The 144,179-nt window shown below is 41.8% G+C and overlaps 1 protein-coding gene across 2 annotated transcripts; it reads right to left on the reverse strand.

The window, feature by feature from the left end:
- Positions 1–6,098: 6,098 nt before the first annotated feature.
- Positions 6,099–108,159, reverse strand: LOC132404120 (sarcoplasmic/endoplasmic reticulum calcium ATPase 2). Of its 2 annotated transcripts, none has more exons than XR_009515425.1 (21): positions 107,513–108,158; positions 106,863–106,880; positions 106,684–106,766; positions 87,413–87,517; positions 78,009–78,147; positions 42,837–42,917; positions 41,250–41,335; positions 35,918–36,382; positions 34,373–34,461; positions 27,953–28,055; positions 26,885–27,016; positions 26,674–26,799; positions 25,207–25,425; positions 23,086–23,421; positions 21,372–21,592; positions 20,028–20,230; positions 18,794–18,879; positions 17,765–17,898; positions 15,436–15,553; positions 11,918–13,577; positions 6,099–6,902 (listed from the first exon to the last, which is right to left on the reverse strand). XR_009515425.1 is itself a non-coding variant. In XM_059988172.1 (21 exons), exons 1-21 carry the CDS (start codon positions 107,628–107,630, stop codon positions 6,874–6,876), a joined length of 3,012 nt encoding a protein of 1,003 aa, XP_059844155.1. In that variant the 5' UTR covers positions 107,631–108,159; the 3' UTR covers positions 6,099–6,873. The 2 variants fall into 2 exon arrangements, 1 of the variants encoding a protein (XP_059844155.1); XM_059988172.1 differs by having other exon boundaries at positions 13,457–13,577; positions 107,513–108,159.
- Positions 108,160–144,179: the final 36,020 nt, after the last annotated feature.

The following is a 144,179-nucleotide window of genomic DNA, read 5'->3' on the forward strand; positions in this document are numbered from 1 at the left end:
AATTTAACCTCCAAGGCAATCATTTCATATTGTTTTCAACACCTGTTGAGTACACAGACATCAAGGACACACCCTTCATTAAGCTTATTGCTTCCAAAGAACTTTGTGTAAAGTTTATCTGCCATTATTTACCTTTAACAAATCTACACTTCCATTCTTAACCCTGTCTTCAAACCATGCATTATTAACAAGTTAAACATTTATTATCCATTCCTAGTGGAATACTAAACAATTTCAGAGGGCTGTTGTTGGATCCAGAATTACTAAGGTAAGGTAGGCAGCTTCATGGACATTCATGACTAGTTAGCTTTCAACTACATTTGCAGTCATCGTTGCTGCCAAAGACATTTTTTTTTAAATTCTCAATTCGATTGAAGTAGGTATTTGAACTTAACACGTTCGTAGTTGCAATGGTAAGATTCATGTTCCTGAATCTGTGCCCAATTCTCTAGTTAATGAACCAGTAAATTAATCAACTTGCTCCTGCCTTTCACAATGCTCTATCACTTTTGTCCCAAACTATTGGCTTTGAAAAGCAAAGAAAGGACTAATAGACATCTCAGTCTACAGCTTTCTCACTGCTCATTTGGAATGAACCTGTAAAACACAAGTCACTGATCCACTTTTAGTTTAATTTCAAAGAGTTATAGGATGTTGTCAACTACATGATGCGGGGAAAAAAAGGTAAATTAATTAGATCGGTATTTCTTATCAAAACAGTCTTGGGTCTTGAAGCTGGGTCTTTGTAGAATCTGCTAGGCAACAATTACTTCAAAATCACTGGTGAAAATGGTACAGTCAAACCCGTAACAGAGTCAATATTCAGTTGCATTAGATCCAAATAGTTGCTGTAGTGAGAAGCTACTCTTTTCAATAAGAAAACTTTTAAAAATTAGTTATTCATTTTGATGTCTATCAACAGCACAGGATGAATACAATCATGTTACATGTTCTTGCTTATTGTTTAAGTACTATTACATGTAAAAAGAACTCACAACTTTCAAACCAGAGCTTGAACATCTGACAGTGTACAGCAGACTCAATGGGCTGAATGGCCTAATTCTGCTCCTATGTCTTAGTTTGACAATAATGGATCCAACTGATGATTCGGCATTTACCTTATTTAAATTCCCTTCAAAATTCTCAAATGTAGAAAAAAAAGCATTCGCGAATTGCTTGTTGCAAAACTGGAAGAATATTAGGTATAAATAATAGCTGTTTCAAGCCTTGAAAATAAATACCATGCATAAAACATGGCAGATTACACCAATTTCAAACCCTGATGCATACATTGTGATGTGTGGCATTGGAGTAACACCTAGTTTAATACTTATAAGTTTGATCTAAGTAAGTGTACCTGGGGTAGTTTCATCATTATGAAACTTTTCACATTAAATGTTAGTATTCTATAGTCAGTTCCTGATAACCAGAGTTGCACATTGCAGAAATTATTTGTGTCTGGATTATACATTGCTTCTAGAGATAACGGGATTTACCAGATTTCTGCTGCTTCAGTACAACATTACAGCTTTGATGGACCCAATTTGGCTTAAGAGTTAAGATTCTGTACTGCAAGCTTCAGAAATTACATTGGAATGCAGATGTGAGCTGATTAACATAACTTCATATAAGCTCTCTTTCTCTACACGCTTGATGCCTTTAGTTAACAAAACTTTCACTGCTCTGAGATTTAAAACTGACATAAATTATCCTTTGCAGGCTAGGATTTCAAATTTGTGCAATTCTTTCCTCATATCTTAAAGGCTCAGCTACATTTTAAATTATGGCTCAGGTTACCAGACTTTCCAACAGTTGTATAGTTTATCAGAAAACCCTTGAAGAATTCATTTTAAATGCCCATTTCCCTTCTGTATTACAGTGAATACAGAGCTTGCCATGTAATCACTCTTTATAATTTTATCCATTGATTCTAGAAATTGTTCCTGTAAACCAATATACTCTCACAAAGCCAGTAAATCCCACTCTGTTGTGGAAGAACGCAGATGTATTCACTGGAATTTAGAAGAATGAGGGGTGACCTAATTGAAACCTTTCAAAAGATGAGAGGCCTCGACAGAGTGGATGCAGAAAGGATGTTTCCCATTGTGGGAGTGTCTAAGACCAGAGGACACAGCCTCAAAATAGAGGAGTATCCTTTTAGAGCAGAGACGAGGAGACATTACTTTAGCAGAGTGTGGTGAACCAGTGGACTCGATGGGCCAAATGGCCTAATTCTGCCCCTATATCATATGGAATTTGTTGTCAAAGGCAGCTGTGGAGGCCAAGTTTTTATGTACATTTAAGGCAGAAGTTGATAAGATTCTCGATTGGTCAGGGCATAAAGTGATACTGGGGAGGGGCAGATTGGGGATGAGGAAAAATGGATGAGTTATGATGAGATGGCAGAGCAGTATCAATGGGCCAAATCGCCCAATTCTTCTATATCTTAGGTTCTTATGTAGTTAAATTTGGATTTTACATACCTGTACTTCTTTGGGTCATTTCACTAGATAATAGTGTCAATTATTTCATTAATTTTTGAAAATTGGTTTTGTACCAATGACATGATGCAGATTTCCATCACATTATTTTTTATTTGCTTAACTTCAATGAGTTTTATTCACTGACTCTAGGCCCCCTCCACTACTTTAAGCATTTCATATTGAGGAGCAACAAAACCTAGAATAGAAGCCTACAATATAATCCATTTGCCACCACTGACCAGTTATTTATTTTACTTATATCTCTGTAATCCATTTGAGCTGCTGACAAAGGAGTGTACTTCTGCATCAATGACAATGATTGCTTCTTTCCATTGTGAGCATATAATTTGTGAACCTGACAGACAGTTGCTGCCTCTATCCACTCGGCGGTCAAATAGGCCCATAAAGAGAATTCTGTAAGACCGAAAGTATGCCAAGGAACTACTTAGAAGTACAGGTTATAAGCTGACAATGTTTTCTTTTTAAAGATGTTGTCATGCACCATACACTGTAATATGCATTGCACGCAATTTGCCACTTATTTACACATACTGCAACTTGGTATGAATTGGAGGCTGATGAATTCAGCGTCCAACACAGATATTTTGCAGCAGTGGGATGTTGCTTTCAAGAACAAAAAGGCAAGAGTGAAAACAAAAGTTATATCACCCTCAGTGAAGTGCTTCATGCTCTTCTCTATCCTTATTTTCCAAAAGCACTTCACTCATCAAACTTAAAAAGGAAACATTGGACAGGGTATAAAATAAACTTTCTGAACATTCTTAAGATAAATTTAACCCTGTATTAACCACTTAGACCCTTAGGTCCTGCTCCAAATCAGCTGAAATTCGATCGTCCTGCAAAGGTCTAAGAAGAAAAGACAAAAAGTATTTCCATATAGATATGTTAAAATTACTTTTATTTTCACACTTCTAGTTATCAAGAGGGAATGGATTGCTCATTTTCCAAATTTTAATTAAGCAAAGTAATTGGTTTAACAATGAAAATGCAGGTTGATCTAAAATTAGCATCTCATTAAAGTGCCAATGACCCTTCACCTGTAAATTCAAATCTGTTGGGGAGAATAAAAGTCCTTAACACATGCTAATTTGAAGAAAACTTCTTTAAGCACAGGCCCCAAGATTACAATGAATTAGAAATGTTTTCACAGATCATTATGGTCCTAATGACCACAGGTTCACTTTTTTATATTTTTCCCCAATACCATGAATACTCTTATGTTCAAGGCAGCACACTTCGCATTTTACAGGACAGAATATAAAATTAAGATGTGCATTAAGATCAAGTTTCCATGTTTCCCCAACACAAGGCATCTTTTAAATCCCAGTTTCCACATCACACTGCCCAAAACAGTTCCTTGCACCCCTCTTAGTTCCACACTTACCCACACACAAGGATTCCCCAGAACACTGCACCTCTGGAACCCAGAAATTGCTTTAATTTAAAGGTCAAGATTGTAATTTAAAACTCAAGTTCAGAGATGACACTGACTGATTCTCACAGCCGTTGGTTTCAGGGCTGCAGCTAAAATCAACTAATCCCTACCACAGCCCATTCCGCTCGCTACACAGGTGATCTAACATAAGGTTGAGGAGCTTCCTGTGTACGTAAAAAATGAAAATAGTTAATGACTGTGCAAATTAGTCAGGATGCCAGGTTTAATTTTAAATGCATGCTTCACCCTAACTCACCGGTTTTCTGATTTTTGATCTGAACTACTGCAATAAATGCCACCACTTCCAATTTGATATGTATTCAATACTACAGAAAGTTCAGCCCAGTTTCTTGTTGAAAGGTGCATGAATGTGGATAACAAATTAAAAGTGGGACAATCTCTTTCCTAATTGGGGCTGCCTTCTAGCTCAATTGGCATTGCAGGGAGGCAAGGTCACACGGCATTTAATTGCTGAATAAAAGATAAGTCAAAAAGGCATGTTCAGGGTAACTCCCATCACCTTTCCCTGGGTCTCTCCTCCTGCCCTTTCGCCTCTCCTATCAGATTCCTTCTTCTCCAGCCCTTTATCTTTCCCACTCACCTGGCTTCACCCATCACCTTCCAGCTGGTCTCCCACCCCCCCACACCTTTTTATTCTGACATCTCTCCCCTTCCTTCTCAGTCCCAATGTCCGCCTGAAAGGTCGACTATCTATTCATTATCATAGATACTGCCTGACCAGCTGGGGTCCTCCAGGGGTGGGTGATAGAGTGAGTGAGTGAGAGAGAGAGAGATATTGTGCCTTGCACCACAGGTATCAAGGCACAATCAAATACAGATTCTGAGGAGGAAAGGTCAAGGAAATCACAGTGAGCTTTAGGGAGGGTGTCAATGCAGATAGTGCAAATGTGGATTGGAGAGAGAAATGAACAGCAGATGTAGCAGAGGGGGCAGGTGGTGTGTAAAGCCTGTGAAGGTCACAAGAGAAAAGAACTTTTGGAAGACATGTTAACTTGATTTGGAGACAATTGGATCAATAGAAATCAGTGAGAGGAGATGATAGAGCAGGCATGAATTGGAAGGGTGACCTGAGAATTAAAAGTAGGTGCTCACTGCCTTTTAGCTGTAGATGGGGTTGAACAAACTGGAAGGGGGGGGGGGGCGGCTGTGCTGAAAGCTGTTGGCACTTTGGGCAAATGTTGGTGGGCGCTGATGCTTTCTGCTGAAATGGGTGGGGGCAAAAGGGGAGGTTAATGCTTTGCTGCTCCCTTGTGTGTGGGGGAGAGAGGGCTTTGGGGGGGGGGGTGTTCTAACATTTTTCTGTCATTCTCTTCTGTTTTTGTGAATGTCTGTGAAGAGTAAGAATTTCAGATTGTATACTGTATACATTCTCTGATATTAAATCATTGAATCATTTCTCTCTCGAAGCCACTGAAAGTGTGAACGGGCATACAGCAAGGGTGCATGTCACTCAGGATTTATGTTCAGATTGGAACCTTTGCCATGAGGTTTAAGCTACAAACAGAATAAAAACAACATCCAAGTTCTTTATGCTCACTTGCCATGTTTGGCTACACAATGCATTTAGTCATACTTGGAAATTGTGCACCAAGTTGAATTTGAGTTTGTGCTTGCTTCTCCAAAATGCAGATTCACATTTGAATGTTGCTGTTGGGTTTCATTATTTTCTTTAACAGCACCAGATGGAGGCCTCAATAAGATAAGAGAACTAGAAACAACTGAACTAGGGAATACTTTACAGAGGAAAGTGTGGAAGCCAGAATTATCCAGAAATCCAGCATTACATGGGCTTCTGTCCACGCCTGGGTAATGAGTCTTCAAATAATTACTGAATGCTTTTTAATCAATAATACGGAGACACCCTTACTTAACGCACTTTGATCTGAAACAGAACATTTGAACCAAATGAAAAAGTGCTATAATCTTTCAGGAATGTTTATTCACCTGTATTCCAACTTTTATGCAATGGATCATATCTTGGAATTCTGGACAAGCAATTGTACTTTAAGAATTTCTCCTCCTCCACCCACAAATCATAACACCCTCTCCCAACCCATTTAAAAATTTGTGTGAAAGAGAAATGGAAGACATTACTACACTTTTGATTTGCCCTTAAATAGGAAATATCAGAGAGGATGTAATGTTGAGTAACTTTATTTACCTGAATTTACGAAATGTGTCTGTTGCATGTTACAATGTCAGCACTGAAATAAACATAGGATCTTATTTACAGTTTTCAACATTAAACATGCTGTTTTCTGGAAAATGACAGGTTCTTGTTATATCTGCATCACAATATTCCGATTGCACTAACAGTTCTGTTAATGCAATACAACTTAAAATTGTTAAATTACAGTGCAAGAGGGAATTCTCTCATTTTGCCTCACATCAAAGAGAAAAAAAAACTTTCCTTAGAAAAAAATACATTGAGTTATGAAATTGTCAACCTACAGGATGTAATTTACAGTTCAAACATTCATGATTTGTATCTTTTCTAAGTTTTTCATAAATATATCTGCATTTGTACATAGCCATCTTTATAAAGTAGTTCTTCACTGTCATGATGACCTAACACACAGACTCTGTTGCTTAACAGAAGGCGTGCATTTCCATAATGTACAATTTATAAATTCAATAAAATTCTACACACAGATGTGGGTCCTCCACGGTGGTGACTTGTCATTTTAGCAAAGAACATTTCTTCTCTGGGAGTACTGTAAAGTTCATGAGGATGTATTGCACAAATGTACAGTTTCTCTGAAGTCCTAAATTTTTTTTTAAACACACTTTTCCTCCAAATAGCATACTATCGTTGCACATTATACATGCAATGGTCTTGGTAGTTGTGCTTAAAAACACACATGCACGCGATAACAAAAGAACCTTAGATTTCTGCAAATTGTTATAAGGGAATTACTTGCTCTCCTCTTCATCTTCCGGAGCTGTTGAGAAAATGAGAAATAATAATCAGCTTAGATGCTCAAATAATGCATTGTTTAAGAGTAATTAAGCTTGCTCTAGAAAAAGGAAGCAAGCAGAGTGCTGGACACTGCTTACCGACGATGATAGAAAGCATTTCCAACAGAAGATGAGAATACACAAGCCATTCTGAGGAACGTGAATCACATTATTTACAACAGGCAACTTTTGCTTTGTAAACACTTAAAAGCGACCGTGCTACAGATAGACATCACATACTAGGTTATAAAGGGACTGTGAAAGTGAATGAACCATGCACACAAAGACTGTCATTAACACTTATAAGGGAGAAAAGAATGACAGAATACAGGCACCGTGTGCAAATAGTGCTGTTAATACCAATAGCCAGTTGAAAGCAATGCAATATTTGTCCCCCAATTCGTAATAGTTTATACTAATTTCACTATTTCAGTTCTTTCATAGATTTTTTCTTTCAGAATTATCAAGCTGTACTTATGCTCCCCCCCCCCCCCATATTTCTATTAAAAATTTGTTCCTCTCTGCAATGCATATAGCCAAATAGGCAATGTGCTGAATGCCATCTGCTGGGCTTATTGTGGTGATCACCTCTTCACCTTCCACCCTATGAATTTATCATTAATGGGGCTAAAACAAGAGTTGGGCAATAGAGGTTCTCGGCGAGTTTGAACATCTGTTTAATTCCTCCCTACCGCCACTCAAGGAGATTCTTCAGGTACTTTTCTATATACTTCCGTTGTCCTCAAGTCCCTCACTCAAAACATTTACAGGCAAACTTCAACATCAAGTAGGGTTTCTTGTTTTTAGCTGACATCCAATATTAATGAAATGGGGGGGGGGGGGAATGCTGGCAGATCATTTCTTCACCGATAATCATTTGGAGCACTCTAGTGAAATCAGTACATAATGTTGATTAAAAGTAAGAATATCAATTTAGTTGAGGCATCCCAACCAACATGCATTCTCAATGATGGGAACTGAGCAGATTTCTGCAACATCCTCTCCACTTGAGTTTAGAACATTTCTTAAAGCAGGATTCAGTGAAAAGCTGCTTCTCTGTAATTCCTGCTGCATGAAATATCGCCTTTCATTGGAAGATTGGTGTTTGAAAACTGATATTTAGTACAGACCAAAGCTAAATTAAACAAAGGTGTAATGAATAGAGAGCTGCACTGAAAGCAGAGGGCCCTATTCATCTTTCCCTGTACTCCTCCCAACTCCTATACAAAGCAAAAAAGAATGAGCTAACAGAAAGGTAAAAATGCTTAAATATTAAAAGCATTTTATTTATTTTGAGGGAAGACAATGCTGGAAATACTCAGCTGATCAGGCAGAACCTTTGGGTGGGGGAAAACAAAATTTAAAGGATGTATAAAAGCAGTTTAAAAGTTATCAATTAATACAGTAACACCTTCCACGAGTACATGAAAAAAATGCACCTAAACAAACATCGGTTTCTTAGGAGGTTGGGGAATTAATTATGCAAAATTGTAGTGTAACTTTAGTTCTGATTAAATGGTAGAGGCACTAAAGGCATCCCAAAGATAGCAGATAATGAAGGGGTCACAGGGAGGGTAGAATGTAAAATAACCTCTTCCCCTAGAAATGTAGTTCTAGGCAAACTATTGGGATGAAAGGCAGACTAGTCCATTATATCTGAAGGACCTAGAGTTTTAATAAAGTGCTTCTGGAGATGGTGGATCCAATGGCAGTAGAGTTATAGAAGACTACAGCTCAGGCCCATCTAGGTCAGCAAACACATTAATCTGCCTATTCCTTCAACCTGCACCTGGACCGTAGGTCTCCATACCCTTCCCATCCACATACCCATCCAAATTCCTTTTAACTGTTGAAATTGACCCCAGATCCACCACTTCCAGTGGCCAGCTTGTACTATACTTGCACCATCTTCTAAGCAAAGAAGCTCCCCCTCCTGTTCCCCTTAACCCATGACCTCTAATTGTGGTACCACCCATCCTCAGTAGAAAAAAACCTGCATTTACCCTATCTATACCCTTCAGCCCCAACAACATCCTTGTAAATTTTCTCTGCACTTTTTCAATCTTACTTACGTCTTTCTTATAGGTAGGTGACCAAAACTGGACACGGTACCTCAAATTAGGCGTCTCCAACCTGTTAATCAATTTCAACATAACATCCCAACTCCTGCACTCAATACTTTGATTTATGATGGCCAATGTGCCAAAAGCTCTCTTTATGACCTTATCTACCTCTGATGCCACTTTCAAGGAATGATGTATCTGTATTCCCAGATCCCTCATTTCTTAGTGCCCTACCGGCCACCATGTTAGACCCTGCTTGGTCCTTCCAAACTGCCACACTTCGTAACTGTCTGCACCAAGTTCCATCTGCCATTTTTCTGGCTGGTCTACATCCTGATGCAAACTTTGATAGTCTTCCTCGCTGTCGACTATACCCCCAATCTTGGTGTCACCCACAACCTTGCTGATCCAGTTTACCGCATTGTCATCCAGAGTACTGATATAGAAGACAAACAACAATGGACCCAGCACTCATCCTGCAGCACACCACTAGTCGCAGGCCTCCAGTCAGAGAGGCAACCATCTACTACCACTCTCTGGCTTCCTCCACAAAGCCAATGTCTAATCCAATTTACTACCTCATCTTGAATGCCAAGTGACTGAACCTTCTTGACCAACCTCCTATATGGGACTTTGTCAAGGGCCTTGCTGAAGTCCATGTAGACAACATCCACTGCCTTGCCTTCAACAACTTTCCTGGTAACAACCAAATTTTGTAATCTACCAAAATTCCTGGGGGCAGAGGAGAGGTAACCCCTGACCTTTCAAGATGAGGTGACAGAAAACAGGCACTATAACGTATATCCATAATTGCAGAAGTGCTAGAATTCACTATTGAGATATTAGCAGGATATTTAAACATCATTAGACAAGGAAACAGACAATCAACATGCTTTTATACAAAAGAAATTCTGTCTGACTAATTTAGTAGAGTTCTTTGGGGATAGCTAGAGAGGAAACAGTGAATGTGGTGTATTTGGATTTCCAAACACATTTGAAAGGTTGATTCATAAATGGGTTAACCACACAAGGTAAGAGCACATGTTGAGGATAATATGTTGGCAAACTAACTCAACATTAAATAGACAGGTAGGATAAATGGATGATTTTCAGATTGGTACTCAGGAGCTGTGCTATGGATTCAACTATTTACACTCTAAGGGTAGTAGAAAAATTTGGTGATAATACAAAAACAGAAGGTAGGTTTAGCAAGTTGTAAGGGGGACAAAGTTTATAAAGAGCTGCTGATATATTGAAGTCAGTGGGTAGGAAGTTGGTTGATGGTGCAGAATGTGGACTAACATACAAACTTAAAAAATTGTGAAATTGCAAAATATTGAGAGTAAAAAGAATGTGGGGTCCAAGTATGTGAAACGCAAAAAACTAGCATAGAGGTAACACAAGCAACGACAATGGCTGACAGAGCATAGGATACAAGCGAGGAAGTTTTGGTGGAACTTCACAGGGCCTGGTTAGACTGTAGCTGGAACACTGCAGGTAGCTTTGGTCACCCTGTTTAACAATAGCTGCACTAGATGCAATGGAGCGAAGATTCACTAGAATGCTTCCTGGGATGACTATTGCCCCAATAGTTCATCAGACTTTAGAAGGATGCAAGATGATTTTACTTCAATTCATAAATTAAAATGCTAAGCGGGTTTGGCCCACTGGATGCTGAGAAGTGTTTTCCCCTGGTAGGGCTAACTAATACTAGAATACACAGAAGAGAGGGCCATCAATACAGACGCAGGGAAGAATTTCTTTACTCAAAGGGCTGCATTCTTTGGCTTTCTATCCCAGACAGCCTTGGAGATGAATCATTTAACATATTCCAGAAAGAGAATATATCTTTTTGGCAGATATTTAAACTACATGGGAATGAAGAGAGAGGTGCAAGTACAGGATGTAATCACTCATTGGAGGAGGAGACAGTATACAGGTGTAATTGATCATTCCTGCTAATATTTTTGGTTCTTAAATAGATTTAAGATTTCAGGTCACTGACATTTTCATTAGCATTGCCCAAACTACTGGGTATTTCCAGCATATAGTGCCTTTTATCTTTGATTTCCTACAATGACGGTTTCAGGATTCATTGAATTGTTTTCATTAAGTACAACCTATGGCCCAAGCTGCCTTCACAAATCACTAAATCACCAACAGTCCAGATCAACTTTTAAAATTAGCTCAAGGAATTTATCTTTCATGTTCATTTGGTGTATCGTCAAAGATGCAGATGGCTTTCAGAAGAAGTGAGGGAGGGGCTGATCTCAAGGTGCCACTGTCAATCCTTTAGAACCTTGCATTCACACTGGGCCATACCTCAATTATCGAGAAAATGGCCCAACATAATTTTGAGTTATTTAGTGATACATGCCATCTATGTTACCGTTTAATGCTGAAAGCAGCTGAAGTGACTGCCCCTTTTCAACTGTGGAACGTTGAAATAAACAGCTTGCAGTAAAATCAGGTTTCCTCTTTTTAAATTACTCATTTTTTTCTTGAAACAAAAAAAGTCAGGATATTTAGCTGTTAGAAAGTTCTCAACTGCTTTCATCCAATTTCTCCATCTGGATTAATGTGTTTGAAAGCAAAGTGTTACCATACAAACATGCTGTAGGCTGTCTGATCCAGGATTCAGATACAATTGCTATTTATACATTGACAATGTATAATTTTACAATTTACTAGCAATAATCATATAGCAGAAATTACTTCTAATCCTAAACAAAAAAAAACACTTCTCTCCAGAAAAGTACTGCATTAAATACATTAAATTTTGCAACAAAATGAACTGATTTTAAGAATAATTTATACATGCTTTAAAAGATCCATAAAGTCACATGCATTGACGTAATATACCAGAATCCTGGACTAAACGCAGGATAGAGATCTAGAATTGGAATGAGGCAATTACAAAATGTAAATATACTCACTTTAAATGATGGTTTTTTTTGGAAGGCGTTGAAGAAAACACCATTGTTAGGTTTTGTTAACACATGAAAAAACCACCTCACTTAAATTTCACTTTAGAAAACATGCTTTAGAACACTATAATCCAACATTTAGATTATTACAACTGTAATAAGTTAGTATGATGATAGTATGTTAAAATTTACTTTTTAGTTCTATACATTATGTCAAATGAGTATTTGGTTGTGTGCTACTTAAAGCTTGCTTCTACATTTTCTAGTTTTAAAATATCGCTGTTTGCATGTTTGTGCCCAGCTTGAAGCATCTAAACATAATTAGCTTTCAGCTACTTAAGTGTTCTCAAATACACATGAGTAAAGTATTTCTCCAAACCTTGTTCAAATTTATGTGAAAATTAAGAGTTTAACAAATAAGACCTAAAACAATTTAAGATTCGGGGTTTCTGTATTGCAACTATGAATCGGCCTGGTTAAAAGAAACATGGTGAAATTCTTTTTTCTCAGTCCAAAACATTTTATTTTTTTTCTCTCTCTCTTGACATCTGAATTAACCCTCGACTTATTAACATTCAAAGTGAAGTGGCAAAAAAGAAATTTGCTAAGACCATTACAATATACAATTAGTGCTTTAAATAAATATTCTTTAAACTTACTAGAAGAACAGAAACAAATAAAAAGCAATAGAAGGCTGGGTGGAGGAATGTTGGGGGGGGTGTGGGGTCGGGGGAAACAGTGTGTTCTGCACAAAAACGGATCAGCGTACCTCAAGCAGACTGTAGACGCGACTGAGCTGAGAACACAAATGTTTATGGGAAATAAAACCAACAGCAGACTGAGGTAGCAGTACTCTGAGTGCAGAAAATAAGCAGTTTGGACTAAAACCAAACGAAAAAAGGACAGAAGGCACAAAGTCTAAAATAGAACCCGACCAAAATAATCATCAGGTGACAACCTATGGAATTATTTTTAAAATTTTTTCCCCCAAACAATTTAACATTCTGAAATAATTGTTCCATATCTTCAGCCAAATAAAAACACAACCATTGTCTCACTGGTTCTTAATTTATACACAAAAGATGAACAAATTAGTAAACAGAAGACATCTGTACATGCTGTTTCATCTACAAAACCAAAATACTGCAGAAAATAGTATTAATCTCTGTACACGTCAATGCACAGTTTAATTTTTAATTTTTTTTTAAAGTTGTGTAAAAATCAATCCTGTTTCATTTAAGTTCGGAAAAAATATTAACTTCATCCATACATGGGATCATATGAAATTCAGCAGAAACAGACTCTTGGAATCAGGTGTTTAAATGATAAAAATTTTGGTAGAAGTTAATCAAATGCCATGTCTTTTCCACGAAACTATTCCACGACAGCTCTATTTCAGTCAAGACCAGAACATTTCAGCAAAATTAGTGTCTGTACTGTAAAGCCAGATAACCAGAGGCACAGAAATGAGTACAAAAGGCCAGGAAATCCCCTCTGTACATGCTGAGAAATCACACTGTTTGCCACTAGGCAGAGTATACTCTTTACCCGGTTCAAGGTAGTTACGAGCAATAAATTTGAGTGTCTCGTCCAGCAGAATGACAGGTAGAGAGATTTTCAGAACCATCAGCCACTGCGTTACATCTAGTGGTGTAATTTGGAAGATGAGCTGAAATGAGAAATCAAATGACTGCTTTACTCTCTTCAGAGACTTGAAATAACCCGTAAAAACGAACCAAAGAACAAAGCCTAATTTTCATTCTAATTACTGAAACACAGGCAATTACAATAAAACTCTTCTGGGCCGTTTCTAAAAGCCACCTGCAAAACCGGTCTATGCGTTTAACTCTTAATACTCCTCTTCCAATTGTTAAAAGTCTAAAGCCAAGAATTAAGCTAAAAGCGAAAGGTTACCATTATGAAGAACGGCTTGAAAAGTGATAGGATTTTTTATAATGGGATGGAGACTGGTTGTGGGAGGGCAGAAGGTCATTACATATATCATCTCCAGAAAAGTTTAGAAAGACTAAATATAAAAGGCTGCTTGACAAGCAAAAAACATAACTCCCAACTAGTTACTACCATAAAAATGAAAAATGTTAAATTAAATGCTTTTCTTTATAATCATGACTTACAGGAAGAAAACTGTTCTGCTATGGCAGATGCAATGGAAAGGATTATACCTTTGCGGTTAAAGAATTGACATTATCTTGGGCAATGATGAATTTCCTCCTTTACTAGTCTGAAATCTTAAGAGTCTGAAATCCTTGATTCCATCATCTCTCCTAACCAGAAGCTGCAGTAAGGGTGTAAACTTTGGAGTAACAATGTGCATTTATCAGATAATCTCCCCTGATTAGGGAAAAGGTTAGGTTGCCCAAATTTAATGAACCACCCATTTAATCATCAACTATCACATCTCAACGCATGTATGAAAAATGAGACTGCAGAGAAGGAAATGGGATTTGCGCTTTATACATCAAAAGGACTAAATGGCTAGATATTAAAAGCAAAAAGAAAGGAATTCTGAATTAGGTTTTAGATAATTACTTATTTTCCACCGCTGCCTGTAAGGAGTTTGTATGTTCTCCCCGTGACTGCATGGGTTCCCTCCCACAATCTAAAGATGTACCAGTTGGTGGGTTAATTGACCATTGTAAGTTGTCCTGTGGTTGAGCTAGGGTTAAATCAGGGGGTGGGGCACAGCTCGAAGGGCCGAATGGGCCTATTCTGCGCTGTTATCTCAGTAAACAAACAAAATATTCATGAGAAGGAAGGTGAAATAAAGAGACCAGAATAAGATTATGAAAGGGCTTGATGCACTACAGAGTGAGGCTTTTCCAGCAAAACCCCAAGGATGGTACTGCAACTTCTAGTAAACCACATCAGATTTTTTTTTCTTTCTCTCTTGCAAAATGATATCAGACGTGGGCGGCACAGTAGCGTAGCAGTTAGCACAAGGATTTACAGTTTAGGAAGATCTGAGTTCAATTCCCGCCACTGCCTGTATGAGTTTGTATGTTTTCCCTGTGGCTGCGTGCGTGGTCTTCCTCTGGGTTTCTCCAGTTTCCACCCACAGTCCAAAGGTGTACTGGTTGGTAGATGAATTGGACATTATAAATTGTACCGTGGTTAAATTGGAGGCATGGGGGGGGGTTGGAGATTGCTGCCCAGCGAGGCTCAAAAGCCTATTACGCGCTGCAGCTCAGTGAGTAAAAGTAATCAAGCAGCTATTATTAATGAGATGACCATTTGAGGGGATTAGACCACCAGAAGAAGCATTTAAGCATCAAGGGAACAAACACTAGCAACCACGATGATAGCTGGTAGCTACTTAGGTAGCAAATTGTTTAAAAGAAACATGGTTTACATGATCAAGTATGAGAAGTATTTGCTGGCAAAATAAGTTTTCAGAATACTTCAGAGCAAAGTAATAAAGTGCTTGAATGAACTTTTCCAGAAAACAGAACACTTATATACAATCAAGAAAGGACACAAGGTGAAATATATAATGCCGTCTGACTAACCGGTAGAGGCTCCACATATATAATGAGGAAGTGAAGAGACATCGACAGGCAGATTGAACCCAATAACCAAACATTTTCCCAAGGAGGCATCTTCAAAAGTGACTGGTTCTCTGATAAACTGAAAAGAAAGCAATATTATAAATTAACTCATCGCTAAAGTTGGTTTAGATTACTTATTTAAAATGATCCTTTGTGCTCATTGCACTCGGTTGAATCATTAAATATACTAACAGGCCAGTTTAAAAACTATGAAAAGCATGGAGTTCTAGGAGATGGAATTATTTATAGATTTTTTTTAAGTAAATTTTTTCCCAGCAAAAACAAAGCTGTAGAGCTATTTTTAGGGTTCATGCTTCATTTTCTAATGGAGAAGAATTCCCTTTAGATTTTATTTGTTTAAATGAATTTGTCAGACACAGCGTCACAGGTCACTACAGTCATACGCTGTAAATCACAGAACTATTCCCTTCAGACCACCATCAATACCAACCGTTGTACCGTCTACGTCGGGCTGACTCAAGCGCGTTTCTGGATGGTCCATAAATGGCTCTGCTTTCCAATCTTAGTGTGGAAAAAGAATACCTCATACCCATGGCCCTCTTTTCAGACGCCTCACCATGGGGAAAAAAAAGATTTATTACTATATATCCCTCGTAATCAGCTCGCTCCTCAGCTCCCAGGAAAACATATCCAAGTCCATCCAATCCTTCCTTGAAACTGAAAAGCTTCGATCCATTCGACAGCCTGGTGAGTGCCCAGTGCAATCAACTCATTCCGATCGCACCAGAACCAAAACTCCACTGCGGCTTAACCAATGCTACACAAAGCTATAACATGACAACTCTGCCCCTACATTCTGTGACCCAGCTGCTAAAGGTAAGCATTCTATATTCCTTCTTTGCCACTTTCAGGGATCCATGGAGCTGCAGCCTGAAGTCCCTCTGCTCATCAGTACTCCCTCGGCCAGAACCCTACAATTTACAGTCCCTGACCTTCCAAAAGCATCATTATCGGGATTAAATTTCACTGACCGCAAATCAATTAATTCCATCAATGACGATTAAATTCTGCTCTACTCTTCAGCTGATTGCAGGATGCTACAAGCTGATGATAATCTTTCTTATTATTTACAACATTCGCAGTTATCACAAAGCGAGCATATATTGTCATCCATATTCTGAATTAAGTGGCTTGCCAGCAAATGGGAAGGGGTAGAGTTTCACATTTAGACCAGACTAGGATTTAAAAAAAACAATTTCCCCATTCTTAGAGAAACTTAGTTAATCACATGGGTTTAAAAAAATCAAGTCATTATTTTAAAACTTCTAGATTTGTTCTATTACAATAAGTTAAATACCCAAATTTGGTAATGGCAGTTAGAGTTCTCATCATTAGCTGGGTCTCAGAATTTCATCTTTTCCACCTCTCTCCCAGCTTCTCATTTCATCCCCCACCCACCTGCCATCCTCCACACCTGGTTTCACCCATCACCTTCTAGCTTGTACTCCTCCTCCTCCTCCCGCTTCTTATATTAGCTTCTGCCCCCTTTCTTTCAGGTCCCGATGAAGGGTCTCTGCATGAAACGACGGCTCTTTGTGCCTCTCCCCAGATGCTGCCCAACCTGCCGAGTTCCTCCAGCATTTTGTCTGGGTTGCTGAATGACTGGCCCAATAACCCCATTAATATAACTGCCTCCAAAACACATAAATCAGCCAGCTAGCTCTGTTCTAAATATACAACAAATGTATGATGACTAACCTTTCAAGATTTTGCAGTGGAAAACCTGAACATTGAGTAATGTCTCCAATCCACCTCACTAACCCTCACAACCACACAAAACTACCACTCGCGGGGTTGAGGAATCAGATTCTGACGTGATACATTAAGCCTATCATCTATACAAACACAGCTTTACAAGCGCCAACATTTTAAATTATTTTTTGAACTTAAACGTTACTTCACATTAGCACAGAATAACCAACTATGTAGTTCTAAACATCTGTATACGTGAAGGTGCCAACACAGAAAGCAAAGCACTCGTCTGATTCACAACTTGCACATTTATTACTTCTAGTGACACATCCTAGCCAAAATAACCTGCAGTATTTACCCAAGGAACACATTTTTAAAGCACGCCCTCAAACATGATGCATGCCACAATTACATAAGTCCACTATTTTTTTTAGAAGAGTCATCAGTGCACGTTCAATTACCTGCTTCAACACGACAAAGTGCAGATATTTTAACATAATTATGTTTTTACTTCCCACAGCAGTCATTGTAAGCAGAAAGCCTACCATTTTGAGGTCAGAGGAGCAACGCTTCTAACCTGTTAAGGGCGTTACACATCTCGATGGTCACCAAGACAGAGAGCGCCATAGTCATGGGATAAGGAGATTCAAATATTTCACAGTCAATGCCGTCGAAATCTGGGTTCTCTGGATTGCACTGCAAGAAATGGCTCTACAATAAAGCAAAGACATAGCAACAAAATGAACAACAAAGCTTTTAATGTTTCCATAGGCAAGTGCATTTTGCCACTTACATAGGTTATAATTGAACCGGTATTAGCCCATTACAGCAATGTGGAGCAGCTTGGTCTGATGTTTTTTGCAGGATTAGTTCAGCTAAAATTAACTTTTTGTTGCTACACGTACATTGAAACCCACAGTGAAATGCGTCATTTGCGTCAAATCGTATCAGTGAAGACTGCAAATGTTGCCACGTTTTCTGGTGCCAACACACTGACCTTGACTGTTCATCTTCGGAATGTGGGAGGAGGCCCACACGGTCACGGGGAGAGCGTAAAAAAAACTCCTCACACGGAACAGCGGGATCTGAACCCGGATCGGCAATAGCCAGCGCAGTCAACCAATTTGCCAACCATGACAATATTGTGCCGGGGGGTGGTACAGAAGGTAAGTTATTTATAGCCTTATTTTTATTATCCAGTGACATGCCAAAATCTATATACATGGCATTTAAAAAACAACTGGTACAACCGCGATGCAGAGGAAGGCCTGTCAATTTAAGCTCAGAAGCTTGAGTTGGTTGGGTGAAGTCCCGGGGAACTGCCTGCATGTGGCGAGCGGCACCCTCTCATGATCTTCCAATAAAGTCTAAAGTCATAATCTGTTTGGAGGAAACTGGCCTTTACACAGTGTGCCTCAATTACAGGGCACTAAAAGTACATGTCGTATGATTGAATTCGAGAGCTTTTAGCTAATGCAAAACTTTTAGTTTACTGCCTAGCCCCACAATTACACTTGAGCGCCTGAAGATAAAATGTGCACTGTTAATCTCCAGGCAAAGAATGCGATGAAGAGCTTACATATTAAAAATATAACTAATATGTTACCAGCTGGTAATAAGTAATCCTCGGTCCATCCTCAGCCGCTATAAACCACCATGCAGCAGCACCAACTGTAGCAGCTCCCACATAACCTGAAAATAAAACAATTCCAATAAAATCAGTTTAGAAGTAGTGGATTTTATGTTTAGTTAGTATATCATAACAGGTAGTACTGACATGAAAACTTGCAGCTAGGACAGGATGGCCACACTGCTTCCATTACTGTTGCACTTGAAGTGCTACAACCGGGATCCAAAGTGTCAAATTAATGCAGCCGTGCTCCCAGGCAACCCAATGTCCTCATGAGATTACATTAGCTCTTCGGATTTGCAATGAAAACTGCCAGAGTACCTTTCCATAACCTCCACAATTAGTCTGTTCCCACAAAAGTCTTTAAGCACATTTGTCACGCGAGCACCAATAGAACTGCTGCAGCCGAGGACTGCAGATTCAAAAAGAAATCAAATAATTCCTGTGACTGGACCTTATTTGTAAATGAAGAGATTAATTTGAGGGGATAGCAGAAGTTGTCCTGAAGGGCCCTTGGAAAAGTAACAAGATCCAAGTACAAAAAGCTGATTTACAGGATCGCATTTTTGAAAGGGAGTTAAAGCTTTGTAATAGTTTGAGGAACTTTCACTCAGGTTTGTACTGAGGTGAAGGATTACAGGTGTACAGCGCGGAGAGCATCCTGACCGGCTGCATCACCGCCTCGTGCGGAGGCTCCAATGCACGGGAGTGGAAAGGGCTGCCAAGGGTGGAAGCCAGCTCCATCACGGGCACAAGTGCACCAAGGACCTCGCCAAAGGGCGATGACTCGAGAAGGTGGCCTCCATGGTGATGCACCGTCATCTAGGGCACACCCTCCTCTCGTCACTACCACCAGGGAGGCGGTACAGCAGCACAAAGATGCACACTCACCATTTTAGGAGATGTTTTGGGAACAGATCCTTCACCCCATGCCATCAAACTTCTGCACAGTCCACGAACATTAACTTACTATTTTACTCTCTTTTTGCATTAGTTATTTTTGTTTTAAAAATTATCATTGTCGCTTATACTAATTTATGTACTTGACTGTATTGCTATTGCAAATCAACAAATTCCACAACACGTGTGAGTGTTAATAAACCTGACCTGACCACTGTTTAGCCCAAATTCAGTTAGTGGAGGTGAACAAAGAGGGAAAGCCGTTTCTGGCTGAGAGTGACCCCTTCGCCCGCTCTAGTGAAGTACTCACATCCAATAGCCATGTAGCGGAAGAAAAGCCAGCCGCTGATCAGGGACTCCTTCGGACTGCGTGGTGGCTTGTCCATGATGTCCAGATCAGGCGGATTGAAGCCTAGCGCTGTGGCAGGCAGTCCATCAGTCACCAGGTTCACCCACAGAAGCTGTACAGGGATCAAAGCCTCAGGAAAGCCCACAGCTGCTGTTAGGAAAATACTGCAGGGAGAAAAACAATATTCTAATTGCTCTCAATCCTACAAGCCTCTTGTCCAAATTGTATTACTTTTTATTACCCTTATTTCAATAAGATACATTTATAAAAAGCAGACAATCAATAAATGCGGTATTAAGAATAAAGCAAAGATTAATAGATTGCCCATACTTCTCACTCTATCAATACCTACTTGAAAGAGCACTCTACAGATTAATGGACCTTGTCCTAGTCTCTGGTCCAAAACAATTTCTGAAATCTGGATTAATTCCACAAATTCTTCCCCAAACATTGGTAGCAATGCAAAAACCTTGTTTCTATAAATATTTCTCAGTGCTTAATAGTAGAAATGAAAGCGGTGGTTCAGATATTGTGTATCTACGCACATCACCATTAATCTAGGACAATTTCATATATTCCAAGAACAGACCAGAATTAGACATATTGTGTTTGGTAGAACCTGGCTTTACCTTTCCTGGTTCAGCCACAAACTGTTCCCAAGCTAAAAGACAGCAATGAACTTGCTGCACGAAACAAAAATGATGTTTTTTTTAACACCCTGCTCTTCACCAGTCAACCAATGTCAGAGAGCCAGACAGGGAAAGGATTGAGAGTCAAAGAGAGCGAGGGATTGTTAACTAATTTGCAGAAGCTAGTGCTGTGCATTGAAGTGATGCTGCCATGGTTTAGCTTGTAACTGAGAAAGAGGAGGGGGATGAGGATAGACCCTTATGGGACTCAGGAGGAAATGGCAAGGAGTAGAGAGCCTTTGGGGACAACTCACTGGTTCCAACTGGACATTCAAGAATAAAACCAGGCAGCCCTACTTAATTGGATAATGTGGAGATTGTGCTCTAAAAACTGCAGGCAGTTTGGTGCGGTAGTTTGGAAGACCTGCAATTGTAACTTTCAGATACAAGTGATTTATAGATAAGGAGTATATAAAGATAAGGTATAGATAAGGAATATATCTATATTCACTCCCTGCTTCAATACAAATAACAATTCAAAATACCACCAGGTGAGCCACAAAATGCTTTCCATTTAATTAGCATGGCTGAGAAATTTAGTTTAGATTGTTAGGCTTGAAATGAAATAGCCTGCACTAGGAATGACAGACATTTATAGCAGGATCATTTTTCTTACCAAACGACTTCTCCAATGTTGGAAGAGATGAGGTAGCGAATAAATTGTTTCATGTTGTTGTAGATAGCGCGGCCTTCCTCGACTGCTGCAACAATTGTTGAGAAGTTGTCATCTGCCAGTACCATTTCAGAGGCAGATTTCGCCACAGCAGTACCAGATCCCATGGCAATTCCAATCTCTGCCTTCTTTAGGGCAGGCGCATCATTCACACCATCACCAGTCTAAAGAACCAAAGAAAACCAAATGATGAGCAAAGATAGCTGAGTTTAGGAACCGTCATGTAGGATATTCACTGATAAAGGAAGCAAGCTAAAGATGAACATGTCTGAGCATCCAAAAGCTTTCTGCAAGGATCCAAATATTTAAGAGTGAGTACCTTGATCAAACAGAGTACAACACACACACACACACACACACACACAAATGGGATATTATTTCCCGCATTTTCATTTGGATTGGTGAACAAGGCAGGTGTTTGGCAGAGGAAGCTTAAATGGATACTCATTCATTTGATAGGAAGAGTGGACAATGGTCACACAGACCGGCCGGCGGTCACAAACATTAACAAGGTTACAAGCTACTACAGAGTAGGCTGACCCAGCAATGTGAGGAACCCTTCTGTGGTTGATATTAGGAGTTCCCATAGGCTGTTACAACTTAATCCATCCCCCTCAATACATAAAGAGAAAGGGACAATACTTCTCAAAAACAGTTATGAAGTATTTACATATAGTCTAAATTGTGAAAGTAATGACTAGGCTTTAACTTGGCAGAAAAGCAGAATGATTTACCGCTAGAACAAATCCTTTTCCAAATTTCATGTAAAGACATAGTTGGAATAAGGTCCAGAATGCTATCATTTTATCAACAAGTCCAGTGCCGCCTCAGAGCATGGAAATATTTAGTAGGATTTACATCTTAGAGATGAGGAAAAAGGAATCTTGGCTGAATTTTGGTAATTAATCCTATGATATTGAAGCCAATTCCAGAAACCCTGCCAAGATTAAATTACCTCTCCAGTCTCTGTTGCACACCGACAACTATCTGTGATAACAGAAATTCTACAATCTACAACTGGAAGATCTGAATAACCCATGCCTTCATACATAACATTGGTGGCAATAGCATTTAACACTAATTTAGCTTTTGCATTATTATGACTTGAAATCTCCTTGCTAAATGTCCACCACTTTTATTTATTTATTGAGATGCAGTGCTTCCAGCCTTTCGACTCACGCCGTCCAGCAATTCCCGGTTTAACCCTAGCCTAACCACAGGACAAGTTATAATAACCAATTAACCTGCCAACAGGTATGTTGTTGGACTGTGGGAGGAAACCAGAGAACTGGGGAGAAACCCACGCGGTCACAGGGAGAATGTACAAACTCCTTACAGGCAGCAGTGGGAATTGAACCTCGGTAGCCCGTACTGTAAGGCGTTGTGCTAACCACTACGCCATCGTGCCACAGTGGCAAAGTTTATTTAATGGATGGAGGGGCAGCAATGGTTTATGTAGTTGAACTACTATGCATATTAATGCAACAATCAAATATAGAGTGCATGAGAAGCTCATTTCCAAGCACCACCTTCTCCCTGTGAAGTCATTCCTTTTTATCTGCAAGATAAACAATGAGCCACTGAACTAAACAAGACTAAGAAGTAAAATACCAAAGAGTTACTGCAAATTGGAGCACTTCAAAAGCAGAGTTCCTACCATAGCAGTGATTTCATCAAACGCTTGCAAGAACTCCACAATCTTAGACTTGTGGGAAGGTTCTACCCGAGCAAAGCAGCGTGCAGTTAAGCAAGCATCCCTCTGCTGTGCTGGTGGAAGTTCATCAAACTCACGACCGGTAAAGGCCTTCTTTTCAACATCTTCCCGTTCGCTGAAGATTCCGATGCGCCTGCAAATTGCAACAGCGGTGCCTTTGTTATCCCCTGTGATCATGATGACCCGGATACCAGCGTGTCTGCACATCTTGATTGAAGTAGCAACCTCTGTCCGTGGTGGATCAAGCATACCAACGCAACCAACAAATGTAAGGTCAACCTGGAACGGGAATCGGTGCTTGCATTAAACAGCTAGCTACGTTTGTGTGAAGATTATTAACAGTACACATACATTGAAGCTGCACTTTACAAGGCTATACCAAGGAAACACTTACATAGATAAATGTCAACCTTTATTCTTGGCAACAAGAGAAGATGATTCTCAAAATGCCTCAACCTAGAGTAGGGGTTTCCAACCATTTTTACGCCTACAATTAACTGAGGGGTCCATGAGCCTCAGGTGGGAATTACTAACCTGGAGTGCCAATCTGTGGATGACAAAAACTTAAGAGGGATTTGGGACAGGTGCTAAAAAAATGGGATTAGCTTGAATATACATCTAGGTCAGTACAGATACGATGGGCCAAAGGGTCTTTCTTTTTATTGATTGAGATACAGCATCACAATAGGCCCTCTGAGCCACAGCACCCAGCAATCCCGCAATTTAATCCTAGCCTAATCAAGGGACAATTCACAATGACCAACTAACCTACCAACCAGTAGATCTTTGGACTGTGGGAGGAAACTGGAGTACCCGGAGAAAACCCACATGGTCATGGGAAGAACTCCTATCAGGAGGCGATGGGAATTGAACCTGGGTCCTCTGTACTGTAAAGCGTTGTGCTAACCAATACGCTACTGTGCCATAATCCCGTGCTGTCCAACTCCACTTAACGCAACTCTACTTTAATGTCACGATTTTCCAAAACCTGAAAGGAACTTATTTATTGGACAATCCTCTTAACACTCTTGGATTCTTCAATATTAACTGGATTTCATTTCCTTTGCCCTATAATCCAGTCTAGACATCTTTGAAGATGATTGGAGATTGGCAATCACCGATGGATTTGGAACTTGTATAAATGGAGGGATAACCCCATCATCTAGCCAATTTAATAGCAAAGAGAACTATCATTAAGGGCCATCGTAATATGATTCCAGAAAAGTGAGTGAGTGCTAAAAATGTTCTATTTGGTATGAAAAAACCCTTCCTAGTTCTAGTGGCATTTTAAAATTGTCTTACATTGTCACAATGTAAAGTTATTCAGAGCTGACTATGAACAACAGCATTTAATTGCAAAGCACATTAATCAAATTTTCTAATATTTGCTCAGTTAGAAGGGTTTATTTTAATCCTGAAGGTCTATTGCTAGGTATCATCACAACAGAATTCCATGCATTCCTGAAGTGACACTGTTATCCAGAGAAAATTTAAAACCCAACACACTCTGCTCCCTGCTGAGCGTAGTTCTGAAGGCCCACCCTCAAATGACAGTTTTCAAAAGGCCCTGTAGGTATCAATGCTATACAGACAATTGCCCCATTACACTACCTGTTGTCGTGCTTCCATGACCCACATCTGAGTTGATAAATCCGTGACAACTTGGAACACAGACCACCATAGCACACTGATTTCATAAATGTCCAGCTTAAACCAAAATGCACACAGTGCATTAGTAGGGGAATTAAAGGTTATGGGCATAAGGTAGGTAGCTGGGGATGAGTCCATGGCCAGATCAGCCGTTATCTTATTGAATGGCTCGACGGGCCAGATGGCCTACTCCTGCTCCTATTTCTTATGTTCTTATGACCAAGACATGCAAACCATAATAACCATTCAGGAGACTCCACAGATACTTGAAGATTACTGGAGAGAATTTTAGTGATATAGGAAATTGCCTTTTCTTCTAATGCATTTGACTGTCAAATATTTATAAATTAATGGAAAGTAGTTCCTTTTTAAGTACAGGTTACCATCAGCTATCTTTTAAAAATGATCACCTACCTCATAATTAATGAAATTTGAAGATTCTTCCAAATTCATATCTTCCCTCCTGACAGGATTATCACGTGTCGCCAGGGCCAAGCAACGCAGCGTATCCTTTCCAGTACCCCAGTCCTTCACAACACTCAAAATCTTCTCCTTGAGGGGCTTCGTGAGGGGAACCTTAGTGGTTCCAACACGAACATAGGTACATCTGTCAATCACACTCTCAGGAGCACCCTACGGAAGCAAGAGATGAACAGTTACTGTTTGTACCTGGCTGCACTGAGCTTATCATTCAGTGATTTTTCTAGCAATCTGCACTTTGAACTGGGGAAGCACATACAATCAAAGTTTGGTTTGAAGGGACCAATTTCAGGCAGCGATTCCATCATCTGTAATAGTCAGCGCTTGTGCGTACGTGCTTGCAGAGGGATCTCACTGAAACCTATCGAATGTTGAAAGGCCTCAATAGAGTGGATGTGGAGAGGGTGTTTCCTCTGGTTTGGGGGGTGGGGTGGGAGTCTAAGACCATAAGACAAAGGAGCAGAAGTTGGCCATTCAGCCCATTGAGTCTGCTCCGCCATTTTATCATGAGCTGATCCATTCTCCCATTTAGTCCCACTCCCCCGCCTTCTCACCATAACCTTTGATGCCCTGGCTACTCGGACATCTATCAATCTTTGCCATAAATACACCCAATGACTTGATCTCCACTGCCGCCTATGGCAACAAATTCCACAGATTCACCACCCTCTGGCTAAAAAAAAAATTCCTTCGCATCTGTTCTGAATGGGCGCCCTTCAATCCTTAAGTCCTGCCCTCTCGTACTAGACTCCCCCCACCATGGGAAACAACTTTGCCACATCCACTCATGCCTCTCGACATTCGAAATGTTTCTGTGAGGTTCCCCCCTCATTCTTCTAAACTGGATGTTTCATTCTAGGAGCGCGGTCCAAGAGCGGTCAAACATTCCTCATATGTTAACCCTCTCATTCCCAGAATAATTCTAGTGAATCTTCTCTGAACCTTCTCTGTCAGCACATCCTTTCTTAACTAAGGAACCCTAAACTGCACACAGTACTCCAAGTGAGGCCTTATAGAGCATCCCTCCAGACCAGAGGACACAGAGGAGGAATTTCCTTAGTCGGAGTGGTGAATCTGTGGAATCTGTTGCCACAGGTGGCTGTGGAGGCCAGGTCACTGGGTATACTTAAGGCAGAGGTTGTTAGAATCTTGGTTAGACAGGTCATGAAAACAGGAGGCTGGGTCTGAGGGGGAAACGGATTAGCCACAATGAAACGGCTAAACGGTCTAATTCTGTTCCCATACCTTGTGGTATAGGTCTGCTCCAACAGTAACAACACAAGACTAGAATTCATTGCCTGTTTACACAGCAGCGACAATACATGTACATTTTACACACAGTAAAACCAAACAGTACAAAGTGCCAGAAGGGAAACAAAATGGAATACAATTCAACTTTACCTTCACAAACAACTTGTTGCCAACAGATGAACGAGTGGGCTTGTTGGGTGTACAGTACACCGACATAGATTTCCGATCTCTAGAAAACTCTAAAGTGAACTCTTTCTTCATCAATTGCCTGATGACCTGGGGAATGAAAATATTTGGTTAGTTTTCATTTATTAAAACAAAATTCTAACAGAAATAAACTATTTCAAAGTTAAAAACTTACAGTGCAGCAAGCATTGGCTCGCTCAATCTTGGACAGGTTCTTCAACTCTGTGTCAAACACATTCATTTTTTCAACCAGGCAACAGAGGGCAGTCTCTGTGGCTTCCCCAACTTTCTCATATATTCCTTTAGTCTAAAAAGACAGTTGAAATTTATTAGACATATTATCTGAAGGAAAATCAAAACCTGTGTCAGGCAGGGAAAGATCTACTGTATTTTATTCATATGTAGAATAGCAACAGAATTACATTCTTTGAGTAATTTCTGATGTTCCTAAACACAATAACCAAAGTACTTTTCCCTACAGTCAAAATCAAAAGTGCGTTAGAAACTTGAACTATGCTGTGGCACGATTACCACCAATTCCAGTGAAGCAGAGAAATGTTTAAGTGAGATTTAATGCTGCTTTATTAATGCCAAAGAGACACATTTAGATTACAAGTGCTGACAAAGAATGAGCTGATCTTGCAAGTCTCACCAGTCTCCTAAAGGGCAAAATAAGAAACCTTCAGCAATTTTTCTATCCATTCTTTGTTTCATAATTTGTCTAGGATTGGCGAGGTTCCATAATCTTGCCTTGATAGCCTATGTAGGTACATTAGTCATGAATTTCAAAATCAGCCAAGCATAATTTTTTCCAATAAACAAACACAACCTACACTTCTCAACTCCCTCCCAGAGAACATTTTGACTCTTCTTTCCCTCCAGTGCAGTTAACCCCACCCACCAACTGAGGATGAAAAACACCAGAAAGCCTGCAGATGCTGGAAATCCAAAGCAACACACACACAAAATGCTGGAGGAACTCAGCAGGCCAGGCAACGTTTCGGGCCGAGACTGTTCTTCAGGACTCCTTAAAATTAACCTTTAATTAATTATATTAGCAGGAAACTCGCCATTTCTGGTACCTTCTTGCCTCAGAGATATCGTTCACTTTTCCGCCTCATGTTTACCCCCTTCTTGTTTCATCTTCCCCCTCACTTCTTTTCTAATCTTTCAGCAGTGAGTCAAATGTTCCAAAATGTAATATTGAGGCATAGCACTGAGCGTTTAAATATTTGATTCATACCTCATTAAAATCCAAAGAAGAATCATTGCAAAGTGCGCAGATGGTTGCTAACTCAATCAGGCCGTCATATTCCGAACATTTGATCATTTTGTCGTCCAATTCCCTGCAAGACAGAGATTAAACTTAATTGAGTAAAACGTTTTGCAGGGTTAAGGATTTTCATAATTGTTTAGAACAGACTGGGAAACACGAAGAGTAAAAATCCCTAGCTTCTTAAGAGAATGCAGTGATACACCGGAGAGATGCTTAGTAAGGAGGGGAGAGGACACCAAGAGGAGAGGCTCAGACAAAAAGGAAAGCGAGGGCCAAAGGAATGTCACAGGGAGTCTAAGAACAGTACAGCACAGAAACAGGCCCTTCAGCCCATCTAATCTATGCCAATCCATTATTGAGCCTAGTCCCTAGTACCATTATTGAGCCTTCCCATCCTTGCTCCTATCCAAACTTCTCTTAAATATTGAAATCGAACCCCCAATGCTGCTGACAGCTCATTCCACTCCACTCTCTGAGAGAAGTTCCCCTCAAGCATTTCACCTTTCACCCAACCTCAGTGGAGATCTCTTACCTTATCTATATGCCTCATAATTTCACATACTCCTATCAAAACACTCCTCGTACATTAGAAAATAAAGTCATAGCCTATTCAACCCTTCCCTATAACTTAGTTGCTAAACCTTAACCATGGCAGCTAAGCACAGGAAGCAGACCTTGTGACTGCTGCTAGACAGAAGGAGGGTGCATTCAAGAAGGGCAGCCCGAATTGCTTTAGGGGAAAATGGGCACAAAAGCAGGGCATTGCCACAAACAAGAGAAAATGTGCAGATGCTGGAAATCCAAGCATCGCACACAAAATGCTGGAGGAACTCAGCAGGCCAGGCAGCCTCTATGGAGAAGAGTACAGTCGACGTCTCGGCAGGACTGGAGAAGGGTCTCGACCCGAAATGTCGACTTTACTCTTTTCCATAGATGCTGCCTGGGCTACTGAGTTCCTCCAGCATATTGTGTGTGTGTAGCATTGCCAATGGGTGAGGAAGAGCCCAGTCCAGCAAAATCATTGAATATGTGATCCCAGTGATTGTTCATGTTACTACAGCTGTGTTGTCAGGAGCTAAACATCAAGGCTGCATAAAAGCGGGTAGAGTCTCTGATAGCTGGAAGCAAAAGGGAAGAAATAGCTTTCTAGGAAACAAGTCTGAAAGGTAATGACATCAGTTTTCCAAAAATTTAGTCAGGAGAAATTTCTGCCCAGCTGGTCTGAATGCCTGACATACAGACCAACAATTTTAAACAGACAGCAAGCAAGGTGGCATTTGCGATGATGGGTACGTGAAAAGATGAAGTTGCAAGATAGAGGTGATGGAGCAAGGGCTGATATTGTTTTTATTCCATGACCACTTCCACTTGTCATTCACCTTTATTCAATACCTACCCAGAGCCAGTGGGGCTCCTTCCTTGTCCCTGTACAATGGTGTCCAGCTTCAACATCCTCTTGTTGCTCTGCTACATGCTACACTTCAGTAATGATCTTGGAAAACCAATCGAGCATTTCTCTCTCACACACGCGCACACACACACTCCATGTACACCTCCCCATCACTTTTCCCACTATACATTAACAGATTATAACAGAAAAAGTGAGAGAGATTATGTTGTTAGCATCACTTTGGTAACTGTGAGTGAAGTGATTCAGAGTACTATGGAAAATGGGCATGGATTTGAGAGGCCACAGCTCATTCAAAGACCTAAGAATGTCAACATGTAGAGAGGCAAAAAAAAGAGATATTATCCAACAATTTAAGAGTAGAGTTTTTTTTGTGCATGACTGGAAAATGTGGGGTGGGGTGCTTAAGATAAAATGCTGAGGAGAGAAATTTTAAGAAAATTAATATAGATTATAAACAAAATATAATTATCTTAACCTCAGACCCATGTGGTCACTTTGTATTATTGATTTGGTTATAATATTTCAGCTTACGAGATTGTATTTTAACACCAACGATGTTGAAGTCAGTTGACTCATCCACTGTAGCTGGTTACGTGCAGGATGTGTTTCAGTTATTTGGGATTGTTTGGTGTAAATCAGATGTGTCTATCCCTTGGGAAGGTAAGAGTTTCAAGAACATACGCAGAACTGTGCTCAATTGCTTTCTCCCAGTAAAAAAAATATCAGAGAAACTAACCAGGTACGTTCATAACAAATCCAAATGCATTTCTGACAGCCGTATTTTTAAGAACTCAGCTTGAGATTGATGCAATAATAGTGAATTAATTCTACCTCTACTTGAAAAAGTAAAATTCTTTCAAGCTTAATCTAGTGACACTGCAGAGTCCTACAAAAACATCTCTCTTATTAACTAGAAATCCACTCACATGGACAAGATCAGGCCAGCATTGATAATGGTTTTTAATTTACAATCGAATTATCTAACTCAAATTTCATATGCGGATATTGCAAAAGATCAAGGTAAACAAATGATATTTAATTTTTAGCACTGCTTTCATCTAATATTCAAAAAGCAAATTTTAAATACTCAATTAATTAAAAAGGGCATAAAGAGTAAGGCAAGAAATATTAATGTTATTTTTCTAGAAAGGAAGAATTTTTGCTAGCTGCCATGCACCAAAAATCCCATCCAGCTGGTTAGGCTGAAGTGTTAAGCTTCAGTTAATCTGTTAAAACAGTAAAATAACATCATTTTCTTCCTGCATTATAATGTCATTCTTCTATGCAACAAAAAGGTGAGAATTCAATTTCCTCCTCCAGAGACACAAGAACCACAACTGGGCTGATACAGGAAGGGATGTTGCACATTTCAAGATGCTATTGCTCAGATACGACATTGAACTAAAACATTTTCCAGCCCCTGCAGGAATGTATGAAAGATCACATAACACTGAACAACAAAGATATCTCCCCCCCCCCCCCCACCATCCTAATTTCCTTTATCGAAAATAAAAACAAATCTAGTTCCCATCTCATTGTTGTGAGTGGGATGTTGCTGTAATTCACTTCATTTCATTACCGACCTCACTGGTGATTAAGGACGTCCTGGGTTTTCTGCAAGATTATATACAGATGCAAATACTTTATTTTTCATTGAATGAGGTAGAAATATGGCAACTTCACTTAAATTATTTTTTCCATTTGCCTGATAATTTCTGTTACACCAAAAGTGAAGACCAGTGAAGATTAGTAGGGTGATTGGCCTGATTTAGTTAGAACTCCCAAAAGTGTTAAAATTATAGCAATCATTTTCAGTTCAAATCATTATTGAGTTCAAAAGTGAAATACAAAACAGCTAGAGCTTTGGATTTAGGTCAAAGGTGACTTACATGCATTGATACAGATCCCAACCACAATAAACTGGACAAATCTAAAACAAGAGAAGTGGGAAGTGTTCAGAAAGGAATATAAACTAATTCAAGGTCAGTTTATACCCATACAGGGAGCATACAGCTGAGGGTGACTGAAGGGACAAGGCAACTTGAAATTAAAAGTAAACAGGACAAGTCTAACGCAGACCCTGGGGGATTGAGGGAGGTGCTACACTACACAACAAGATAACATGACACTTTCAAAAGCTGCAAGAAAACTAGTGTGGGCAGGGCAGAAACTTTGAATAACTATCAAGGGCTCTTTGCGGGATTTGTTATTGGTTGCTTGATAGGTGGAGGGTGCTGATGCTAGCTGCTGGAACAAGTGGGGGGGGGGAGTTGATGCTTTGCTGCTGCTTATGCATGGGTGGGGGGGGTTCTTTGGTGTTTAACATTTTCCAGTCATTCATTCTTTGAGGTTTTTTCTTTCTATTTTGTGGGTGTCTGCAAAGAGGAAGAATTTCAGGTTGAATACTGTATACATTCTCTGATAATTAAAAGGGAACCACTGAACCATTTTCATGACAGTATTTGCTGCATGTAAACTGACAAGAACTTGCTAAAGTTAACACAAGCAAAATAAATAGTAATAAATATCTAGCAGCAGATGGTTCCTGACCCAGAATTTAAGAAGCAGCAGATAAGAACATTGGAAGATTACTTTTAGGATATTAATAAAATTCCCCTGATCCGGAAGCTGTTCTGGAAAACCACATACATGATTCAAACACTTCAGAAAGATAAAGCAGGAAAGCAAACTATAGATTAGCAAGAGCCTTGTGCCTTATTATCAGGAAATAACAGCAGTTCATAATCACGGAGAGAATAAACTAGATAGGTAACACTTTCAGGAGAGTTTTAGCCCAAGGGCAGAACACACCTGACAAACCGGAATGATTCTTTTTAAGAGAGCGATTCAAGAGAGCGGTTCTGAACATTTTAGATGTTTAGAAGAATGGCCGATAAATATCCTCACAAGAAGAAAAAAAAATAGGTAAAAGATAAAACTTGTGGAAATAGGACAACTTATTGGCCTGGTTAAGAATTAGGCTGAGCAGCAGGAGAAAGATAATAACTGACTGGTATTTAAGCAGGCAGGATATGACAAGCCACATTCCACAAGGATCTACGTTGGTGTGGCAACTACTTACTTTTACTAACTTCAATGAGATACGTGTCCACATATCTTTATTAACTCATCTACCAGAGAACTCCCAACAGCTTTTTGCCATCACCCTATCAGAGACATACTATCCTTTCCCCATGCTCTTTGCAATTTAAAAGGTTTTCCACCTTTCCTAGTTCTGAGAAAGGATCTTCTGAAACAGATGCTGCCTGACGTGCCTGTTCCAGCACTTCTGTTTTCTTTTAAAAAAATTCCACCTAGCCTCATACGTCAACGACAAAGGTAGGCAGTGTGTGATCATTTTTTATATCAGCAAGAAATTACAAAGACCTATTAACATGTTTGAAAAAATACTCACAGCAATTTTAAAATCTGGAAACAGTGAGGTCAACCACATTATATTCTTTAAAAATTTAAAGTATTTGCTAAGTAAAAAGCTAGAAGCAACAAAGGTCGAAAGAGCTGATGGGACATTTACACAAATAATTAAACTGTACATATTGAACAATGAATATATTTATAATGCAGCTGTACAACAATTGGGTACCAGGGTGGAAATATGTCTCTACCAAAGGTGGTACAAGGTGCTCCTTCCCTTCGTTAGCCTACAGGTCACCCTTGGGCGAGGTGTAGCACCTGCTTAGCCACCGATCAGGGTCATGTGAAGCCATGGGAGCAGGTTGTATGCCCAGCTGGTGCACATCACAAGTGCTGGCTATGCGACCACTGATGCCAGGCAGACAGTCTCTATGCGACCACTATGCAACTATGAGTATCTATGCGACCACTGATGCCAGGCAGACAGTCTCCAGGGAGTATTGATAATGGCTACGGTCACCCGTAAAGACACTGCCCAGAAGGTGGCAACGGCAAACCACTTCTGTAGAAAAATTTGCCAAGAACAATAATGGTCACAGATGGACTATGATAGCCCATGCCATATGACATGGTGTATAACGATGATAAAAATTTTTGATCAAAAAGAACAGTTCTGGCCACCACTCATTGACTTTGGGGGTAGATGGGTTGGCGTGATGTGTCATTGGAGGGAGCGCAGTTTACAAGGTCGCGCAAATTAGGGGTATTCCTTTTGATTTATTTGATCAATGCATCCAATATATTAGATGGAAATGAAGGGCAGAGATAAAAACTACTGTTGGTTGGTACACAGCCTAAAAATTAGAGCTGGTCATTATAGGAATAAGATTCAGAAATACTGCCAAATACAAAGAAATTTAGAACTCTTCTCACCTTAGCTCATTTGATAACACTTCGCAAAAGCAATCAGGTATACAGATATAGATTACAATCTTTTTGAGAATGCCAGAATATCAAATTGAGGGACCAAATAAGCCTACTGCAATCCTATTTTGGCAATAGTCCTTAAGGTACTACATCTTGTCAAAAATATTTAAAATTAGCAAAGGCAGAGTCACCTCCAGGAGTTTGTTGAAATGCGCAGCCCGAGTAGAGGTTTTGTGGGTTTCTATGGATGATGCAAGACTCAAACATACATAATATAGAGCTACAGCCAAACTATCTGGTCCTCACTGGTTTGCTACTCTCAATGGACAGCTGGTTACAGGTATGTGTGTCAACGGGTCTCCAATTACACAAGCATTATCCTGTTATTGGACCAAGAGCGACATTAGAAAGAGGGAACAAAGATGCTTTGTGTTCCATTTGCATCACTCTACCCCAAACAAAATGGCATCATGTTGCAGACAATCTTAGCAAAGCTTCATCATAAGCGCATCACCAAATATCATCCTTTTTTGCCTCTATACATTGTTGCCAGGATATATGTGCACACATGCAAACACTCTTTTAAAAAAAAGAACAAAAAGTTATGACACAAAGTGCTGTAACTTACTTTTTTAAATTGTTTGTTGAAAAAGCTTTTAAGAAGGTGTACTTACACTTGCCCTTCAGGGCTATAGGTGCTGCCACTGATTGTAAATTCCTTCAGAAAACACTGGTCACCTTCAACTTTGTCGACAATGAACATCTAGGAGAATGACAAAATAGCAGACACACTAGGTGAAGGATAGCACACCAGTTGTTGGTCACTGCAAGCTGAGGTGGCTAGCAAGATGTAAGCTTAAGTTTTGCTTATTGTTCAACTGACGAACCAGTTTTACACAACATGGCTCTGTTATGGAACAGTGACATCAGGCCTGAATAATGTCAACTGCATTGTCTTGCATCCAAAGTTGTTTTCTTTTTTTGAAAACATACAATGAATGAATTTCATTCTAATCCAATATATACAGGTGGGGCTACTGCAAGGGATCGAAGTCAGCTGCAGAGAGCTAGAAACTTAATCAGCTCCATTATGAGCCTCTGTAGAATCCAGGACATCTTCGAGCAGCAGTGCCTCAGAAAAGTGACGTCCATCATTAAGAACCCCCGTAACCAAGGACATACCCTGTTCTCATGGCTACCATCGGGAAGGAGGTTCAGAAGCCTCAAGGCACACACTCAATGATTCAGGAACAGCTTCTTCCCCTCTGCCATCGGATTTCTGAATGGACATTGAACCTATGAATGCTATCTCACTTTTTTTTTAAAATTTCTATTTTTGCACTACTTATTTAATTTGACTATTTAATATACTTATACTTACTGCAATTCAGTTTTCTCCCTCTATTACTATGTATTGCAATGTACTGCTGCTGCAAAGTCAACAAATTTCACGACATAGGCTGCTGATATTAAACCCGATTCTGATTAAAAATAATTAAATGCCTCACAACGGCAGGCAACGAGTGCACTGTCAATCTCGTTGTGTGGGCCAAAAGACTTTTTCTCCTCCCCCTCTCACACAGCATTGGGCTAAAGAAATCATATTCCCAGAGGAGTCCATTTTTAGTCCACACGGCAAACAATCAGGTTGCTTTAGCAGCCAATTCCAAATGTCTGACAGCACACATAAATCCAACACATATCCTACAAGCTGTAAAAGGCATGGCAAGGACAAATATGTGGAAATTGTTTGAACACTTTAAACTGCTTTAGCATTGCAATATTTAGCAGAAGCGTATACTATTTGTAAAAAAAGGGGGAGAAATCACTTCCATTTAAAATTTCCAGTCTCTTAATACCCTCAATACAGTGAGCATATACAATAACGTTTACAATGCAAAATGTTAATCATACAACAAAACTAATTTTGGTAAACATCTGAAATGCATTTCATCGTGATTTCACACATTTGCATGATGCCTTTGAAATTCTCCCAGGGGATATCATGCAAGACAAAGGGTTTATACAGATACCAGAAGACAGACAGGGATAAAGATTATGCAGGATATAAATGCAGAGGGATGAACTTTTTAAATATTACAAGCCAAGCAACTGAAGAGCTTCTCTTGCCACCCTACCAAATAATTTGAGCAGAAAGCAGCGTATTTTTCTACTCTTCAACCTGAATCTTTTTTAAAAAAATGACTGAAAGCACTTACCCGGCAGACAGACATCTGGTTTGTAGTAAGAGTCCCAGTTTTGTCAGAGCAGATAACAGAAGTACAGCCCAGTGTTTCCACTGATGGCAGGCTCCGGACAATTGCATTCTTCTTTGCCATACGCCTTGTTCCGAGGGCCAGGCAGGTGGTTATGACGGCTGGCAAACCCTCGGGGATCGCAGCCACTGCCAAAGCAACGGCAATCTTAAAGTAATAGATGGCGCCACGAATCCAGGAGCCTCCATGGACGGGGTCATTGAAGTGGCCAATGTTTATGATCCAGACAGCAATGCAGATCAGCGAAATCACCTTGGAGAGCTGTTCACCAAACTCATCCAGCTTCTGCTGAAGCGGAGTCCTCTCCTGTTCAGTTGCTGCCATTTCATCACGGATTTTGCCAATCTCTGTACTCGTGCCAGTCGCAACAGCGACTCCAATTGCCCTACCAGCTGCAATGTTTGTACCCTGAAATTGAGAGATTAATAATCACCCTGATATGAAAAATTATGATGAATAATTATGAAAAACAATTGCACAGGTGTCTGGAAATGCACATTAGTTTAATTACCATTTGTAAAAGGAAGATTAAGGTTTCAGCTGAAGCCCTTCATCAGAACAACTCTGCTTTCTGATTTGTTGATCAATATTTTAAATATTCAGGGATTTTCTTTTCATCTTTATTATTTGCTAAACAGATATTGTTCAAGGAACCAAGAATGACTGGGCCGGCTAACAATTTGTGTATTCAGTTCATCTGGCGCATTTATAAAGAAAACTTGTAAACATCATTGGTCTTTGACAACAAAAGTTATGAATGCAGCTAATCTTTTCCCCTCAGGCCAGGAGGCCAATGGACCTGTAAGGAAAAGAGGACTTATCCTTCACTTCCCCTCTCTCCTCACCCGGTCTATATATAAAATAACTTATAGTTATTGGCAAGAGGCAAAGTATGAATATATAGGGGAATTAAAATCAGGTTTACTAACAACAATAGCACATCTGTCATCGAAGTTTAGGTGAAGTGTACACTATTAATTACAAGAGACTGATTTTTGGGAGGCAGATTGCAAATCACCAACATCAGTGCAAATTTAACAGGGATTAATTTCAAGGCAAATATTCCTGCTAAATTTTAAAGATTTACCAATGACAAAGCCTAGATAAACTTCGCCCCCAAAGTTTCTCCACAAAATTCAACACTTGCATATATCTGGTACTTATCTTTGACTAACATGGGGTAGCCAACCACCGCCCAAGGATGACCTAATTAAACTGTGTCATTCACGTCGCATTTAAATGTTGTTTAAAAGGTCACTCATTCACACGCTATCTTCAACCTGAAGAAAAGAAAAACTGGCGGAAAACATTTTTATGCATGCCCAGATCAAGCAAGCCAGTGAAACTACATTTGTTGAAGTGGACTCTGCAGGAGGCTGATCCCTAGGTCCACATCACAAAGTCCGTGTCCAGATCTGAGTGGGACTTCCTGAACAAAATATCTCCAAAGCACTTCCGCATTGCCAAAAATGTTACAAATTTGCCCTGAAACTTTCCTTAGGCTCACAGTGACAGGGTTATTTAAAAAAAAATTCAACCATTACAGGCTCATTTGATAATCCCTCTTTAACACTTCATCTCCTTTCAGCTTCCCATTGCTAGTTTATACTCTCCTTAATAGCTCATGCAAAATTTGGCAGACATTCTTGTCTTGTTAAGCCCAAACCTGAAACCTTCCCTCTTGCACCATGTCCCCAACCATCCAATCAGTAACAATATTCTCCAACTTCTGGACTCGTCGGTGCACGGCATCACAAGTCATTTGAAGATGGCTACCTTTCAAGTCCATCTTCTGTCTAAACCCTTATCCTGACTCCTTAAGATCTGCTGCAAAACCTCTATCCTTTTCCTGGGCAATGGTATGCCCCACAACCTTCGACGATTCACTTTTCCCCTAGCAGAACGTACTGCTGCCATCCAGTGGTATTCTCTTCTCTGCCATCCTGGAATCCTCCCCCCAACTACCATCAGCTGTAGGTATTGCTCCCCTGGTTTGTCCCCTCACTCCCTGCACAATGAAACCACCCCATAGTCTTATGGTCTTGGCCCTGGCTGCACTCCCCAGAGGAGCCTTTTACCCCAAATGTATTCAAGGTCACAGACAAAGTGCCCTTGGTTTTCTCATGAGTAACCTCACTGCTCACTGCACTCTTCAGCTGCCTGATAGGTCCCATCCGTAATCGTACAGATGGGGGCACTGAACATTTACCTATTATTTATTTAGGCAGTGCCACCCCACCAATCCCCCAATTTAACCAGGCGATAATCAAACAAACAATCCTGGTGGAGCGGTGGGAATTGAACCCAGGTCCCCTGTACTGTAAACTGATGTGCTAACCACTACACTACCTGTGGGAAACATCTCATGGGGATGCCAAATGTTCACCTCTCAAGCCTAACTTGCCTTGACACTTCTTTCTACGTAGCTCCTCAAGGAGAAACCTAAACAATTTAATTTAAAAAAAATAAATATACACTGTAACCTTTACCTCAGAGACCCCACTCAAAGTTCACACTTCAGATACCCTGCAGTCAAAGGGCAGGTTTGCAGAACCACATTCCTAGATTCCTACAAGTCTGGAGTCAGCTAGGTCACTTAGCAAGTCCTGTTAAATAACCTGATGTCTTGCAAACTTAAATTTCTTTTTTAAAACTTACTTTCTTACCACTCCAAATGAAAACTCAGATAAAGAAAGTCAAATCTAAGGCACAATCAAACAAATATTTAGAAGAAATCCTGGAACCATTTAACTGGAGAATCCTCCCCCAACTACAGGTTCAGCTAGAATTATCTTTCTTCCTCACTCTCTGCACAACCAGACTTCCCTGTAATGTCATTACTCTATAGAATTTAATCATCAGGCATGCGCCAAAATAGGTTTATATTCCCAGGTATAAATTCGAGCAAACTGACTTCAGTTAACCAGTTGTAACTGGTTATCCGCAAAGCTAGGCGCCTTGCTTGGGTAGCATGGGTAGCACCTACAACTTACAAACAGTACCAACTGGATGGAACTCAAGAGGGTGGCATGATAGTGCAGTGGTTAGCACAACAGTTTTACGGTACAGGTGACCTGGGTTCAATTCCCACTGTTGGCTGTAACAAGTTTGTACGTTTTCCCCTTCGAGTGATCTGGTTTCCTCTCATGGTCCAAAGGCGAGTCAGTTGGTAGGTTAATTGGTCATTGTAGATTATCCCAAGATTAGGCTAGGATTAGATCGGTGGATTACTGGGTGGTGTGGTTTAAAGGGCCTATTCTGACGCTGTATCACGATAAATAAATAAAAACCATTTGCCTGATACATATCTGCACCGACCTAGATATAAAAAGCAAAAGGTGGTTCAAAACTCTATCCTTACTCACTTGGTACAACACAAAATGCTCGGATCAAAAAAATACCACTCATCAATAATGAAACAAGAGGGTTGCTCATTTCCCCGTTAAAATTGAAGCAGCAGAATTTATGTTCTGCAATTAATATTCAGGATGGCACTTGTTGCGTCCTTTCAATTACGAATTAGCCGCATCTGCACGGAACTTTGAGGAGAGTTGTCCCAGACTCCAATCTGGCCGGCCCCTTGCACGCTTTCCATCCAGGGTGGGCTGAGCGTCGAGCTAGCTACTCAGCCTCATCAAAAGCAGACTAAGATACTAAAGAAGCAACAAGGTTTCCACAAGGCGCAGAGAGGAACGACAACATGAATTAACTGTCAGTCTTTTCAGTGGTTTTCAAACCCACAATATAAAATTAGAATGCGGCTCGTTCACCTGAAAGACCTGTTTACAATCCAGCTAGAGGGAATGAAAGACCCTTCTGTTGACTGTTGAAGCCTTAAAAAAAATACTATATATTTATTTTGGTAGCTACAATTCAAACTCCCCTGTGAATGAAATCGAAAACTGTAATTACATCAACAGAATAAAAATATCATACAATATATTGCCAGAATGATGGAGACATTTTATTATAACCAGTGGTGGAGGAAAGATTTCTTGTCTGATTTGGGTTTCATTCAAGTTGTGAAAACTTAAGAGCCACCAGATAGAAATGTGCAACTCTGTTTTGCTCTTTAATGGGGATTCAAATATTGATAAGTTCCACAAAAAAAAACAGCTCATGTTCGACAGCTTTTTGGAGTTAAATATTATTTTGGCATGCCACCAACCTTTTTGTCACTGTAGAAATGTATCCAGTTGGACAAAGCTATTGAAAGAACATCACAAAACCATACTTCTTTTAAGTGTCTCCAGAGCTATTCTAACAGCAGATTTTCAAATTTAGGGCTTATTGCAAGACTAAAAATAATGAACCTGGTTAAGGCTAACAACTGAGAAGACTTATTATTTCTATGTTGTTGAAAGGCATACCTGCTTTGGAGGTGCTACTGACAGTGGCAGACCAGAATGTCAGGAACGGACAAACACCAACATAACACAGAAGCATAATAGTTTCAGTTGAAGCCACAGATCTCCAAAAGTTACACATCATCATTTTCATTTCTCTTCCTTGAATAAAGTGCAGCACCAAACACGCACATTTAAAAAAAATGTTAACAAGCACATTACTTGAAAGTTGTCCAAAGGATTATGGCACCAGGTCAATCCTACAGTAGCAAATCCTGAGCCAAACCAATGAGGGCTAATGCCAAGAAATGAAGAGCTCTCCTCTTCACAGTACAGTGTAAACTTCTGTCCAAACGCAAAGACGGCAAATGTAAGTGCATCAACTATTCTGTGCCACTGACTCCCATCTCCTGCAACTTTTAAAATCCAACTTCGCTTCCCCATATAGTCATCGGACACTACTGCACAGAAGCAGCCCATGTAGTCTGGGGCAAACTAGTTTCGCCTACTCCCATCGCCCTCCATATCTCTCCCATCCATGTACCTATCCAAGTTTCTCTTAAATGTTGAAATCAAACACGCACCCGCCACTTCCGCGGTCTTACCACCCTGAGTGAAGATCCCTCTCATGTTTCTCTTAAGCATTTCACCTTTCAGCCTTAACCCACTACCTCTAGTTTTTGTCTCACCCAGCAGCAGTGGAAAAAGCCTGCTTGTATTTACCCTATCTGTACCACTCTGAGTTACCAAAGTACAAATTTTTTATCATAATTAGACAATATTTCAAAGTGCTTTTAAAACAAAGTGTGTAAAAACACAATTGAATGGTAAAGAGTCATCAAATTGGGCTGCTTCAGGTAGAAAATGTGGCCCTTATATATTTGCATTCAACAGGTATTGCGAGATAAAAGCTCAGACAATTCACTTACTGAGAAAAGCATGTTCTTTTTATCCTGATTCACTGCACGAGGGTCAGGAACAGGGTCAGTGTGTTTGATGATCGATACAGATTCACCTGGGAATAAGAATGGATTATCATTTAGCTCTGGCTCCTTGATACAAGGTCTTCTCTACTAGTTGCAGTCTGCACTGAAACACAAAAATCACTGCAACCAGTTTAAGCAGATTTTAGCAACACACCTCATAACCACTGTTTGACCAAATCATTTCCTGTACTGAGAGGGAACTTTCTGCAAAAGGTTAAAATAATCTTTGTACACTGCTAAACCCAGAATAGCTTTTATTTCCCAAATAAAAACAAGCTTTTTTTTAAAAAAAGGATAATTTAGTTTTTTTCAACTTATTTCAAAATTACTGAAAATGCCTTCTTGTAAAATACCTTATTGTTGAACTGCAATAATTTGAGTGAAACAATACACAATTTAAGCCCACTATGATCATAAAGTGAACTAGAATAAATATTCAAGTTCCACTATAGTTAACTTCCATACTGTTACGTACTCGTGACACATGACAGTGGAGCCCTTGTCATGTGACTGGGGTTGAAGCTGTACTGGACTTGAGGTGATGGTCTTGTGATGGTGGAATGACGTCATTTTCCCGCCAGTAGAGATCATGTGACGGGTTTTTTTACAGGTTATAAAAGGTAGACCCCTCCCTGTGAGGAGGGGCAGTTTCGTGGCTGGATTTGCCAGGTTGACTTCATGCCACTGCGTGTTTAAAGTAATGACACAGTTTAGCTGAAGGATGAAGTTTTTATTTAATGCCTAAAGTTTAAGAGGTCATTGCCAGCAGGTTCTTTATGATTCTGTTAGTTCGAAATTAGTGGAGAGTGAAGATTCGAAGTTGGAAGTTAAAGATCAAGGAGAATCGCTTTCTATGGTGAAACGGGGGCGACCTTTGTTTGATCCTTATTTGGAAGGATTTCGTTGACTATCTTCGTGTTAATCCCTAGGTTTAACTAGAAAGGATTGAAGGTAGTGGAGAAGGAAAGGTCAGTGCCTTTAAGCCGTTCTGTTTCGTGAATTCTTCGTGGGAAGTTCGACGTCGGGGATCGAAGCAAGCGACGTGAAAGAGAACCTAAATCGTCTTATAAAGTCTCTCCTTTTAAATGGACTGTGAGCATATCGAACTTTTGGCAATATCACTTTAAAGAACTGTTTTGGAATATCACTTTACGACCTGTTTGGGCTGCCGCTCAGCAGCTGTTTCCGGTTACGGTAGTGTTTGTTTACTTTTGGGGGGTTTGTTTTCTGTGTTTAATAAACGTGTTGTTTGTTATAAGAAACCCTTGCCGAACTCATATATTTATTGTTGCCTGAATACGTAACAATACAAACTTGTTTTTGGAACAAGTACAGCACAGAAACAGGCTCTTTGGCCCATCTAAACTGTGCTGAAACTAAACTGCCTACTCCCATTGACCTGCGCCAGGACCATAGCCGCCCATATCCCTCCCATCCATATACCTATCTAAGCAGCATTCCAGTTACTAAAAAGGATACATCAAACTGAACTTACGCAAGTTTCATGTAGCAGAATTTCAAACACATTACCTGTAAGGATAGACTGATCTACTCTTAAGGTTGTCGATTTGATTGCAGTCAATCTGATATCTGCAGGAACCTTATCCCCAACTGTGTAGAGAGAAACAAACACACCATTAAATTTCAGACCAGTATCTGCGGTCTCCTTCCAGCTATATGCAAGACATGGTTAGGCAATTACTGCATTTGACACCAGGACACAGGCACATAAACTCAGCCATTGCAGAGAAACGATGCTACATTTCTGAAACTCCTGATATTCTTTAAAGATTTGCATTGAAAAATCAATTTTCCTCATTCTGTCTGCGGGCTTCAAGCATCCCAGGAGAATGATGAAAGGATCATTCCACTGCTGAGCAACTGTCCGCTCTCAGCCTAAATCGGAAAAGCAGTATGATTGAATACTGCTCGGCCCATTTCCATTTTATATAATCTTGCTCTCCGCATGATGACAGCTCAACACAGTAACATATTCTACTTGAGAGACAGTGATAAGGAAGTGTACTAACTCTCTGAAATTCACATTCATCTTGCACTTACAATCAACACAGCACACACTCACCTCACAAAAATCTCACTGCAAGAATTCTGTCTACTGCACTTACAAAGCCTTACGAACCCATTTTAGAAGTAACAAGGAACTACGTGCATGGAATTGTAAAGGAGGAATTGCAACAACATTATGAAATGAAAGACACCTATTTGTTGAATGCCGTCAAAAATTTTGAAGCAACACAGAGCTTTAGAGAACGTGCTCACATAAGAGGGCCAAACAAAAGATAGTAAATACCACCGAAAGAAAACAAAAGAAAACAAAAGGACTGAAGGAATGCGGCCACCGACATTCCAAAGGAAACAATCCAAGTTTACACAACCACTCCTTAAAACTAATACTCTCTAATCCAGGCCACATCCTGGGTGAAACTTCTCTGCAGCCGCTCCAATCCTGTCCCATCGTTCCTGTAATGCACAAAATAATCCAAACATGGCCTAATCGAAGTTTTATACAGCTACAAAGTTACTTCCCCATGTTTAATACTCAAGGCAACAAACACAAAATGCTGGAGGAACTCAGCAGGTCAGCCAGCATCTATGGATTAAACATTCGATATTTTGGGACAAAGCCCTTCTTTGGGACTGTATTAGGCATTCATACTCAATACACACCAGTAGAAGTATACAACAGGACTTCTTTATCATCTTATACACTTGTGTCTCCACTTTCAGGGAGCTATGGACTTACACCCCATGATTCTTCTTCAGATCAATGCTGCTAATGGTCCTTCGTTCCACTTGTATATGATGACCAAAGTGCAATGTCTCACACCTGTTTGGATTGAACCTCAGATACCATTTCCTTGCTCATATTTCTAACTGCTCAACATTCTGCTAAGGCCTTTGACAATCTTCCACACCATCTACAATAATACTAATTCTTGCGAATATCCAAAATATTTAACTACACCCCTGAAACAAGAAAATGCATGAAACCATCAGCAAGTCAGGCTACATCAGTGCGAAGAGAAACAAAGGCTCAATAAACATCCGGGAGGGTGAGGGGGATGAATGGGGGAAAGAGGAATGTGTCTGATAGAATAAAGCCAGGGTGACCATGAGGATAAACTGTAAACAAGCGGTGAACGGGAGCAGTTTGACAGAGAAAAAAGACACAAGAATCTAGAGGATAGAGCCAGTTCTGATGAGGGGCCTCTGCCCGAAACATCGACTGTTTACTCTTTTCCACAGATGCTGCCTGCTGAGTTTCTCCAGCATTTCACGTGTGTTACTCTGGAGAAAAGGATGTGGGAGTTGCCCAGTGCAGAGCAAGACAGCAAAGGTGTAGCACCAACTGTGAACAAAGCCCCGTACTCTACTCGCTTTATACTAATGGCTGTGAGGCTAAGCACAGCTCCAACGCCATATTCAAGTTGTAAGGCAACTCAAAGGTGGTGACGAATCAGCATTTAGGAGAGAGGTTGAAAATCTGGCTGAGTGGTGCCACAACAACCTCTCACTCAATGTCAGCGGGGCCAAAGAGCTGATTATTGACCAGGAGGAGGACGTCAGAGGTCCATGAGCCAGTCCACATCAGGGGATGAGGTCGGGAGGGTCAGCAGTTCCTCAGTGTTACTCATTTCAAAGGAGCTGTCCTTGGTGCAGCACGTGAGTGCAATTATGAAGAAAGCACGGCAACACTTCTACTTTCTTAAAGTTTGTGGAGATTCAGCATGACAGCTAAAACTGACAAATATCTAAAGATGTGCGGTGGAGAATACATTGACTGGTTGCATCATGGCCTGGTATGGAAACACCAATACCCTTAAAACGGAAAAATCCTACAAAAAGTAGTGGATACGGCCCAGTACATCACAGGTAAAACCCTCCCCACCATTGAACACACCTACGTGAGGCGTTGTCGCAGAAAAGCAGCATCTATCATCAAGGACCCCAATAACCCAGGTCACGCTCTCTTCTTGCTGCTGCCATCAGAAAGAAGGCACAGGAGTCTCAGGACTCACCCCAGCAGGTTCAGGAATAGTTATTACCCCACAACCATCAGGCTCTTGAACTAGAAGGTATAGCTACACTCACCCCAACACTGAACAGATTCCCACAACCTACTGACTCCACTTTCAAGGACTCCATCTCATGTTCTTGATTTGTTAATTTATTTTATTATTATGATTTTTTAATATCATTTGTCATTTGCACATTATTTATTTAGTTATTTGCCCACCCATTAATTCTAGTGCGTTTCTTGGAGTTACTGTGTATGCCCGCAAAAAAATGAATCTCAGGACTGTATTTGGTGACGTAAATGCACTTCGATAATAAATTTACTTTGAACTTTGAAGAACAAGCCAACTGTGGCAAGCCAGGCATGTCCTCCAATCCAAGACTAAAAAGGGAAAAAAATGCAAGACAAAGATGACTAACAGACAGAGAAATCAAGTTAAGTGGCAGAATTTCATATCCAGTCCTGATGCTTCAGTGCACCTAGCCAGAAAATTCAACACCAATTTCTCTAAATTCATGCAATTTCTCCCCTTTCCTCTTTTTTTCTTCCAATATCTCATTCTGGTTATCTTCTCGCCCTTCATCTTCTCTTGACCTGCCCATTACCTCCTTTTGGCTGCCCTATTAAGATTCCTTCTTCTTCAGCCCTCTACCTCTTTAGCCTATCTCCTCCCAGCTTCTTAATTCATCCCCACCACCCACCTACCCTGTTGGCCAGAAAGGGCTGCAGTCTCCAAATCAGTGAGCAACAATGACACAGGGGCAGTGGAAACGGACAAAACATTTGTTCTTGCCATGTAATTGCAGGAATGGATGCCGCCATTTTGTGACACTGCCCTTGCAGCCACCATTTTGTGAACTGATTCTTGCTCCAGGATAACTTAACCAAAGCAACAGAACAATGGACACAATGAGTTTTCTGCTAACACCATATTCAGATAAGAAGCTCCTTATTCTGTAAAATGTGGGACCCAGCATTTGGCTGATCTGGTTAAACTGGTTTGAACCTATCTGAGTTGGTGGGTGGGGGGGGAAGAAAGGAAATCCCCTAAGGCAGGACGCGAGAAGAAAGGCCATAAAGCTCTGCTACTTGTAGCCCTGGGCAAAATCCAATGAGGGCTGACACAAGTTAGTCAGATGACCTTGAGCCAACAAAATTGAAACATCATAGACTGATCTAAAGAACAGAATAAGAATGGAAGATTTTGGGAGTACCAGCAGTTACAACTTTGTGGAGACAAACAATCAAGTAAGTGGTTGACCCCACATCAGAAACATGGTGATTACATTGAGGTCAAGAAGAACACCTGGTCAGCGTGGACTCTTTTTCCCAGTTAATTAAATTTTCTCTTAACCGTTCATGGAGTGTCGGGGAAACCTAGTGGATACGCACATAAGTATTTAGCTGTGTAAATTCATGTTAGTTAGCTGAGCCAATCGAGGTACATGTCAGTAAAGACATATCCTCTCTCTGCCCAACTGATTGTTATTACTGAGGGTTTAATCTTTGTAACACCCCCCCCCCAGTTTCACCTATCACCTGTCAGCTTGTACTCCTTCCCCTTCCCCCATCTTCTATTTCCAGTTTCTGCCCCTTTCCTTTCCAGTCCTGATGAAGGAGCTTGGCCCAAAACTACTTATTCTTCCCCTCAGACGCTGCCTGACTTGCCGAGTTCCTCCAGCATTTTGTGTGTGTTGCTCCAAGATCTCCAGCATCACTTGCTTTGAGAATGCCATGCTATCTGTGAATTTGTGTTGGGCCTCACTGAGAAAGTACAGAAAGGCTACAGGAGGTGATCAGAGTGGCAGTGGGGTGGTGAATTACACTGGCAGGCCACAGGAAGCTCAGGGTCAGTCTGCAGACTAATCAGAGGGGAAGTGCAAAGCACTTTTGGTCTCTCCAGTGAGCTGGATACCATTTCCAATTGTGTTGAATTGATTTTGTTTTGAAAAGAGAGTTTAATATGGAGGTCAACCAACTAGGACAGATGTAACAGAAGTTTCTGAATCAGAGACACAATGTTCTGAATGTGAATCTTTAGGACAGACAGCCTTTGACGTTTAAGGTTCAATCCAGGGTTAAATATTGCTGAAGTTTCACGTGTCCTGGCTAAACTAATTAAGGTGTAAGCAATATTAAGCAACAGAATCTTCATTAGTTTATGATCATAGTACCACTGCAGCATAATAGGCAAGGGAAGAAATGAGGGCCTAGGGTAGAAATGGCTGGTGACAATTAGTCCAGTTAGCTCAAGGGCAGTGCAGTTCTGGAGACTGGAGAAGGGCAAAAAGAAACTGAATATTAATAAGAAGCTGCTCCATAAACGGGAATATCTGCAAAAAAATTGAAGCAAAGACCTCTTTATTGTGTGCTTAATATTTCAGTAGTATTGCATCTACATTGTTTGATTAGGAATTCTTGTTCATTTAAATAACTCATTACAGGTTATATGAAAAAAATACATGAATTGCATATGTTACGATACACGTATGCCTCACTCAAAGTAAAGAACAAACCAACATTTGCATCTCTTGAACTCCCGTCTTATTTTCCTTAGAATTAATTCTATGCTTTGGAGTTTCAAAACATAACCATCTTCTTTTCGACAACGAGAGAAATGTTCAATTTCACATCAAACATTCCACCAGAGATCAGATGAATTTCACTCTGTGTCAGACAGAGTGGTCAGCAGCACTGGGGCTCCTCAGGGGACTGTCCTGTCTCCCTTTCTCTTAACCATCTACACCTCGGACTTCAACTACTGCACAGAGTCTTGCCATCTTCAGAAATTTTCTGATGACTCTGCCATCGTTGGATGCATCAGAAAGGGAGATGAGGCTGAGTACAGAGCGACGGTGGGAAACTTTGTCACATGGTGTGAGCAGAATCATCTGCAGCTTGATGTGAAAAAGACTAAGGAGTTGGTGGTGGTGGACCTGAGGAGGGCTAAGGCAACAGTGTCCCCTATTTCCATCCAAGGGGTCAGTGTGGACATGGTGGAGGATTACAAATACCTGGGGATACGAATTGACTATAAACTGGACTGGTCAAAGAACACTGAGGCTGTCTACAAGAAGGATCAGAGCTGTCTCTATTTCCTAAGGAGACTGAGGTCCTTTAACATCTGCTGGACAATGCTGAGGATGTTCTATGAGTCTGTGGTGGCCTGTGCTATCATGTTTGCTGTTGTGTGCTGGGGCAGCAGGCTGAGGGTAGCAGACACCAACAGAATCAACAAACTCATTTGTAAGGACAGTGATGTTGTGGGGGTGGAACTGGACTCTCTGACGGTGGTGTCTGAAAAGAGGATGCTGTCCAAGTTGCATGCCATTTTGGACAATGACTCCCATCCACTCCATAATGTACTGGTTAGGCACAGGAGTACATTCAGCCAGAGACTCATTCCACCGAGATGTAACACTGAGTGACATAGGAGTAATTCCTGCCTGTGGCCATCAAACTTTACAACTCCTCCCTCGGAGTGTCAGACACCATGAGCCAATAGGCTGGTCCTGGACTAATTTCCACTTGGCACGATTAACTTATTATTATTTAATTATTTATGGTTTTATATTGCTATATTTTACACTATTCTTGGTTGGCGCGGCTGTAACGAAACCCAATTTCCCTCGGGATCAATAAAGTATATCTGTCTATGAACTTTGGTGCAGGCTGAGAGAAAGCTCGAATACCAGTGGCTGTATGAATCCTAATAGTTCACACCTTTGTGAACAATTGAATCTCATAACTGCGGCAGCACTACCAGAGTATATAATGAGTCATTATAACAAATGAAGCAATCTGAAGAGGTATGCATACCTCTGGAGATAGGGAGAGTCTGGGCAAAAGTAAAATGCCTGGAAGTAAATGTGTTTACTTGTTTCCAAAGGGCAAAGCAATACAGCGCATCTGAACATTAGGAAAGTAATTTGGTGCCTACAATCGCCTCTCTACCCATAGCCTATCATGGTGGAAGATACAAGCTCTCTTCAGCTTCACTCACTTTCTCCACGGTGTCGACAGTGTTGCACCCGCAACATCCGAGCAGACGAAATATCACTTTGCATGATGCACCAAATCTACTCTGACCGACTTCAGCTTGTTCCTGCCTTGACCCCATCTTGACTATTCGCTTGCCTCTTGTTTATTCTCCTTCCACTTACACACGCCTCTGCCACGCCGACGATTTCCAAGCCGTTATCTTCAGCCTGCACCTATCCTAGGACAGAGGCACCATTTTCACCACAAATATTTACATCTAGCCCAGAACGGCTGAAAGACCCCTCACTTCTTCCCTGGATAGGGGGCCATCTCCTCCACTCATGACCACTTCTCTCATTGAACAGTTCAACTGCATTTGCCTTATCCAAATCAAATCTGTAGCTACGGCAACTTGCAATGGGATCCAAGCATCACCCTGGTACACTGCTTGTTTCTGGGCTGCCCAGACAACTTCTCCCCCCAACACACTGGCGTGCATGCACAATTTCACTTCAGAGTTTGCTTTCCCCTCCTTTTTTCTCACTTATGTCCCAACTTGCATTCTCATCCAGTTGGTAAATAGTGATCAACAAACCTCTGTCGTTTGTATAATGGCAATCACCCTCTTCCAACCAACACCATCAGCTCAGGCTCCCAACACATTACAGACTTCCCCTAATCCTCACTTTTCTCTGAAACTTAAAACATTCAGAAATGCTGATGAAAGACCTGAAATTTCCCTACCTACAGATACAGACTAATCTGTTCCAGTATTCTCTTTCCTTAAAATTTTAAATGGCCAACATTTGCAAATTTCTGCTTCTCAGTTATTGGACGTGCACAAAGTTGCTGTTCCTTCCCGTGCCCTATGGCTCACCGGGCTGCAACCACGCTGTTTCTTTCACGGTTTTGTCTGTTTTGTCTGTTGCTGGCTCAAGACTCAACCTAGCACGAATGGAGAGCATGCAAGCAGATGGATGGATTTGAACCTGGGACCATTCGCTTCGAAGTCCGGTGTGGATGCCACTACTCCACCGGCTGGCCTATCAACAAGGTGGCAATCGCATTCCTTCCAGCTGAAACCACTAAAAACCCAAGAAAATGAAGCACATAGTATTTGGAGGTATTATGTGAACAAATCTTGATTATTAAAATACAAAAGGCAAGAGTGAGCGATTGGCATTTATATCCAGGCAGGACAAGTGCATGGCGGTACTAACAGAAGGCAGATTTGGCCAATTGGAATTCATCCATCTAAAAATACATCACTTTCTTTGCAGCTGCTGGAGAAAGCTGCCAGAATGAATCCAACAAAAAGCATACTCTGCTTCCTCACAAACACAAAATTCCATCAATGGTTCACATGTCCGCTTCTCCAAGGTCACACAACCAGCGATGGCATGCAAAACTGCAAGCTACTCAGAAGATAAATTCACCATTTTCTCTGAATGAACTGAAGGGGATTGAAAGATTATAATTTCCCAAAGTGAGCCACTGATAGCTTCAGTTGTATGCCTGATACTTCTGGACCAAGTTTAAGAGAGATGAGAAACTACTTCTGATGGAAGTGCCAGAGGTCAGACAGGATCTCAAGAGACCTACACTCCGATCACTGCATGCTGCCCTGCAATGCAGATTTAATCAGCAACTATTAATGAATGCAGTTTGTGGACTGTGGACCCCATTTCACGCTGTCCAACCTTGGAGAAGCGGGCATGGGAACCCTAATTCACGTTTCTGGTTGCTTAGTTTCTTTGGGAGCAATTTTCAAATCGGGGCAGCCTGTTGATAACAAACACTCAAACTAAACTGAAATATGCCCATTTGATTTTTTTTTGTTATATTTTCTGTTTTTGCTGCTGTTTGCAAATTTTGTTTTGTTTTTATGCACAGGGGGTGCGGGGGGGGGGGGGGGTGGCTTGGTGTTTCTTTGGTGGGGTTCCAGGGACTTGGCTTTCGTGACTGTTTGTAGGGAAAACAAATCCTACATACGTACTTCGATAATAAATGTACTTTGAATTTGGACAACAATACATAAAAAGGTGGTGGGAATATACATGACTATACTGCAATGCAATTTTACAGCTGAACAAGAATCTTAAAACGAACCATCGTTTAACATAGAGTAATCTGCAAGGGGTATAAAAGGAACAAGTCTTCACTACTGTCTGTTACATATGGACGTGCCAATTTTCTTTCTTCAGCTGGCTAATGAATACAATAATTATTACATTCTCAGCCACCCAATATTAGTAAATGTTAATCCAAATCATATGCAGAGATCAAATGTAGGTCCCATAATGCTAGCTCCAGTTTATATCCACCTTTTAACTGAGAGCCAATTAAAGAGCAGTAATAAACAAGCACAAATGCTATTTCAGAAGAGTTATTTAAAGACGATTTGCGGGTTATTGGTATATTATTGTCACATATATACAAAAATACAGTGAAAAGCTTGCTGTATGTACTCCTCATACAGATCAGCATTGAGGTAGAACAAGGTAAGACACCAAACAATGCAGAATAGAGAGCCCCAGTTTCAGAGAAATTGTAGTGCAAGTCAACAATACAGTGCAAGGCCATAATGCAGTAGATCACGAGGTCAGAAGTCCATCTCGTCAGACAAGAGGTCCGTTCTGGAGACTGATAAGAGGGTAGAAGCTGTCCTTGCACTTGGTATGGTGTGCTTTCCGGCTTCCGTTTCTTCTGCCGGATGGCAGAGGGGTGGGGGAGAAGCGAGACTGTCTGGGGTTGGTGGGGTGTTTGATTATGCTGGCTGCTTTACTGAGGCAGTAAACAGGCAATTTACAGGCAATCTTGAAAAGGGGCCGGGGTGGAGGGGTGGATTGGTTAAATGCTGAGCTATGGCCCGTAACACTCCACAGTTTCTTGTGATCATGTGCAGAGCAGTTGTCATACCAAAATGGTTAGGCACCCAGAGAGATTGCTTTCTTACACACAGTGATGGGTGCCAGCAACGTGTTGCCTGGTGTGATGGCGGAGGCAAATGCAATAGGAGTGTTCAGGAGCCGTATGAATGGAAGGATATGCACATTGTCTAAGCAGGAGGATTAGTTTAATTGGCCAAAATTTGATTACTAATTCAATTAGTTGGACACAACATTGTGGCCCAAAGGGCCTTTTTCCTGTGCTGTGTCTATGTCTATTTTCCTGGGTCTGTGCTCTTTCCAACTTAAGAAACCTGGGATCCATCGTGTACATGTCTAAGACATGTCACTTCACCTCAGATCAAAGTAAAATCACAATATTTATTCTACAGCTGTGTGGCTTAAACCTGCATACAACGAGCACTGACAAATTGCAAAAAGGCACTCTGTTATGCTGACACTGGCACGAAAATGAAAAATTGCTTTTGAAAATCTGGTTCCCATCTCTAGGTAAGTGGGCACTCTTCACTGTACTGCAGAATTAAAGTGTATCACTAAAGTAGCTAAATTCACCTTTCAACACCCTGCAGTGACCCTCCATTAGGGGCTAAATGTTAGATTCCAGAAGCCAGTAGCGCTACGAAAATAACCAGAACCGAAGAGCTGTGCAAATGTTTAAATCAATAAAATAATACACAAATAATATTAATGAAGCTAATAAATTCTTAAAGGAAATTGGGACTGAGTTCAGTGAACATTCTAGTGTCACATTGGAAGATTAGCAACATCAGCTGCTACATCTGCAACACAAAATGTCACTTGCATTATGTCATAACCAGTACAAAGCACGCATGAACCTCAAAGCAACTTCCATTACCCAGCACCATTAAAATGCTCCAATCACTAGATCTTTGCAACAAATATATTTACAAACATCTGATTTCAAAAACTCAGGATTCAGAAGCAAAGCTTCTGCCAATCAGCTCCTCGTTCCACAAGAAATTTCCCCAATAAGGTCAAGTTCCCTACTAAGCTACTAAATAAACATCAATGGCATTTTTCAGAGTGATTTCTAATCAAAACTTTAGCTATTTTGATTTTTGAGGAGATTACTGTGAATGAGCAAGTTGGAATATAGCTAACCATATATAGAAAATACGTTTTTACATAAAATGTGTTTTGATCTTCTTTGATGGCAGCTACTCGATTGAAAGCTAAGCTAAGCTTCTGTGCCCTTGAACAGAGAACAAATAGCAATACAGACAATGAGCACAGCCAAAAATGGGAAAACTATTTGCATGTGCTCTCCTGATGTCGCAAGGAGCTTTAAATGTGGAGATACAGCAGCTGGTTTCCAGCAATCACAGTTCCATGGCAGCAATGGGATGATGCTTTGCTACGTAATTCACAAGCTGTTGGGACAATTGTTCCGAATCACAAACTCAAGGGATTCTGCAAATGCTGGAAAACTGTGTGTGCGTGGAGTGTGCTGCAATTGCTCCAGAGGCATTTTTTTTTTAATTTACTCTTTTTAAAAATGTTAAAATGTCTTCATCTCACTCAACTTAATACTGAACATTAGACATCCTGCTGCTCTGTAATTTTTATTTGCATTCCTGTTGGATACACAGCCTAAGATTTGATTCAACTACTCAATCCTTTGTAATAGAAGTGACAGGTGATTGAATTTCTTATCTCAGGGGTGAGGTGACATAAGCTTCCTGCGGATAGTTGAATTTAAAAGATAAAATTATAACCAGTTAAAGAGGAAATCGGGGATAATGTCAAACAGCTTTTGTTTAATTGCTGAGATCTAGGGTATTGGGAACAGAAGAAAATGCATTCAAACTTTGTAGAACTACATCCGAATATATATAGTAGATAGTGAACTCAAAGTTTATTATTACTATAGTGGATTCCAGTTAATTGGGCCATTAGTTAAGAGACAGCCACTATTTGGAACAACTCTTAAAAGAACAAAAACTAATTGAGACATTTATTTGGGACACGATGCTGCTCAGTTGAGGCAGGAGACTGTTTGCTACAAAATGGTTTATAACTAACACCAGTCACGTGCACTTGTGTGGCCATCAGACACTATGGAATGATAACACCACTTGCATGTTTGTGTTTTGTTATCCATTTGGGCCGATGGATGACGATTAAAAAGCAGTGATTCTTGATCATTTTGTTTCTCATCTTGACTTTTAAGCAGGAAAGCAGTGCGTTGTCTGTTGTAAGCGTCTGCACTGATTTTGGTCATTTACAATTAATCCAAAGAACACGGTTGCATACTCTGTCGATAACTATTATGAACTAATACAGTTTTATAGTACTCTAACGTTCCAGTTTGCTCTGTATTTCACTTAAACATATAATTTGAAATGGTAGTTGGTCTTTGTTACCAATCTTAGCTACTTCTATGAAACCATGGCTAATTGGGACAGTCACTTAATTGGATCAAAGTGCACTGATCTCGAAGTGTCCCATTTAACCAGAATCCACTGTATTGACTTCTGCAAGTAGAAAAAGATATGCAAATAGATTGCAAAATTTACACTGCACTTGTGTAGATGCAACAATTTTAAATGAATTAATTTTTTTGTAAAAGCTCAATGCTAGATTCATGGATCAAGGTAGAATTTCAAAGAAATTAGACTATGCTGTGGCTAGTGCAAATGATACCACGCAGCAGTTAAAAGGACCATTTTTTCAGTAATTTTTATACACAGACAGAAGTATTTTAAGTGGCAAGCAGATAACAGTCTGGATATCCAAGAACTGTATTAATGGGACTCTGCATCTGGGAGAAAAAAACACCAGCATGTACCCAACAGTTGAGACAGTGCTTGTTTGATGAGATGCTATTGCTTTTCATGAAAGGCTGCAAACATGCTTGAAATAAGGCTTCCGTAAGTGGAAATAGTCATTCACCATAATAAAATTAGTACAGCAGCTAGTTTTGTTTTGGAGTAGCCCAATATCATCAAATGCTCCTTTCTCACCATCCCTTATTGCTTTCTAAAACCTGGCATCTCCTTCATAACGAAAGTCATAACATTCCCTGCAAATCAGCACAAGTTATATCCTTATGCTGGGATTTCATGTACACAACAGATGGTATTCTTTGCTCCTAACTCACCATACTCCAACAGAGTGCCACAAGTAAGCTCAATGTCACAGATGCTTATGGACTTTAGACTTGAGGTCCCGGTGAACAGGACAATTCTTTTGAGTTACTGCTTGTCACACCGCTGTCATTTAGGGCAGCAAAGTCGATCCTCAGTCTCTGTCCGCCCTTGGCCATCTTCTCCATTGTTCCCCAGGTGTAGTTCAGTCCTCATTATTGACTCTACCGTAAGGTGCCAGGTTGTCTTTGTTCTCCCCCGTTTCCTCCGCCCTTCAGGGGTCCAGTAAAGTGCTGCCTTGATGATGGAGTTGGACCCTGCTTCTCATCACGTGCCCAATCCACCTCCAACGTTTCCTCGTGGTGACCGTGGCCACGTCCTCTTGGTGACACTGAAGGAGCAGGGCATGGTTAGAGATCTTTCTTGATCTCATGGAGTGGAATGTCAACAGCTTGGTAAGGTTGGTCTCTGCCACTCACCAGCAATCTGACTCGTACAAGAGTGTGGACAGAACACAGCTTCATCTTGGTGTGGACTCTGTACTTGCTCGATTTCCCTGCGTCGCTCATTGATGTTCTGACAAACATCACCTGCTTATCGAGTGGGGGGGTGGGGGTGGGAAGAGAGGTACTCACTGAAGTCCTTGATTATTTACTGGAAGTTTATTCCATTTCCTTACATAATGAATTGTCAAACTACCTCACAACCTGGTGCCAAAAAGCCTTTCTTTTAAAAAAAATCAGTAATGGAGTAAATACATGCAAGTTAAAAGTTAAAACGACAGAATGAAAAGTGACTTTCCATCTTGAGATTCTGCGTTAGTTCAGACTAATACAATGAACTCTTTGCCATTAAACATCCACATCTTTAAGTGGCTATAATCCCACAGAATTTAAATAAATTAATTGGCATTCGTGTATTAAGAGTAGAAAGCGCAGAACCATAAAGAAAATCTTAATCACCAATTTCTCAGATACTAATTAACATCATTAAATGTTTAATGCTAATTATTAATATTTTAGTAGTTAATTTTATAAAGTTAAAGGTTTTGTAAAGCTGCTTTTAAAGTTATATTTATATAGTGTTTTTGACAACCAAGTAGTTACAATTAACGTTCCTAATGCTGTAATGTTACAGCCAAGTAGCACATCGAAAAGACTTACAAAAAGCGTGGCACGAACTGGTCTAGAGACAGAAGAGTTTTCCTGCTCTTTTACGAGCACCGCAGAATCGGCTGCATTCACCTGTGTGAGCAGGAAGGCCTCGATTCAATGGCCTATTTAAAATTCAAAAACTACAGCAATGCATAATCTGGTTTAGTGTTGAAATAAAACCGAGATTACACACTCACAAATGCCTGTGGATGATCCTGAGTGCGTGATGTGGTTCAAAAATTACTACATCAAGCCATAGATGATGCCATTAATGTTATTAAGCATATTGGATGAACACAACTGTTATCTCCAGTGGAAAGGACCATAGATAACATTGTTTCACAGCAATACTCATTGAAAAAAAAGATCAAAATGCATAGTACAAGACATATTTGGAAACCAAGGCTTGAAACCCACGTTATGAAAGTATGCCGAAAATATTGGTTGGTTTCATTGTGTTTATGTTGAGTTGAATTTGACATTATGCATTCACTGTCAAAACTAACCGCATTTTCTGGGATTGTCTCGTGATCTTCAGATTGAAAGCAGCTCCACTGGAAAGTGGAGCTACCACAAGTTTCTTCTGCACTTTGTGGCTGAGAAATTACAACACAAAGTGGCAACAGGTTTTTTTTCAAATAACTTGAGGTGCAAAATGCAAAGGGGGGGGGGCGGCGCAGTAGCGTAGTGGTTAGCATAATGCTTTACAGTACCAGCAACCCCGGTTCAATTCCCACCGCTGCCTGTAAGGAGTTTGCATGTGCTACCTGTGGCTGTGTTGGTTTCCTCCGGGTGCTCCAGATCCTTCGGTAGGTTAATTAGTCATTGTAAACTGTTCCATGATCAGGCTAGGGTTAAATCACAGGGTTTGCTGGGCATTGTGGCTCCAAGGGCTGGAAGGGCCTATTCTGTGCTGACTCTCAATAAATAAAGTCAATCCTGATGAAGGGTCTTATCTGAAATATCAACCGTTTATTGCTCTCCAAAGACGCTGCCTGACATGCTGATTTTTTCCAGCAAATTTTGTGTTTGTAGCTCTGGATTTCCAAAACCCGCAGAATCTCTTCTGTTCAATTGCAAATAATATTAATCAGACTATGTCACCTGAAAACAAACCATATAGATGCCAAGAAGAGAAAAGACTCAGCCACTATTCTGAGTGGTAATTTGCAAGCTTTGAATCATGCAAGTCAAAGGCTACAATGAAAAAGCTTCTATAATTTCCTAAAAGGCCACTAACACAAATTACAAGCAGCAAAGAAATATCAACAGATTGAAATAAAAGCAGCAAATACTCGGTGTAAGTGGATCCCATCCATGGAAAGCAACAGTTAAGTTTCAGGTTTGCAAGTCCTAATGAAGGATTATCAACTTGAAACAAATTTTATTCTTCTCCATAGAAAGATCTACCAAGTATTTCTGTTTATATTTCATGCCTTCCAGTCTTGTGTTTCATATCCTGTGTTTTTGCTCGATTTTTTTTGTGCATGGGGGGGGGGGGGCGTTTGTTTTTATTCTTTGAATGGGTGCCATTGTTCTTGACTTTGTGGCTATCTGTGGGGGGAGACGAATCTCAGAGTTGAATACTATTTACGAACTTTGATAATGTACTTTGAATCTTGAATCTGCTGTCTTCTGCATTTATTAATTTTCTTGAAAGAGGGAAAAGCTTCAGAAATTCACCAAAATGAAAACCTGTAAAAAAAAGAGCAACTACTTGACCTAAATGTAAAAGACCAAAAAGGTGGAAGGAATCATTTCCAAAGCTTCTGTCAAATCTTCCTTTTGGTCCACCTGCCAACCCATAAATTCTTCAATTCCCAGTGTGACCAGCGCATGGCTGTTGCCAGTTAATAGGTCATTCTGGAGCAGTGACCGAGTCTAGCAAGAAGGGAAAACTGAGAAAGAAATCGCAAATGGCTAGAGGGAGAACCTAAAGGTAGTAACTAATTGAGACAATGCACCTAATGTCAAGCAAACAAAACCTGTCAACTCAAATCAAGTTTAATTATCATTCAACCATACACGGATACAGCCAAATGTAACGGTGTTCCTCTGGGACCAAGGTGTAATACGTACACAGCGTATTCAAAATAGTGAGAAAAGAAAGAAAAAGACATGCAAAAAAAAACCCACATAATTCAAGACCCTCCAAGGCCATGAAGGAGGAAGAAACAGGATGAGGGCAAAATGTCTGCAAACCAACTATTTTAAAAATATAAACTTTATTCATAATAAAATATCATGCATCCTTGCTAGAGGCTATATAACTAAAATGAAATACTTGCGTGTCCACCACCCCACTAGACCATAATAATGCCACAATTATGGAAAGTGTCAATTGCATTCCCCCTGCAACTTTCACTCATGTGAGGTTTGGTCCACAGTGACAAATCCGAACGTAATTAATCGCAGATATGGATGTATTTCAGTCAAGTCACTTTTTTTTGTCATTTCCACCATAACTGCTGGTACAGTATACAGTAAAAACAAGACGTTTTTCAGGACCATGGTGCTACAAGAAACAGTACAAAAACTACACTGAACTACGTAAAAACACAAAAAACTATACTAGACTACAGACCTACCCAGGACTGCATAAAGTGCACAACAGTGCAGGCATTACAATAAATAATAAACAAGACAATAGGCACAGTAGAGGGTAGTAAGTTGGTGTCAGTCCAGGCTCTGGGTATTGAGGAGTCTGATGGCTTGGGGGGAAGAAACTGTTACATAGTCTGATTGTGAAAGCCTGAATGCTTCGGTGTGTTTTCCCAGATGGCAGGAGGGAAAAGAGTTTGTATGAGGGGTGCGTGGGGTCCTTCATAACACTGTTTGCTTTGCGGATGCAGCGTGTAGTGTAGATGTCCGTAATGGTGGGAAGAGACCCCGATGATCTTCTCAGCTGACCTCACTATCTGCTGCAGGGTCTTGCAATCCGGGCTGGTGCAATTTCCGAACCAGGCAGTGATGCAGCTGCTCAGGATGCTCTCGATACAACCCCTGTAGAATGTGATGAGGATGGGGGAGGGGGGGTGGGAGATGGATTTCCCTCAGCCTTCGCAGAAAGTAGAGATGCTGCTGGGCTTTCTTTACTATGGAGCTGGTGTTGAGGGACCAGGTGAGATCCTCCGCCAGGTGAACACCAAGAAATTTGGTGCTCTTAACGATCTCTACTGACGAGCCGTCGGTGTCAGTTACGTTTCATCATTAATGTGCCTAATTAAACCATATCTGGAGTAGGCATGCAGATAAGTATTCTACAACTTCTGATCTCAGAAGGTATCCACCACATGTTAATCAGAATGATACTTATCTCAGTATCTTTAGATTAATAAAACGATACAAAAGTTATTAAAAATGCTTTGGCTTCAATTGCTGGTAACAGAACAGTTCAAAATTTCTACGTAGGCATTTTCTAATTTCACGTCTAAGAAGTCACATCAGGTTTCAGACTCCTCCCTGGTCATAAATCCCCCAATTAACAGAGAAATGTTTTTGTCGCCTACCTGAGTGAGAACTGTACTCTCTGAAATTTAGAAAGTATGGTGCTATTTTGTAGAACTTTAAGGAGATAGATTTGAGGGAACAGGAAAGTGCAGTATTGGGTAGTGGGGGAAATCATGGTTTTGGACAGGTGAGAAAGTTTTCAAATTCATCATCATCATGTGCCGTGTCATTATGACGTAGGCCACCATGGTCTGTAACCATGATTGTTCTTGGCAAATTTTCCTACAGAAGTGATTTGCCATTCCCTTCTTCTGGGCAGTGTCTTTACAAGACGGGTGAACCCCTCCTCCCCCCCCCTCCCAGCGATTACCAATACTCTACAGAGATTGTCTGCTTGGAGTTAGTGGTCATATAACCAGGACTAGCGATATGGTTTCATGTGACCCTGACTGGGGGGGGGGGGGGGCCCTAAGCAGGTGCTACACCTTGCCCAATGGCGACCTGCATGCTAGCGGAGGGAAGGAGCGACTTACACCTCTCCTTTGGTAGAGGCGCATCTCCACCCCACCAACCATTCCATTGTTTTGAGCATCTATAACCAGAGAGCAGTATAAGGCTTGATGTGGCTTCTTAGGAGTGATGTTAGATGAAGTTAAAAAATATCTACTTCTTTTGGTGGTAAAAAAAAATTTAAATCTTTCCATTAACAACTATTGATACCAATACATTGTTGACATTAAACCTTTGTTTTGTTTTGGTTAATCCAAGCTATTAAAGACCTTAAGGGAAGGCAAGGAATGGGGCAGTTAGTTAATATTGTTGAATGGCAGAACAGAGAGACCTCCTCTGTGTACAGATTTGAACAGATTAAACATTTCTGGCTTCCAACAGTAGTTTTCCTGCCTAGTTTTACTGTCCTATACGTAAATTAAGAATAGAAAACCACTGATGTGAGAAATGATGACTTAACTATATCACTGACCATGTGACCTCTGATCACCAATCCAAACTCCTTAATATCAAATCCCTGAATTTTGCTTAGGAAGTTTTAATTGAAAAGTTTTTGGATCTTTGGGCTTGTGTTAGAGGAAGAGAAATTAAGTATGAAAATGCCACATTGACCCAATTGGGCAAAGCTTTCAGCCAGATGAATAAAAACCTGCATTCCTCAATCTGGAGATGCACACAAAACTTGCATTTCAACATTTTAGTGGCTATAAGTTCCAGCCAACAATTTATCAAATTAGGCTCTGGAACTAGTCTATAGTTACCAATCAAATCTCTAAAAGCAAGTTCACAAATCCAAATTTGCTACTCAATGCAGTAAAATACTGACGCTGCCATATCTTCATGTTGGAACACTGATGTAGAGAGATGAAGTCCCTGCATTCACTGTTGCAGTATTTTTGTACTTTAGCAGCTTGACATTTTGCTAGCACTCTCTGTGCTATCAATAAATCCCTGGAGAGCTATCAGATCTATTTGAAAGCACTGCTCAGGTATTCTACCAATTCAAACAATGGGAATCCAAATATGTTTCTTTCATCGAGGCAGAGTTTAATCTATCTAATTAACCTTAGAAAAGTTGAAAGCATTTATTCTGTACTATTCAGGTTTACCTCTGGAAAGTTTCATTTCCAAAATATCTAAAACCTATCCCCTTTAAAACCTTATTTGGCAATATCTGCTTGTTCCTCTCAGATTTGCTCTTTTCTTCAAGTCACAAGTGATACTGATGCAATCAGGAACTCCTATTATTTTTGTGCTGTGTTCTGTCAATTATCAAGATAGTTCTCCATTACCTCCAGTGACACATAGATGAAACCACAACTCGGCAAATGCTTCCGGCCCTGTATCTGGTGACAAAGACGTTCACCAGGACACACAAATGTCATTGGAAAGCTGCCCAGAATCCCAGACCCAGAGACGCACCCTGCTAGGTATTAAGCTACTTCCCTACATGGGAAAGCCATCTACAGTCAGTAAGGCAAGGGATGTCACACCTGCTTAAATACTGCAAAGTGCTGAGCCTATTCACTTGCACAACTAGAATTTGAAAACATAGGTGGTAGGGGACCTGGGCAGTACTGTGAAACAGGAGGAGCTTTGTATACAAATTCTGAGAATTCCTAAAGGCAGCTACACAAAGTTAAGAAAGCATTAAAGTTACTAGCTATGGCACTGAATATGCATGGAAGGTTATGCTACAACTTTATAAAATACTGGTTAGGCCACAATTGAATTTGTGCGTGTATTTCTGGTTGCCACATTTATCACCAAGATGTTACCGGAAACGGAGCATTTCTGAAATGAGAAGACACTGGATAGGCTGGATCTCCTCTCCTTCGAGGTGAGGCTGCATTTGGAATATTGAGCACAGTTATGGGTGCCCTATCTAAGAAGATCTTGGGAATGAAAGGGTTAATGTATGAGCAGCATTTGATGGATTTGGGCCTGTACTTGCTGGGGCTTTAGATGGCTTAGAGCCAAACAAATGCTCCTCATACATTAACCCTTTCATTGCCAGAATACAAGGCCTCCCCTTTATAGGGCAGAGATTGTTGAGGAATTTTTACAGCCAGAGGGTGGTAAACCTGTGGAGCTCATTGCCACAAGACAGCTGTTGGGGCCAAGCTGGTGGATATACTAAAGCGGAGAGTGGTAACTTCGTTTGATTAGTAAGGGCATCAAATGTCACGGGAAGTATGCAGGAGAATGGGGTTGAGAGGGATAATATATCAGCCATGATGGAAAGATGGAGAAGACTCAGAATAGCTTAATTCTGCTCCTCTGTGTCTACAGTCTTATAGGAGAAGGCTGATGGGTGACATGACATGGATAAACACAATCATGTGAGACAGAGATTGGGTGGATAGGAAATTTAAACTTACTTTTCAGTTTGTAGCAGTTGCTTCAAAAACAGGCCAAATACACTGAGAGATGGAGTGAGGGAATTAACACTGTGTGACGTGCTTCCAAACAACTGAGTTGGAAGTCAATTAAAAAAAACACACACATTCAATCCTTTATTACAACACCAGCAAAGATGAAAGATTTTACAGTGATTAAAAAACACTAACAAAGGTAGTGTAGCGATAGTGAAATACCAAAATAAGCGATGTTGGCATAACCAAATTAGCGGTCAACAAAAAAAAAATCCATGTCCCCTACTAATCACTAACTAAAGGCACACTTGCTTCTACCACACAAATTCTACGTAACAAATTACTATAACCCATAGTAAAAATGCCTGACCCAATGTACAAATGGACAGAAAATCGATACATGGCTCCTACAAAATTCACTCTTATTCACTGGACCTACAGCACATACAGGGTCAGATTCTGCAAGGGGTCTAAAAGAGAAATGATTCTCTAGCATAAATTCTGATGAATTTCAGAAAAGCCATCCACGCCTCTCCACACAAAAATCCAGTGGCAATGATCTGCAACTCATGCACATCAACCAAGGAAGCCTCGAATGTTGCTGGAACTTGACGGAGGGCAGAGCTCAGTACTGATGGCGCTAATTGGCGAATTCTTTGCTTGCATCTTTGGAAACAGCTCTATTTCCATCTTTGATATCTCTTCCCCCCCCCCCCCCCCCATTTTAAGGTTCTTTTGAAGACTCTGGCCTGGAGTTATTCGCTGACTTCGGTTCTTTGTGGGAATGGGAGCTGCTCTCGGGGCCTCACGACCAGCCGCTTTTCAATACGCCAAGGACTCGGCCTGGAAGACTAGCACACCTTCAGAGTGCCGGCCTTTTGTGACTCTGGGGGTGGGCTGATTCAAGGCTGGTGCTGCCGCTGACTGGTGCGTTGCGGGAGAACACAAGAGATCGAAAGCAGCGAGCTGGCTGCCGGCTATGTGCCCACAGACCCGAGTTCTTTGGGCACAGGCTCAGAAAGAGCAACGCAACAGACTTTTAACACTATAAATCAGCGGGTTGTTTGTTCTGTCTCCTCTCTCGCTGTGAAACATGGACACCCCTTTTTCCCTTATTAGGGAGGGAGACAGAGTCTGTGCTTTGTCGAATTACCGGGTGACCGAGTAGTCTTTGGGGTGCTGCAAGTCTGTCTTTATTGATGCTTTGTTGCATGCTTGAGTGCGCGGTGGAAGGCACCAATGCTTTTTTGCTTGGGGGTGGGGGGACATCATTGCTTTGCTGCTGCTTATGCGTGGGAGGGAGAGCTGGGGGGGTGTTTGGGGATCTAACATTTAACTATCATTCATTATTTGGGGCACTCCTCTGTTTTTGTGGATGGTTGCAAAGAAAAAGAGTTTCAGAATGTATATTGTATACATTTCTCTGACATTAAATGTACCCATTGAAAACTATCTGGGTCATTGTATCAACCAAGCACAGGATGCTCTCCATTTTCACAAATGGCTTCACAAAATTATAATAGTTTTTAAGATGCCATCTGGCGCGTCACATTATGCAACTCAAGGTGAAGACTGTGGATTTTTGCATGTGTAAAAAAAAAACACAACCATCAACTCAAATAGTGAGAAGGGATAAAGATGCAGGGACGTTGAGAACTTGGGTCCATAGCAGTTGCTTACACATCAATGCATGGAAGATTTTAATGATTAAAAAAAATCAATGTAACAGACTTCAAAAGGAACTGCTACTCATTTTATTTTTGTATTGCTCACCCATGACTGATTACCTCAACTTCATATTCCTGCAAATTATTGCAGTGCTTCCATTGTTCTACCACGGGTAAACTTGATGTTATCTAAACATTTTTCTCCTTGTACTCCAATACATCTCAGGCTAGCGCTGTTTCCATGCTTATCAACAGCTATCAGTTGCTGAATAAAAGGTGACTTATGCCAACATTTTTACCTTTACATTAACACTTGCAAGAACTTAGCAAGTCGAACAGCACTTGTGGAGGCAAGAGGTGTAAGCTGATGTTTTGAGTCAAGACCCTGCAATGGGTCAAGTTTCTATTGGTGCTGCTTGACCCGCTGAATACTCCCGGTGTTCTGATTTCTCCTCCTGGACTCTGGCATTTGCAGGTGATATAATACTGCAAATTCTCTACAAACAGAAGTCTGAAGAGGGTTCAGCAAAAGGTTTAGGAAGGTGCATGATACCGTGGGACCATTACATATAGACAGAATAATCTGTCCAGCTCCAGGGAATAATGCTCAAAAAAATCAGTATTTTTTCCTGAAATACTACACAGCCTTGAAGCTCATTCTCATAAGTTTTCTCCCAGGCAATGGATCCTGAGTGCAGGCTCTTTTGCGAGCTGGGGGAGGAGTAGAAACTCCGTATGTTGACTGAAGTTCCCTCGGGGAGACCCAAAACATCAGTTCCTCGAACAAATATAGCAGCTTTAATTAGGATCACTGCTCATGAGGTAGATAATTCCACGTTTGAACTGTTCAGTTGTGTGGTACAAGCATCAAATAAACAGAAGAAAGTTTACTTGCCAATCCCGCAATGTGAAATCGTCGAAGTTCCTCTCCCCACTCCACTTCTAAATTTAATGCCACCTCAGAAACAAAGCAGTGTAGAACATTATTCAGCCATTACATCATTGGCATATTTACTCATGTTGGACTTCTGTGCACAAAACAAGGCTCCATTTTGCTTGAATGATCAATAAACACCCCTGCAATTTTTTGCAAGATTGACCAAAATCCAATGTGAGGGGTTCACACCCAGGGGATAACAGATTTCCAATCTGTGGAGGCAAGAGGTGTTAGCTGATGTTTTCAGTCAAGACCCTGCATTGGGTCAAGTTTCTACTGGTGCTGCTTGACCCGCTGAATACTCCCGGTGGGACCACCAATGCAGTTCCGAATGAAGCTTCACCCAATTTTGTGCTTTCTTGACACTTGCCTATGCATGTGCCCACACTAGCACTCTCCTTTCCCCAGATATTGCCGGATCTGCAGAATATTTCTAGCACTGTTTTATTCCAGATTTCCAGCACCGAAGGTGTTTTGCTGCTCAAATCTCTCTTGCCTTTATTCATCTCCTAATATTAACACCCCCGCCTTAAACAAATCAGCAGCAATCAACAAACTTTCAGCACCCTCTCCAAACTGGCACCACCATTTTTGCCCTTTAGTGCATCTATGATCACAGACATTCACCCACAACCTCCTCGCCTTCCCTTCCCTGCCTCCTAACGCTTCTCAACTCTGTTTCTGTCCACAGATGCATCACCATCAGCTGAGTAGGTGTGGCGTATTCCAAATTAAACAATTTACTTGCACGCGCAGTGCCTGGGTCACTTCTCAGATGCAGCGGTGAGCCCTAGCAAAGGCCTGAAAGACCCCAGGATGAGGAAGTGACGATCAGAAGCAGCAATCCTGGCACAAGAGCTTGGTCAAGGGACACACACCTCAGTGATGGCGGCCTTGCAAAATAGAGTGGGAGAGGGGACAGTTCAGAGAGGTCTCCGTAGAATGAAGCTTCTCCGATGCTCCCCTCTGGCTGCCCTCGTCTCCTTTCCTGAGATTCTGTCCCAAGCTGAGTGCCCAGGTAGGAATGGAAGGCTGCCAGCAGTATTGCCCCATGGAAGGAGTGTATCACCAACAGCTGAAAGAGGCATTCCTTATCATTTTCAGCACACTCCAGAGCAGGGGTTCCCAACCTGGGGTCCACAGGTTAATACCATTGTTCAATGGCATATATGAAAAAAGGGGGACTCTTGCTTCGGGGACCTGCATCAATGTCCACAGTGTCCCACTAAATGCCAAAAATTAAAATAGCAGACCAAAATCTCCCAATGTCAAGCCCCTTTAGGATCTTGTGTCTGAACAAAGTCATCGCTTGCTCTTCCAAAGTCCAGGGTGTACAGATCCAACCACTCTAACCTCCCACGAGAGGCAAACCTGTTCATCCCAGGAATTCGATGGTGGTTCTCCTTTGGACTAGCTCAGATATCTTGTACTTCATTCAAGGGGATTAAAGCCGTGCACAGTTTTCCAGGTGCGACCTCACCAATGCCCTGAACAACTGCACAAATTCTCCTCATGTTTAATTGCCAGCTTCTTCACAATAGAAGCCAAATACTATCTGCTTTGTTAGCTACTTGTTGGACCTGCCGCTTGCTAAAGTGCATGATCTCAAATGCTTCCCTATACTAAATTCTACTTGCTAGCCTTTGCCCAGTTTATATCCCATTGAACAATAACCAGATCCACATTACAACTTCCCTTTCCACCCATTTCTGCACCACTGGCAAAACTGGACACCTTAAACATCGCTCTGAGATGTGCTTGCCATTCCTCCCTTAGTAACGGCACAGCACATTTCTTAAACTTTCCTGTGCTCACACTTTTTGACCTCCAGCAGGTCAATAGCAAACCAGAGAGAGCCAAGAACAGATGTCTGGACATCCCTTCAGCCTGAAAAGGATCCAACTCCTCTACCTGACACTGGGGATGCTAACATAAGAATGTTGGCATTTCCTGTTCCAATTTCATATCTGGTACAACCTCACATGGAACTGTTATTCATTAGTAACCCATTCTGAGGAATAAACAGGTGTACTGATTCAACTTCCAATCTAAATCCGGCGGGCAACTCTAATCTTTGCCCAATGTTTGAGTGTACTTCATTTATACCGGTAGCAAGATGGTGAACCACTCTTGATAAAGTGATCAAACTGACCTCTCCTAGTGAACTAAAAAATAAATTACAAATTGCTGGAAGATGCACAAAAGTAAGAGGGCGAAAGCAGTTAAAGATGACACTCAGGATCACAAACATGTTTCTGAATTATTCTGTTAGCAAACTGACGTGAAACACTTGCCCACTGGGAATAACGTGCTGCTGTGGAAAATAGTCAACGTAGCTTGAGAAGGGAGTAGAATAAATAGTGAAGCACAAAAAAAAGAGAAAATATGCTGTACTAGTACAAGGAGGAATGAAGGGTACATCTCAGAATGAAGCAAGAGCACCTTGGTTAAGTAGGAGAATTACATGCTTAAATAACTTACACTGTGAAATTTGACAACATAAAAGAATGAAAATGCTTTATTTTAAAATCCTTATATGTTACAGGCAGTCTCTGAGTTACGAACGTCTGACTTACAGACAACTTGTATTTACGAACAGAGTGCCATAAAGCCTATTACATTAAAAATTGGTCAGCTCGAGGAAGGAGAACGCCGTCCGCCATTTTAAGTCGGATCATGTTGCCGTTAACACTGTGTTGTGTGTGTAACTTTGTATTTGGCTTAAATTTTTCTTAGCAAGATTCACCCTGACCCCCCCACCTTTTCCGGTCAGCACCACCCCCACTTGTCCCATTTAACCTGTTTTTCAGTGCGGGGGGCCTTTAGGACAAAGGGCAGTTCAGGACTCGCCATCCGCAGCTGCTGCTGAGTCCACAGTGTTTCTGGTCCGTTGACAGACGAGGTAAACGGGTTAAAATTATGGATCGATAATTCCCAGCTCGTGTTTTTTTCACTCTCTGCACAATCACATTTACAGGGACTTAAATATGTGTGTGTAACCATGCCTCCAAAGCGTAAATCTGATGCAAGAGCTGGTGATGCATCAAAGGAAAATGATCATGATTGAAAATAAAGTGGAAATAATTAAGCGATCAGAAAGAAGTGAAGCACCATCGGTCTTTGGAAAAGCATTAGGCTACAGCCCTACCCTAATGAAAGCTGTAATTATCACTAAGCAACGTAGCGGTTGAAATGGAAAGGCTATTGATAATTTGGTTAGATGATCAAAATCAGCGTAATTTGCCTATTAGCCTTACTTTAGTGCAAGAAAAGGCTGGAAGCCTTTTCAGTGATTTAAAAGCTGCACATGCAGTAAGTGAAGGTGATTGTGATGAAGACTTTGTTGTGAATAGGGGTTGGTTCAATCACTTCAAAGTGAGGGCAAATTTACATTATTTAAAGTGCAAGGTGAAGCAACGAGTGCAGATGTAAACGCTGCGAGTGACTTTCCTGAAATGTTGAAAAAAAATTATTGAGGATGGTGGTTATTTGCCAGACCAAATATTTAATGTAGATGAGACTGGCTTATGCCTGAAAGGACCTACATTTTGAGAGAGGAGAAAGGTGCACCAGGGCAAAAGGCATCGAAGGATAAGCTAACCTGTTCCAACTTACAATTCCGACTTAAAGACAGACTTAGGAATGGATCTCATTCGTAATCTGGGGACTGCCTGTACAAGACCGTCCGGCACAGGAGCAGAATCAGGCCACTTGGCCCATCATTTCTGATCCAATTTTCCTCTCAACCCCAATCTCCTTCCTACACTCCCCAACCCCCATATCCCTTCATGCCCTAACACAATCAAGGATCTATCAACCTCTACCTTAAGTATTCTTGGCCTCCACAGTCACCTACAGTAACAAATCCCACAGATTCACCATTCTCTAAAGAAATTCCTCCACATCTCGGTTCTAAAACGACGCCTCTCTATTCTGAAGCTGTGTCCCCTGGTCTTAAGACTCTCCCACAATAGGGAACATCCTCTCCACATTCACTGTATCAAGGTCTATTGTACAATTGGTATGGTCACAAAAGAGCAGCAAGCATGCAAAGTGCCCATTTTCTTACCTGGCCATCCAGTCAAGTGTTAAAACAGGCTACTAAGTTTTACACTGCATCAATGGATCCACTCTTTTATTCTCCTGACCCAAGGCACAAACATGACAAAATGCATATTTTTAAGTTGTTCAGTGTAGGGCAAATTGGAATAATGTAAAAAGCACACAGAAAGACTAAAACTAAAAAGGGAAATCTGCAGTGATTGTTTAATCTTTTCGGTCAGTTTACTGGTGACACCGCAGTTGCTACAGCAATACTTGTTTACAAAGATTTTCTTTCCTCCAGCAAGCAGAAAGGAGAAACAGCTGTATGAGCTCAGCAGATTCTACTATTACCAAACAAGGAGAGAGGAAAAAAAAGTTCTGACTAAATTGTAGTTTCATGGCCTGCTATCATGAGAACCAATAGGCTGTGCTGGCTGCTCTAAATGACAAAAGAAATGGTGGCAAATGGAGCTCAGCGTGATCATTTCCAAAGTAAGAAAAGGAAAGACAAGAACCTTGACACCTCCTTTGGTGGAGATGTCTCTCCACCCCACCACCCATATATTAAAAATTGTTGTTGTTCAGTTGCTTAGTCAAGTCTGACTCTTTGTGACCTCATGGACCACACGGTTTTCATGGCAGGATACAGAAGTAGATTGCCAGGCCTTCATTCTGCGCAGACATGGCTGCTGCCCAGGTTGGGACCCTGGCTGGGCTTGAACTCAGAACCGTCTGCCTTGAAGTCCAGTGCTGATGCCACTACACCACCAGCCAGCCTCAAATTAAGACAGAAACTCTAAAATTCACTGTCTGATGGATGGTGCAAGGAAACGTATAAAAAGTGGCCAATTTAAATTTAACTATTTATTCACATAGCTTTAAACATCTACAAAGCCTACAATTAGAGAGTAAGTTTATCAGTCTTTATTTAATCCAGACCTTAGAGGATTAAAAAAAAGTGAACAAATTCGGTACCTGGATAGTTGCAAAAATATTTACTAAGTAACGGCGATAAAGGCTTGTCCGTGGTCATCAAGTCTCCTCTAAGTCAGGGGTTCACAACCTGGGGTTCATGGAACCTTAGCTTAACCGATATTGGTCCATGGTATAAATAATGTTGGGAACCTCTTCTCCAAAAGTACAATTAAGCTACTCAAAAAATGGACTGAAGAATCCCAGAATAACCGAATCGCAATGCTACTGAAGCTGTGAGTATTCTTATCATGAAAATGGCTCAACCGGTGACATTACGGCATTTTGAGAAATCGAATAGATTGCGAATTTTGTCCTGGTGAATCTGAAAAAAAAGCTTTGATGATGAACCCGTGACCGAATTTCATGGAAAATAAAACCTTCCAATAGAAAGAAAAACAAAAACGTTTTATCGTGGCAGCTTAATGCAGAAATACAGATTAGAACACATGCCAGCTGTTGCCCCCTGCACTGGCAATTTCATTTAGTTTCTTTGTTTCACAAAAAGACGAAACATTCTATATAATTCTATGACTTGCAAGGGCAACCAAGTTGAGTAAACTGGCAAACTATTTGTTTGTAGCCTGTCAGGTAATGATGTCATTAGTTAAAGTTAACAGATCAACCAAGTCTTCAATCATGGAATTGAACTTAGGAGCCAAGAGGTGACGTTGCAGCTATATAGGACCCTGGTCAGACCCCACTTGGGACTACTGTGCTCAGTTCTGGTCACCTCACTACAGGAAGGATGTGGAAGCCATAGAAAGGGTGCAGAGGAGACTTACAAGGATGTTGCCTGGATTGCGGAGCATGCCTTATGAGAATAGGTTGAGTGAACTGGGCCTTTTCTCCTTGGAGCGAAGGAGGATGAGAGGTGACCTGATAGAGGTGTATAAGATGATGAGAGGCATTGATTGTGTGGATAGTCAGAGGCTTTTTCCCAGGGCTGAAATGGTTGCCACAAGAGGATACAGGTTTAAGGTGCTGGGGAGTAGGTACAGAGGAAATATCAGGGGTAAGTTTTTTTTACTCATAGAGTGGTGAGTGTGTGGAATGGGCTGCCGGCAACGGTGGTGGAGGCAGATACATAGGGTCTTTTAAGAGCCTTTTGGATAGGTACAAGGAGCTTAGTAAAATAGAGGGCTTAGGTAAGCCTAGTAACTTCTAAGGTAGGGACGTGTTCGGCACAACTTTGTGGGCCAAAGGGCCTGTATTGTGCTGTAGGTTTTCTATGTTTCCAAGTACAGTGTCCATACCAAGATAAAGCCGTACCAGAGCCATGTTCTGTTTCACACTCTTGTACGGGTTAGAATGCTGGCACATGGCAACGACCTTGCCAGGCTGTTGTCATTCCACACTGTGGAGCCTCTGGAAGATCCTCTGTATTTTCCAGACCAAGACTGACCTCCAGCTACACCCTACTCCTTCCGTCACCAAGAAGACATGGCCACAAACATCATGAGGAAACATTGGAGATAGGTTGGGCACGAGATGAGAAGAGAGGCCGACTCCACCATCAAGCACTTCATTGGACTCCCGAAGAACAGAAGAAATGCAGGAGACCAAAGACAACTTGTTGCCGTACCGTGGGGGCAGAAATGAGGACACTGAACCACACCTGGGACACAATGGAGAAGATGACCAAGGACAGGCAGAGATGGAGGACATTCATTGCTGCCCTAAATGCCAGCGGTGTAACGGGCAGTCACCAACTAGAAGTTAACAGGTTCTGTTACCTAGTTAACAAAAGTGAGGATTTTTAGAAACAGTAAATCGTTGGTTGTACATGTTACCACAGCAGGAATTAGCAAGGAACTGATGCACGGAGAGGACAAAAGGTTAGCCTTTCCCCAGAATTAATTTGATTAATTTCTTATGTAAATTGAGGCAAGGTAGGACATGTGTTGTAGCTGTAGTAGATAGGGACCACATCTGCAGTTCAAAGAACCTCAGCTCAGCATTGATGAACTACAGTGGGTTGGGGTGGTGGGGTAGCAGGAGAAGGTTCCCTGGATTCTTTGTTCTGAGCCTCAGCCCTTGGAATAAATACTGCAGAATTTGTTGGTTGAGAGGCACAGGAGGATGTGACCATGCATGAGGCAGGCTCCAGAGGTAAGAGGTAGAGGTGCCCAGCCCTTGTACATCCAACAGGTATGAAGCTCTTGCAGTGCATGAGGCCAAGAACAGAGATTGGAAGAAGGATGAGCAAACTTAACACAGGACAGTAGTAGAGAGACACTTTCACATTGGAAAAACAAAAAAAAAACGAAGAAGACAGTTAGCAAATGGATAGAGTTCTTTGTAACCATGAGCGCAAATCTTGGAGGACGAGTTGTTTACCAGGTGCCATGGAAAGGAGAGGTGCTTGGAAGCTGGAGAGTAAGGGTGTACGTGCCTGAATATTCCAAATAGATAAACTGAACTAAGCTTGTTCTGTTGAAGAGCATGAACAGCCTAAAGCACTCCTTTCATTCTCAAGAACAAGAACTAAGTCAATGAATCAGTAATTATTAGTGCTCAAAAAGCTAGACTTAGGGGCAACATTTTCTCTGGCCAAACTGTGTTAATCTGGCCTCTACCCTTTGACCTATTTGGCATGGGTGACCCTACCTGGAGCCAAAGCACAAAACCCTGATTCCAGCCAACACAGCTTTCCTGATCATTGAAGCGTACAAGTCTTCAAACCACAAGGTTGTGGTTCTCGTGGGTGGAAGAGTGGTCCGGGGGGAGGTCAGCTCAGGGCTAACAACCCGACTGGTCAAACAAAACTGTTACAGAAACCTTTCTACATCTGTGTGTGACAGTATTCCCGAGTCTCCACCCAGGACTTGAATGACTGACAGTGAAACCGAAAGGAAGCTGCCGACACAGTGAAAGAAGCCGTGAACACTGCCTGAGACAGAGGACCTTCATTGCTGCCCTAAGTGCCAGCGGTGTAACGGGCAAAAGAAAAAGGTGGGTAAAGTAGCATCGTAAGGAATTGGCCACTAAGGTCTAGGTTGCGAAGAAATTTCTTCATCACCAAAGTGAGCAAATCTTTACTTTATCGAAAAGAGTTGTGAAAGTTCAGTCACTTTGTACGTTTTTAGTAGAGTGTACAATGTTAATGGAATCACAGAATATAGAGTTAGTGCAGGAGACTAACACTGGGGTAAATGATCTTATTAACTGACAGGAGCTGGTGCACTCATCCAGATAAACAAGTGTCTCTCTGAACAGAGGGATGCCAAAAAGTAGCAATACAATGAAAGTCATTCAAAGTAACCACTCCTTAATTTTTTCTATGTGTTTCTGATCACACATCAAATCTTCTCAACAGATTTGACTTCTCCCTCTCTTACCTTGCTCCCAAATTCCACAAGCTGAACATTGATGTCAACACATACAAAAGATGCACCTAATGCTCTTCCACTAAACAACCGAATTTTGCATGAATCTATTACGGCAGAAGATGAATGGAGGAAGGCAAATTAAAATTAAAATGCCACTGGGACTAAAGCCTCCATTAGGCAGAATTAAATATCACTAAAAATCATAGACATGGTTTCCCTCCCACCCTCTCCCTCGCTCATTTATAATAAAAGTTGCAGTTAAGGTTTTTGCAAGATTTGTTGGAGCTCCACCGATCTCCTCTACCCTAGTAGCTGAAGAAATGCTACAGAGAATGGTTTAGTTCCTCCACAATCAGCTGGATGAAAACTGAAATTACATTTCCCATTTCGCAGTCCAGGATTCTATCTGCATTTCAAGTTAGCACCCTGGAATGCTAAATGGCAACCAGTACTGATCTATTATTTTCTGAGTCTATATCATTCAGTGTGATGTAGAGTGGCATGCAAAAGTTTGGGCCCACCTGGTCAAAATTTCTGTTACTGTGAATAGTTAAGTGAGTAGAAGATGAACTGATCTCCAGAAATCATAAAGTTAAAGATGAAACATTCTTTTCAACATTTTAAGCAAGATTTGTGTATTTTTGTTATGTACAATTTTAGAGTGAAAAAAAAGAAAGGAGCACCATGCAAAGGTTTGGGCACCCCAAGAGATTTGAGCTCTCAGATAACTTTTACCAAGGTCTCAGACCTTAATTAACTTGTTGGGGCTATGGCTTGTTCACAATCATCGTTAGGAAAGGCCAGATGATGCAAATTTCAAAGCTTTATAAATACCCTGACTCCTCAAACCTTGTCCCAACAATCAGCAGCCATGGGCTCCTCTAAGCAGCTGCCTAGCACTCTGAAAATTAAAATAAATGAAGCAGACAAAGCAGGAGAAGGCTATAAGAAAATAGCAAAGAGTTTTCAGGTAGCCATTTCCTCAGTTTGTAATGTAATTAATAAATGGCAGTTCACAGGAACGGTGGAGGTCAAGTTGAGGTCTGTAAGACCAAGAAAACTTTCCGAGAGGACTGCTCGTAGGATTGCTAGAAAGGTAAATCAAAACCCCCGTTTGACTGCAAAAGACCTTCAGGAAGATTTAGCAGACTCCGGAGTGGTGGTGCACTGTTCTAGTGTGCAGTGACACCTGCACAAATATGACCTTCATGGAAGAGTCATCAGAAGAAAACCTTCCCTGCATCCTCACCACAAAATTCAGTGTCAGAAGTTTGCAATGGAACATCTAAACAAGCCTGATACATTTTGGAAACAAGTCCTGTGGACTGATGAAGTTAAAATAGAAATTTTTGGCCGTAATGAGCAAAGGTATGTTTGGAGAAAAAAGGGTGCAGAATTTCATGAAAAGAACACTTCTCCAACTGTTAAGCACAGGGGTGGATCGGTCATGCTTTGGCCTTGTGTTGCAGCCAGTGGCACGGGGAACATTTCACTGGTAGAGGGAAGAATGAATTCAATTAAATGCCAGCAAATTCTGAAAGCAAACATCACACCATCTGTAAAAAAGCTGAAGAAGAGGATAGCTTCCAAAACAGGATAATGATCCTAAACACACCTCAAGAGGTGCAAGCTGAAGGTTTTGCAATGGTCCTCACAGTCCCCCGACCTAAACATCATTGAAAATCTGTGGATAGACCTCAAAAGAGCAGTGCATGCAAGATGGCCCAAAAATATCACAGAACTAGAAGCCTTTTGCAAGGAAGAATGGGCAAAAATCCCTCAAACAAGAATTGAAAGACTCTTAGCTGGCTACAGAAAGCATTTACAAGCTGTGATACATGTCAAAGGGGGTGTTACTAAAAGTACTGACCATGCAGAGTGCCCAAACTTTTGTTTCAGGCCCTTTTCCTTTTTTGTTATTTTGAAACTGTAAAAGATGGAAATTAAAAAAGTAATCTTGCTTAAAATATTAAAGAAATGTGTCACCTTTAACTTTATGCCTTTTGGAAATCAGCTCATCTTATACTTGCTTAGCTATTCAGTGTAACAGGAATTTTGACCAGGGGTACCCAAGCTTTTGCATGCCACTGCATCTAACAGAGAACATTAATATCAGGAGCAGAGCTGCCATATTTGTGTCCTCGGCAGCTTTGCTTGCCAGTCATTACTTTTATTGAAGCAAATAACATAGCAACAAGCAGCTAATCAATAAGTTAAACTACGTCACATAGCAACTAAGAGCTTCAGCAGCCTTCGGGGAAAATGCATTGACCAGTTTTAACGACTCTGAATGTTCACTGTTATCTTCCACGCTAGGCTACAAACAATCCAAACAAAAATATGAACTGCTACTATCATTTAGATTCCCAAATGAAAATGTAGATACCCCAGCATAAAAGTCACTATTGTTAAATGTGAACACAGACCTTAAAAACAGGGATTGGTCATTTGGCCGCTATCTTTCCATTAAACCATGGTTGATTTTCAGCTCAAGTTAATTTACACACCTTCCCTTCAATATAGATGCATAACCAAATAGTTGCTTGCAAAAGTACCTCAGTCCTGCGTATCTCAAATAACCGAAATTTTCTTCAGGTGTAGGTGCTGTGGAGAAAACTTCCTGATTTCCAACATCATTCTTGTAAAAGAATTCCCTGATTTCACTCCCAATTGGCCAATCTTAATTATGCTTCCTTCTTTACAATAACAATCTTAATAATTTAAATACAATGGATTCCAGTTATTTGGGGCAGTCCCTTATTTGGGACAACTCTTAAAGAACAAAAATTAATCAAGAGAATAGACGAGATTCCCTTCATTCATTTGGGACTCTGCTGCTTGATTGGGACAGGAGGCTGCTGGCGAACAGCTTCTAATCAGCGTCAGTCACGCGCTCGTGTATGGCCTTAAGATGCTGCACTGTGGTTAGAGGGAATGGTTTTTAAATAGCGTCAGTTGTGTCTTTGTTTCAAAAAGCAGTGAGTTTTGTCACTGATAGCTGGCGAGAAATAAGCAACAAGACAATTCAGAACTCTTTTGCTCACTGTGACTTCAAATAGTCAGACTTGGTGCTGCCAGAAACAGCTAGGAGTGGAAATGAAACAATTTCATTATTTCAACAAGTTAGGAAGTATGAAGAATTAAGGTATCTACAATTATCTAGAATATTACAATGAAAATGAAGATTTGGAGGATGCAAATCATTAATAGCATTGTCTGAATGAAGTCCATTATCTACACTAGGTGTCTCTGCTGATTTTGTTCATTTACAGTCAGTAATAAGAACACAGCCACATACACTGGATGAATTCCTCCATATATAACTATTAGGAACTAAAACAGTTTTACAGTACTGCAGTGATATTGGTAATGTTTAATTTGTTCTGTATTTCATTATTTATTATAATTTGTTACTCAGTTAAATGGCAGTTTGTCCTTTTTTTAAAAAAAATATAAATACTCTTTTAACTATTCCCATGAACTTTCAGCCAACTGGGACAGCCACTTAATTGGGCCAAAATGTACTGGTCCCAATGTGTTCCAATTAACTGGAATCCACAGTATTCCAATTCAATTATCTACCAATTGAAAATTTGGAGGAAATCAAAATTAAAACCTGTCCCCTTGACTCAATGTTTTAATCCCCAGTGTAACAATGAACTAAATGTTACCCGGAGCCAACATCCTTCTTGATGCTCAGTATTTACAATTGAAGGCTATGTGAGATGGCCCGTGCAGACTGAGCATCAGAAAAGCTTTCTCATTTCATACTAAATAGATCATATTTTTTAAAAGCCTGTGCAAAATAGAGTTTGATTTATGAAAAATGATATCCAAGTACCTTTACTTATTCTTCTAGAAGGTAACAATATTTGGATACTTGATGAATTATAATCACCCCACACCTAACTCCATCTGCCACAAGTTTTCCCCAATTACTTAGATTGTCATCACTTTCTAATCTATTGCTCTTACACAACCTTTGTGTATTATGTGAACTATTTCACAAAACCATGCAAGACTGAATCCCAAGACAGATTATATTTTGAACATGAATCAAGTCTTGTTAGATCTAACTGCAAATGATTTGACACTACTCCATTTGCACAAATAAATTTCAAGGTAATATGAATGCACTCTGGGTGACAGACCATACGTGACTCAGAGAAATTTCAAACTTTATCATCAAGAGACTCATCAATATTGCACAATATCAACAATTTACCTGCCACTTCCACGATGTCGCCAGGGACAAGATCTCTGGCCTTGATCCGCTGTACGCTTTTTCTGTCTTGCCGATAAACCTTTCCCATTTCAGGTTCATATTCTTTAAGGGCTTCAATAGCATTTTCTGCGTTCCTTTCCTGAAAGGGCAGGTAGGAAGTTGTTTAGTACTTAGAAAATGTTAACAATAGATTTTGTTGTACCTATATTTTAAATGCTTCCCCTGCATATGGAAGAATTGGGAACTGATGCCCATTCACTAAGGTTGGAACTCTGAAATATGGAATAGTGCCAGCAAATAAAAATATGAACCAAAAAGCTTGCTTCTCAAAATACATCTCAGCAGCAACTGCTATAGCAAATGGACGTGAACTGGGAATACAGAAATAGCCAAAAATTATAACCAACTTCCTCTAGAATCTAAAAATAATTTGACTGACAAAAAGTTATTTTCAATCCAAAAGTGCATTCCAATGTGTCATTTCTCAGACCTATTGAATCACCAGCTCTTATAAGAACAGATTATAAAAATGCTGAGTTTGTCAAATCAAGTTAGTTTCACCATTCTACAGTTTACACAACATCCATCTTCTAAACATTCTTCATTTTACCATTGACTGCACTGAAGGCTTGGACAATAATCCTCCCAACCAGGGGGTCCCAGTCTGGGGTCCACAGACCCCTCGGTTAATGGTAGGGATCCACGGTATTAAAAAGTCTGGGAAGCCCTGCACCAGAGTCATTTAACTTGTTTTGGTCATTATTAAATCCCATTTGTAGGATCTTCCTATGTGCAAATTGGCTACTGTTTTTCTTGCATTACAACAACGACTACAATGAAAAAGAGCTCAATTGTTCTAAGCTGCTTTGAAGCATCTGAGAAAGCACAATGAATGGAGTTCTGTATTAAAATATTGATTTTAACAGTTGGTTCTGCACCTTAAAACTGCTTGAATAGCAAAGGCATTTTGAACTGCTCACCACCCAGAACTTACTACTTTAATATAACAGCAGGGAAAAAAAATTGGCTGCCTCAGTATTAACTGGCTGGTGTGTGAATTCATGAACCCCACATTGGCAAATATCTGCATTCTTTCATTCGTAGGCTGGATGGCAGGAGTGGAAGAGATCGAGAGCAAAAGAATAAAAAACACATTAAGAGTCTGAATGCTCCAAGACTTTGGGGGGAGTAGGAGTGAAGGTCAAAAAATCTTTTTACAAAACAAAGCCAAATATTATTACATTGAGAGGAAAAATGAAAGCAAAGAAGAGTGCCAAACCACTTTTATGAGATAGTAATACCTGAAGGAAACATTTCCAAAGAGCCTTCAGGTTAAGTGGAGTCTACTGTGCTAAAAATTGATAGAGTGGCAATGGAACAAAAATAAAGTGAAAAAGAAATGAAAGTATACACTGGTATATTTTTTTCCATATTATGCTACTAAGATTTGCTCCCTATAAATGTTCTGTGTTTTATATTACTGAATTAGTCTTCCAGAATTGAAAAGATACAAGGCATAGAGTATTTACTACCAATGTTAAAAGATAATAGATTTTCACAAAAAAGACCTCCAAAAGAAATGTAGTGGCTTGACAGATATGTACCCAAATTGCCCAGGGCAAGTTTACTAGTCAAACAGCATGATCAAACTATTTCCCACCCTCCACATCACCCTACTAATAACATCAGTTAAAGGGACATCAAAACTGCCTTCCTAGGAATATTATGTACTGAAAAGTACTGCTGCCACATTACGACAAATTTCACGAAATATGCCAATGATGTCCAACCTGATTTTGAAACTAAACTTCTCAAACATGCATAATAAATAGGTGTGAAACAAGCTGAAACAACCATTTCACCAAATTGGAAGAACAGGTTTCTCTTTCCCATCGTAATGCAATGACAATAAACTCTTTGCATGGAACAGGTACCAAATAAGAATTACCAAGGAACAAGTATTTTTAACTTCCGTACTACCTGACAAACAAGTTGGTCAGAATTGTATTTTGGCATTTGGCTTCTTCACACGTTATGAAATAACACTTAATCAAGCCAGGTTTACTACAAGACTCATGTTTTGTAAAGCAGTAAAATCCCTACACCAGAGCAAATGTGGAAGGGGAAGAAGGCCTACTTCTATTCCACTGGTAATAAAAATGGGGTATCATTCTTTACCTTCATTTTTTTCACATTTATGCTGAAGTATCAGCAAAGAACAGCAAATATTCAAAAACAATTAAACTTGCACCCTTTTGGTATACCAACATCCATCTTCTTAAAGCATAATCTACCCAGCCACCAGGGGTCAAACAGCAACTCATATTAGAAACACTCCAAAGCACCTCAATGCCAAGGAATGGCAATGCCAGTACTAGAATCAAAGCCCTTAAGCCCTTTATGCCCATGCCAACCTGTCTGCCCATCTCCACTAATCTTAATTGCTCACATTAGGAGTGCATCCATCTATGCTTGCCAGTCTAAATATCTGAAAACATTGCAATTATATCTGATTCCACCACCTCTCTAGCAGTTTGTTCCAAATATCAACCACTGTGTAAACAAAAAACAACTTGCTTTAAGCTTCTTGGTTTCTATACCCCAACCATGAATGGCATCTTGACTATCTACCCCTGGCTGAGCTCCTCATAATCATGTACATTTCCACTAGGTGATCCTTCTCAGCCTCCTTCACTCCAGGGAGTCAAGCTCACCCTATCCAATCCCTCCTCATAAAGTCCTCCAGTCCAATACTCTTTCCAACACTACCACATCCTTCTTCTTATATGGGGCAAAACTCCAATCGTTGCCTCATCAGTGCTTTGTAAAATTGCAACATGATGTCCCCACTCTTATTCTGTGCCCCAATCCATGAGGGCAAGCATGACATGCATTTGTTGTCGCTATCCACAACTGCATGAATGTCACAATTACAATGTCACTGGTATTGCCACTATTACTTAGTGGGTCATCTACAAATTTAATCATCTTACTACATTGACATCCAGATCAGTAATATACACACACAGTACTGTGCAAAAGTCTTAAACACCCGAGATTTTTTAAAAATATGGTTTCAGATGGTATGACTTCCACAGGGCCCAGATAGCACCATCAAAGCTCTCTGGGATAACCTGGAGACACAGAAGTAACCAGACAGCCAAAGTCTGTAGAACTTTGGCAAGTTTTCGAAGATGCTTAGAACAACCTACCAGCCAATTTTCCATATAAAATTGCACAATAGTATTACTGTTAGAGAACAGATGCAGTTTTAAAGGCAAAGTGTGGTCACGCCAAATATTGATTTGATTTAGGGTTTTTTTTAAAACTGTTTACTGCTCTTTATAGTTTTTTTTGATATTTTGAAATGTTTCAAGTCATTATTTTTGAAAGCATCTTTGTTGTACAGAATTTTTCTTTTACATGTACCCAAGACTTTTGCACCATTCCATGTACATAGGATCCAAGGGAGATTGTCTAACTGGATCAAAAATTGGTATAACGAACACGAACACACACACACACACACACCCACCAAAGGGCCCAGCACCTAAAAGTAGTCACAAACTTCCAATCTGAAGAAAAATCCTTCATTCACTACCTTCTGCCTCACCATACCAATGCTGGATCCAACTAGCCAATCTGCCTGGGATTCTGTGTACTTTAACCATCTCCCATGTGCCAACAAAAGCAACCGACCAAACTGAACCACACGGAAGCTGCAACTGGGAAATATAAACTTTTATTCACACAGCAGACCTTCAGGAGAGAGCATCTATGAGAATCTCACTCTCCGGACATTGTTTTCTACATTTTAAACACAAAGATAACAATTAACGATTAACTAGTTTCAAAGGCTAAAATCACCTACTTAACCTTAAAACTTTGAATTTAACTTTATAGAATTACATATTTACAATGGTGGCACATCCAAACCAACAGAACTCCTTTAAATATTCAATCCTAATGTCTGTTCCAAAAGTGTCTGAGCACAAACTCCAGACACCCAAAATATACCCCTTCTCTTGGTGTTGACGGATGGTGCTCTGAATTTACAGCTAGCCAGAATATTAGGTGACAAAACAGACTCGTCCTGAACTGCACACTAAGTGTCAGAGATGTGCCTTATGTTAATACAGATGGTCACATAATGCATCCACTAAATATTCATCTATAGTCTTTACCTGGTAGTTTAAATGGGACAGAATCAGAATGTTCCACAACCAGTGACTGGTTTCGCTAGCCAAGTATCAGCTTGAAGTTAAATGGTGAAGAGTTTTATTTCCTGAACACTGCACCTCATCAGCGTGAGATGCTTTGTGACTATCGTCCTGTAGCACTAACATCTACAGTGATGAAATGCTTTGAGAGGTTGGTCATGGCTAGAATGAACTCCTGCCTCAACAAGGATCTGGACCCACTGCAATTTGCCTATCGCCACAATAGGTCAACGGCAGACACAATCTCAATGGCTCTTCATAGAGCCTTAAATCACCTGGACAATACAAACACTTATGTCAGTATGCTGTTCACTGACTATAGCTCAGTGTTTAACACCATTATTTCCACAGTCTGGGCAGATAGGTGATAATATCTCCCCCTCAATGACAATCAACACTGGTGCACCTCAAAGGTGTGTGCTTAGCCCACTGCTCTACTCTCTCTATATCCACAACTGTGTGGCTAGATATAGCTGAAGTACCAGATAAATTTCTTGATGATACTACTATTGTTGGCAGAATCTCAGATGGAGATTAGGGCGTACAGGAACAAAATACACCAGCTAGTTGAGTGGTGTTGCAGCAACAATCTTGTATTCAGTGTCCGTAAGACGAAAGAGTGGATTGTGGACTTCAGGAAGGGTAAGACAAAAGAACACATACCAATCCTCATAGAAGGATTAGAAGTGGAGAGAGTGAGCAATTTTAAGTTCCTGCGTGTCAAGATCTCGGAGGATCTAACCTGGTCCCAACATATCAATGCAGCTATAAAGCAGGCAAGGCAACGTCTATATTTCATTTGGTGTTTTGAAGAGATTTGGTTTGCCGACTAAAACACTCAAAAACTTCTATAGATGTACCATAGACAGCATTCTGACAGGCTGCATCACAGTCTGGTATTAGGGGGTGTGAGGAGGGGCTACAGAAAGTAGTAAATTAGTCAGCTCCATCTTGGGTACTAGCCCCTGTAGTATGCAAGATATCTTAAAGGAGCGGAGCCTCAGAACGGCGATGTTCATTATTGAGGACCCCTGTAACCCAGGGCATGCTCTCTTCTCATTGTTACCGTCAGGTAGGAGGTATAGAAGCCTGAAGGCACACACTCAGTGATTCAGAAACAGCTTCTTCCCCTCTGCCATATGATTCCTAAATGAACATTGAACCCATGAACACTACCTCACTTTTTAAAAAATATATATTTCTTCTGATTATGCACTAATTTAATCTATTTAATATATACTTACTGTAATTGATTTAATTATTTTTTCTTCTATATCATTTATTGCATTGAACTGCTGCTGATAAGTTAACAAATTTCACCACACAGCCCAGTGATAATAAACCTGATTCTGATTTTAATTAATCCATTATTATGCTATCTATAACTTTCTAACTATTAAAATCTCCAACACTATATTCCAACCATCTGTTAGAATTTTTTGCAAAAATAACAAGCACAATAGACAAAGGAGCATAGGTGGATGTTATATACTTGGACTTTCAGAACAGGAGGCATTTGACAAAGTGCCACACATGAGGCTGTTTAACAAGTTAAGAGCCCACGATGTTACAAGAAAGATCCTAGCATGGATAAAGCAGTGGCTGACTGGCAGGAGGCAAAGACTTGAAATAAAGGGACCTTTTTCTGGTTAGCTGCCGGTGACTAGTGGTGTTCCACAGGGATCTATCTGTGTTGGGACTGCTCTTTTTTTTTTACGATATATGTCAATGGCTTGGATGATGGAATGGATGACCTTGTTGCAAAGTTTGTGGATGATACAAAGGCAGGTGGAGGCAGGTAGTTCGGAGGAAGTAGAGGCTTAAGAAGGATTTAGACAGATGGGTAGAATGGACAAAGAGGAGGCAGATGAAATAGTATTGGGAAGTGTATGATCATGCACTTTGGTGGAAGAAATAAAAAGGATGGACTATTCTCTAAATGGAGAGAAAATTCAAAAACTTGAGGTGCAAAGGGACATAGGAGTCCTTGTGCAGGATTCCCTAAAGGTTAATTTGCAGGTTGAGTCTGTGGTGAGGAAGGCAAATGCAATGCTAGTATTCATTTCGAGATGACTAGAACATAAAAGTAAGGATGCAATGTTGAGACTTTATAAAGCACTGGTGAAGCCTCATTTGGAGTATTGTGAGCAGTTTTGGGCCCCTTATCTAAGCAAGGATGTGCTGAATCTGGAGAGGGCTCAAAGTTCACAAATACGTTTTCAGGATTGAAAGGTTTGTTGTATGAAGTGCGTTCGATGGCTCTGGACCTGTATTCACAAGAATTCAGAAGAATGAAAGGTGACCTAATTGAAACCCATCGAGCGTTGAAAGCTGTTGAAAGAGTGGATGTTGAGAGGACGTTTCCTATGGTGGGATAGTCAGACCAGACAGCACAGTCTCAGAACAGAGGGGTGTCCTTTTAGAACTGAGATTCGGAGGAATTTCTTTAGCCAGAGAGTGGTGAATCTATCAAATTCATTGCCATGGACTGCTGTGGAGGCCAAGTCATTGGGTATATTTAAGGCCAAGGTTAAAAGATTCTTGATTAGTCAGGGCATGAAAGAATACGGGGAGATTGGGGCTGAGAGAAAATGGATCAGCTGTGATGAAATGGTGGAGCAGACTCGATGGACCAAATGGCCCAATTCTGCTCCTATATGTTATGGTCTAAACAACCCACCATGTGGGACCTCGTCAAACCAAATTTGATGGAATGCTGTCACACAGTCAAAAGCAATTATAAATACAGTCTCTGAATTTTCTCAAAGCAGCTGACAGTTCTGACTCAACTCAGGGCCATTAAATTAATTTCAGAATGCAAACAAACTGAAAAGTTGACTTTTCAAATATCAGTGTGCAGTAGATCCAATTTATTGATACATAAAGCACTTGCAAGTAGGTCTGAAGTTCAAACTGTGAACAAAGAACCATGTGAATAATTATCTATGCCACGGGCAAAATCATCATACCAGTGATATTCAATGACTTGATTAAAAAAAAATCCTCCATCCTCACCTCAGTAACTATGTCACTGGAAGCAAATGTTGTGGCAGAACCATGGCTTGAATTACATCAATCCACTGTTCATTTTCATTGCATTCTTCCCCAGTCATGCAGTTACAACATACCTCAACGTTTGCAATTTAAAATCAGATGTCTTCCCAAAATCTAACTGTATTGTTTACCTGCAAACTTCCACTGAGACCAGTTACAATTAACGATAATCCACTCTTAGTCAACATAAACTCCTATACACGTTCACCTATTTCCAGACTTGCGGTGAACTCCAATTGTTTACCTGTACTTAAGCCAAAGCAAATTGTTTTACAACTTCCTGGCTTATCCTTTTTTTTAATGTGAGCATATGCAATGATATCATGCAAACAGGGAGGCAGGTCAGATACGCTGCAACTTTCCTTCCCAGAGATTCCTCTACCATAGAACAAACTTTCTGGTTGGTGTGCATTATGCGACATGGTCTTAAGGCTCAGGATATAAAGTTTGGAGAACTTTATAGTTATCTGCAATGCGACAATGTGGCAGGCCCTATAGACCAGATGTTTACACACCATCAGTTTTGCACATCTGTGTCCCAAAGCGCAGCTCAGTTTGTTTCTCCAAAACGCCACGTTAAGGGAAGTGAACAGTTAAATCCCTGCACTTTATTGGCTCTAGTATCTGAACTTTCCAAAAGCAAAGTATGATATCCATGTCACCACAAATTTCTGCCAGTTTTCCAATCCGGAACAGCTTCTTCCCCTCTGCCATCCAATTTCTGAATGGACCTCAAACCCATGGAAACTTCCTCACTTATACCTTTTTTATTTCTATTTTTGCACTACTTATTTAATTTAACATATATTTATATTTACTGCAATCCTGTTTTTATTCTCTATCATTATGCATTTCATTGTACTGCTGCCACAAAGTCAACAGATTTTACACCCATGATATTAAACCTGATTCTACAATCCCCGTGTGGAATTGTTGAAAATTCAAGAGTAACTCTGTCCCCAAGAAACCTTGTATACCCTGCAATAATCTCATGCTCAAACATCTGGATAGATAGGAATGGAGGGTAAAAGGAATGCACACAATGAAAATAAGAACAACCATATTTCTATTTGCTGCCCTAAATGCCAGAAGCATAACAGGCAGTAAATAACTTAATTTGTATTTGCACATGAACTTTCTCCAACGAGCACCCACTGGAAGTAAGCATAGAGATAGCTTGGTGATAGGTCAGCATGTATAGAAAACAGGCTGATCAATATAACACGAGTCTTTAAACAATCCATGGAGACCAGAAGGAATACAGATGCAACTCCAAACGGTATCCTGCTGCTAATCAAGTCTGAAACCAATCCTTAATGTCACCTTCTCATGCTTATAAGTAACCTTCTTCTTCCTTAGTTCAATTCAAAACTGACCATTCACAGCCTAGTTCATCATTCAATCAGGTCTGGACTACAGTGTACACGAGCTCAACTCTCCCTCAATATCTCCACATAGAGTAATTTAGATCTTTTTAAATGATCTTACTCAATACTTATGGACATCAGCCGTAATATCAACATTCAACATCCATCATAAACTTCCCCCACATTGAGGGCAAAGTTAAGTCCAACACATTGCTGGGTCTAGATCAGCTAGACTGGACAAGTATACTTTCTCTGAAGGCCACTACTAAACTAAACGAGATTTCATGATGCCCACTACAGGATCAATGATCCACAAATTGTGGCAATGCCAAAAATTGGATCTGTACTCACAGATATTTAAAAAGTTAACATTTCAGTTTACTTACATGCTACTGCATTCAAAAGATGTCAAAACAGAATTGATCAGAATTGTACGTCATTATGGATCTCAATTTATTACTTAGAAAAATATATTTTAGAAGCATCATGAAAATGCCTCAGGAAAGGAAACAATTGATAGACTTCAGCAGGTGAATTTATTTCTACTGCTGGATTTTCATTTCCAGAGGCAATGCCAACGGATATCACCTTTAGCTTGGAAATGACAGACAGAATGAATAAACTGGAGGCACTTCAATATTTTATGAATAGAAATTCAATAAAACCTCGAGGCTTTTGCATTGATTCTCCCCCCCAAATAAAATGCCGAACCACATATTCCTAAACAAGTGCATAATGAAGTGATTTCTAAGCTATCACTTACCTGCCAAACACCAACAATAGCATTTGCTATTAGAATTAATAATATTACAAAAGGCTCCACAAAGGCAGTTACAGTCTCTTCACCTTCTTCAAACCAGGCCAGAACCTGAAAATGAAGAGATATAGTTTTGTGAAGTATTACATATGCACAGCATGCACGAATATAATGATGCTTTAAAATCAAGGAATATTGCTTACTCATCTTATTTTTTTTAAGAAGCATAAGAAATCACTGCATTTTGATGAAAAGTTTTGCCTCTCCCAGTTACTGTAAACAAATACATTGCAAGAATCGAAACTGCTATGCTGAAGTTCAAGATTTCTCAATACATGTTTAGAACATAATTTCTTTGCAGAGCTTTTCTGTAATTCTTTCACCTAGTTTAATTAAAGGTATTTGAATACGTAAAAAGAATTAAGAATACATTAAAGGCAGCTACTTCCTACACAAATTTCACTTTCAAGGCTGAATTCAATTTGAACAGTTATACAAAATGGAACAGTTATACACATTGAAGATGGCAAGTCAAGAACATTAGATGTTAAGTCATTACTGTGGTCCTCTCAGCCATGTAGCTGGCCGGTGGTGTAATGGCATCCGCACTGGACTTCGAGGCGAGTGGCCCTGGGTTCGAATCCGGCCAGCTCTTTGCACACTTTCCATCTGTTCTGGCTAAAGCATCTAGGTAGAAACTCGGCCTCATTAAAAAAAAGACATGTGCTTAAGAAACAGTGAGGCCGACTGATGCACTATAAAGGTATGGAGAGGTACAATCAGCTATGTGGTCAAGCTTTAAAATAGAAACTAGAGATCCTAAAATCAATATGAATTTCAATATCCGCAAGTAAACTGTGTGTCGTGAAAGATGACGGATCTAAATTCTTCCAATATTAGATTTTTTTTTAAATATAAGAAATGGATTCCTCTCAGTAATTGGCCTGGGACATAGCCAATGCACTTGTTAGCTGATAATGACATAGAGGAACTTTTAAACTGCTTGCATCTAAACACACAGAATTTGACAAAGAATAGAGCTCCTGCTCACTCCCCATCAGTTCCAAGAACAGCAGCCTTCAACAGTACAGCATGACATTGTTCCAGATTTTGACCAAGGTGGTTTTAGAAAAATTGCTGATTCAGTTCCATCAAGTTTGTAATGATCCCAGTTTCACGAAGAGCCCCCATGAAATTCAGACCTCAGAATCCTGCTGGTCTTTGTGGAACCCAAACCGCAGGAATTACCAACACTACCATTTCAAAACATGAAACACAAACGGCCTGATAAATCCCAAAACAGGATGCCTATGAAAAAGTGTGTTTTGCAAATTCTATTTAATAGTTGCTTAGTTTCTGATTTCGGCCTCATGACAAATGTTACAAGGTAACCAGGAAGGAGCTTAAGAATGGATTTAGGAGAGCTAGAAGGGGGCATGAGAAGGACTTGTTGAGCAGGATTAAGGAAAACCCCAAGGTGTTCGACCTGTATGCAAAGAACAGGAGGATGACGAGCGAGGGTAGGAGTATTCAGGGACAAAAGAGGAAATGTGTCTGGAGTCAGAGGAGGTTGGGAAGGTCCTAAATGAATACTTTGCTTCAGTGTTCGCCAGTGAGAGTGATCTTGACAAATGTGAGGATGTCGTAAAACAGGCTTATACGCTGGAACGTGTCAACGTCAAGAAAGAGGATGTGCTGTAACTTTTGAACAACATTAGGACAGGTAAGACCTCGGGGTCAGATAGGAGATACCACAGGTTACTATGGGAAGCAAAAGAGATTGCTGCACTTTTGGCAATGATCTTTGTGTCCTTACAGGAGTAGTACCAGATGATTGGAGGGTGGTAAATGTTACTCGTTCACCAGAAGTAATAGGGATAGCCCTGGGATTGAAGACCACAAATCTTATGTCGGTGGTGGGCAAACCACAAGAGAGAATTCTTAAGAGACAGGATTTATGAGCTTTTGAAGGAGCACAGCCTGATTAAGGAGTCAGCAGGGGTTTGAGGGGGCAGGTCATGCCTCGCGAGCTGGATTCAATTCTTTGAAGTAGTGACAAAAGTTGATGAAGGCAGAGCAGTGGATATGGATTTTATTAAGGGAGATGACAAGGTTCCCCATGGAAGGCAAATTCAGGAGGTCAGGAGGCACGGGATCCAGTGAAACATTTGCGTGGATTTGGAATTGGCTTGGCTGCAGAAGGCAGAGAGAGTAAGTAGATGAAGTGCATTCTGCCCGGAAATCGGTGAGCAGTGGTGTTCTGGGACCCCCGCTTTTTATTGAATTTTCAAATGGTTACAGAAAGGGAAAAAAATTATCAACCCTTCCCCCCTCCCCCTATCATATCCCTGTAGAAACAGAAAAAAAATCCCCACTTTCTGTGATTTTTATGAGGAAGTGGAAGGGAGGGTTAGCAAGTTTGCAGAGGACACAATGGCTGGTGGTGTTGTGGATAGTATAGAAGGTTATCGTAGGTTACAAAGGGGCACTGACAGGATGCAGAGCTGGGCTGAGAAGTGGCAGATGAAGCTCAATAAGGAATAACTTTGTAAGGTTGAACTTGAAGGCAGAATACATGATTAATAGTAGGATTCTTACAGTGTTGAGGAACAGAGGGGTCTTGAGGTCCAGCTACAGATCCCTCAGTGATGCTGTGCAAGTGATAGGATGGTTAAGAAGGCATATGGGGGTGTTAGCCTTCATTAGTCAAGGGTCTGAGTTCAAGACCTACGAAGCAATGCTGCATATAATGTCTCTGATAACATGTCCCATATAATGACCACACTTAAAATATTCCAGTTGCCTCATGATATGAAGGATATACAAAGATTTTGGGAGGTGGGTGAAGTTATGTCTCTACCAAAGGAGGTGTAAGAAATTCCTTCCCTCGGCTAACCTGCAGGTTACCTTTGGGCAAGATGTAGCACCTGCTTAGCCCCCAATTAGGGTCACTTGGAGCAAAGGGAGCAGGCGGTGGATGGCCGTATGAGCAGCTGGTGCATATCACAAGTCCTGGTTATGCAACCACTGACACCAGGCAGACAATCACTGATGAGTACTGATAATGGCTAGGGTCACCAATCTTGTTAAGACACTGCCCAGAAGGCAGCAATGGCCAACTAGTTCTGTAGAAAAATCTGCCGAGAATCGTAGTCATGGGCAAGACCATGATCGACAACATTATATGTCAAGACACACAAACATAGGAGCATTGTAGGGTGTTCAGAGGAGATTTACCAGGATACTGCCTGGACCAAGGTCAGACTATGTGTCTTATGAGTATAAAATTTTTAAAAGTACATAAATACACAATGTTGGTCGACCTATCAACCTAACCCACCCCTCCTACATGACCCTACATTTTTCAACCATGTACCTAAGAGTGTCAAGTGCCCCTAATGCGTCTGCAAATACATTAAATAAAATAATTACATAACATTTCTACCCCAGCTACCCTTTATCATGTCACTTTACTGCAGCCCTTCACTTTTATCACAGTCTGGATCTTTTCTGAGAATTTTATCCCACTAGAAATGGGATAATTCAGTGCACAACGCAGGACTCCCAAATGTTACGTTAAACAAAGTTAAAGATTACTCATCATCAGCCCAATGCTTCTCCGCCCTATAAACCCTGCAGGCAGGATAGGTTGAACAAGGGGGGGCTTTTCTTTATGGAGAATAGGACAATGAGAGGCAACTTGATAGACAACTACAACATGGTAAGAGTGGATAGCCAGAGAACCCCCCACTCCCACCCTCAGGGTGGAATACAAGACAGCATAATATTAAGGTTTGGAGGAAAAAATAAGGGGGGGGGGGAGGAGAAGAGAGAGCAGGGAACTTCAATATCAGGTTCAATATCACCTGCATAGGTCTGGAAATTTGTTTCTGCGTCAGCGCTACAATGCAATACATAATAATAAAAATGGAATTACAGTGAATATATAAAAATAGTTAAGTTAATTAAGTAGTGCAAAAAATAATGAGGTAGTGCTCAGGGGTTCAAAGTCCATTCAGAAATCTGATGAATGAAGTTTTATTTTTAAAACAGAGTGGTGGATGTTTGGAACACACTTAAGCACATACATGAAAGAAAAGTGGAGGGCTATGTGTGAGGGAAGGGTTAGATTAATCAGAGTAGGTTAGAATCTGTACAACATTGTGGGCCAAAAGGCCTTGTTCTTTGCTGTACTTTTCCATCTTCTGTGTTTTATTAACCATGGCTCGTCCAGAAGAAGCATCACTACTCCTTTAGTAAAAACAGAGACTATCCTTTTTACTCCTTCAGTAAAAACTTGGTAAGTTAGCAATCACTAATTTAGATAAATGTGAACCAAGCACAAAATACCAACAGTGCCCAACAAGTTGAAAAGCAGCCACTAAACTGGAATACAAGATACAAGGGGTGATTGATAAGTTTGTGGCCTAAGATAGGAGTCAATTTTAGAAAACCTAGCACATTTATTTTTCAACATAGTCCCCTCTTACATTTACGCACTTAGTCCAGTGGTCGTGGTGCATAAGGATCTTGGACCTCCTGAAGGTGACCACAGATGGGTGGAAGGAGATTAGTTATACAGCTCTCGTTACATGCACATGCAGGTCAACTCTTTGAGTGATTATACAGAAGGTTTGAAGTTAATAACTCACTCATCTTCTATCTTAGACCACGAGCTTATCACCCTGATGAGTTATTAACTTATGAGTTATTATAACTTTTTTAGTTTGGGGGCTTATCACCCCGATGAGTTATTAATCACCCCTCGTACTGCACGAGAAGCCAGCCTTGCTTGCAGCCCAGTCATAATCTTACTGCATCAGGCTCTCCGGAGGGAAACTGATGAATCATACCATGAGCAATTTACTGAACTCGTAACCAATGAGATGAGAAAGGAAAACAGGAGACCTACACAGGTATACGTGGCCACACATGCCCAGAAAGCAAATAACGAACAAGAGCTGCAGCAGTCTGGGGACACATGTTCAGAGTATTCAGGAGATCAAACACTGATGTGGAAAGTCACAAATAAGAAAGGAAGGTAAAACAGAGAAAAAAAACCCAACAGGTTTATGCTCCTGGAATGCCACCTACTTAAATATCTTCTGAACTTATTATATCTTTCTTTGCAATCAGGATTGAGTCTCAGGTAAGGACAAAGTTCCACAGCACAGACTTTACACCATTTCTATAAAAATTGCACAACTGATTTGAGTCGGTTACCTCCATTCTCCGGTTTTCAATCCACATCATTTTATCATTTTCTGATACAATACTTATTTTATATCATATCTGAGAGGTTTATATAACATTCATCATTAAACTCAGAACAGAGTTTTTATTTTATATAAATAGGAACCACAAGGTCTAAATATAGATGATAACCAAATCAAGACTTTCTTTTCTGAATGCATGTCTATCTTCACCCAGCCAAAACTAAAATGATTAGATTTGTGCAGCACCAGCCCAATTTCGATAATCTTTCTAATGCCACCAATCTTGATGCAAATCCCAACTCAGCCACTCCAGATTTCCATCTCTGATCCATCATTTCAGAAACTTATTTACCTCCAAAAGGAAGAATGCAGGAAACTTCCGATTCCCTATTCCCATTCCGAAATGTCAGCCCACGACCTCCTCCTGTGCCAGGGTGGAGGTGCAATATTTTGTATTCCATCTGGAAAGCCTCCAATCTGGTGGCATGAATATTGATTTCTCCTTCCAGTTTAAAAAAAATTTCCCTCCTCCTCCTCTCTTCTATTCCCCACTCTTGGCCTTTTACCTTTTCACACCTGCCCTTTCTCCTATGGGTCATTCTTCTATCAAGTTCCTTCCTCTCCAGCCCCTTATCTTTCCTACCCATCTGGCTTCACTCATCACCTTCTAGCTATCCTCCTTCCCTTCTCCCCCTTCCTTTCCAGTCGTGACAAAGGGTCTTGGCCAAAAAGGTTGACTGTTTATTCATTTCCATAGATGCTGCCTGACCTGCTGAGTTCATCCAGCATTTTGTGTGTGTAACTATTGTGGAATAGCTCATCCCTGTCATATCTTTAATGGCACACTCACTATTAATCTGGCACAGGCTCATTTAAAATTTCATCTGTGTCTAGCAGGCAGATCGACTCAGTAACTTTTCCCCTTAATTTCCTTCCAAAAACCAAACTCAAGCCAAAACATTACAGCATAATCAGTGGAAAAAAATCTGTTTCAATCTCTTTGGATGCTGAAATATCATTGTTGCCAGTATATATTCTCTCTACATATGTTTAATGCAAATATCATTCACACATTTACCAACAAAAGAGGTTTAGTCCCAAATGGTCTGGGAAATTACTGTTGCCTTCATATGAGGGGTTAGTGTTACACAGGCATCATGGTTCACTAAACTATTAACATAATCCAGGGTAACACCTTATTAATGTGTGCAAATTTGTAAGATATCGATGCACATTCACATAACCAGACTCGTCTATTGTAATATCTTTGACTGCCTATTCCAAAAGGTTAACTACTATTTAGTACCAACAATATTAATTTTACCTTCAAAACACCAGCATTCCCTCTAACTTGTTTTCTCCGAACAGTTGCACAAACCATTGCCCTGAGCAGGAAATTTTTACCCGGCCTGAAAACTGTGTGGCACTTCAAAAATTTTTTGGTAATAATGCACATCAAACAAACACATTCCACAACTCACAACGTGAGTAAAGGATGTCAGACAGTCAACACAATGGCGAAAGTAAAATGTTTCAATTGGACAGCAATGTTTAGTGGGCTAGCAATTTATTAACAAGGAGGTACTAACTTCCACTGTGTTTAATGTTACAATCTGTAAGTGTTACAACTTGAAACACTGACAATGTAGTAAATACCTTGAAGTTCTAAATTGTTTCAAAGTAAAGACTGTGGTATGTTTATTATGTAGAAAATGTATCGATTATATTTATTAACACATAATTGTGAAGAATCATTAATAAACAGATTTCAACATTTTATAAGAAAATTTCAAATTTATGTGAGGATAATTTCAAAATGAATTACATTGACAATATATAAAAGAAAATCCCAGCTGTGCAGCAACACAGGCTACGTGCGTGGAAGCATTTTGGTTACTGTACGGCCGTGCAAATTGGAGAGAAGAGTGATCTCGACTGATAAGGATGACAGCCAGGGTATAGTCTGGACAGAATCCAGGTCTAAGACCAAAAGCTGCTACATAAATAAATGCTTACATTTTAGTTTGAATATTAAATAATTTATATTACAATTCCAAGGTACAACTACAGAAATAGAAGGATTGAGAAGTATTAAAACTGAACAAATGCAAGCATCCGTAAACAAGTGCACCAACAAGGCTAAGAATGTAAAAAGCATTTTCACATAACCTATGGAAAATCAAGAATACTCTTCAGTAGCTTTCTTGGAAAGTGCAGACCATTCAGCAGACAACGTTGTACGGAACGTTGTACATAACCTAAGATGAGTGTAACCCTTCCTTCCCTTATACCTCTCCATCTTGCATCCATGTGCCAAAGTGTCTCTCAAGTTCCCCTAATGTATCTGCCTCCACCAAGGCCCCTGGAAGTGAATTCTACACATACTACTCTGACAGGTGGTAAGAGTAGGCTCCCTCACCTCTGCCCCTCAACACAGAAGCCCCCTCAGGGCTGTGTCCTAAGCCCCCTCCTTTACTCTCTGTATACCCGTGACTGCGATGCCACCCACAGCTCCAATCTGCTAATTAAATTTGCTGATGATACTACACTGGTTTACTCCTCCTGTAACATGAAGGATGCAAGTAATAAAGTCAATTCAATTTAAAGTCCTATCTCTGACATTTCCCCCCCCCCCCTCCATAATTTTCTCCTATCACCTTAAAGGTATATCTCCTTGCTTTAGCCCTGTCTACCCTGGGAAAAGTCTGACTATTCGCTCTATGCCTTATACCCTGTACATTTATACTAAGTCACCCCTCATCTTCCTTCGCTTCAAAAGAGAAAAGCTGGAGCTCACTCAACTTATCACCCGAGGTTTACACATCTCTCCTATAATGAGATGACCAGAACTGAGCACAATACTCCAAGTGTGGTCTAACCAGAGTTTCACAGAGCTGCAGCTCTTAACTCAATGAAAGGAGACAACACTCCCAAGCCTTCTTAGCCAGCCTATCAAACACCACTGCAACTTTACTACCATTTTTCTCTTCCATGTGCTGAAGGCACCATGAAGGTACTATGGACACACTGCTGTGCAGCTTCAACATCGATTTTAAGTTTAACACTGAAATGCTCCTTTTCTTTTTTTGTGGGGGGGGGGGAGAAGAACAGCAGAAAACAAACACCATAACTTTGCAGAAAAAGATAACTTTTTTTTCCTAAATCACTATTCGCTCCACCGGTCATCCTGATACGAATTGAAATGAATTGACTTCATATAAAAAGATTACCTGACAATCATTAAAAGACAAACTGATGTGCTTTAGTAACGGTAAAAAAAATGGATTAGTTTAACCCAAGGGCAAACATCTCTACTTGAGTCAAAAAGCCAAGTAGGACAGATGTGCTGTGGGCTGAAATGCAAACCTGTAACACATTTGAGCAGACTTTCTCATATAATTGCTATTATTTCCTGGCATAATTCCCACTAATTAACATTTACAGTATCCTATAGACGACAAAACTTGAAATGAAAAGTATTAGTAAGTTTTATTTTCCACGCTCCATTACATGTATTGCACAAAAGGTGGGGCTCTGAATCCTTTTCGAAAGTCCCAATTGTATTTGCTCTAACGCCACTCAATGTCTGGATGCAAGCCAAATCTTGATTACAGGTCAACAGATTGTTTCCTTGGGTAGGAAGTAATCAGATGAAAAATCTCCAGGTAGGAAGTTAGATCCAAAATTCAATTTAGGAAGGTATTAGTTTCAACATTTACACCCAGTCTCAGTTTTTATTTAATAATAATGGGCAAGATGATGGTAATCCAAACTGCAATAATAGCATTGCTATGGAAACCGTACCAATTTTTTGTCCCATAATGGAGTTAGAACCCTATAGGAGCATACAGCATTTGCCATTAACGCTAGGCCAGTATTACACATACTGATAAGCACAGTCAACATTTACTGAGTTCTAATACTGGTCAGGAAAATAAACTAAATTCTGAAAAAAGATATAGTATCCCTCAGTTTAGAAACATCAAAAGAGCCAAGTAAGCAACTTATGTACAGATAGTAGAGTGCAGAGGCTCCCAATATTTTTTTGTGTTATGGACAACTACTGTTAACCAAGGAGTCCATGGAGCTAAGGTTGAGAGTAGAGGGAGGTACAGAACAATGGCTTAGTGCAAGCAGGGAGCAAAGAGGTGGGGGTGGGGGTGGATAGAGAGCAAAGGACTGTTTGCGGCAGGGTAGAAAACCAAATGTTTCAAACTTCTTTTTTGAGGAGCCACAGAACTGCAAAGAAACATGATTATTGGTTGGGTTGAGTTGCGCTCCAATCTTGGTAACCCATTTGCAAATACTTTGTCACCACGAAATTCCAAAGGCTGGAGAACAACTCAACCCAACAATCAACCACCCGAGATACACATCAACCAATCCCCCACCCCCATTATTTTCAACATGATTATTACTTTGATGATACAATTCATAGAAGTTTGACAGAAGTTCATTTCCAGGGTCCAGGCATTGCCGGCAAAACTAGGATTTGTATGTTCATTTGGCATGCCGAGAAGCAGGGGTCCCTCTCCACTCTGTCCCATTATAGGGATCATCTGGATTTGTTGTAAAACTTACGTCATAGCATAGAAGTTAGTGCGATGCTATTACAGCTTGGGGCATCGGAGTTCGGAGAACAATTCTGCAGTCCTCTCTAAGGAATCAAGGCGCTCTCTCCATGGAATGAGTGAGCTTTCTCCAGGTACTCCAGTTTCCTCCCACAGTCCAAATACGCACTGGCTAATAGGTTAATTGCTGATTGTAAATTGTCTCGTGATTAGGCTCAGGTTAAAAATCGGGGGTTGATGTGCGGTGCGGTTCAAAGGGCCAGTAGGGCAAATTCAGAGTATAGATAGAGAAATAAGTAAAATCAATGATTGCCCTTCAGAAGGTAATGGTGAGTCACCACCTTAAACCACTGCAGCTAGTTTAGTGGAGGCAATTTCAAGGGGTTAATGAGTAAGAAACTCCAGGATTCAGACCCAGAAACAATGAGATATTCATGTACACTTTCACGTCAGAATGGCATTCAATTCAGTGGCAAACATGCAGTTCTAGCATTCCCACATACCCACTGCACTTGTTCTTCTTGGTGATAAGGGTCATGGGCTTGGGAAGTACTCTCGCAACAGTCTGGCACCAAGTACTTTGAAGGTGGGTGTTCACAGTAGCCACTGGGAGTCAATGTTAGTGAGAACGATATACAAGGTGGTTGGTGGGCAGGGCCACTTTGAAATGGTGCTGAGCCGAGGGTGTTCCATCTAGCTTCTAACCCGTTTCTTATAGGAGATGGAAAGACGAGTAGAATACCCAGTCTCTGAACTGCTTTTGTTGCTTCCTGTCATTGGTGCCTCGAGATGCTGATGCTGGAGCAGCTTTTGATAGCTATGCCATTAAAAGCCAAGTACTGCATAGTGCACTAGTGTTTTTGTGCCACCCTTTTTGGAACACAATTTTTACAAATAATCCTTGCCTGGAGGCCACTGGCCTCTTTTATAAGACTGACTCATTTTTTTGTGCTTCAGTTACTGTTCCTTTCAGTAGAATAGACTGCTTCACTCCTTTCAGCTCTGTTTATTATTAAATGTCAATTGTCAAAGATAACCTGCAGTTGCCCAACCACTCAAAAAACATTAATAAAAAAAAAAAGTTGTACTCTAAAATCTCATCTGTCCCTCCTCCTTAGAGGTTATTAAAATCTTGACTTGGTCCAACTTCACCCAATCATTTACAACCAAAACCACACAGTAGTTTCCCTCTTTCACCCTATCTCTTTACCTACCCATCACCTCCTTCTGTTGCTACTCCCCCTCCCTTGTTTCTTCAATAGTCTTCTGTCCTCTCCTGTCAGATTCCCCCTTCTCCATCTCTTTATCTCTTTCACCAATCAACTTCCCAGCTCTTTACTTCACCCCAGCCCTGCCTCCTGGTTTCACCCATCACCCACCACCTTGTACTTCTTCCTCCCCTCCCTCCATCCTCTTACTTTGACTTCTCTTCCTTTCTCATTGCAATGAAGGGTCTCAGCCCGAAATGTTGAATTTTTAGTCTTTTCCATAGACTGCCTGGCCTGTTGAGCTCCTCCAGCATTGTGTGTGCTGCTTTACATTTCCAGCATCTGCAGATTTTCTTGAGTTGGTGGCACAAAAAGCAGTGGCACTTTATAAATGAAGATAGCCAATCTTCCTCCTTAGTATAAGTACAAGTTCCTCTGTACTTCAAATATACAGTATTTGGTTTTTAAGGAACCTGTCTATACCATGCTTTCTAGGAAATTTTCTTCCCCACCATAAATAAGGTCACTATACAATACTAAGGCTGCAATTCCTCTTCTTAATAGATGTAAGTGACAGAAAGTCACACAACTGGAATGGCAGTGACAAATCCACAGTTAGCTCTGAAGAGAGAAGTCAAAACCAAGTTACTCTCTAAAAGCGCCAATGTTTAAGTGCCGGATTTGGACAAATTACACACAGTTATAACGGGTTCTGCAATTAAATAGTCTTTCAAGTTAACTGGGGAGCACAGTGATGCAATATTAGTGACACTGCTGCAAAATCCAATGACCTAGGCATAATTCCAACTTTGGGTACAACCTGTGTGTAGTTTGCACATAGTGCCTACAAACACATGGGTTTCTGCTGAGTGCTTAAGATTTTCTTCCTGATCCCAAAGTCTTGATATTAAAGCTAATTGGGTATTGCAAATAATCCTTTACGAATAGATGGCCGTGAAGGAATTAAGACGATAAGACAGCAGAGCATTTGGCCCATTGAGTTTACTACGTCATTCCATCATGGCTGATTCATTATCCATCTCCATCTCATTCTCCTGCCTTCTGCCCGTAAGCCTTTGCCTACCTGACCAACAAAGAACCTATCAATCTCCACCTTAAGTATACTCAATGACTTGGCCTCCACAGCAGTCCAAGGCAATAAACTCCACAGATTCAACACCTTCTGCCTAAAGAAATTCCTTCTCACCTCTATTCTAAATGGACATCCCTCTACTCTGAGGCCATGCTCCCAGTCCTAATCTCCCCTATTATGGGAAACTTCCTCCCAACATCCGCTATGTCGAGGCCTTTCAATATTCAATGGGTTTCAATGAGATTTCCTCCCCCCAATTGAAAGCACAGGGTCATGTTAACCCTTTCATTCCCAGAATCGTTCTCATAAACCTCCTCTGGACCCTCTCCAATGCCACCACATCTTTTCTTAGATAACCACCCCCCAACCTCATCACATTCTACAGGGGTTGTATTGAGAGCATCCTGAGCAGCTGCATCACTGCCTGGTTCAGAAATTGCACCATCTCAGATCGCAAGACCTTGCAACGGATAGTGAGGTCAGCTGAGATGATCATCAGGGTCTCTCTTCCTGCCATTACAAACACTTACACTACACGCTGCATCCGCAAAGCAAACAGCATTATGAAGGACCCCACGCACCCCTCATACAAACTCTTCTCCCTCCTGCCATCTGGGAAAAGGCACAGAAGCATATGGGCTCTCACGATCAGACTGTGTAACTCACATATGTCAAACTCAAGGCCCGTGGGCCAAATCCAGCCCGCGGTGGAATTATCTTTGGCCCGCGAGATAATATCTAATTACTATTAAAGCAGGCCCCAGTAATCAAAGCGCCTATGGCGTATGATATGGCTAATGCTGAGTTTATTCAGGTACCAGATTTTCAGGGTTTTTAGTGTTTATTCGGTTTCCCTGGTTTATTTCCTGAATATCATTAATGAATACATTTTTTTTCTATTAGAGCTGGCCCGCCGGTATATTGCATGCACCACTAATACTACAAATCCCACAATGCACTGCCAGTGCATTGCTCGCTCTTGCCTTACTCTCTCATCAGCATCCTTATGGCGCTAGTCACGTGTGGTCAACTTTCAGCTATCCCTCACCCCAAAAATGGCTGAACGAAAGGTGGACTTTGAAAACAGGGGTTTTCAAGGCAGGTGGGAGGCAGAGTATATGTTCGCAGATATAAACGGCAAACCTGTTTGTCTTGTGTGCGGAGACGGTGTGGCTGTAATTAAAGAATATAACATAAGACGACACTATGAAACGAAACACCACGACAAATACAAGCATCTGGACAAGAAACAGAAGCCCGTGATGTACGGTCAAAAGAATGGATTGGTGGGCAGGATCCGGGAGAAGATGCGGGAGGAAAACGGCGCAGGTGAGCTGACAGCTTATCACTGCATCATACACCAGGAATCGTTGTGTGGCAAAGCCTTGAAAATGGAACATATAATGAGCACCATAACACGAGCAGTTAACTTCATAAGAGCCAAAGGTTTAAATCACTGCGAGTTCAAGTCGTTTCTGGAGGAGTTGGGTTCAGAATATAATGATTTGCCCTGTCACACAGAGGTGCGATGGTTAAGCCAAGGAAAAGTGCTGAAAAGATGTTTCGAGTTGCGTGAGGAGATCTGTCAGTTCATGAAAAGCAAAGGGAAAGACACAACAGAGCTCCGGGATAAAAAGTTGCTTTATGAAATGGCGTTTCTGTGTAACGGTTAGGTCTATATTTGTGTTTGCTAATGCTTGATTTCAAACGGTTTATTAATGGAAAAGGTATGGCTCCCAAAACAATCTTAGCCGAATAGCATCGTTTCTTTCTCGTTGCCTACTTTCTTGTAATCTACGTCTGTAAGTTAATACCAATCATAAAATGAATGCTTGCTAGGCAATCTGCTTCATAAAAAACAAAATTCGTAAAGTGAAACAATTTTAGATATAGCAGAGACTGAGACACATGACAGCAGGTTGAAAAAATGAAGGCAACGAAAGCTTAGGGAGCATGCGCGCGTGCACAACTGATCCGGCCCGCATGAAGTCGCATTTTTCTCAATCCGGCCCGTGACCTAAAATGAGTTTGACACCCCTGGTGTAACAGTTTCTTTCCCCAAGCCATCAGACTCCTCAATACCCAGAGCCTGGACTGACACCAACTTACTGCACTCTACTGTGCCTATTGTCTTTGTTTACTATTTATTGTAATGCCTGCACTGTTTTGTGCACTTTATGCAGTCCTGGGTAGGTCTGTAGTCTAGTGTAGTTTTCTTAATGTGTTTTTACGTAGTTCAGTGTAGTTTTTGTACTGTTTCATGTAGCACCATGGTCCTGAAAAACGTTGTCTTGTTTTCACTGTATACTGTACCAGCAGTTATGGTCAAAATGACAATAAAAAGTGACTTGACTTGACAATATTCCAATGTGTTTTAAAGCCTCAACTTGAGATTCTTGCTCTTATTCCCACCGGTCTATAGGCAGTTTGCACTTTCTCCTTGTGGCTACCTGGGCTTCCTCCCACAGTCCAAAGACGTACTGGCTGATAGGTTAATCTGTCGTCGTGAATTGCCCCAGGATCAGGGGTTGCTGGGCACTGCTGCTCGGAAGGCTGGAAGGACCTATCCAACACTGCTTCTCAATAAAAATAAATTTTCCAGTCCTCTGAAAATGAATCCTGACAGTGCATTTGCCTTCCTCACCACCAACTCAACCTGCACGCTAACCTTTAGGGAATCTTGCATAAGGGCTCCCAAGTCCACTTGCACCTCCGGTTTTTAAAAAATTTTCTCCCCATTTAGAAAATAGTCTATGCATTCCTTCTACCAAAGCACATGATCCTACAATTCCCTATTCTACATTCCATCTGCCACTTCTTTGCCCATTCTCCCAATCTGGTCTAAGTCTTTCTGCAGACTCCCTGCTTCCTCAACACTACCTGCCCCTCCACCGATCTTTGAACCTTCTGCAAGCTTAGCCACAGAAACAATAATTCTGTCATCTAAATTGCTGATGCATAACGTGAAAAGAAGTCCTAGTACTGACCTCAGCTAGTCTCTGGCAACCAACCAGAAAAACCAACCATTTATTCACACTCTTGTCCTCTTACCAGTCAACCTATCTTCTACCCATGCCAGTATCTTTCCTGTAATACCACAGGCTCTTAACTTGCAGCCCAAGGAATGTCACCTTGTTAAAGGCCTTCTGAAAATCAAAGTAAACAATATCCTCCGACTTCCCATTGTCCATCCTGTCTGTTAATCCCTCAAACAATTCCAACAGATTTGTCAGGCAAGATTTCCCCTTAAGGAACCATGCTGACTTTGGCCTACTTTATCACAGGCCTCCAAGTACCCAAAACCTCAGACTTAATTCGACATCTTCCCAACCACTGAAGTCCGGCTAACTGACCTATAATTTCCTTTCTTTTGCCTCCCTTCCATCTTAAAGAGTGGAGTGACATGTCCTCCAGAACCATGCCAGAATCTAGTGACTCTTGAAAGATCATTATTAATGCCTCCACTATCTCTTCAGCCACTGCTTTCAGAACCCTGGGGTGTAGACCATCCAGGTCCAGGTGACTTGTCCAACGTTAGACCTTGCAGCTTCCCAAGCATCTTCTCCTTAGTGGTAACTACACCCACTTCTGCCCCCGATACTCCTTTACCTTAAGCTCCCTAACCAAATCTGGCTCATTACACAACACTCAATCCAGAACTGCCTTCCCCCAGCGTGCTCAACCACAAGTTGCTTTAAAAAGCCAACTCATAGGCATTCCACAAATTCCCTCTCTTGGGATCCAGCACCAACCTAATTTTCCCCAATCTACCTGCATATCGAAATCCCCAATGACTCTTGTGCCATTGCCCTTATTTCATGTCTTTTCTATTTCCCATTGAAATTTTTAATCGCACATCCTGGAGACTGCTCAGGGTCTTTTTACCCTTGCAGTTTCCTAACTCTACCACAATGATTTTATATCTTTCGATCCTGTATCGCCTCTTTCTAAGGATTTGATTTCTTTTTTTTAAAAAAAAAACAACACAGCCAACCCACCCCCTCTGTCTACCTGCCTGTCTTTTCGATACAATGTGTATCCTTGGATGTTAAGCTCCCTACTATAATCTTCTTCCAGGCACGACTCCGTGATGCCCACAACAGCACACCTGTCAACCTCTAACTGAGCTACAAGATCATCTACCTTATTCCATATACCACATACATTGAAAATACAATACCTTCAGTCCTGTATTCATTACTCTTTTTGATTTGCCATGTTACACTTCAATGGATCCTACTGACTACAATTTTGCCCTATTCTTCCAACAGTCTCACTACACACTGCATCGACTTGTACACCAACCGCCCCATCCCCAGTCCTATCACTCTGGTTCCCATCCCCCTGCCAACTTAGTTTTAACCCTCCAACAACAGTTCTAGTAAACCTGCCTGCAAAGGATATTGGTCCCCCCCCCTCAAGTTCACGTGTAACTGTTATTTTCCATCCAGGTCATACCTCCCCTAGAAGTGATTCTAATGATCTAGAAATCTGAGATCCTGCTCCCTCCATCACTTACTCAGCCACTCATTCATCTGTACTATCATTTTATTCCTGCCCTGACTAACACGTGGTACTGGGAGTAATCAAATGATTACTACCATGGAGGTCCTGCTCTTCAACCTCTTCCCCAACTCCCTATTCTCACTGTGCTGGGCCTCGTCCCCCACTTTCTACCCATGTCGTTGGGTGCCAATGTGCACCATGACCTCTGGCTGTTCAGCCTCCCTCTTGATATTCTTTTGCAACCACTCGGGAACATCCTGGACCCTAGCTTCTCTTTCATGTCCACAGAATCCGCTGTCCATTCCCCCAAATTACCGAGTCTCCTATCACTATCGCCCTGCCTGACTTAATTAAGGGAGAGTTAATGAATGGCAGGAAAGGGATATAAACAAGGGGATGTTAGGATTGCAGACATAGATTATATGGGCCATGTCATGAAAATAGCCTGTGTTGCCTTAAAATCTGCAACCCCTCACTCTCCCCACTACCCATCTTTAGCCTCACCCCCACCCCCCACAACCAAGTTCTGAGGAAGGTCCCTTGATCAAAAAAATTAACTTGTTTTTCTTTCCACTTTTGCAGCTTGACTGGCCGAATACTTCCAGTATTTATTTTGAGAGTTTATGTTTGTTTTTGTTCTATAATTATGACAGCATAGATTGTCTTTTTCCCAGGGTGGAAATGTCAACTACTGGTGAGCACAAGTTGAAGGTAAGAGGGAAGGGAAGTTCAAAGGAGATTTGCGAGGCAAGTTTTTTTCCTTAAAGAGTAGTGGGCTCCTGAAATGCATAGCTGGGGATAAGTGGTAGAAACCGATACAAATAGTAATGTTCAACAGGACTTTGACACATGGACCAGCAAGGAATGGAGGGATACGGACCACGTGCTAGCTGATGGGACTAACCACCTGTAGACTGCTACACTGGTCAGTGCAAACATGATGGGCCGAAAAGCCTGTTCCTAAACCTTTCTCCCTACCCCATCTACATGAAAGGTGAAAATAATGATAGTCAATTGGGAAATGCTCCTGTGAAAGCCCATCAGGATATCTGGAAGGAAAGAAAATGGAAACAAAATACAGATGGTTGGGAAAGCGATAGTGCGGTCTTCCTCGCCAACTTTTATTTCTTCCCTAGAAAATTCAGGAATTGCAAACAGAGCAAATTCCACCCAGCATAAAAAGTTCAACATAAAAATTATTGCTAGTTGAAAGTCCAACCCACTACACAAATGCCACACCCAAGTGTAAACCAAAAGTACACCTTGATTTACACAATGTCTGCTTTTCAGCAGGTTTCTCAGGCCTCTGGGTCTTCAATTTTAAACGCTTGAACATCACTGACATTTACTGAATCTTGTATGTTGCATCAACTTCCATAAACCTATCTACAATACAATGACCTTTCAGTGACTTGCAGTGTCTACCCCCTTTCATGCAAAAATAAACTCATCTGATGTTTTGGGTCCATTGTACCTGGACCGTTTCCAGCACCACCACTGTCCCAAGAACCTTGGCCCTCAGTCATGTGTTCCCTTGACCCCATCAAGGGATTCTGTCTCACTGTGCTGATGTAGTACATGCGGTATTCTTTACAGTCTCCTGAACAACAGAACATTATGTCATTGCTCAAAATAATTAATCCCATTAAACATACGTTTTCAAAAAAAGGCTAGAATCTGCACTTTTATTAAAACCAAAACTTGGGCGTCAGTTAGAACTTCATCAACCTAAAAGCAGATCAAAATACTTTCAACCACTTTTGTTCAGCATTTATGATCATTAACTGAAATAGACACTTAAATCAAAACCCAAAATCTCACACGAGCATGGCAACCAGTTCAATTCTAGGATCCGGAAATCATTTACGCCTGAACCCTGATTTCGTGATTACAAGTGAACCACATCCCACTAGATAACACCAAGGGTATTCATAATGGAAACATTGAGCGCTGGTTGTAAAATCAATGTGAAGTACTCTCGAATAGCGCAAAAAAAATTCACTCATTTTCCTACAAATATGACTAAGGTTTTACAAAAAAAAATTTAGACAAAATGGACAAAGTAAGTGCACAGTATTTAATTCTCTTTTTCAAAAAATTGAAACAGTACTACTAACACTTGTATTCAAATACCTCATTAAGATTGTCCTTTGCATTTTAAAGTAGCAACTGATATCCCCTTCAATTAAAACTCAAATTAGCAGAACATTTGGTACTCACATGTGTCTCGAACGTTTATTTCTGTCTGCCATTCGGTAACTATTACAACAAGCACAGCTACTGCATTAAGTACTGTAACCCAATCCAGGACAGAGCATTGTTTTCTATTATTGTCATGCCGACCCAAAAACCATTTTAACTGGCGTGCTATAAACCTTAAAAGTCAAGGAGAGAACAGATACCACACATGCCCCCATGAAGGTCACTGGCCAAATTTGGTCAGTTAAAGTGTATCATCCTTGCAGACATCAGTCTTGCCCTCGTCAAAAAGCTGTAATTGTCACCTTACTTTTATCAAGACAGACCGGTCTAAGATTCCACACACCATTCCATGCATGGTTATTGTACAAGGCTGTCGATTAATTTGCATTGAGCTCACAGAACTAAATTCCCAAATAATAAATTTACATAAAATATGCAATAACACAGAGCACGTTTGATATAATCTGTTTTGAATACTTACAAATGATATACAAGCTGCCAACAGTAAAATTCTGACCAATAAGTCTTCAAATTGTTCCAGCACCAGCTCCCATAATGACTTGCCTGCAGAGAACAAGAATTGTCAGTTCAACATTGAAGATAACAAACCAATGTTGAAAAAAATAACGATCAAAAGAATTACTGCGATCTATACCATACCTTCTTCTGCTGGTAGTTCTGTTAATGAGTGACGCCGCCATGGAATATGCGAGAAAGAGAGGGAAAAAATGTATTATTAATACGTGCACAATGATTGCGCTTTTGCACAAGGGCACAAAGTCACGCTAAGGAACAAAAAGAAGGCATTTAAGAACACGAGTAACCTGCGATCACCTTGTACGGAGATGCACACCCCAGAAGGGTGAAAGAACACTTATATTAAAAAAAAAGCGGATGCTTCCCGAGCTGAGCGTCCCTTGCTTGAATACAAATTACAATCTATAGAATCAGTAAAGATCGCTTGTATGAGTGTGGCTTGCAATGTCGACAAAGCTCCGCCATCCCTGATCTTTTAATTTTTTTTAAAAAAAACATGCTTGGATTAAGATCCATCCGCAAGTCTCAGCCACACGCGCGCACACACACAAAATGTGACTTTCATACAATTTAAAATTCTGGGAAGGCGGTGAGTCAGCCATGTTCGGCCTGCCTCACGCACAGATGCCGGCTTCACACATTACAATAAGGCCTTGGTGCAACACAAAAGGGAAAGCAAATACATTAACAAGGGGGGGTGAAAAAAACATCCGACGCATCGAGAAAGCGCAGCAGCGCGATTCCTGGCGAGGGCCATCCCGGCCAGCACATACCATTAGGTCCCCATCTCTCCTTCTGCTTCTTGACTTGCTCCAAACTAAGACCCGTCGTCTCGTTGACGTTAAAATAGGCTAAAACTTCATCCACAGTCTTTGTGTGAGCGTTCTCCATTATTTCCTTCCTTTGCTGTCACGGTCTCTTCTCCGGAGAGGGAGGGAGGGAGGTGAAAAGGGGGGGCTTTCTTCCTCACGAGAAACAAGCCGCCACGCACTGTAAAGGGGAGAAAGACAAGTGGACAACCTTGTGCGGCGGGGGGTGGGGGGGGGGAATTTTTTTAAAAAAACACGGAAAATATTTATTTTTCCTGCTTTGTCCTTTTTTTCCTCCCCTCTCTCTCTCTCTCTCGCTCTCTCGGCAAGACGATATAAATGAAGAATAGTGCCCTTGTCTCTTGTTTTGGTGTGTGAGGGTTGGTTGCCTTGTGGGGAAGGTTGTGTGGAGCGAGGAGCCGCAGTGAGCTGGACTGCGACACGGCGTGGGGCAAAGCGAGCTGTCTGGCTCAGCGGCTCGACCGGTGCGATCGCATCTGAATGGAAGTGAGCGGGCAGGCGCCGGCAGCAGCGCGCTTATAACACTTTAGCGGCAGGGGCCTTTCTCACGGCGGCACTTCGAGTGGCCGCATGTGGAGAGAGCTCATTGGACCAGCCTCGCCGTCGTCAGGACTCCGACAGAGCTGACGTCTCCCCGGCGGCTCCTCCTCATGTTCCCGAGTTCCCGGGAAAAGGCAGGGGGAGTGGAGTCGGAGCTGCTCCCGGATCATGTTTGCTGTTGGCAACTGTGGCATGCAGCGGTATCATTTGTCTCGGGGTTTGCTCGTGGCTACAATGAAAGGGATACTATATATAAAACGCTTATATAAGCGAAGAGGGAAGTAACTTTAACCCGTCTAGAGTTACGTAACTTGTTTCTTTGTCACAGAGCAGGTGTTTGCCTCAACCCTCGTCCACCCCCTCCATTGTAACCGGAAATATACTTCATTTATATCAGAACTAGAAGAAATCTTTCACTTCCTGGATTGCTTCAGCGAATCAGTGGCTTTCGGTTATTTTTGTGGGAGTGTTTTCTTTCTACTCCTTAAAAGACAACGACGTAGCAGACAGGTTGGCTTAAGTGCGTCCCAATATCCAACGTCTTCGCGTTCATTCGCCTTTCGCTGCCTCTCTCCTGAGCGGAGGTCTATCCTGAGAGGGTTTACCAGGCTGCCTGACCGAAATTCCCGCCTCCCAACATCATTTCGTTCTCGTTCACCTGCTTGTCTCAGTGGCATTTACTGCAGCAGTGTAGTGATTGGTCTGCAAACCTATCGTGTGGGTCTCTTCACCCCCCCCCCACCCCGCCCAGCCCCGCCCAGCCCAATTTATTTATTTCACTGGACGAGATCTGGGCCATCACAGGAATGTCCACCATCATTGTGCGTCCCATATCGGCCTTGCTGTGTGGTGATCACTGTACCGTCGAGCTTAGACTAGATGTAGACCCAGGGGCAATGGCAGAACGCTGATGTTTCAGCGGGATCTGAAGGTGATGGTCTTCACATAGCCATCAGTGGTTAGAGGTGAAGTCTTAGGAGATCCTGTTGGAGGTACCTCAGTGAATAATCTGAAGGCAGTAACTGCAGCATCTACTGTGTTCTGTTAGAGAAGTGAAAAGTTTTTGGACAGTGGAAGGATTACAAATCAATCATTTCTTCTGCCTTTATTCCCCCCCCCCCATTCCTTTTCCGGTCCTGATGAAGAGTCTCGGCCCACCCTTTGTTTCTTTCTAAAGATGATACCTGACCTGCTCAGTTCCTCCAGCATTTTGTGTGTGTTGCTCACCAAACCAAGCTGCTTTGTCTTGGATGATGCGGTGTTGAGTGTCTTAAAGAGTTTTTTTGGGATCGGCACCCATCCAGTCAAGTGGAGAGTGTTCCATTATATTTGTGCCTTAAGTAAATAATCGAAAGGCTTTAAATGATGGTGCTTATGTGACTACCAGAAAGCGTAGAATCCAGGGGGTACTAGTGAATTGGTTTGGTGTAGAAAGCAGACGGTGAAGGTCGGGACATGGCTGTTTTGTTTCTCGGTCTGGAGGCTCTTGACCAGTGGTGCAGCTCAAAGGTTGGTGCTAGGCCCGTTGTTGTTTGCCATCCATAGCAATGACTTGGATAAGAGTGTACAAGGTGCCATTAGTCAGTTTGCAGATGGCACTAAAATAAGTGGTGTAGTGGGCATCGGTGAAGTCTATCAAAAATCATGGGGGAGGGGGATCTTGATCGGCCGAGGAAGTGGGCTAATGAGTGGCAGATGGAGTTTAATTCAGGCGAGTGGGAGGTGTGTTTTGTAAGGTCTTACCCTGGTGAGACTTTGTGAATGGCAGGGCCTTGAGGAGTATTGTAGAATAGAAGGACTTTGGAATACAAGTAAATAGTTCCCTGGAAGTGGAGCTACAAGCAGAAAAGATAATGAAGGTGCTTTCTGGAATGCTGGTCAGGGCACTGAGTATAAAAACAGGGAGGTCATGGCTGTGCAGGATGCTGCTGAGGCTTGGAGAAGTGTGTTCAGTTTTGATCAGCCTGCTTTAGGGACAATGTTACTCAGCTGAAAGAGTGGAGAAAAGATTTTTCAAGGATGTTGTCAGGGCTTGAGGGACTGAGTTGTATGGAGATGCTTAAGAGGAAAGATCCTTGGGGCCTAGAAGACGAAGAGGAAATATTATGAGAGGCGTATAAAATCACAAGGCACAAAGTGGTGCAGACACTCAGTCTTTTTCCCGGAAACTAGAGAGTGCAGCTTTAAGAGGAGAGGGGAATGGCTCCTTACGAACTTGAGGAGGAATTATAACACAAAGGCTGGTATGTATGTGGAATGAGCTGCCAGACAAAGTGGTTGAAGCAGGTATAACAACTTTTAAAAGATAGTTGAGCAGGTATGTAAATTTGGAAAGATTTGAAAGGATATCGATGGGACCTGCTTGGATGAGGCATCTTGGGCAGCATGGACCTGTTGGGACAAAGGGTCTGCGTCCACGCTGATCTCGGTGGTCCAGATAAGCTCCTGGTCAGTGGTAACTCCTGAGATGTAATATTAAGAATGAGCAGAGTTGGTGGTCAGTCTCTCTTGTCAAAGATGATCATCACTTGGCACTTCTGAGGCATGAATATTATTTTTCGCTTATCATCCAATGTCTACACGTCGTGCAGGTCTTGCTGCATATTTGAATGGATTATTTTAGTTGTGCAACAGTTGTGAATGGAATGGAACATTGTGAATCATCAGTGAACATCCCTACTACCGAACTTGTGATAGATGGAAGGAAATTCAACAGTGATGCAGAATTAGAATCACTGACATATGCCGTCAAAGCTGTTGCTTTGCGGGAGCAGTGCAAATATAAACTGGGCTATAAATTGTGATAATATATGCAAACAAAACATAAATAAGTCACGCAAGAATCGTGAGGTACTCGAATCTCCAAGCACATCTTTCCCTCTCCCTGACTCTCTGCTTTCCACAGGAATCACTCCCTATGCTACTTTCTTCTCTATTCATCCCTGCTCACTGAACTCCCTCCTGGTACTTATCCTTGCAAGTGGAACAAGTGCTTCACCTGCCTTACCCCTCCTCCCTCACTACCATTCGGGGCCCCAAACAGTCCTTCCAGGTGAGCCAGTTGGTGTTGTCCGCTGTATCCAGTGCTCCCGGTTTGGTCTCCTGTGTACATATGTGAGACCTGACGCAGACTGGGCAATCACTTTGCCGAGCTCCTGCACTCCATCTGCCTCATTCTAACATGTTAGCCATTGCCTCAACGAGGCCACACTCAGGTTGAAGGAGCAACATGTTATATTCCGTCTGGGTAGCCTCCAACCCAATGGCATGAACATTGATCTCTCAAACCTCCGGTAATTAACACCCCCCCCCCAACTACCACCATTCTCCATTCCCATCTCCTTACCTGCCGATCACTGTGGCATTGACTGTTTACTCATTTCCATAGATGCTGCCTGGCCTGCTGTTCCTCCGGTATCTTGTGTTTATTAATTGTAAGGTAGAGCTGGTAGGCTGATACACAGTTGATGTTTTGGGCCAAGACCCTTCATCAGGACTGGAAAAAAGAACTGAGAGGTCAGAGGAAGAAGGTGGGAGAAGGGGAGGAAGAAATACAAGGTGGTAGGTGCTGGGGGAAATTGGGAGGGGTAAAAAGTTGATTGATGAAAGAGGTAAATGGCTGGAGAGGGGGGGATCTGATAGGAGACGACAGAAGCCATGGAAGAAAGGGAAAGAGAAAGAGTACCAGAAGGAGGTGTTGGGCAAGTAAGGAGATGAGATGAGAGAGGAGAATGGTGAATTGGGGGGTGGGGGACAATTCCTGGAAGTTTGAGAACGCTGATGGTGGAGGGGAAGAAGCTGTTTCTTAAACATTGAGTGTGTATGTCTTCAGGCTGTTGTACCTCCTCTCTGATGGTGGCAATGAGAAGAGGGCATGTCCTCAGTGGTGAATTTGAGGATGTCCTCGATGGTGAGAAGGCTAGTGCCTATGATGCAACTGTCTGAGTTTACAACTCTCTGCACCTTTTACTGATTCTATGCAGTGATCTTTCCAAACAGACAATGATGCAACAAGTTAGAATGCACTCCATGTTATATTTGTGGAAATTTGTGATCGACTTTGTTGAAAATTCTAAATCTCTGCAAACTTCGAATGGGAATATAGGCACTGACGTGCCCCCCTCATGATAACATCAATATGTTGGACCCAGGATAGATCTTCAGAGATGTTGACACCCAGGAACTTGAAATTGCTCACTCTTTCCACAGCTGACCCCCCCAATGAGGACTGGTGTGTGTTCCCTCGACTTCCCCTTCCTGAAGTCCACAACCATTTCCTTGGTCTTACTGATGTTAAAGTAGCTGAAAGTGGTTGGGTTCAGGCTGCCAGCACTGCGAGCAGTGTCCTTATGCTGTGAATAAATGTTGAGGAAAAAAGTAAATTACTTCACTTTACCAGGGTACTGTTTCATAAATACTAAAACCACTCAAGTACTCCTGTGAGTCTCTGAAATGAAAGTCTTTATCTATACGCAGCTAATCCTGCCTTCATTTAAAGTCCGTGCACTAACAGTGTTGAAAATGGAAACTCTGCCTATCTTATCCCACTCGCATTCTCTGGTCTTTTGAGCTCGGGGATGAACTGCATTTAGCTCATTTGATGGCTACTCTCTCAGGAACAAACTTTGGAACCTTTCTGGTATGCGCGTTTGGGGCAACTGCAGAAAATTGTACTTCCATAGTGGCTTCACTGTAAAGCATCTTGAGATGCTTGTGTGAATTAAGCCCTTGTAACGTTTAAAAAGAAAACAAAATTAATTCATGTGGCACCTTGCGCAAATTCAGCGCATGCCAAAGGCACTTCACATCCAATTAATTGCAACAGAACTGTAGATACCATTGTCATGTTGGAAGTGTGATAGATGATACCTGCATGACATACTCCCATAAATAGCAATGTGGTAATAGCCAGGTTATTTTTTTTTTAATTCATTCAAGGACTGTGGGCATTGCAGGCTGAGATAGCTTTTAATTGCCTGTCCCTAGTTGTTTTGAGAAGGTGGTGATTGATTGAGGAATAACCATTGAACTGGGTTGTGCTGATAACTCCACCACTCTTCAAAAATTGTCTTCAGAGTCTTTCTATCCACCCAGGTGCAACATTCCATCTGGAAGATGGCATTTCAGATAGTGTCACACTTCCTTAGTACTGAACTCTGCTAGCAGTATCGATATTTAAAGACATAGGGGCAGAAATAGGCCATTCCGCCCCACAAGTCTGCTCTGCCATTCAATCATGGCTGATTTACTTTCTCTTTCAACCCCATTTTCCTGCCTTCTCTCTGTATCTTTTGACACTCTTACTAATCAAGAACCTATTAACCTCCACTTTAAATATATCCTATTGCCTTGACTTGCACAGCCATCTGTGGCAATGAATTCTACAGATTCACTACTGTCTATCTGAAGAAACGCCTCCTCATTACTGTTCTTAAAGGGACATCCATCTATTTTGAGGCTGTGCACTTTGACCCTCCCACTATTTGAACTATCCTCCCCACGTCTGCTCTATTTAAGATTTTCAATATTCAGTGGGTTTCCCCCCCTCATTCTTCTAAACTCCAGCAGGCCCAATGCCCTCACTGTTGCTCATACATTAACAACTTCTTTCCCAGGATTATTTGTGTCAATTTCTTCCGTACCCTTTCCAATGCCAGCACACCTTCTCTTAGAAACGGGACCCAAAGCTACTCACAATACTTCAAAGTTGACGTGACCAATGCCTTCCAAAGTTTCAGTATTACATCCTTGCTTTTATATATCGCTCCTTTCAAAATGAATGCTAACTTGTAATGCCTTCCTGAATGCTGACTCAACCTGCAAGTTTACCATAAGAGAATCCTGCGGGAGGATGCCAAAGTTCCTTTGCATCTCCACTTTCTGAATTTGCTCCCCATTTGGAAAATAGTCTATGCCTTTATTCTTTCTATCAAAGTGCCCGACCGTACACTTCCCTACAATAACAAGAGAAAATCTGCGGATGCTGGAAATCCGAGCAACACACACAAAATGCTGGAGGAACTCAGCAGGCCAGGCAGCATCCATGGAAAAAAGTACAGTTGATGTTTCAGGCCGAGAGGGTCCAAGGATCTCAGCCTGAAATGTCGACGGTACTTTTTTCCATAGTTGCTGCCTGGCCTGCTGAGCTCCTCCAGCATTTTGTGTGTGTCACTTTCCTGCACTGTTTTCCATCTGCCAATTCTCTAAATCCGCCCAGGTCCTTCCGCAGACTCCCAGCTTCCTCAACACTACCTGCCCCTCCACCTGTCTAGTATCATCCACAAACTTATCAGTTCCATCATCCTGATCATTAACACATAATGTGAACAGCAGCGGACCCAACACCATCCCCTGCATAATTTGTACAAGATAAAATTTGACTCTTGTGCCTTGGTCTGGTATCAACTGAGTTACAGCTGCATTAAGAAAGTACCTAAATTCTTGTTCACTGGAAAGTTATCAAATCTAATGTGATACTAAAGCTGAAGATACGTTAGGGCAGAGCAAACAAAATGTCAAAGTAAGAGGTTTAAGGAGAGGAGGATACTGGGAAAGAAGTTCAGTGCACACACAGTGGAAACAAGCCAAGCCATTGAAGGGTTAGGCAAATCTAGATTGTACAAGGGGGTGAATGGATAACAGTAACCGAGGAAGTTTAACATGAGCTGAAATTGTTGAGTATGCATTGGAGAGGGTAGTAGGGTCACTATTGGAACTATAGAGTCTAAATGCTAGAAATGAGGGGATTAAGGCTTTTGGCAGTGGATGGTCAGTAGCTGCAGGTATAGTTTGTAATAGAAGAGTGATGAAAATCAGAGATGCACAAGATGGCAGAATTAAAGGATTGGCCCGGGATTGTGGGATGAGGAATCGGAAGGACCAGGCTGTTAAGGAGCTTGAAAACAACGATGAGAACGGCATGAGTGAGGCATTGATAGAATGCAAACAATGTCAGCGTGGACAGTGGGCAATGGCTGAATGGGCTAGGGTGCAGACAGCAGAGTTTTAGGACAAGCTCCCAGTTGGTAAAGCAGGCAAGAAGAGATCATTAAGTCACTTCCAACAGTTGATACAAGATTTCACCACCAGCTCAATTGTCCCTCCTGCTCTGCTCATCCATCCGCCACTCCCTGATGCCTGGCACTTTTCCTGCAGTCACTAGTTCTTCCAGCCCTCTCCTCGCTGCCATCCAAGGACCTAACCAGCCCTCCCAGCAGAGGTGATGATCCACATGAACCTCCTACAACCGGGTCTCCCTGCAGTCATGGCTCCTAACATCAGTGAGACCAGGGCCATCTTTTTGCATGGCACCTTCCTCCGGCTGTGCTGACGATTCTGAGCTTCATTTGTAAGCCGTTTCAATCTCCTTCCCCATTTCCTCACACACCTGCCCAAGCTTGTCCCTCGCCACTGCAAAGGCTCAAGGCAAACTGGAGGAATGACATATGCCGCATGACTAGTTACAACCCAAAGACGGGAACATTTGAGTTTTCCAATTTTAGGAAACCTCTTTCTCCAGTGTGTCCTTTCCCCATTTTTTCCCTCCTCCTATCTTTGTCGGTCCCTTTCCCACCGCTCTCCCCCACGGGCCCCATCCACACCAAGTTCACCCACTGGCTCTGATTCTACCTGTGTTTCACTTCTGCATCAATAAACACAAGAGACTCTGCAGCTGCTGGAAATCCAGAGTGACACACACAAAAAAATGCTGGAGGAAGTGGGCAGGTCAGGCAGCATTTGTGGAGAGGAATAAACAAGTTGACATTTTGGGCCGATTCCCTTCATCGGGAATGCAAAGGAATGATGGAGAAGCCACAATAAGAAGTTGAGGGGAGGGGAAGGTTAGGTGACAATCAAGAGAAAATCTGCAGATGCTGGAAACCCGAGCAACACACACCAGATGCTGGAGGAACTCAGCAGGCCAGGCAGCATCTATGGAAAAAAATACAGTCGACGTTTCGGGCTGAAACCCTTCGGCAGGTCTGCTGAGTTCCTCCAGAATTTTGTGTGTGTTGCTAGTGGTGGATGAGGGGGAAGATGGCTCCCATTATCACCTCCTTTACTTATCAGATTCCAACTTGTGATATTCCTTTGTTTTCCTGCTGGTCTCCCTCCAGCAACTGTGGTCCAATCTTTCCTTCTTCACATATCTCAATCTGCATCTCATTTTTTTTTCTTTTTATCCGTCTCCATCAGTGGCTGGTATCCCCCATTCCCAACCCCTCCCCCATCACCTGGCATTGCCCACCTGTCGTCTGCAACCCCCCCCCCCTCCATCCCCAGTCCGCCAATCACTCGGGCTCCCCTTTGTATCCCCTCCACTCTCGGCTCTGATGCGGGGCTTCGATCGGAAACGTCGACAATTCCTGACAGATGGTGCTCGACCTGCTGTGGTCCTCCAGTAGGTTGTTTATTGTCCAGCATCTGTAGTTGTGTGACACCTGCTACAGTGAAGTTGTCAATCCTGGCTGCTACAAATGATTGGATCAGAATCGGGTTTATTATCACTGATGTATGTTGTAAAATTTGTTATTTGGGGCAACCGTGCTCTAGAAGACATAATTTTGTTATAGTTTCTTTACTTACAGTAATTAATTTAGGAAAATGTGTGGCAGTGCTTATTGTTTTGGTCACCAAATTACAGGAAGGATATTAATGTTGAAAGTTTACAAGGATGTTGCCGGGTCTTAAGAAATTGAGTTACAGAGAAGAGTTGAATAGGTTAGGACTTTATTCCCTGGAGCGTAGAAGAATGAGGGGAGGGAGATTTGATAGAGGTATTTAAAATTATGATGGGTATAATGCAAGCAGGCTTTTTCCACTGAGGCTAGGGGAGAAAAAAAAAACAGAAGACATGGGTTAAGGGTGAAGGGAGAAAAGTTTTAAGGGAACATTAGGGGGGGGCTTCTTCACACAGAGAGTGGTGGGAGTGTGGAATGAGCTGCCAGATGAAGTGGTAAATGCGGGCTCACTTTTAACATTTAAGAAAAAACTTGGACAGGTACATGGATGAGAGGTGTATGGAGGGATATGGGCCAGGTGCAGGTCAGTGGGACGAGGCAGAAAAATGGTTTGGCACAACCAAGAAGGGCCAGAAGGCTTGTTTCTGTGCTGTAACGTTCTATGGTCTGCAAACTAGGCAAAGACTGTCACAGTGAGTGGTTGGACACTGAGGGGTGCTGTAGAACAGAGCGACTTGGGAATACAGGGCCATAATTCATAGAAATGTAGAAAACCTACAGCACAAAACAGGCCCTTCAGCCCACAATGCTGTACCAAACTTGGACTTACTTTAGAAATTACCTAAGGTTACCCATAGCCCTTGAAAGTGGCATCACAGGTAGAAAGGGACATGGAGGGAGCTCATCTGCCTTCATCAATCAGGGCACCGAGTACAGGAGCTGGGTGTTTCATTGACGTTGTATAAGGACATTGTTCAGGCTGAAACTTCTGGTCACCTACCTACAGGAGAGATATCAGTAAGATTGAAAGAGTGCAGAGACAATTCACAAGGATGTTGCTGGAACTTGTGGAAAGACTTAATAGGTTAGATCTTTATTCCCTGGAGTGTAGGAGAATGAGGGAACCTCTTAGTGGCTTACGAGGGGTATAGACAGGGTGAATGCATGCAGTTTTCCCCTCAGCTTGGGTGAGACTAGAACTAGAGGTCACAGAACGCAACCAGCTGACCTATCTTACCTTACACCTCCTCATTGCCATCTGAGATTCTGCCAACAACCATGGCATCATCAACCGATTGGTTTATGCTGTGTCTAGCCACACGGTCATGAGTGTGGGGAGAATAGGGTAGTGGGCTAAGCACACATCTTTGAGGTGTGCCACTATTGATAGTCAACAAGGAGGAGATATTATTACTGATCTGCACTGACTGTTCTCCCAATAAGGAAACTGAGGATCCACTTGGAGGTACAGAGTCCTGGGTTTTGTAGCTTGATGGTGTTGAACACTGAGCTATAAACGATACAGCAGCAGCCGGACGTTCGTCCGCTGTTTCTGCTTTCCGCAGAGATCGCTCCCTCTGTGATTCCCTTTTCCGTTCGTCCCTCCCGGCACTTATCCTGCAAGTGGCCGAAGTGCCAGACCTGCCCATTCACCCCCACTCAGGCCCCAAACAGTCCTTCCAGGTGAGGCAACACTTCACCTGCCAATCTGCTGGGGTCGTCTATTGTGTCTAGTGCTCCCGATGCGGCCTCCTCTACATTAGTGAGACCCGTCATTAATTAGGGAGGAACTGCGTTGTCGAGCATCTTCGTTCCATCTGCTAAAACCGGAACTTCCCAGTGGCCAAGTGTTTTAATTCCCATTCCCATTCCTGTTCTAACATCTTGGTCCATAGCCAGCTCAGGGTGGAGGAGCAACACTTTATATTCCGTCTGCGTAGCCTCTAACCTGACAGAGTGAATATTGATTTCTTCTTTTGGTGAAAAAAAATTCTCGCCACCAATCCTCTTCTGCTAGTCCCTACTCTGGCCTCCTATCACTTCCACTTGGTCCCCTCCTCCTTCCCTTTCTCCTATAATCCACTCTCCTCTCCTAGCAGATTCCCTCCGCTCCAGCCCTTTATCTTTTCTACCCACCTGTCTTCACCAATCACCTTCTAGCTACCCTCTTCCCCTCCCTCCCTCCACCATTTTATTTTGGCGTCTTCCCTCTTCCTTTCCAGTCCTGAGGAAGGGTCTCGGCCTGAAATATCGACCGTTTATTCAATTCCATAGGTGCTGCCTGGCCTGCTGAGTTCCTCTTGCATTTTGTGTGTGTTGCTCTGGATTTCCAGCATCTGCAGAATCTCTCATGTTTATGTTTTGCTGGCGTCTTGGTGCTCCAAAGCCATGGAGAGAGCCATAGAGATCATGTCTGCTGTAAACCTGTTGTGGTGGCAGCCAGATTGCAGTAGGTCTAGGTTCTTGCTTGGGAAAAAGTTAGGTCTAGCCAAGACCAGACTCTCAAAGCATTACACAGTAGACGTGACTGCTGCCCGGTTGTCATGGCAATTCACCCTGTTCTTCCTGGACACTGGTAGATCGATGCCCTTTTGAAGCAGGGGGGCAAACTCTGAATTCATCAGTAAGAGCTTGAAGATGTCCTTGAACGCTCCAGTTATTTGGCTGGCACAGGTTTAAATTCCCCTCCTAGATGCTCCATCAGGACCTGATGCTTTCTGAAGGTTCTCCATCTTGAAGTATGTTCTGATGTCAGCATCCGAGACAGAGATCGCAGGGTTATCAGATACTGTGGCCTGGTATTAGTCTCCCATTTAAGGCATGCATAAAAGGCTTTGAGCTCATCAGGGAGGGAAGCATCACTGCCATTCATGCTGTTGGGTTTTGCCTTATGGGAAGTAATGAATGGAATGCAAACCCTGCCACAGCTGTCATGCATCCGATAGTCTCTAACTTCGCAGAGAATTTGCCTTTTTGCTCTCATGATAGCTTTCTCTATGTCATACCTTGACAGCAGTTGAACAGAGGTTGGGACTGTTGTGGAAGCAGGCAGTGTTGCGGACAGAGGTGATTTGGGATGGTCGTCTCAGGCTCAGATAGGATTACAAAAAAACCCCATAATGTTTAAAACCAGAATTAGGCCAATCAATCTATCGAACCTGCTCCATCATTCAATCATGGCTGATTCTTTAACCATATTCTCCTGCTTCTTCTGTTTATTGAACTATTGAACATATCTGATAAGATGGACTCTTAACCTCACAATTGATCTTGTCATAGCCTGGCAACTTTTTGCCTGCCTGTACTGCACTTTTTAACTAACACTTTATTGGCTTCCTGTTATTTTTCTATTGTGCTACCTCAATGTATCGATGTGATGAACATGCAAAACAATAAATGAATTGAATTGACTTTATTTCTTACATCCGTCACATACATGAGGAGTAAAAATCTTTATATTACGTCTCCATCTGAATGTGCAATGTGCAGATTATAGTAATTTGTAATAAATAGTCTGTACAGTAAGATGTACAACAGAACAGTCAATATAGCTTAGAAACACTATTGTGTCAGTGTGAATTAATCAGTCTGATGTCCTGGAGCCTGTTGGTCCTGGCTTTTATACTGCGGTACTATTTCCCGGATGGTAGCAGCTGGAACAGTTTATGGTCGGGCTGACTCAGGTCCCCAATGATCCTTTGTGCCCTTTCTACGTACCTGTCACTGTAAATGCTCTGAATAGTGGAAAGTTCACATCTACAGATACACTGGGCTGTGTGTACCACTCTCTGCAGAATCCTGTGACTGAGGGAAGTACAGTTCCCATACCAGGCAGTGATGCAGTCAGTCAGGATGCCCTCAATTTAAGTTGTATCCCAATCTTAATTTAAATTGTATAAAGGGTTATTTGGTTGATAGTCACAGTTTAATTAGTTCATTTTGTTTGTCTTCTGCCATCCAATCCACTGCTATAAGTATATTATGCATACTTTCCTAGCTTTTTAAAACTTTAATTCATTGGCCTAATGCAAGTCTCAACTTGGTCGCAACCCTAGGCCAAATTAAATGTAACTCTTTTGTTCTTCTAGATTCAAGATTGTTTAATGTCATTTCCTGTACACAAGTGCAGGGAGAGTGAAATAATTGTTACTTCAGATCCAATGCAGCACCATAAAAACTGAAACAATAAAGAACACAATAATAACAAGAATCACACAGTAAATGTAAACGGCAGAAACTCCGATGGTGATGAAAGGGCGTACAGGAGAAAGATATACTAGTTAGTATGACTGGTGTCAGAGCAACAATCTTATATAAATGTTAGCAAGACCAAAGAGCTGATTGTGGTCTTTGGGAAGGGTAGGATGAGGGAACACAGACCAATCCTCATACAGGAATCAGAAGTGGAGAGAGTGAGCAAAGTCAAGTTCTTGGCTGTTAAGATCTCTGAGGTATTGATGCAGTTATAGAGAAGGCAAGACAGTGGCCTTATTTCATCAGGAGTTTGAAGAGATTTGGTTTGTCACCTAAAGCACTTGAAAGCTTCTACATGGAGAGCATTCTGACAGGCTGCATCACTGTCTGGAATGGTGGGGGGGGGGGGAACTACAGTATAGGAGCAAAGTAAGTTGAAGGAAGTTGTAAAATTAATCGGCTCCATTATGGGTACTAGTCTCTGTGGTGTCCAAGACATCTTCAAGGAGCAGTGCCTAATGAATGCAGTGTCCATCATCAAGGACCCCACCCCCCAGGACATGCCCTCTTCTCATTGCTACCATCAGGTAGGAGATACAGAAGGCACACACTCAGCGATTCAGGAACAGCTTCTTCCCCACTGCCATACGATTCCTAAATGGACATTGAAACCCATGCATTTCTGTTTTTTGCACTACTTATTAACTATTTAATAGACATATATACTCACTGTAATTTGTTTTTTTCTTTATATTTATCATGTATTTCATTGGACTGCTGCTGTAAAGGTAGCACATTTCACTACATATGCGGGTGATATTAAACCTGATTATGATAATTTAAATACATTGATTGTATGTCCATAAAATGATGCTAGGCTGTACACAATAAAGTATGGGAAATAATAAAGTAGTGGGTGGGGGTGTTGATCACGTTACTTCTTGGGGAAGGTAACTGTTTTTGAGTCTGGTGGTCCTGGTATGGATGCTATGTAGCCTCCTCCCTGATGGGAGTGGGACGAACAGTCCCACAGTGCAGGGTGGGTGGGATCCTAACAAAAACACTTTGGTTTCTACCCCCTTGTCAATTTCCTTAGTTCCCCAGATTACAATAACTGCCATGTATTTCCTACAGGTAACCATGCCACACAGTTGGTTACATTCCACTTGAAACGTCATATGTTTTCAAGTTGTCCCTCTAAGTTTTAAAATGCAGAGACCTTTATTTGTGCTCCTCTGCTAACTTTAGTGCCTTTCCCCCACCATCACTCTCCCACAACCCCAGGAGCCTGATGGTTGCAGGGTAACAGCTGTTCTGCAAGGTGGTGGTGTGGAGTCTAACTCCTGCCCAATGGTGGCAGTGCAGAGGCTCCCAACCTTGCTTAATGGTATTGGTCTGTGGCACTAAGAAAGGTTGGGGGCCTCTGTAGTGATGAGAAGAGCAGGGCCTGGGTGCTGGGGGTGCTTGATGTAGGATGCTGCTTTCTTGTGGAAGAACTGCATGTAGGTGAGCTCAACGGTGGGGAAGGTTTTGCCTGTGCTGGACTGGGCTGTGTCCACCACTTTCTGTAGGCATTCCTGTTCCTCAGCATTGGCCCTTCCATACTAGGCTCTAACGCAGCCAGTTAGGATACTTTCTATTGCGCATCTACAGAGGTTTGTCAAAGTTTTTGGTGACGTGGCGAAACCACACAAGCATCTGGAAAAGTAGAAGTGCTGTTCTGCCTTCTTTATGGCGGTACTTACCTGCCAGTCCTCTGATACGGAACTTAAAACTACCGACCCTCTCCACCTCTGGCCCCAAATGAAGACTGGCTCGTGGACCTCCAGCTTCTTTACTCTCTGCTCGATAATCAGCTCTTTGGTTTTGCCGTGTTTTCTTGGCACCACTCAACCAGATTTTTGGTCTCCCTCCTCTCTGCTGACTCGTCACCACCTGTGATTTGGCCAACAGTACTGGTGGTGTCAGCAGACTTAAGTACAGCTTCAGATTTACTGCTCGGGCACGTGAACTTGGGTACAAAGTGAGTAGAGCAGGGGGCTCAGCTCACAGTCTTGTGGAGCACCTGGGCTGATGGTGACTGCGGAGGAGATGTCATCGTTGAATAATATGTCAATGAAGTAAAGATTACATTTATTCTCAATTCTTCTCAGAAAATGCATGCCTGTCCTGAATATGTTACAGTTGAGTCATCAGTCCTGTTCTTTCTCATGCAGCAGGATATTGTGGTTTCTACTGTGTACATGCAGTTACAGTGAATTTCACATGGAAATTTGCTACAGTCTGCACCGTTTTCAGTACGCCAGCTTAATAACCAATTATATTATAATCTACCAAAGGACATTAATCAAGTAAAATTAAATGCATCAAGCACACCAGCAGACTTTCTGTAACCTACTGTATCTTCTTAAATCCAAGTAAAGCTTTAGTAACATGAGATCCTCCACAGATGCTGGTGGGCTCTTTGAGCTCCCCCAGCAGATTGTTTAATGCTTCGTAGAACACAGAAGAGTACAGCACAGGAACAGGCCATTCAGCCCACAATGTTGTGCTGAACCAGCTAAAAAGCAAATAAAAACACCCAAACACTAATCCCTCCTACCTATCCCTCCATCTTCCTTACCTCCATATGCCTATCCAAACATCTCTTAAAAGCCTCTAATAGATAGATACTTTATTGACCCCAAAGGAAATTATAGTGTCACAGTAACATTACGAGTCCGCGGATATACAAATATTAGAAGAGAAGTAAGAAAAATTTTTTTTTTTAATAAGTTACCTTAAAAGTATGATGTACGAGTATGTATTTGGCTCTGCCACCATACCAGGCAGCACATTCCAGGTATCCACTATTCTCTGATTGAGAAAAGGACCCCTCTCATCCCCCTTGAACCTACCCCCTCTCATCTGCCCTCTGGTATTAGACATTTCAACCCTGGGAAACAGATACCCTCTGTCCACTCCGTCTATGCCTCTCATAAACTTGTAAACCTCTATCAGATCTCCTCTCAGTCTCTGACACACCAGAGAAAGCAACCCATTCATCCAGCCTCTCATGATGGCACAAGCCCTCTAAACCAGGCAGCATCCCGGTAAACTACTTCTACACCCCCTCCAAAGACTCAACGTTCTTCCTATAGTGGGGCGACCAGAACTGTGTGCAATACTCCAGTTGTGACCTAACCAGAGTTTATAAAGTTGCAACATAACCTCCTGGCTTTGAGAACTCATAAAGTCGGAGAGCACTGCTTCAATCATATTATAGGCAATGAGTTAGACTCCTTGTAACCTATACATTTAAAAGCAAATAATGCTTCAGTAACTAGATCTTAATCATAAATGGCTTATTTTTGTGGTTGTGATGGTTGATTTACTGATAATCCATACAAGTTATGTTTTTATTAGTGGTCTGCCATGAAACAGCTGATTGTAACCACCTGGCTCTGCGGCCCTTGTGAAAGAAAGGTGTAATATCAATGCACCCAATCCCGCAGTCAATCATTTCTCAGAACTAAATGGTGATAAACTAAAAGAATGCCCAGGGACGGTTGATTGTCATGAACTCGGATGTTCTTTCCTCTCCCACCAGCTGCCATCCGTCAGGAGATACTAATGCTTGAAAGCATGTAACACAAGGCTGAAGGAGAGGTTCTAGCCCACTGTTAGAAGATTACAGAATGGGCATCTGGACCTCACAATCAAGCTCGTCATGGTCTTGTACTTAGTGTCCACCTGCACTGCACTTTTTCTGTAAAACTATATTCTGCATTCATAGAACATGGAAAACTACAGCACATTACAGGCCCTTCGGACCACAATGTTGTGCCAACCATGTAACATCCTCTAGAAAGTGCCTAGAATTACACTATCGCATAGCCCTCTATTTTTCTAAACTCCATGTACCCGCCTCTATTGTATCCACCTCAACCACCATCACCGGCAGGGCATTCCGTGCATCCACCACTCTGTGTGAAAAACCTACCCTCGGCATCCCCTCAGTACCCATTTCCAAGAACCTTAAAGCAATGCCCCCCTGTGCTAGCCACTTCAGCCCAGGGAAAAAGCCTCTGGCTATCATCATCTTATATACCTCTATCAGGTCACCTCCGTCGCTCCAAGGAGAAAAGGCCAAGTTCACTCAACCTAAGGCATGCTCTCTAATCCAGGCAACATCCTTGTAAATCTCCTCTGCACCCTCTCTATAGTACCCACGTCCTTCCTGTAGTGAGGTGACCAGAACTGAACACGGTACTCCAAGTGGGGTCTGACCAAGGTTTTTTCCTCGGGGTTTACTCCCGAAGCCTCCCCCGTGAGTGGGTACAGCCTCAAGGCAGCGGAAGTTTCAGATCAGAGTTTTCCTTCTCCCAGATGAGCTGCCAACCATAATCGATGAGCCCCATCTGCCCGAAGCGACTGGTTTTTAAGGCGCCAGCAGCCCACCTTTGCCCCTTCTCTTGTCAGTAGAAACAGTTCCACCAGGCTTGGTGGCTAAGTCACGTGTGAAACCTAGAGGCTGGACTTGGTTGTCAGACGCCATTTGAGGTGCACACATTGGGAGCATTTAATAGGTAGTGGGAGCTTATCCCCTCTACCTCTCCCAGCTGTAACAACCATAAGGAACCATAATGCTCCTGGCATTGTCATAAATAATGTGTACTGGGTGGTAGAAGGATGCTCAGAAATCTCACAGCCTGGGGGAGGAAGCTGTTACCCAGCCTAACAGTCCTTATTCTGTGGTACCTTCTGCTTGATGATAGGAAGGTGAAGGACTGAGGGCCAGACCAACGTCCAGTTAGAACGAAGAGCCGAACTTCTTTGCTGGGCATTGCTGGGAAACGTGTGATTTAAAACCAATGCAAATGTTGGAAATAGGAAATAAAAGCAGAAAATGTTTTTGGGCCAAACACGGGCAAATGGAACCATCTGATTGGGATCTTTGGTTTGCATGGACCGATAGAGGTGAAGGCTGTTTTTCCATGTTGTAGGGCTCTGAGTCTGAAGTGTGAATTAAAACTGATGTTTTGGGTCAGTAGCCTCGTGTAACGGTCCCTGCTGAAGGTAATCTGCTGACCCACGACTATACTGCTAGATCCATTTCAAACCGGATCCTCAAGTTCACTGATGACACGACAGTGGTTGACCTCATCTTCAATGACGACGAGACGGTGAACAGAGAGGAGGTGGAGCGACCAGGCGATTGTGGACTTTGGAAAGGTGCAGACTGACCACTCCTCCGTAGAGAGAGCTGGGAGCACCACGTTTCTGACAGTGCACGTGACAGACAATCTCATCTGGCTCCTCAGCACCACTTCTGCAGGAAAGAAAGCACAGAAGCATCTCCACTTCCTGAGGAGATAGGGGCGAGTGAGGCTTCCCCTCACCCCTCATTTTAACCAAAGCTTAGAGAAGCAGTATTGAGATTATCCTGACCAGCTGCATCACCCTCTGAGAGGGAATTGCAAGGCATCTGAACACAAGACCCTGCAAAGGATTGCGAGGACTGCTGAGGGAATCATCAGGGTCTTTCTTCCTAGTGGCTGCCTCTTCGAACTCAGCTGCAGAAATAGCTTAAATTCCTCTTTTTTAATGTCTCTTTATTCCTTTCAAGGCGGTTGGGGTTCTATTGAGGTCCTGATCGGCAAGTGGCACTCAAACGGTGATTTTCTCACAGCGGATGAGTTTCTATTCCTGGCGCTCGTCGGCCGGCCGTTTTCTGACATTCTCCAGGTGCAGTTCGGAAGATGACAGCTCCGGGGCACGGCCCTGAGGACGGCCGATTCCAGGCTGGTGTTGTCGACTGAGGTGTCACGGGAGATGGAACATCAGGATTGCCCTGCACCAGATGTATGGATAGAGATTTCTGTAGTCGAGCGGTTGCTCTCTCTCTCTCCTCTCTCCTCTCTCCTCTCTCTCGTTGGGGGGAGAGCGTGCTGCCGATTCTCCAGTTGGGAATCTTGGAATAAAAAGCAGCGTGGCAGACCACAACACCGGAACAGTGACGGTGTCTTTCGCTGTGGAAAAGTGGGTGGCATTTCACTGTCCCTTGTTAGTGAGAGGGAGAGCCTATGGAATGTCGGACTGCCGGGTAAACAATCGATCATGGTCTTTGCTTTGGGTCCTTTGCTGTTGCTAGGGGATTGGCGGGCACTGACATTTTTTTACTGAAACAGGCAGAGGGGAGCGAGGTTGATGCGTTGATGCTTCCTGCTGCTTGTGCAGGGGAGGGGGGGAGACGGGGCTTTGGGGTTCTAACGTTTTTGTGTGGTTCATTTTTTTGGGGTTCTGATTTTTTGGTGAAGACAAGTACTGTATTCCAGGTTGTAAACTGTATATACTCTCTGATAGTAAATGGAACCATTTGAATCACCCAGCAGAGTGAAAAATAAGGCAGGGCCATTAGCGTTGTCAAGAATCCCCAACATCCAACAATCTCTTTGCCTCCCCACCATCAGGCTGAAGGTGCTGTAGCATTAAGACAAGATGTGTAACAGCTATTTTCCCCAGGCCGTAAGTCTACTGCACTCCCTGCCACCTCCCAGGTCTCGTTGTGTATGAAGTGACACTGTTTACTTTGTGACTTGTGTTGCATCTTATTATTTGTTAGTTTATTGCTGGTGATGTGGCCTCATATGTTGTGTGTGAGTTATATGTACTGTGTTGTGTGCAGTTTGGAAGAGATTTGTTTTGTGGGGTGGTGAACATGCTTGAATGACTATGAACAATAACTTAAAGGCATAAGGCCTTTTTGCAGCAATAGTGAAAAGGAAATTAATTTTAAAATTCTATAAAGTACTTGCGATGTGTGGCACACTGACAGGATTGCCACTTTCTTGCTGGATCAAGGCTGGAATATCATGATATAATATTTGTGTAGAGCAGAGGCATGTGTTAGTTTCAATGGTAATATTTTGGACAAGGTTTAATCGATGCAGTGTGTGGATCGGACTCTGTAGTTTGCATGTGTTTCTGGTCTCCGGATTCTCCTTTTTCTAAGTTGCTATTTTGTGCAAATTTCATCGGGGCGGACTGGCTCTGCAGTCTGAAATCAACAAACTGAACTGAACTAAACATTGAAACTAAACTGTTTCAATGACCAATATTTTATATTCCGTGTTTTTTGCTCGTTTTTACCCGTTTGCATGATTTGCCCTTTTTTTGGCACGTTGGGTGTTTGATGGTTTTGTCTGAACGAGCTGAAAGGTGTTTCTTTGTTTCATGGCTGTCTGTCGGGCTTGTACATTGTATACATGCTTTGATAATAAACATACTTCAAATCTTAACTACCATAGAACACAGAGGTTGACACTCTTACCACTCTCTACGTGAATTACCGATTTACCCAATATTACCACTGAGAGTAGGTAATATAAAATGTATTCTCAGGTGACCTGGAACATGTCGTAAACCGAGGAGAGAAGACGTGATATCACTGCACATTGACGATTTAATTATCTTTGAGAAACTGGATGTGGTTTCATCTCTGCATTTCCTGATCTGACATGCTTTCATTCCCATCTATTCCTGTCCTTCACAACAAGGCTCAATTAGCAGACAGAGGCTATTACAATAGTCCCCTTTTCCTGGAATGATGTAGATTACCTCTTAGATAGGAAAGATGGGGAGAAAGTTAGTGGAACAATGTGTATGGATTAATATCTAGGAAAGTCAGGCTAGTTGCTTTTCATTGGCCTGTTCTCTGTATTGTCTAGCTTGTCAGATGAAACTATTTGGCCAAAATGCACAATATCTGCAAGAAGTATGTTCCTCCAAAAGCATCAACGGGAACATTGCAACAAGAAACACACTTGCATATCTCTAAGCAGGCTGTTTCTAAAACATTGCAAAATATTTCATTTTGTTAAAGTGTGAGTGGGCCTGCTAGATTATAGAGTGGAAAAGATTTCAATAAGCATATTATAATTTGCTTTGGTCTCAGTATTAAACTATTTTGAAATACAGGTCTGGTAAGTATTTGTAAGATAGTGGAATAGGCTGTATGTTCTGTCAGCTGACAGCACTTTTGAAATTGTTAAGAGTCTGCATATAGCTGGCAATAACCATATATAACTATTATATATATATACACACACACACACACACACACACATACAAATATTTAATTATTTGCAGGTTGACAGTATCTTGAAGTTTGCTGCTAAGTTACACATCGGTTTCCTTGACCCATGGTTTCTTGTTAAATGGTACCATAATATCAAAGTTCTTCACAGAGTGCAGATCTTGACAAAATGTAAGCTAAAGATAATCTGATCTGTTTCCTTAAGAGAAAATCAGATTTTTTAAAAAGTACATTATGCTAGATTAGGAGAAATAAATGGAAGAACTACACATAACTCCTGAACCATGATCAGGGAAGAAAGAATAGAACAAAGGTGAACTTCAATTGTAGCAAAGAATAAATAGGGAAGTAGTTGCCAGTGAAGTTCAAAGCGGAAGGAAGGATATATTTAGCAATAGGATGACAATGTAAGTGGTTAAAATCTTGAAATTGCTTTTTTTTTGCAGAAAAGGACTAATAAACTAATATATTGAAAAACTGGAAAAGAAAATATACTAATCATCTTAGTTTGTAGTATGCCCAGGGCTGATCTACTGTGATTGGAAAGGTATGAAATTTTAAAAATATACAATATTTTCAAAAATGTGGTAATATGAAATAATATTGCATCACAGACTAGAAATTACTTTCAGTGATTTTAACAAATAGACAAATTTTACACAGAATAATTCTTTGATATTTTAAGGGCTTGTTAACTTTGTGTGCTAAAGGGAGACATGTCCCATAAACAAAATTACTTTTTTGCCCCATACTTTCCCCAGTTGTTATCTCCAGATTTATCAGGGATATCTGATAAGTTCAGAAATAACACATGAAACTTCCTGGTTCAAATGAATTTGATTATCTTTTATTATGCAAGTTCTAATTTCACTTTTTTCCTGTGTACAATGAATCAGAATGAGGTTTGCTATCACCAGAAGATATTGTGAAATTTGTTAACTTTGCAATACCAGTACAATGCAATACATAAAAACTGTGAATTACAGTATTAATATATACTTTAACTAGTTAAATTAAATAAGTAGTGCAAGAAAAAGAGAAAGAAAAGAAAGTAGTGAGGTAGTGTTCATGGGTTCAATTCAGAAATCGGATGGCAGAGGGGAAGAGGCTGTTCCTGAATCACTGAGTGTGTGTCTTCAGACTTCTGTACCTCCTACCTGATGGTAACAGTGAGAAGAGGGCATGTCCTGGGTGGTGGGGGTCCTTACGCCGTTTTCCCCAAAACCAGACGGTGCTGCAGCCAGTCAGAATGCTCTCCATGGTACAGCTGTAGAAATTTGTGAGTGCTTTTGTTGACATACCAAATCCCCTCAAACTCCTAATGAAATATAGCCACTGTCTTGCCTTCTTTATAGCTGAATTGAATTAAATTGAATTGACTTTATTTCTTACATCCGTCACATACATGAGGAGTAACAATCTTTACATTACGTCTCCATCTGAATGTGCAATGTGCAGATTATAGTGATTTGTAATAAATAGTATTCACAGTAACTTATACAACAGGACAGTCAATATAGCTTAGAAACACAATTGTATCAGCATGAATTAATCAGCCTGATGGCCTGGTGGAAGGAGCTGTCCCGGAGCCTGTTGGTCCTGGCTTTAATGCTGCTGTACCGTTTCCCGGATGGTAGCAGCTGGAACAGTTTGTGGTTGGGGTGATTTGGGTCCCTGATGATCCTTCAGCTCATTTTCACTCAACTGTGGGAAGTTCACATCTACAGATGCACTGAGCTGTCCGCACCACTCTCTGCAGAGTCCTGCGATTGAGGGAGTCCCCGTACCAGGCAGTGATGCAGCCAGTCAGGATGCTCTCAGTAGTGCCCCTGTAGAAAGTCCTTAGGATTTGGGGACTCATGCCAAACTTCTTCAACTGTCTGAGGTGAAAGAGGCGCTTTTTCACCACACAGCTGGTATGTACAGACCACATGAGACCCTTGGTGATGTGTATGCCAAGGAACCTAAAGCAGTTCACCCTCTCAACCCCAGATCCATTGATGTCAATGGGGGTTAGCCTGTCTCCATTCCTCCTGTAGACCACAACCAGCTCCTTTGTTTTTGCAACATTGAGAGAGAGGTTGTTTTCTTGACACCACTGCGTCAGGGTGATGATCTCTTCCCTGTAGGCCACCTCGTTATTGTTTGAGATAAGGCCAATCAGTGTAGTGTCATCGGCAAATTTAATTAGCAGATTGGAGCTGTGGGTGGTGACAGTCATGGGTATACAGAGAGTAAAGGAGCTGCATTGGATATATAGTGTAAGAACATCTGTGAGCTGCAAGGCAGACCAGAGGTGTAAACAAGAGAAAATCTGCAGGTGCTGGAAATCCACCATCGATGTGTGCACCATTCACAGAATTATCACGGCACAGGAGGAAACCACTGGGCCCATGATTGCTTTCTGTGGTCAAGGCAATTCCCTGCTCCTTTCCAATTGTCCTCTAAGTTATTCTCCATCATTGATATCATTTGAGTAGAAGTACTTTGACCACTCAAGTCAAGTACGATCTTCTCCTAAGGGGTTGTCTGTGAATGTTTTCTCAGGAGGCCGATCTGGGAGCCACATATTGTGGTGCAGGGTAGGTAGGAGTAATTGGTGGCTGTGGTTAGTGGTCAGGTCTTATGGTTGTTTGGTCTCTTGTTTCACAGCAGAGGTCACCCTTGTGTAGCACAGCTCTCTCCTGAACAGATTCCCTCCAGGTGTGTCTATTGGCTGCAGTGTCTTTCTTCCCAGTGATGCACCATCAATAACTCTCTCTGAGACGTGAAGTCGAGATATCGATGCACCATCAATTTTATTGACTGGAAGAAAGAACAAGCAGTAGTTGACCACCATACTACATCCTGGAGAATGAGGCCAGGCTCAGGCCTCAATCACCTTTATACCGGGGTCTGTGGGAGGAGCCACAGGAGCAGTCAGCAGGGGGCATGTCCAGACCGGTATATTTAGTTCACCACACCCAGTTTTTAGATGTAACATTGAATCTCTTCAGGCTGATTCCGATCTCATCATTGAAAGGTTTCCCTTACCTTTGCAACGCACTAATTGATTCAGTTTCCACTTTCCTTGACTTTCCGGACCGCACATTTACAGAGGAACATCTGAATTTGAGTAGAAAACTGCCTGAGGCTTCAGTTCAATCAGAGATTCCGCTGAACTACTGCATTAATTCCAGTGGGCTGCAGGAGACAAAGAGAAGTTCCAAGTTTACATACTCTGCCACTTCACCCTCCATTGACATGTATCGCTATTCTGGACCATTTGGCAGAATGTCAAAGGAGAAAAGGTAGTTTGGTACAGTGCTGAATTCTCCAGGTGGTGAGCAGCAACCAGATTTTCCACTGGACTGGTAAATCGGGAAGAATTCTGCTGGTCAAGATGGTACCAAGCTGCAATGTCCGTCAAATTCGTGGCTCAGACTTTCTTGTTTTCTTCTTGGGTTCATAGAGATGGTCTTGGGGCTTAAAGGGTCAGATTAGGGTTTGGGGGATAGGGATGAGGGGGAGTTGGAGTTGACAGGTAGTTAGTGAAGAATCTGGGCAGGAGTTCGAGTCCAGGTCAAAACTCTTTGCATCTGAAAGGTGTTTGTTCTGCTGTTGGTATCTTGGTTTCTTTTTGCTGCTTCTGTGGTTCTCTTGAATACTGTGGGCGTGCTCTGCTGGCGCTTGGATGTGTGGTGACACTTGCGGCTGCCCTCAGCGCACCCTGGGGTGTTCACACAAATGAGCAACTCTGAATCAAAATCGGAGGCATCAGAGATGCACGGAACTTGTGTCGACGAACCCAAAGCAAACGCAGCTTCTCTCCTTTCCTTCCTTCCTGCCGTCGGGGAGGAGGTACAGGAGCCTTGGATCTCACACACCACGAGATTCAGAAATGATGAATACCCTTCACCACCAGGCTCCTGATCCAGCGTGGATACCTTCACTGACCTCATCTCTCAACTGAGTCCACAACCCATGGGTTCACTTACAGCTCATGTTCTCCATATGAATTTATTCACCAGTTATTTATTACGGATGGCAGGGCGGTGATACATCTCTACTGAAGGAGGTGCAAGGTAGTCCTCCTCTCCGCTAGGCTGCAGCTCACCTTTGGGTGAGATGTAACACCTTCCTAGAGTGCCCCGCCACCACCGATCGGGGTCACGTGAAGCTATGGTAGATGGTTGTACAAGCAGCAGGTGCGTAACACAAGTCCTGGTTATGCAACCACTGGCTCCAAGCAGACAATCTCTGCGGGGTATTAATAATGCCTGGGGTCACCTGCCTTGTAAAGACACTACCCAGAAGAAGGCAATGGCAACAATTTTCTACTTCTGCAGAAAAACTTGCCAAGAACGATCATGTTTGCCCATGTCAACACGACACAGCACATAACGAATGAACACATTTATTATTATTATTATTATTTTTAAATTTACATATTTTGTCTTCTTTTACACATTGATTGTTTGTCAATCTTAGTGCATATTTTTTTCATTGGTTCTATTGTACTTCTTTGTTCCAAGAAAATGAATCTCAGGGTAGCACATGGTGACATAGACATACTTCGAAAATAAATTTACTTCGAACTTTCTTGCTTCAACCGCCCCAGAGCAAAAGTTTGGCATGATCAGTGCTAGAGTACTGCTGGGATCAATTCAAAGACCTGATTCCCAGTGAAATTAAGACTTCAAATTTATAATAAAATATGATACAGTACGGTGAATAAACTGAGTATTTCTGTGTTTCACTCTCCATCTTTTCAAATGAAAGCAAGAGATTTTTGGCAACATTTTATAAATAAAAGTTACAAGTAATTTTAAATTATTTTGCTGAGAAACTGATGTTCAGGAAGGTTGAAAGCCTAATGGTTACATATTGAAGATAAACCTCCAAGAGGACCACAATCTCGTCATAGGGTTCGGAGGCTTGCTTGCCTCAATGACCCGGAGAGCTATGTTGGCTGGAGTCAGGGCCTTGTGCTTTGGCTTTTGGTGGGGTCACCCATGCCAAACAGGTCAAAGGTTAGAGGCCAGACTAAGAGTGGTCCACCGGTCCTCCAGGTTCGGGGTTCAGCTCAGGGTTAACAATCCCGCCACTGCCTGTAAGGAGTTTGTATGTTCTCCCTGTGACCACGTGGCCTTCCTCCGGGTGCTCCAGTTTCCTCCCACAGTCCAAAGATGTACCAGTTGGTAGGTTAATTGGTCACTGCAAGTTGTCCCATGATTAGGCCTGGGTAAAATCGGGGGTTGCTTGGCAGTGCAGCTTAAAGGGCCAGAAGGGCTTACTGCACACTGTATCTCAATAAAAGTTCATTTATAAACAAAACTGTCATAGAAACAGCAATGAGAAATCCTTCTACATCCGAGTGCAACGGTATTCCTGAGACTCCACCCGGAACTTGCATGGCTGACAGTAGTGAGAACTGAGGAAGTTACTGGCATGATGAAGTTGTGAATACCGCTGGAGATGGAGGCCATCCATCGCTGTCCTAAACGCCAGCGGTGTAACGGGCAGTAAGTAAGTAACGTAAGCTTAGGATAAAGTTAAAATGCAGCAGAGTTCAGTGGAAGACACGAGGTTGACGAGAATAATCAGAAAAGGACATAAACTGTGTATTTGAACCAGAATTTAAATTAGCGCTTGCAATTCCCAGCATTTGTCGAATAATTTTTTAACTGGTTGGCATCAATGTTTAGTCTCTATTTGCAGCATTCCAAAGCTGTGCAAAATGACACAGTGGTGTACTGTAATTAGGTTAACACACAAAATGCTGGAGGAACTCAGCAGGTCAGGCAGCATCTATGGAGATGAATAAAGATCGACATTTCAGGCCAGGCCCCTTCTTCAATACATTGTGTGTGTGTGTGTGTGTGTGTGTGTTAATCTCTGGATTTTTGTGTTATTGACTACAAAAACATCAGCTGTCTTGCTTATGATTACCTTCTCCCCTCTTTCGACCTCCATTGCTCAGCAAAAAGCACAACTCACTGCCTTTAAAATCCAATAAGAGTGGGCTGAGGTGTTGACTACCAATCATACTAACTTTTCCTGAGATATAATTGCACTTTGTGCTGGAGATTTTACTATTCTATTGTGCAGATAATATTTTTAAGAAGTTTTAGATTTATTTGGAACTGCAAGCATGTGATTTCATTACCTCCTAAACAGAGTGTGGGGCTTTTAATGCTCTGCTACCTCGTGCCCATTCTTCCTGAAACAGGGATTTGCCCACCACCTCATGAGCCACCACATCCAACACCTCATCCTCAACTTCCACCACCTCCAAAGGGAACCTAGCACCAAATATATCTTTGCCTCCACACCTCCACTTTCTGCATGGATCACTCCCTCTGCGATCTCCTTGTCCATTCATCCCTCCACACTGATCTCCCTCCTGGCACTTATCCCTGCAAGTGGCTGAAGTGCTACACCTGCCCATTCGCCTCCTCCCTCACCTCCATTCAGGGCCCCAGACAGTTGTTCCAGGTGAGGCGTCACTTCACCTGTGAATCCGCTGGAGTCGCCTATTGCATCCGGCGCTCCCAATGCGGGCTCCTCTACATCGGTGAGACCTGTCGTAAATTGGGGGTTCGCTTTGTCGAGCACCTCTGCTCCATTCAGGGCCCCAGACAGTTGTTCCAGGTGAGGCGTCACTTCACCTGTGAATCCACTGGAGTTGCCTATTGCGTTCGGCGCTCCTGATGCAGGCTCCTCTACATCGGTGAGACCCGTCGTAAATTGGGAGTTCGCTTTGTCGAGCACCTCTGCTCCACCCACCAAAGGTGGAATTTGCCGGTGGCCGAACATGTTCATTCCTGCTCCTGTTCCCGTTCCGACATGTCAGTCCACAGCCTCCCCTTGTGTCACAATGAGGACACCCTTAGGGTGGAGGAGAAACACCTTATATTCCGTCTGGGTGGCCTCCAACCTGATGGCATGAATATCAATTTCGCCTGGTAAATCTTACTGTTCCCTCCCCTTCCCCTCTTCTTCTATTCCCCACTCTAGCCCCTGCCCTTTTCTCACCTACTATCACCACCCCCGGGTCCCATCCTCCTCCCCTTTCCCCTACGGTCCACTCTCCTCTCCTATCAAATTCCTTCTCTCCAGCCCTTGATCTATCCCACCCACCAGCTTCTCGCTAGCCTCCTTCCCCTCCCCCCACCTTATTTATTCTGGCATCTTCCCCCTTCCCTTCCAGTCCCGAGGAAGGGTCTCAGCCAGAAATGTCGACTGTTTATTCGTTTCCATAGATGCTGCCTGACCTGCTGAGTTCCTCCAGCGTTTTGTATGTGTTGCTTTGGATTCCCGGCATTTGTAGAATATCTCGTGTTTAAGCTTACTTTGTGCTGCTTGAAACTTTAAACAATTGCAGCTTAAATGCATCCTAACTGTGCTTTTAAAAGTCTTAATACCAGCTACCCTGCACTGGTTTAAATGGACCGGTATTCTTAAATAAAGCAACCAACCATGAAGTCAAAGGTCCAAAGTAAATTTATTATCAAAGTATACATCCGGTGAGTCACCTGAGATTCATTTTCTTGCGGACATTCACAGTAGAAAAAGAAACACAATAGAATCAGCGAAAACTGCATGTAAAGCAGCCACTGTGTGAAAGACAAACGGTGCTAATACAAAGAAGAAAACCATACTGAGAGTACGAGGTGCAGGACGTGAATTGATTCTGATAAAGTTATTCATGAAGTCTTTCTGATCTGGAAATTAAAAAGGGAGCTGTAAGTTTTGCTGGAGTCCTGGTGGAGAGAAGGGAGGACGCGCAGTGTAACCAGTTGATAAAGGTGCCCTCCAGATAAACTCCACGGTACCGAGAGTCAAGCTGAGAAGGAATGGAAGCTGTGCCGTAAGGAATTCAGAGACCACACAAGCACTTAAAGAAGCATCTTCACAGATCAGATTTCACATACCCACCCCCGGCAACTGCTCAATGTTCTACAGCCCCAACGTTCAAGTGCTGTCACTCCGGATGGTAACTCAACGTGCGGTCCATGCCCAACGCTCGCCAGAGACACCAGTTACTTGCTCGCTCCGTGAGCTACTCAACCCCGATGTCACTGTGCAAAGCTGACTGTCTATTCCTCTCCAATAGGTCTGTGAGCTTTGATATCCCGCGGGTTGTCGCAGACTGTCCTTCATGTCACTGGTGCAGTGGAAGGCATTGATGGTGAGGCACTGCCGTGAATCCTCACTGCACAGATGAACTAAATGTCCCTCTCCCCACAATCTCATCCCCTCTCCCCACAATCTCATCCCCTGCGTGCCATTTCCAATGCGTTCCATGGTATCTCACGAGCAGCTGGTACGAAATCCACACTTTATTACAAGCACCTACGCCAGAAACAGCCAGGCCTCCCAGTGGCCACTCATTTCAACTCTGCTTCCCATTCCTGTTCCGACACGCCAGTCCACGGCCTCCTCTACTGTCACGAAGAGGCTGCACTCGGCTGGAGGAGCAACACCTTATATTCCGTTTGGGTAGCCTCCAACCCGATGGCATGATCATCGGTTTCTCGAACTTCCGGTAATTACACCCTCCCCTTCACCATTCCCCATCTCACCTTATCTCCGTACCTCCCCCTTCCCCTTCTTTCTTTCCTATCTACCCTCTCCTATCAGATTCCCCCTTCTCCAGCCCTTCACGTCTTTCACTGATCAGCTTCCCAGCTCTTCACTTCTCCCCCTCCCCTCCCTGTTTCACCTACCACCTTGTATTTCTTCCTGCCCTCCCCTTCTCACTCTGACTCCTCATCTCTTTTTTCCATCCTGCTGAAAGGTTTCTGCCCAAAACGTTGACTATTTATTCTTTTTCTGCAGACGCTGCCTGGCCTGCTGAGTTCCTCCAGCAGTTTGTGATTTTATTAGGATCTCACTTGCCCTGCAGCCCCTCATCAGAAGCCTACCCTTAATGTTTTAGCTCGGGGTGGAGGTGTGGAGATGCATGTCTACCAAAGGAGGTGTAAGGCACTAGCCTGCAGGTCACGCTTGGGCAGGTTGTCGCACCTGCTTATTCCCCCCGATCAGGGTCACGTGAAGCCACAGTAGCAGTTGGTGGATGGTCGGTGCACATCACAAGTCCTGGTTATGTAACCACCGACACCAGGCAGACCATCTCTGAAGAGTATTGATAATGGCTGGGGTCACTCTTCTTGTAAATTCGAAGTAGACAATGGCAAACTACTTCTGTAGAAAAGTTTGTCAAGAACCATCATCGCCCACATCACACAACACGGCACATAGTGATGATGTCACACGACACAGTGCATAATGATGATGTTGATACTGCAACCTGACCATATATTGACTGAAGAGGAAGAAGAGAGCATTAGCGTAAAGTATCATTACTCAGTTTCAAATGATGCCTGCAGAGACACTGATGGGGACCATCAATTATGATTTGTGAACCAACAAAAATACTTTCCTTAACCTTGGCATCAGTTATTCTGACTTGAATTATGAGTTGAAGTAACAAATTAGGCAAAATGTGACAGGAAAATTTCATGGTGACTTTCATGATCAGCAGCAGCCCAACATCCATAAAGTACACACAAAAGTATTCAGGAAGCAAAATCTCTGTTGTCTTGTGTTACATAAATAATTATATAAAATGAAGTTAGAGGTTGAAGTACAAATATGGAATGAAATGTAATAATATACACAAATACTAGAATATATTTACTGTGTAAACAAGATTACAGTGTCCCCTTTAGTCCTTGAAGATCCTTATTTATTCTCTACTCATCTTCCCTTAATATACATAAAATTTCTTTGTATTTTCCTCAGTCTTCTCTGCCAAAGGTATTTCATGTCCTCTTTCTCCCTTCCACTCAAGTCCACTCCTTGTACTTCTTCCGAGTTGGCAAAGTGAACGTATGGTGTCATTGGCATCATACCTTTGGGAAAATCTGCAGTCTTTTTTTTTCCAAGACGCGTGCTCCCTGCCTGCTGTTCAGTGGCGGACAAGAACGAAAGGTCATCAGCTGCCTTTCAACAGAGGGCATCAGTGGCCTCCTCTATGGAGCGGTGAACAGCAGGCCCAGAGACGTCCCAAATATCTCCAGCTCCAGCCGGGAAGGAGCCAGGCGCACACTGCCAAGGCCACCTGCAGTCTGACTCTGAAGCTGCACTTGTGTTTGGAGCAGGTGGCGGATTTCACTGAAGAGCTTCTTACTGAGGAATGGAGTCCCACTAGTCCTTCCTTAAGTTCAGGGACGTTGGTCACTGAAGTACTGCCTGCAGTTTAGAGTTCTTCCCCTCGGAGTGGCTGGTGCTGCTGAGTGTCCTCAGCTCAATCTCCCTGTCATGTAGTATTCCACAGGGAAATCCCTATTAATGTATAGGCACTCTGGTCTGGGAGCAGCTGGTTCACTCAGGGCTCAGGCTAAATCCTTCGGCACCTGCCACACCAGTCCCTGCAACTCTGAGGTATTGATTAAAGCAGCAAGCACTTGTACCAACAGACGGCAGAAATCAATCAACAATCCACCTGAAAGCAACTGAAGGCCCCTTTAAATAGTTGCGATTGAGTGTCTATCCCGCCATTGAATGTGTGCTCAGCTGTGCAAGGTTAAGGGGGGTGGGAACACTCACTGGAGCATTATGTGCCAAAATGGACATCACTGATGCTAAATCAGCATCGCATCCTGATTGATATCACCATCTGCCATTGCTGCATGCTCCTGACTGTGCAGACATCTCACAGCCTCACCAAGATGGCATCTGGTATGAACTGCATCTGAAATGTGCATGCTGATACCAGGCACCACACTGGTAAAGAACTAACACCTGTACTGCTAAAAAAAAAGTGCCAAATTTTACACTAATTGTCATGTCACTGTGAATTAACATTCCTATTTTTATGCTGAGTAGTTTCATTTCAATGTGAAGATAATCCACCGAAAATTACCAGTCAACAGATTACAACAGGACATCTTTAGGGCGCGGTGTCTCAGAAAGGCAGCGTCCATTATTAAGGACCTCTGGCACCCAGGGCATGCTCTTTTCTTACTGTTAGCATCAGGTAGGAGGTACAGAAGCCTGAAGGCACACACTCAGTGATTCAGGAACAGCTTCTTCCCCTCTGCCATCCGATTCCTAAATGGACATAAAATCTTTGGACACTACCTCACTTTTTTTTAATATACAGTATTTCTGTTTTTGCATGTTTTAAAAAATCTATTCAATATATGTAATTGATTTACTTGTTTATTTTTTAAAATTTTATTTATTATTTTTTCTTCTCTGCTAGATTATGTATTGCATTGAACTGCTGCTGCTAAGTTAACAAATTTCCTGTCACATACCAGTGATAATAAACCTGATTCTGATCATTTATCTTTTAACCATCATTCTGAAACCCAGTCACAAGGACAACATTCGATCTTTATAACTAACATGCTAAAATTGATGTTTTAAAATATTTAAGTTTTTAGATGTTGATTTAACATTGCAGATTTGTACGTGTCTTGGTCGAGATCTATGAGATAAAAGCAAGCTAAATTTGGAATTATTTAGAATTGAAGTTGAAGGCTGAATGATTAGTAGCTCTCAAAATGGAAGACATCTTAAATGTGTTTTCTTTGAAATGCGAAATTTGCCTCTGATGTTCTTTCAGGACAGGACACCCAGCTAAATGACTTTCTTAAAGTTTGATAGGTTACTTGAAATTCTCTTTGTTCTCCTGTAAACTTTTCTGATGGAAGGAAAGAAGGAAGTGTTATTTTCCAACAACGTCAAATTCAAGCTCAACCATACGCTAAACGAAACTATGTTTAGAGGTTTGTTGTCTTTGTTTTTGGTAATACTGTGGAAGAGCCCACACCCCTCTCCCCAGCCCTTGAAGAAAACTGCCTTTGTTGTCACCAACTTCAACTTTCTCATACCATCCCATTTCCTATTACAAATTGTTTCAATTCCTTAGACTTTGTTTTCAGTAACCAGATATATATAAAAATATTTTGTATATGTGTAATGGCCTGTTATTCTGTCTGAATCTTGAAATCATGCTAAAAGTTATGGTATATGTTCTATTGTAGGTTTTCACAAGTAAAACTGTGGGAGGCATTTATTGTCTCCCACACTGGACACAAGGTGCAGTAACAGAACATGAGTGACAGTAACATCAGCCCAGCCCAGCCTCCATCAACTCACCAGCCCACAAAACTCAATGTCTGTGGTTGTGAATTATGTACATTTCCACCAATTGTTGGTTGTTGTTCAGTTGGGTTTTCATGGCAAGATACAGAAGCATATTACCAGGCCTTTCTTCCACACAGATACCACTGCTGCCCAAGTTGGGACCCAGCTGGGTTTGAACTCAGAACCGTCTGCCTCAAAGTCCAGTGCTGATGCCAACTTCTTGACATTGTATTTTCCATCAACAGAGACTAGAGCTATCAGTCTGTCTCACTAGTAGTTAGATCGCCATTTTCCTCTGCTTTCACTGTTAATTGCTAATCTTTTAGTGATCACTGCATTAGGATTTTATTAGTGAATGTGCAGCACAAGCCTTTTCTTAGTTGTACTATGTGTGAAATAACATGAAGGTTGATGTTACATAAGAAAAACAGTACTGGTAGTTTGTGGACATTTTGATGACATTCACTCTGCACTTCAGTATGTTGATTTATGAGTGTGGAAGATATAATGTGCTCCTGGAGATAAAGTATCTTCCATTCAACAGAAAAATATTCACTCAGCCGATTAAATTAGAAAAATTTACACTGAATTTGTCATTCATTGACCACATCCCAAAATCTAAGTTCTGTAATCATTTTCCAAACTGGTTAATTAATCATTTTTTGCAAATTAACATTAGAGTATTTTTGATAATAAATATTATAACAGGTCTTTCAATACAAAATTGTTAGAGTTTGGCAGAATCATCATAACAAAAAATGGTCATTTACAAAATTATTGGATATCCATTGGGTTCTGAGGGACGATTTCTACAGCCCTGAGATTTCTATGCACTCATGGCTTGACCATGTCTCTCTGTCTTACCCATTTAAGGACAAAAATGATGTACATGAAGCATCCCATTTGAGATTATTCCACTCTTTTTGGCCCAGAGTTCCAGCACAACTAACTGTGGCCATAAGACCAGAAGAAGCAGGAACGGCAATAGGCCATTCAGCCCATCAAGCTGACTCTATCTGCAGCCAGTTTGACATTTCTCAAGGCCACTTTCCTGCCCATCCCCAACGATCTTTTATCTCTTTCCTGATAAGGAATCTATCGCGGCTTTAAATAGACCCGAGGGATTTGTCCTCCTCCCAACCCCACCAGGTCTCTAGTAGCAAGAAGTTTTGAAAACACACGATCCCTAGGAAAAGAAATTCTTTATATTATCAGACTGACATGGCACCCTTTAATACCTGAGACCAGGCTTTCTGTGAGAGAAAACATTCAGTGTTTATCTGTTGAGCCCAGAAGATATATAGTACGTTTCATCTAGATTGCTTTGCCATTCTTCTGACATCCAGTCTATTTAACCTATGCCCATATCCTGCATTAACCTAGTGAACCTCCTCTGAACAGCCTACAGTGAAATAATATTTTCCTTAAATAGGGAGACAAGAATTGTTTGCAGATGTGGTCTAGACATTGACTCACTAATACCTTGTTACAGTAAGATTGCCCTGGATTCTTTTTTTTTACTCCAACCCCCTTAATATATGATCAGCATTCCCTGTTAAAAGTTCTAAGTAATTTTATTATCAAAGTACATGTATGTCACCATGTACAACCCTGAGATTTATTGTCTTGTGAGCATACTCAATAGATCCATAGAATAATAACAGTAACAGAACCAATGAAAGACCTCACCAACCTGGGTGTTCAACCAATGTGCAAAAGACAACAAGCTGTGCAAATACAACAAAAAGAAATAACAATAAATATTGAGAACCTGAGATGAAGCGTCCTTGAAAGAGAGTCCATAGATTTTAGGAATATTTCAGTGATGGGACAAGTGAAGTTATTTCCTTTGGTTCAAGAGCTCGATGGCTGAGAGGTAATAACTGTTCCCGAACCTGGTGGTGTGAGTCTTGAAGCTCCTGTACCTTCTTCCTGATAGCAGGAGCGAGAAGAGAGTGTGTCGTGGGTGGTGGGGGTCCCTAATGATGGATGCTGCTTTCCTGTGACAGTGTTTCATATGTGTTCAGTGGTGGGGAGGGCTTTACCTGTGATGGACTGGACAGTATCAACTACCTTTTGTAGGATTTTCCATTCAAGGGCATTGGTGTTTCCATACCAGACTGTGATACAGCCAGTCAATACACTCTCCACTACACATCTATAGAAGTTTGTCAAAGTTTTAGACGTCATGCTGAATATTTGCAAACTCTTAAATAATTAGAGTTGTTAATGTCCTTTCTTAGTAATTGCACTTATATGCTGGGCTCAGGACAGGTCTTTTGAAATAATAACACTGAGGGATTTAAGGTTGCTGACTCTCTGCACGTTTGATTGCCTAATGAGGACTGGCTCATGGACCTCTGGTTTTCTCCTCCTGAAGTCAATAGTCAACTCTTTGGTCCTGCTGACATTGAGTGAGAGGTTGTTGTTATGGCACCACTCAGCCAGATTTTCAACCTCCATTCTATAAACCACTTTTGATTTGGCCTACGACAGTTGTGTCATCAGCAAACTTGATCATGAAAAACATGGTCTGTTTTTTTTTATCAATTATGCTATTGTTTGCACTGTTGTAACTATGTGGTTTTGTGTAGGTCTTGTAGCTTTAGTTTTTGGTCGTGTTTGGTGGGATTAGAGTTCCTTTCTGGGGAAGGCGCTAAAATGGTAGCGTGATATTAATACACAGCAGCCTCTCCGGACTCTGGATTGGGGATTGCCAAACGTTACGTGGATTTTCTGGTGTAGTCTGTTTTGTCATGTGCTTTTGTGATATCATTCTGGAGGAACGTTGTCTCATTTTTTAACTGCTTTGCATTTGTGGTTTCTGAATGACAACAAACTGAATCTGAATCTGAATGTGGCATTGGAGCTGTGCTTAGCCACACAGTCAGAAGTGTAAAGAGAGTAGAGCAGGGGCTAAGCACACAGCCTTGTGATGCAGCTGTGCTGATGGAGATTGTGGAGGAGATGTTGTTGCCAATCTGAAATGATGGGTCTGCAAGTGAGGAAATTGATGATCCAATTGAATATGGAGGCATTGAGGCAAAGGTCTTAGAGCTTATTGAGGGGATTATGACATTGAATGCTGAGCTGTAGCCAATAAAGAGCATCCTGATGTGCACATCTCTGCTGTCCAAATGTTCCAGGATTGTGTGAAGATCCAGTGAGAAGGCATCCGCTGTGGACCTGTTGC

Source organism: Hypanus sabinus, chromosome 13, assembly GCF_030144855.1.
Source record: "Hypanus sabinus isolate sHypSab1 chromosome 13, sHypSab1.hap1, whole genome shotgun sequence".
Lineage (NCBI taxonomy): Eukaryota > Metazoa > Chordata > Chondrichthyes > Myliobatiformes > Dasyatidae > Hypanus > Hypanus sabinus.

What these genes read in the sequence shown, in the direction of transcription:
- LOC132404120 (XM_059988172.1), bottom strand. Translation starts at nt 107,630, where the DNA reads ATGGAGAACGCTCACACAAAGACTGTGGATGAAGTTTTAGCCTATTTT. An exon ending in AAAAGAACATGCTTTTCTCA is followed by an intron (nt 36,383 to 41,249) that starts GTAAGTGAATTG and finishes TCTCAATTTCAG; the next exon opens with GGTACAAACATTGCAGCTGG. An exon ending in ACCAGATGTCTGTCTGCCGG is followed by an intron (nt 34,462 to 35,917) that starts GTAAGTGCTTTC and finishes TCATTCTCCTAG; the next exon opens with ATGTTCATTGTCGACAAAGT.